Source organism: Hyperolius riggenbachi, chromosome 4 (genome assembly GCF_040937935.1).
Source record: "Hyperolius riggenbachi isolate aHypRig1 chromosome 4, aHypRig1.pri, whole genome shotgun sequence".
Taxonomy (NCBI): domain Eukaryota; kingdom Metazoa; phylum Chordata; class Amphibia; order Anura; family Hyperoliidae; genus Hyperolius; species Hyperolius riggenbachi.
In genome coordinates, this window is record NC_090649.1 from 221,843,562 (window position 1) to 221,956,061 (window position 112,500).

A 112,500-nucleotide genomic window follows, 5' to 3' on the forward strand; every position below is an offset into this window, starting at 1 on the left:
AGCCCGATGAAAATGACAACTTCATGCCCATTTGTTGGCAGAATGCCCTCCAGAATTTAGAAATGAACTGGACTCCCCGATCCGACACTATGTTTTCCGGAATGCCGTGCAGCCGGAACACATGTGTGATAAACAGGTCAGCCAATTCCTGGGCCGAGGGGAGTCCTTTCAAGGGCACGAAATGGGCCATTTTACTGAAGCGGTCGACTACCACCCAAATGACCGACATGCCTTCTGACTTGGGAAGTTCACCTACAAAATCCATGGACAAATGGGTCCATGGCTCACTCGGGGTGGGTAAAGGCTGCAAGGTACCCACAGGTGCCAGCCGGGAGGGTTTACTCTTAGCACAAACCACACATTCCCTCACGAATTCCTTGCAATCAGCTGCCAAGGAAGGCCACCAAGCACATCTAGCTACCAGATCCTGTGTTCTAAATGCTCCAGGATGCCCAGCATTTTTATGCGTATGGAACATCTCTAGAACCTGGAGACGGAACGGTAGCGGAATGAACAGCACCCCTGTGGGTTTTCCTTCTGGGATGTCTTGTTGGAAGGGAATTAAAGTCCCCTTCCAATCCTCCCAAGTCTCTGTTGCGGCCAGTACCAACCTCTGGGGAACAATAGTCTCTGGAATGGAGGGCTGTGCTGTCTCTGACTCAAAGCACCTGGACAAGGCATCCGCCTTAGTGTTCTTGCTACCCGGTGTATACGTAATAATGAAAGAGAATCGAGAAAAAAATAATGACCAACGAGCCTGGCGAGGGCTCAACCTCTTAGCTCCCTCGATGTATTCTAGATTTTTATGGTCAGTGTAAACCGTGACCGTATGCTCCGCTCCCTCTAACCAGTGTCGCCATTCCTCGAAGGCTAACTTAATGGCTAAGAGCTCTCTGTTGCCAATATCGTAGTTCCTTTCCGCAGGGGAGAATCTACGGGAGAAGTAGGCACACGGGTGCAATCTACCCTGCAAGCCAGATCGCTGAGACAGCACAGCCCCCACCCCGACCTCTGAGGCATCCACCTCAACAATAAAAGGAAAAGACGTATCCACATGCCTGAGGATGGGTGCAGAACAAAATAAGCCCTTCAGGGTGGCAAAAGCCTGTAACGCCTCGGGAGACCAGTGAGTGGTATCTGCACCCTTCTTGGTGAGACTGGTAAGTGGAGAAATCACCGTAGAGTACCCCTTTATGAACCTCCTATAATAGTTGGCAAAGCCAAGAAACCGCTGAAGCGATTTCAAGCCTACCGGCTGAGGCCATTCTAACACAGCGGAGACCTTGGCCGGATCCATGGACAGGCCAGTAGTAGAGATTATGTACCCCAGGAAAGCGACAGATGTTACCTCGAAGATACATTTTTCTAACTTAGCATACAATAGATTCTGCCTTAGTCTGTTCAAAACGAACCTCACATGGGTCCTATGTTCAGAGAGACTGTTGGAGAAGATAAGAATATCGTCTAGATAAACTAGAACAAATCTTCCCAACACCTCTCTGAAGACCTCGTTGATGAGTTCCTGGAAGACGGCCGGGGCATTACATAACCCGAAGGGCATTACCAGGTACTCATAATGCCCGTCTGGTGTATTAAAGGCCGTCTTCCATTCATCGCCCTTTCTTATGCGTACCAGGTTGTACGCACCTCGCAAATCCAGCTTAGAAAAGATCTGGGCGCCAGTGATTTGTGTAAAAAGATCGTCTATCAAGGGTAGCGGATAGCGATTTTTTACTGTAATCTTGTTGAGACCGCGGTAGTCAATGCAAGGCCGCAGACCTCCATCTTTCTTTTTTACAAAGAAGAAGCCTGCCCCAGCAGGCGACCGGGACGGCCGAATAAAGCCTTTGGCCAGATTCTCCCTAATGTACTCCTGCATCGCCAATTTTTCGGGCCCCGACAAATTGTACAAACGACCCCGGGGGGGTACACAACCAGAACGGAGATCAATAGGACAGTCGAAAGGGCGATGTGGAGGCAATTTATCGGCAGCTTTAGGGCAGAAAACATCAGAATATTCAGCATACTGGTCTGGTACCCCTTCCACCTGAATTCTGGTTTGCCCCAATGTTAGCTTCCCCAAACACTGATGAAAACAATGGGGAGACCAGGAGGTTAACTGACCCGTGGCCCAGTCGATGTGCGGTGAATGAACTTGCAACCACGGCATGCCTAAGATAATAGTGGAGGTTGACATGTGCAGCACAAAAAATTGTAATTCTTCCCCATGCAGAACCCCTATGGTAAGTCTCACCATCGGAGTCTGTGACAGGGCACGATTCCGTTGCAGAGGGGAATCGTCCACTGCCGTAACCTGAATGGGGGGTCTCACAGGAGTGAGTGGGAGGCCCAACTCCTGAGCAAATTCGAAGTTCATAAAATTAGCCGCTGAGCCAGAATCAATAAAGGCTTCAGTGGATACAGATTTATCCTCCCATGTAACCGTACAAGGGAGAAGTAATTTCTTCTCTTTAAGGGGTGCAATTTGCGTGCCCAGGGTGTCACCCCCCACTACTCCTAGGCAAACTCGTTTCCCGACTTGTTAGGGCAGTTTCGCACTCTATGCCCTGCTGCTGCACAATACAGGCACAGCTGTTCTGTCATTCTCCGCCTTCGTTCCACCTGGGTCAGCCTTGACCGACCAATCTGCATTGGTTCGGGCGGCGGCAAGGCCGGGGAGGGTGAGACAGGCGGAGAAGGTGTCACTAGGGGTGTAGCGGATGGTGCCGCGTACAATGTCACCCTGACACGGTGACTGCCCCTAGCCTGCCTCTGGTGGCGCAACCTGCGATCCACTCGAATGGCCGATGATATGGCTTCATCAACCGTCTTGGGCTCAGGCACGGTTAACATTAAGTCGGAGACCTCCTCTGACAACCCAGACAAGAAGTAATCCATTAAGGCAAAGTTGTCAAATCTAGTAGTGACTGACCACCTGCGGAATTCTGCCGCATAATCCTCAACCGAACCTCTGCCTTGCCGCAAAAGTTTGAGCTTCCGCTCAGAGGATGCAGCAAGGTCAGGGTCGTCGTAAATTACGGCCATAGCCTTAAAGAATTCCTCTACCGAGGTTAGAGCTGTATCGGTAGAAGGCAGGTTATATGCCCAGGACTGGGAGTCGCCAGTCAGCAGGGTTTTAATGAAGATGACCCGTTGGGCCTCAGTCCCCGAGGATCGGGGTCTCAACTCGAAATATGACAACACTCTACTCCTGAAATTCCGGAAGTCAGATTTGTGGCCGGAAAACTTATCAGGTACAGGCATACGTATGTCATCACTAGGAGGGGATCGCACTGAATCAACTGACGTCTGTAGGGTTTTCACAGAGCCTGATAAGGCATCAATTAAGGCTTTGTGCTGGCCCAGTGCTTGATGAATCTTATCCACCGAAGTGGCAAGCACAGTCAGAGGATCAGTGCGTGATTCCATCGTTTTTGTGGTCTGGCGTTCTGTAACGATCGGTGGGCGCAGAGAGTATCTGATTACCGGTGATCTGCAGTATCGCCGGAAATACAGATATATACCAGATTATAAGTGATCTGCAGTCTCACCGATAATCCGATATACAAACTAACCTCTGTTCGCCTGAGTAGAGTGTAGTGTTTTGGTGTAACAGTAACACTAGGAGGCCTAGGCCTCAGTGCAGCAAGGAGAACTGCACGGATTCCTTCCGCAGACCTGAGCTCTCCAAGACGGGAGGAGTCAGACTGACAGTAGGAAGGAAAGTCCGAGAGTGACACTCAGGAAGAAGTGTCACTAACAGGACTGGGAACCGCCTCCAATCGTGAGGTCGGTTCTCGAGGTCAGACAAGCCAGGTCGTACACACACGGACAGATAAAGTACAAATACAGTAGGCAAAGGCGGAGTCAAAGTACAGGCAGGGTTCGGCAACGGGGTATCAGATATATCGGGGTACAAAATCAGGAGGCAGAAACAGAGTCTAGGAACGAGCCGAGGTTTGGCAACAGAGTATCAGAAATATCGAGGTACAAGGTCAGAGTTCAGGAGGATAGTCGAGGCAGGCAAAAGTCATAACAGAAAATCACAATCAAACTAGTACTTTAGCTATCAATAATCTAGCTAAGTGTAGGATTACAGCTCCAGCTGGTCCCGGCACACTTAAGGATCTGACTACGGATCTGGGTGCTCCCACATATGTGATCGCACGCCAGACAAAGAGCAAGTGAACAACCAGCAGTATATATACTCTAGGACCTTTCCAGGACCTCCCTAATTGCTGGTCCAATGAGAGCAGTGGAATTTGTCAGCTGACCCAGCTGGTCAGCCGACACCCTTCTAACTGCTATTTAAACTCTGCCTCTCTGCTCGCGCGCGTGTAAGTCTGAATCTTGGTGGACTATCAGTCCCAGCCACACCAGTACTGTCATGCAATGTATCTAGTGCGGGGGCCGCCTCTGATGCGGATTCCGCCGTTCCCAATGCGGATTCCGCCGCACTGCCTATGCGGCATGCAGCGTTTTTTCCGCGTTGTGACGCCATGCTGGACGCAGAAACAGCCGCCTCACCTTGAGAGACGGCGGCATTTCCGCGTTTCCTTACAGTGTGGCAGAAAACTAACACTGCACATCACTCTAAACACACCATCCCCACTGTCAAATATGGTGGTGGCAGCATCATGCTCGGGGGGTGCATCTCTTCAGCAGGGACAGGGAAGCTGGTCAGAGTTGATGGGAAGATGGATGGAGCCAAATACAGGGCAAACTTGGAAGAAAACCTCTTGGAGACTGCAAAAGACTTGAGACTGGGGCGGAGGTTCACCTTCCAGCAGGACAATGACCCTAAACATAAAGCCAGGGCAACAATGGAATGGGTTAAAACAAAACATATCTATGTGTTAGAATGGCCCAGTCAAAGTCCAGATCTAAATCCAATCGAGAATCTGTGGCAAGATCTGAAAACTGCTGTTCACAAACGCTGTCCATCTAATCTGACTGAGCTGGAGCTGTTTTGCAAAGAAGAATGGGCAAGGATTTCAGTCTCTAGATGTGCAAAGCTGGTTGAGACATACCCTAAAAGACTGGCAGCTGTAATTGCAGCAAAAGGTGGTTCTACAAAGTATTGACTCAGGGGGCCGAATAATTACGCACACCCCACTTTGCAGTTATTTATTTGTAAAAAATGTTTGGAATGATGTATGATTTTCGATCCACTTCTCGCATGTACACCACTTTGTATTGGTCTTTCATGTGGAATTCCAATAAAATTGATGCATGTTTGTGGCAGTAATGTGACAAAATGTGGAAAACTTCAAGGGGGCCGAATACTTTTGCAACCCACTGTATATATACAAAAATCACCTCCTGGTTAGCGGCCATGTTTTTGTTTGTAAACACTGCCTAAAACTGGCGGTTAAAAGCCAGGGTTGCGGCGGGGAGCGGCGGAAACGGCAAAGAGGGATCCAGGAGATCACAGTGACTCGATTGTTTTTTTTTTTTTTTTTGTACAAATAGGACAGTACAGATTCTGTTCAACAATGTTTTTACTTCATATTTTTTATTTTTTTTATTATTTATTTTGAAGGACATAGAAGTTTCCCATCAGATCCGCTCCATAGCAGGGCGTGACCATGATGACGTTACCACCTCTTGGTGCCCCATTGGTCAGCATTCTTCCTGGTAGTGCAACGCCCGCCCACCTCACTCCATGCCAGTAGGTTTGCCATTCTCTGCACACGTTTTGCATATTCACAAGTAGTTCCCCATCAGATCCGTTTAGAGTGATAATTAGAGCCAATAGACCAGGCACATTTGGTGCGCACTGTGCGCAACCTTCACCGGGGGCCCATAGCTCCTTAGCTACGCCACTGCTTATGGTAAATCTGGCCCTGCCGACAAGCCCTTGTCTGTAATCTATCGAGGGTCCAGGGGACAGCGAGGGAAGCCTCATTAGGATCCAGAGGATCCATCTGAAAATGGCGCCTGCGAATAATGGCGCACGGTGTTGCCGCTAATCCATTTGTCACTTATCGCTATTTAACATTAAAGCCTTATCGTTGTTTAGCGTTAAAGCCTTATTGTTATTTAGCGTTAACACAAAGAACTCTCTCTGTACCTATCCCTAACCCCTAAACCTCCTCTGGTGGTGCCTAACCCTAACCACCCCCCTGGGGGTGCCTAACCCTAAGACCCCCCCTGGTAGTGCCTAACCCACAGGTGTAGGGATCGCTATAGCAACCATAGCGTTGCTATAGGGCCCGGATCCCTTCGCTTCAACTGGGGGGCCCGCCTGTCCTGCAGCCTATTTTTGTTTCCTGCTTTTTTTTTTTTCTTTAATCATGGGCCCAGGGCCCATTCAGGATTGCTGGAGTGAGCACTTTCGCCCGCCCCCCCCCCCATTGCAGCATTGCAAAGAGGCTGGCAGGTGAAATGGGACTATTTTCCACCTGCCGCCTCTCTGCATATCCCTCCGCCTGCCGACACTTACTCCATAGTTCCGGCCTGGCCCGGAACACAGAAGAGCAGCGCTGGCTATGGCTCTGCCCCTCCCGCATGTAGCTCCACCCCTCCCGCGTGTAGCTCCGCCCGTCTGTCTGCCCGGTCACAGCATCGGAAGACAGACACTGTGAGTAACTGGCCCATGGTGTGTGTGTGTGTGTGTGTATGTATGTATATGCATGCATGCTGTGTGTATGCATGGTGTGTGTGTGTGTGTGTATATGTATGCATGGTGTGTGTGTATGCATGGTGTGTATATGCATGGTGTGTGTGTATGCATAGTGTGTGTGTGTGTGTGTGTATGCATGGTGTGTGTATGCATGGTGTGTGTGTGTATGCATGGTGTGTGTGTGTATGCATGGTGTGTGTGTGTATATGTATGCATGGTGTGTGTGTATGCATGGTGTGTGTGTGTGTATGTATGGTGTGTGTGTGTGTATGTATGGTGTGTGTATGTATGGTGTGTGTATGCATGGTGTGTGTATGCATGGTGTGTGTATGCATGGTGTGTGTATGCATGGTGTGTGTATGCATGGTGTGTGTATGCATGGTGTGTGTGTATGTATGCATGGTGTGTGTGTGTGCAGGGGTGCCACCAGGGGCCTCATGTTTTTAGGGGCCTCAGAAGCTCCTTGACGTCATCGTGACGTCACACTGTTGCCCGCAGGCCCCGCACTGACGCCGCGCCAGCCAGTTCACAGAGCAGGGCTAGGGGAAGATGGCTGCCGCCGAAGCCCTGCTCTGGAGACTATTTGTGTCTCCAGTACAGGGCTTTGGGTGCCATCTTCCCATAGCCCTGCTCTGCCTGACTGCCAGCGCGGGTCCGCGGGAGACTGCAGGAGGAGGAAGAGCAAGATCTCCGGGGGAGCTGCTCGCCAGAAGCCGGCCGGAAGAGAAGACTTCTTTCAGGTGAGTACATTCTCTTTTTTTTTTTTTTTTTGCTGATATGTGGCCCAAACTGCGTTAATTATCTGATGAAATGTGGCCCAAACTGCGTTTATTATCTGATGAAATGTGGCCCGAACTGCGTTTATTATCTGATGAAATGTGGCACGAACTGCGTTTATTATCTGATTAAATGTCGCCTGAACTGCGTTTATTATCTGATGAAATGTGGCCCGAACTGCGTTTATTATCTGATGAAATGTGGCCCAAACTGTGTTTATTATCTGATGAAATGTGGCCCAAACTGCGTTTATTATCTGATGAAATGTGGCCCGAACTGCGTTTATTATCTGATGAAATGTCGCCTGAACTGCGTTTATTATCTGATGAAATGTGGGCCAAATTGCGTTTATTATCTGCTGAAACGTGCGCCAAACTGCGTTTATTATCTGATGAAATGTCGCCTGAATTGCGTTTGTTTTCTGCTGAAATGTGGCTCAAATTGCGTTTGTTTTCTGCTGAAATGTGGGCCGAATTGCGTTTATTTTCTGTTTGTGTTGGGGGAGGGAGAATTTACCCGGGGGGTGAGGGGGGCCCATGAAAAAAATTGCTATGGGGCCCAGTGATTTCTAGCTACGCCCCTGGCCTAACCCTAAGACCCCCCTGGTGGTTCCTAACCCTAACCACCCCCCTGGTGGTGCCTAACCTTAACCACCCCCCTGGTGGTGCCTAACCCTAAGCACCCCCCTGGTGGTGCCTAACCCTAAGCACCCCCTGGTGGTGCCTAACCCTAACCACCCCCCTGGTGGTGCCTAACCTTAACCACCCCCCTGGTGGTGCCTAACCCTAACCACCCCACTGGTGGTGCCTAACCCTAACCACCCCACTGGTGGTGCCTAACCTTAACCACCCCCCTGGTGGTGCCTAACCCTAAGAACCCCCGGGTGGTGCCTAACCCTAACCACCCCCCTGGTGGTGCCTAACCCTTAGCAGTTTGGCTTATGTAGGTTAGCTATTGATAAATAATGTTACTGTGCGCAATCACGTCTGCTGTTTGGCATATGAACGGCGCTATTGATAAATAACGTTACTGTGTGCCGTTTTTCTACTTTTTTCCCTGTGCTCAATTATTATGCAGTACTACCGATAAATAGCGATAAGCGTATATTTTTAATGCGGCACCATTTTTATGCATAAGCGCTGTGCGCCAAAATTCACTGATCCGGGATCCAGAGGCCTCACTCACCTGAAGCCCCATACACACACTGAACAGCAGTCTTTTAGGCTCTCACAACTTTTCTTGTGCAATGCCTAAAAAAAAGAAAATCTCTTGCTATTGTTCAAGCAGCTGATAAGACTGATAAGAAGTCAATCCAAATGCTGAATTGACTTCTTATCAGTCTTATCAGCTGCTTGAACAATAGCAAGAGGTTGCTATTAGTGATGGGCCGAACCTCCGATTTTAGGTTCGCGAACCCTGTTCGCGAACTGTCGCGGAAGGTTCGGTTCGCAGGAACTTCCGCGAACCGCAATAGACTTCAATGGGGAGGCGAACTTTGAAAACTAAAAACATTTCTGCTGGCCAGAAAAGTGATGGAAAAGATGTTTCAAGGTGTTTAACACCTGAGATCTTTCAGTGACTACAAGAGGGGAATTTTTTTTTTACAAAAATACCTTATATTTTTTGAGAAAATCATTTTAAAGTAACTACTTCTGACCGTGGGAAAATTAAACGCCCGCCGACTTTAGCAGCAAAAAAAGACCTTATAGTTTTTGAGAAAATCAATTTTAAAGTTTCAATGTAAATTCTCTTTCCGACCGTGGGAAAATATACCCCCGCCAACTTTAATGGTTAATAGCAAACCCAGGGGCGTAACTAGACCACACTGGGCCCCCCTGCGAAACCCCCCACCCCCCGCTAAACTTTGGATGGGGTCCCCCACCAGCCTTGCTTTCTGCACAGGAAAACTGAGGACCAATGTGTTTTCCCCATGCAGATAAAAACACTTAGACTTAAACGGAAGGTTCAGGGAGTGGGTACAAAAAATAAAAATCCATATCCACTTACCTGGGGCTTCCTCCAGCCCGTGGCAGGCAGGAGGTGCCCTCGTCGCCGCTCCGCAGGCTCCCGGTGGTCTCCGGTGGCCGACCTGGCCAGGCAGGCTGCCAGGTCGGGCTTTTCTGCGCTCCAACTACGGGCTCTTCTGCGTTCCACGTGGGCTCGCTGACTTCATCGGACGTCCTCCGGGCTGTTCTGCGCAGTACAGCCCGGAGGACGTCCGATGACGTCAGCGCGCCCCCGTGAGGCACAGATTGGAGCGCAGAAGAGCCCGATCTGGCAGCCGGGCCTGGCCAGGTCAGCCACCAGAGACGACCGGGAGCCTCCGGAGCGGCGGCGAGGGCGCCTCCTGCCTGCCACGGGCAGGAGGAAACCCCAGGTAAGTGGATATGGATTTTTATTTTTTTTACCCACTCCCTGAACCTTCCCTTTAAAGGAAATGTCAGGCAATCTATGCTACCCCCAGATCTACTTACCCGGGGCTTCCTCCAGTCCCTTGCAGCTGACAAGTCCCTTGTTGCAGCTCTGCTTCCAGTACATACATACACACAGCTGTATTATTTTACTACATGAGAGCACATGCTATATGGAAGAACAACAATGACATGCTGAACATAAGATATAGTATTCACTGTAAAGCATGCCATACACTGGCCCGATTTGCCGCCGTTTCGACAGCAGATTCGATCACTGGGATCGAATCTGCTGCCAATCGTTGGCGCTACACGCCGAATTTCGATCCATTTCATCCGATCCCGTCGATCGCTCCGTGCGGAAAACTACTGTCGATCGCCCGCGGGTAGGGAGCGCATCGCTAGCGGCGTTCGAGTGCCCGACGCAATAGAGCGGCAATACATTACCTGCTCCGCCGGCGCGACTGCCCCCGGTCACCGCAGCTCCGTCTCCGCTCTGGTCTCCGGCATGCTTCAGTTCCTCCTGCCCGGCAGGAAGTTTAAACAGTAGAGGGCGCTCTACTGTTTAAACGTCCTGCCGGGCAGGAAGAAGTAAAGCATGCCGGACCTGGAGACCAGAGCGGAGACGGAGCAGCGGTGACTGGGAGCAGTCGTGCCGGCGGAGTAGGTAATGTATGCGGGCGGGCGGGGGAGCGGCGGCAGCAGCACCACCACAACAGATTGTGAACGGTTTCAGGCTGAAATCGGTTCACAATCTGTTTGCAGTAAAGGTAGCCATACGATCCCTCTCTGATCAGATTCGATCAGAGAGGGATCTATCTGTTGGTCAAATCTGATGGCAAATCGACCAGTGTATGGCTACCTTAATGCTAGGTTTAGGTTTGGGTTTGGGTTTTCTGTTAGATTTACCTGCCAGATAGATAAAGTTCAACATGTTGGAAATGTATCTATCTTACGATCTATCTGCAGAGCAATTAGGCACTGTTCTACTCAGCAGGAGATAAACAGAAGACAATGCACCAAAGATAATGACCATTCCCTACAGAAAATAATCTAATTATGCATTCTAACAGAAAATCGAACAGAACAATGTAACAGAAAATTGTATGGTGTAAACCCAGCATAACTTTGGCAAAACATTCAAAATGTCACTGATTGATACTGTTATTACAAGATCTTGGACCATGATACAACAAGCTCTCAATGAAGCAGCAACAGTAAAGACATCAATCTCCACTCCATTGTGTTGTAAAAGTAATCCGAGGCCATAAGGTCAGCATGCGTGATAAGAATCTAGGAATCCTTTCAGAGTGAAAGCAAGGAGTTTAAGGGAAAGTGTACAACTTTTTTTCAAAATGTGACTCGTTTGGTTTTAAGGTTGTACTTGAAATAATCAGAACTTTGTAGCAGTGAGAGACAGATGTTTTTTTACGAACCCTAGGGAGCAGGGACAGTGTACAAATTCCAAAGTGTGTACGAGTCCTTATCTGTGTGGTGGACACATGCAGTCAATATAACAATGGTGCGAGAGCGGAATACGTTTTTTTTCTCCATGCCCTTAGCTGTCAGTCTCTCAAACTTTTCCCCCAGGGGCACCCTGTGGCTTCTGGGCCCCCTGCGGAGGCATCCTTTGCAGGGTCTATTGTTACGCCCCTGGCACCAGGGCCCTCCCTTAACCGCAGTATTAGCTTTTTAATGGTCCTGTGCTTGTAATAATCACTTTTTGAATAATAGTAATGATTAGCAAACTGTTCCCCACGCCCTTCTTGCACCTTTGACACTGTGGTTGTCCTTAGCAGGTTTTGGTGTGCTGAATCAATTGTTATGTATAGAGTGCTTGGAGGGGGAGACCAATGTAATACTTGCAACGGGCCCATAGCTCCTTAGCTACACCACTGCTCTTGGGCTTATATGCACAGCTTCTGAACTATTCATATAAGTTCAAATGCTACCCCAAGATCTCATCTGAGTGTGCTTACATAACACCCTTGTGGAGGGGGCATGACCTTGAGATGTAGTAATCTCCCCTAATTTTTACCTCGCTGCATCAGTGTTGCAATCCTGCAACTCTGAATGGGGCAGAGCTACAAAGACACTACCAGAGGCAGTCCAGAGCACTGCATGTATGACTTCTGCACCAATTACATGGTACAAGAAAGGAAGGGGGCCTGACATGCAAGTAGTACCAGGCCCAGATTTACATCACAGCACAGGTGCCTATGGGCACAGACGTTCTGGCACCCTAGACTTTGCCCTCCATGAAGTTACAAACGCTCGCCCAACCGCACCGCAAGTGTGTTGGCTGCCCCAGCTGTCACTTCTCCCTTACTTCCCCTGCCCGGTGTAGGTAGCCGCAGGTGTCCTTTAATACTGAGTGTACCTTGGTCTAACATATACTTAGTAGCTAGAGGTGTGCCCAGGTATTAGGCAGTTAGAGGTGCCCCCGAATGAAGGGAGATCTCGTCAGTGGAATGCCGAGAGCTGGGTGAGTAACCTCTTTTATGCTCCACTTCAGACTCTGCATAGGGAAGGAGGGAGGGACTCAAGGAGGTTTGTGAGCGGCCTTTCCATCATCAGGTGCCTGTAAGCACGTGCCTACAGTGCCTTATGGTAAATCTGGCCTTGGCCAACACTGTACTTAAATAAAAACTCAAATGTCTACTGATGACTTTCAAAGAGCTGCCACCACCTCACCAACCTGGAGGATTATCTCTCACTGAACTTTTATTACAAGACTGCCAATGAATGTATGAGGAACATGATGCTACTTTTTCTGAAATCTAACTTACTCTCCAGCCACAAGGGCCGCCCTCATGGACTGCCCGGCCTGCGATGACCATGGGCAGATAGTGGTGTAGCAATAGGGGTTGCAGAGGTAGCCACCGCATCGGGGCCCTCCCTCAAGCACAATATTAGCTCTCTATTGGCCCTGTGCTGTTAATAATCACTTCTATAGATGCTTTACATAGTAATAATCATTAACACACGTTTCCCATCCCCTACTTGCACCTCTGACACTGTGGAAATCCCTGGCAGGTTTTGGTGTGCCCAGAGCTGGAACAAGGTCCTCCAGCACCCAAGGCTGAGACACCAAAGTGCGCCCCTCCATCCTTCCCACCCCAGCCGTCACACACTGATTGCTATTAGACTAAAAGGCGCCCCAGGGCCCCCATCCTCCCAACACCTTAATCTCTAGTTATCTGGCTTGCAGTCACTGCCATGTATCCCCTTTTCTTATTTCTCTCTGCTTCATACACAATAGGGGAATAGTAGCTGAGTCAGTTTTGCACCCCCTCCTACACTGCACCCTGAGGCTGGAGCCTCTCTCGCCTCTGCCTCGGCCCTGCTTGTGGATGAGCTGCTTCGACTTAGGGCTGGTTCCCACTAAGCGATTTTTCAGCGCTCAGCAAAGTGCTGCTACTAATGTATCCCTATGGATACATTCACACTGCAGCGTTTACAATTTCGATCAATCGCAAACGCTCTGCATGCAGCTTTTTGGGGGCTATTATGCTGTGATTTTTCATCCTATTGAATGCGAATCACAAGCACAAATTGCGCTGGAATCGCAAGATTTTGCCTGCAAATCGTGATGGCGGAGTTGATCGCAGGCAATCGGCGCTCCAAGCACAGAGTGTGAACTAGCCCTTACTGCGCAGGCACAGCCGGACCTGAGCGGGAGCAGTAGGGTCAGTCTTGTACAAGGCGGGGAGTGGGACCACAAAAACATGTTGACAAGCCCTTATTGGCTATTTTCCGAGAGTCTGTGCAGGGAGATGGTGGGGACTATGAGGATGGTGTGTGGGGACAGTGGGGGCAATGAGGACATGGGAAGACTCTGGGCTGCCCCCATGCTTGCCTCTACCTAGGTAGTATCCAACTTTGTGTATTTACAGCTTCAGGTTCACTTTACTCTCTTGTTACCCACACAGGCTCATATAACAACATTTCACATGGGGCTTCGCACTCTGAGCTATACCAGCCCACATGGTTCATGGTTTTGGGGGCTCCTGAAGAGAGGGGTGCTGCAAATGCCATAATAAAGCTATCAGAAGAAAAGTAGTTTATTGTTTTAAATGAATAATAAATACTTACCTTTTAATTAATGATCCCACATTAATATTCTCTATGATGATGATTGAAGAACCTCCTGATGGGCATTTGCCCCAGTTTTGCTCCCTTCGCTATGTGATTGCAGCATGTATGGGGGGTTTGCTATTCACCACTACAATCAGCACCATTGGCTCCAATGCAATTTGTGAAACTGGTTCACCAAAAATTTGCGGAAGCACCAGAGGTTTGAAAAAATGACGTCAGACATGTTTTTGCTCATCCCTTTAAAAAAAAAAATCCTGATGGGGAAAAACTCATGCATGCTGGGTAGTGATGATAGTAATGTGTTAGTTTTGCTTACACAAAAGCTTACATAAAATTGTGTCATTACTATTATACGCAATTTCAGTTTTGAAATTGAATTGATTAGACGTAATCCATTCGTAAATCTCACATGTTTTGTAAAAACCAAAGCAGAAGAAAGTGGGGACAAGTCGAATTTCATTTTCTTTGAAAATACCTAGTCGTTTTTGAGAAAATTGATTAAAAAAACGAAAAGGAAAAGGTTTTTTAAACTCGGTAAAATGACGTTTTGTAGTGGTAGTGTGAGGAAAGGCGGAAAAGCCGTCCTATCTCAAAGTGAGGCGGCTGTTTCCGCGTCCAGCATGGCGTCACAACGCGGAAAAAACGCCGCATGCCGCATAGGCAGTGCGGCGGAATCCGCATTGGTAACGGCGGAATCCGCATCAGAGGCGGCTCCCGCACTAGATACATTGCATGACAGTACTGGTGTGGCTGGGACTGATAGTCCACCAAGATTCAGACTTACACGCGCGCGAGCACAGAGGCAGAGTTTAAATAGCAGTTAGAAGGGAGTCGGCTGACCAGCTGGGTCAGCTGACAAATTCCACTGCTCTCATTGGACCAGCAATTAGGGAGGTCCTGGAAAGGTCCTAGAGTATATATACTGCTGGTTGTTCACTTGCTCTTTGTCTGGCGTGCGATCACATATGTGGGAGCACCCAGATCCGTAGTCAGATCCGCAAGTGTGCCGGGACCAGCTGGAGCTGTAATCCTACACTTAGCTAGATTCTGTTGATAGCTAAAGTACTAGTTTGATTGTGATTATCTGTTATGACTTTTGCCTGCTTTGACTACTCTTCTGAACTTTGATCTTGTACCTCGATATTTCTGATACTCTGTTGCCGACCCCCGGCTCGTTTCTAGACTCCGCCTTAGCCTCCTGATTCTGTATCTCGATATTTCTGATACCCTGTTGCCGAACCCTGCCTGTACTTAGACTCCGCCTTTGTCTCCTGATCTTGTACTTTATCTGTCCGTGTGTTTACGACCTGGCTTGCCCGACCTCGAGAACCGACCTTACCGTTAGAGGCGGTTCCTCGCTCTGTTAGCGACCCTTCCTCCTGAGGGTCACTTTCAGACATCCTTCCCACCGTCAGTCTGACTCCTCCCGCCTTGGAGAGCTCAGGGCTGCGGAAGGAATCTGTGCAGTACTCCTTGCTGCACTGAGGCCTAGTCCTCAAAGTGTTACTGTTACACCAAACACTACACTCTACTCAGGTGAACAGAGGTTAGTTAGTATATCGGATTATCGGTGAGACTGCAGATCACTTATAATCTGGTATATATCTGTATTTCCGGTGATACTGCAGATCACCGGTGATCAGACACTCTCTGTGCCCACCGATCGTTACAGAACGCCAGACCAAAAAACAGATGGACGCACGCGCTGACCCTCTGACTGTGCTTGCCACTTCGGTGGATACCATCCATCAAGCACTGGGCCAGCACAAAGCTTTAATTGATGCTCTAACAGGCTCTGTGCAAACCCTTCAGACGTCAGTTGTTTCGGTGCGATCCCCTCCTAGTGATGACATACGTATGCCTGTACCTGAGAAATTTTCCGGCCACAAGTCTGACTTCCGGAATTTTAAGAGTAGAGTGTTATCGTACTTCGAATTGAGACCCCGATCCTCGGGGACTGAGACCCAACGGGTCACCTTTATTAAAACTTTGCTGACTGGTGACTCCCAGTCATGGGCATACAACCTGCCTCCTACCGATACTGCTCTGACCTCGGTAGAGGAATTCTTTAAGGCCATGGCCGTAATTTACGACGACCCTGACCTTGCGGCAACCTCTGAGCGGAAGCTCAAACTTTTGCGGCAAGGCAGGGGTTCAGTCGAGGATTACGCGGCAGAATTTCGCAGATGGTCAGTCACCGCCAGATTTGATAAGTTTGCCCTCATGGATTACTTCTTGTCTGGGTTGTCGGAGGAGGTCTCCGATTTAATGTTAACCTTGCCCGAGCCCAAGACAGTCAATGAGGCCATCACATCGGCCATTCGAGTCGACCGTCGATTACGCCATCAGAGGCAGATTCGGGGCAGTCACCGTGCCAGGGTAACATCATATGTGGCACCCTCCGCTGCACCCTTAGTAACGCCATCTCCATCTGTCTCATCTCCTCCGGCCTTGCCTCCACCCGAACCAATGCAGATTGGTCGTGCGAAACTGCCCGAACAAGTCGGGAAACGAATTTGCCTAGGAGTAGTGGGGGGTGACACCTTAGGCACGCCACTTGCACCCCTTAAAGAAAAGAAATTGCTTCTCCCCTGTACAGTTACATGGGAGAAGAGATCTGTGGCCACTGAGGCTTTCATTGACTCAGGCTCAGCGGCCAATTTTATGAACTTTAAGTTTGCTCAGGAGTTGGGTATTCCGCTCACTCCTGTGACACCCCCCATTCAGGTCACGGCAGTAGACGATTCCCCTCTACAACGGAATCGTGCTCTGTCACAGACTCCGGAGGTGAAGGTCACCATAGGGGTACTGCATGGGGAACAATTATCGTTTTTTGTACTGCACATGTCTACCTCAACTATTATCCTAGGCATGCCGTGGTTGCAACTTCATTCACCTCAAATAGACTGGACCACGGGTCAGTTAACCACTTGGTCACCTCGTTGTTTTCAGCGGTGTTTGGGGAAGTTGACCTTGGGGCAAACCAGAATTCAGGTGGAAGGGGTACCAGATCAGTACTCTGAATTTTCCGACGTGTTCTGTCCCAAGGCAGCTGATAAATTGCCCCCACATCGCCCTTTTGATTGTCCCATTGATCTCCGTTCAGGTTGTGTTCCCCCCCGGGGTCATTTGTACAATCTATCAGGGCCCGAAAAATTGGCCATGCAGGAGTACATCCGTGAAAATTTGGCCAAGGGTTTCATTCGCCCGTCCCGGTCACCTGCTGGAGCAGGGTTCTTTTTTGTCAAAAAGAAAGACGGAGGCCTGCGACCCTGCATCGATTATCGCGGTCTCAACAAGATTACTATAAAGAATCGCTATCCGTTGCCACTGATAGATGATTTGTTCACTCAGATTACTGACGCTAAGATCTTTTCTAAGCTAGATTTGCGGGGCGCGTACAATCTGATACGTATAAGAAGGGGCGATGAGTGGAAGACGGCCTTTAATACACCAGACGGGCATTATGAGTACCTGGTGATGCCCTTCGGGTTATGTAATGCTCCGGCCGTTTTTCAGGAACTCATTAACGAGGTATTCCGGGAGGTGTTGGGGAAATTTGTACTAGTTTATCTTGATGATATTCTTATCTTCTCCAACAACCTCACTGAACATAGAAACCATGTGAGGTTTGTGTTAAATCAGTTAAGGCAGAACTCGTTATACGCAAAGCTTGAGAAGTGCATCTTCGAAGTAACATCTGTCGCTTTCTTGGGGTACATAATTTCCACCACAGGCCTGTCTATGGATCCTGCCAAGGTCTCCGCTGTTCTGGAGTGGCCACAGCCGGTTGGGTTAAAATCCCTTCAGCGCTTTCTTGGCTTCGCCAACTATTATAGACGGATTATAAAGGGGTACTCCATGGTCATTGCTCCCCTTACCTGCCTCACTAAGAAGGGGGCAGATACCACTCACTGGTCTCCTGAGGCTTTACATGCTTTTGCCACCCTGAAGGGCCTATTCTGTTCAGCACCCATCCTCAGACATGTGGATGCCTCTTTCCCGTTCATTGTGGAGGTGGATGCCTCGGAGGTTGGGGTGGGGGCTGTGCTGTCTCAGCAGTCAGGCTTGCAGGGTAGAATGCACCCGTGTGCGTATTTCTCTCGCAGGTTCTCCCCTGCAGAGAGGAATTACGATATTGGTAACAGGGAGCTCTTGGCCATCAAATTGGCTTTCGAGGAATGGCGACACTGGTTAGAGGGAGCTGAGCATACCATCACGGTTTACACCGATCACAAAAACCTAGAGTACATCGAGGGGGCTAAGAGGTTGAGCCCTCGCCAGGCTCGATGGTCGTTGTTCTTCTCCAGGTTTAGTTTCATTATTACGTACACCCCAGGGAGCAAGAATGTTAAGGCGGATGCTCTATCCAGATGTTTTGAGTCAGAGACAGCACAGCCCTCCATTCCAGAGACCATTATTCCCCAGAAATTAATACTGGCAGCCACTGGAACTTGGGAGGATTGGAGGGAGACGTTGTGCTCCCTTTCAGCAAGACATTCCGGAAGGGAAGCCCGCAGGGGTCCTGTTCGTTCCTCTGCCTTTTCGCCTGCAGGTTCTTGAGATGTTCCATGCACATAAGAACGCAGGGCATCCTGGGGCATCCAGAACACAGGATCTGATAGCCAGATGCGCCTGGTGGCCTTCCTTGGCAGCGGATTGTAAGGAATACGTAAAAGAGTGTTTGATATGTGCCAAGAGTAAACCCTCCCGGCTGGCACCTGTCGGTACGTTGCAGCCTTTGCCCACCCCGAATGAGCCGTGGACCCACCTGTCCATGGATTTTGTGGGCGAGCTTCCCAGGTCTGAAGGTATGGCGGTCATTTGGGTGATAGTCGACCGTTTTAGTAAGATGGCCCACTTTGTGCCTTTGAAAGGACTCCCCTCGGCTCAGGAATTGGCCGAGTTGTTTATCGCTCATGTCTTCCGTTTACACGGCATTCCCGAAGACATAGTTTCAGACAGGGGAGTCCAATTCGTCTCACGGTTTTGGAAAGCTTTTTGCCAGCTCATGGGCATAAAGCTGTCTTTTTCATCGGGCTATCACCCACAGACCAACGGCCAGACTGAGAGAATAAATCAGTCTTTAGAGCAATTTTTAAGGTGTTATGTGGCAGAGGCGCAGGACGATTGGGTCAGATTTCTGCCCTTCGCAGAATTTGCCCAGAATAATTTAAAAAACTCGTCCTCCGGATTCTCTCCTTTTCAGGTGGTGACGGGGAGATCACCCAAATTTTCCCCATTACCTATAGCCTCCACTCCTTTACCAGCCCTGGAGGCCTGGCAAAAGTCATTGAAGGACCTTTGGGGGATGGTTAGAAGTAACCTTGAGAAGGCCTTTTTGAGTCAGAAGGGTCAAGCTGACAAAAGACGGTCCCTGGAGTGGAAGTTCCGACCAGGAGACTTGGTCTGGGTGTCCACACGTCACTTGACCCTAAGACAACCTTCGAATAAGCTTGTTCCCAGGTTTGTGGGTCCATTCCCGGTTGTCAGGAAAGTCAATGATGTTACTTACACCGTTGATCTTCCCTCTAGCATGCGGGGGGTGAGGTCTTTCCACGTGTCCCTTCTTAAGCCAGCAGTCCAGGTGGGTCCCACTCCTCCTCCTCCTGTCTTGGTAGATGCCCAACACGAATATGAGGTGGAGAAGATTCTAGATTCACGCTCTGTACAAAATTCGGTACAATACCTCGTGCACTGGAAAGGGTACGGCATTGAGGAGAAGCAATGGGTACCGGGGACGCGCATGCATGCAGACGAATTAATAAGGGAATTTCATGCCTTACATCCCGAGAAACCTGGTGGGAGTTGTCCGGAGTCCACTCCCTGGGGGGGGGGGGTACTGTGAGGAAACGCGGAAAAGCCGTCCTATCTCAAAGTGAGGCGGCTGTTTCCGCTTCCAGCATGGCGTCACAACGCGGAAAAAACGCCGCATGCCGCATAGGCAGTGCGGCGGAATCCGCATCAGAGGCGGCTCCCGCACTAGATACATTGCATGACAGTACTGGTGTGGCTGGGACTGATAGTCCACCAAGATTCAGACTTACACGCGCGCGAGCACAGAGGCAGAGTTTAAATAGCAGTTAGAAGGGAGTCGGCTGACCAGCTGGGTCAGCTGACAAATTCCACTGCTCTCATTGGACCAGCAATTAGGGAGGTCCTGGAAAGGTCCTAGAGTATATATACTGCTGGTTGTTCACTTGCTCTTTGTCTGGCGTGCGATCACATATGTGGAAGCACCCAGATCTGTAGTCAGATCCGCAAGTGTGCCGGGACCAGCTGGAGCTGTAATCCTACACTTAGCTAGATTCTGTTGATAGCTAAAGTACTAGTTTGATTGTGATTATCTGTTATGACTTTTGCCTGCTTTGACTACTCTTCTGAACTTTGATCTTGTACCTCGATATTTCTGATACTCTGTTGCCGACCCCCGGCTCGTTTCTAGACTCCGCCTTAGCCTCCTGATTCTGTACCTCGATATTTCTGATACCGTTGCCGAACCCTGCCTGTACTTAGACTCCGCCTTTGTCTCCTGATCTTGTACTTTATCTGTCCGTGTGTTTACGACCTGGCTTGCCCGACCTCGAGAACCGACCTTACCGTTAGAGGCGGTTCCTCGCTCTGTTAGCGACCCTTCCTCCTGAGGGTCACTTTCAGACATCCTTCCCACCGTCAGTCTGACTCCTCCCGCCTTGGAGAGCTCAGGGCTGCGGAAGGAATCTGTGCAGTACTCCTTGCTGCACTGAGGCCTAGTCCTCAAAGTTTTACTGTTACACCAAACACTACACTCTACTCAGGTGAACAGAGGTTAGTTAGTATATCGGATTATCGGTGAGACTGCAGATCACTTATAATCTGGTATATATCTGTATTTCCGGTGATACTGCAGATCACCGGTGATCAGACACTCTCTGTGCCCACCGATCGTTACAGGTAGACTGTATTACATTGTGTAAACCAATATAAAGTACATAATTATCTAACTGCAGTCTGGGCAAAGATACTCTATTCCCTCTGACTAGAAATGACGTAAAGGACAACTGAAGCAAGAGCAATATGGAGGCTACCACAGGGCCACCATCAAAAATTTTGGGGCCCCTCACACATCATCAGGCCTGGGCCCCCCCTCCCTGGGCCCACCCACTGGTTGCTGTGCCCGCCCACTAGCCACCCAACCCCCATGTCTGTGCGGCGAAAAATGTGCATGGCTCCAACACTAAAGAAATCCGCATGCACAGCGTGACGCAGCAAAAAGTGGGCGTGACCATGTCATGATGTGGGTGGGGCCAAATACTAGCAAAATACAGGTAGTCCCCGGTTAACAAATGAGATAGGGACTTGTAGGTTCGTTCTTATCCTTTACTTTTTCTCTTTTGTCTCCCTCTTTTCTTCCTGTGCCTCTTTTGTCCCCTCTGTCTCACCTCAGTTTGTGCCTCTTTTGTGTCCATCTGTGAAACCTCATGTTCCCGTCTCATCTATTTGGTCCCTGTGCCTCTTTTGTCCACCTCTGTCCCCCCTGTGCCTCTTTTATCCCCCTGTGTTACCTCTCGACCCCTTCTCTCTCAGCTTGTCCCCCTGGCCTAGCCAGGTATAGGTGCCCCCAGTATAGGTATCCAGGCATAGGTGCCCCCAGTATAGTTAGCCAGGTATAGGTTCCCCCAGTATAAGTAGCCAGCTATAGGTGGTGCCCCAGTATAGGTGGCCTGGTGTAGATGCCCCCAGTATACAGTGGTTTGCAAAAGTATTTGACTCCCTTGAAGTTTTCCACATTTTGTCATATTACTGCCACAAACATAAAGCAATTTTATTGGAATTCCATGTGAAAGACCAATACAAAGTGGTGTACACGTGAGAAGTGGAACGAAAACCATACATGATTCCAAACATTTTTTACAAATCAATAACTGCAAAGTGGGGTGTGCGTAATTATTCAGGCCCCTTTGGTCTGTGTGCAGTCAGTTGCCCATAAACATTGCCTGATGAGTGCTAATGACTAAATAGTGTGCACCTGTGTGGAATCTAATGTCAGTACTAATACAGCTGCTCTGTGACGGCCTCAGAGGTTGTCTAAGAGAATCTTGGGAGCAACAACACCATGAAGTCCAAAGAACACACCAGACAGGTCAGGGATAAAGTTATTGAGAAATTTAAAGCAGTCTTAGGCTAAAAATAGATTTCCAAAGCCTTGAACATCCCACGGAGCACTGTTCAAGCAATCATTCAGAAATGGAAGGAGTATGGCACAACTGTAAACATACCAAGACAAGGCCATCCACCTAAACTCACAGGCCGAACAAGGAGAGCGCTGATCAGAAATGCAGTCAAGTGGCCCATGATGACTCTGGACGAGCTGCAGAGATCTACAGCTCAGGTGGGGGAATCTGTCCATAGGACAACTATTAGTCGTGCACTGCACAAAGTTGGCCTTTATGCAGAGTCGGGACAAGGTCCTCCAGCACCCAAGGCTGAGACACCAAAGTGCGCCCCTCCATCCCTCCCACCCCAGCCGTCATACACTGATAGCTATTAGACTAAAAGGCGCCCCAGGGCCCTCAATCCTCCCAACACCTTAATCTCTAGTTATCTGGCTTGCAGTCACTGCCATGTATCCCCTTTTCTTATTTCTCTCTGCTTCATACACAATAGGGGAATGGTACCTGAGTGAGTTTTGCGCCCCCTCCTACACTGCACCCTGAGGCTGGAGCCTCTCTTGCCTCTGCCTCGACCCGGCCCTGGTGGGCATTATGCAAAGTGTGTAACAACATGTTACCCTAATAGTGTAAGGCAGGGAACACACTTGTCTTTCTGTTTTGCGCATGCGTTTTTCTGCGTACGTTTTCTGCACACCAAGTGTGTTTCTATGCAGGAAAACGCACACGTTTTTTCACAGCAGCTAATGTAAGTGATACAGAAAACTGATAAAATGTGCAGAATCATGATGCAGAATATAAACTAGCTGCCAGGGCCGGATTTGTACTTTTTACCGCCCAAGGCCCACTATCACCAGCTGCCCCCTGACAACAGGATCCGTCCTGTTCCGCCTCCCATAAGCATCAGCCTATGAGAGGACGGCGCTCCGCGGCCAATCAGAGGCCGGGGATCGACGATCTCGCACAGCGCTGCCGGAGACTGCAGCGATGTACGGATGTAAACAAAGGGGATTTCTTTCCCCTTTCGTTTACAAACAGCCTGGCAGGGACCGATCGCGCATGCGTGCGGCCGTTCCCTGGGAAACTGCAGCTCCAGGAATTGACGCCAACTGGGGCTGCCGCCATGGTCATGCCCATGGGCGTGACGCGGTCGTTATGTAGTTAATAGGAAGTAAATATGGAAAGCTCCATATCCCTCTCGTTACACGTGTCCTTCAAGGGAGATAGGGCAGGACACTACTGCCTGACAATGCGTAACGGTCGTGGCAGATAGTGGGTTATTGAAGTAGCCGATGGTAGTGGGTGATCGTAGAGGCATGATGGCAGGGCTGATGTGGCCAGTGGTGTAACCCCTCAGATGCTGGGGGGGCAAACTTCTTCCTTCCCTCTCCTCATGGCCCCCTAGCTGCTGCCACAAAAACTGTAAAAGTAAAGGTAGCCACTAATGATCCAATCTTTTTCATCCAATCTTACCAAATCTATGTAGTATAAAGGTAAATTGAGTAAATATGTTGAATGAATCATTTAGAGAGTCCCTTATATTACATAGAAATGGTAAGATTGGATGAGAGAGGTTGGATCATTAGTGGCCACCATTAGACTCCTGCACTTACAATATAGCGCAAATAGGTTTGATCTGATTAATGGCCAACACATTTGAGCTCATAGGCCTCGTTCACATTGCGTTCCATTCACGTGGCCATTCGCGTTGGGCATTTTTTGCCATTCCCAGTGATTTCTGTGCGCTGGGCATTTTTGCTTAAGCGTTTTTGTAAGCGGTTTTCCCGAGCAGTTTTTTTAATTCACTCCCTGACACCAGTCAGGAAGTGAACTCTTTGATCCCGGAAAAGAATAAATATAATGTATTTATTCTTAAAAACGCAAATGCAATCGCTGCACAAAGCGATTTTGTCTGTGGTGGTTTATATTGATTGATTGATTTGGCCCTGTATCCTATATACATTAAGTGTATTTTAATCAGATTAAACCTATTTGTGCTATATTTTAAGCACAAGTATCTATGCAATGCAAATGTACACACACACACACTCTCTCTTTCTGCAAGCATACCCGTTCTTAGCACTCAATCCTTGCCCCTGCCTGTCTGTTTGTTTACACATTCATCTGCTCTGCCTTGTGAGGAGGAGCTGAGCTTCCTGGAAGAAGGGGTGGGGCTGGTTTCCATGGAGATTGTCAGCATAGAAATGTAATAATGATGTGTGATTAGCAGATATGGCACAACCAAGATTTGAATGCAGTTTTTTAATCTCTCCCTCTGATATGAAGCCAGTGTAAGGGTCACCTTCCAACACACTTCCCTAGGGATCTGCTCCACAACTAGACATGGTAAAGCAGGTAGGGTTTTTGCACAGGATAGGGAGGAGATAGTAGAAGAGCAGTTGGCCTGTCCCATGATGCTTTGCGGTAGCCAGATATACAGTGGAGGAAATAATTATTTGACCCCTCACTGATTTTGTAAGTTTGTCCAATGACAAATAAATGAAAAGTCTCAGAACAGTATCATTTCAATGGTAGGTTTATTTTAACAGTGGCAGATAGCACATCAAAAGGAAAATCGAAAAAATAACCTTAAATAAAAGATAGCAACTGATTTGCATTTCATTGAGTGAAATAAGTTTTTGAACCCTCTAACAATAAAAGACTTAATACTTAGTGGAAACACCCTTGTTTGCAAGCACAGAGGTCAAACGTTTCTTGTAATTGATGACCAAGTTTGCACACATTTTAGGAGGAATGTTGGTCCACTCCTCTTTGCAGATCATCTCTAAATCCCTAAGGTTTCGAGGCTGTCTCTGTGCAACTCTGAGCTTGAGCTCCCTCCATAGGTTTTCTATTGGATTAAGGTCCGGAGACTGACTAGGCCACTCCATGACCTTAATGTGCTTCTTCTTGAGCCACTCCTTTGTTGCCTTTGCTGTATGTTTTGGGTCATTGTCGTGCTGGAACACCCATCCACGACCCATTTTCAGTTTCCTGGCAGAGGGAAGGAGGTTGTCGTTCAGGATTTCACGATACATGGCTCCGTCCATTTTCCCGTTAATGCGATTAAGTTGTCCTGTGCCCTTAGCAGAAAAACACCCCCAAAGCAAAATGTTTCCACCCCCATGCTTGACGGTGGGGACGGTATTTTGGGGGTCATAGGCAGCATTTTTCTTCCTCCAAACACAGCGAGTTGAGTTAATGCCAAAGAGCTCTATTTTGGTCTCATCAGACCACAGCACCTTCTCCCAGTCACTCACAAAATCATTCAGGTGTTCATTGGCAAACTTCAGACGGGCCTGCACATGTGCCTTCTTGAGCAGGGGGACCTTGCGAGCCCTGCAGGATTTTAATCCATTGCGGTGTAATGTGTTTCCAATGGTTTTCTTGGTGACTGTGGTCCCTGCTAATTTGAGGTCATTCACTAACTCCTCCCGTGTAGTTCTAGGATGTTTTTTCACCTTTCTCAGAACCATTGACACCCCACGAGGTGAGATCTTGCGTGGAGCCCCAGAGCGAGGTCGATTGATGGTCATTTTGTGCTCCTTCCATTTTCGAACAATCGCACCAACAGTTGTCACCTTCTCTCCCAGCTTCTTGCTAATGGTTTTGTATCCCATTCCAGCCTTGTGCAGGTCTACAATTTTGTCTCTGACATCCTTGGACAGCTCTTTGGTCTTTCCCATGTTGGAGAGTTTGGAGTCTGCTTGATTGATTGATTCTGTGGACAGGTGTCTTTTATACAGGTGACTAGTTAAGATAGGTGTCCTTAATGAGGGTGACTAATTGAGTAGAAGTGTCTAACCACTCTGTGGGAGCCAGAACTCTTAATGGTTGGTAGGGGTTCAAAAACTTATTTCACTCAATGAAATGCAAATCAGTTGCTATCTTTTATTTAAGGTTATTTTTTCGATTTTCCTTTTGATGTGCTATCTGCCACTGTTAAAATAAACCTACCATTGAAATTAAACTGTTCTGAGACTTTTCATTTCTTTGTCATTGGACAAACTTACAAAATCAGTGAGGGGTCAAATAATTATTTCCTCCACTGTACATATCAGGAACGATCTTTAATAAAGCAAACTAGTTTAAGGCTAAATATTTATATTTAATAAAATATAAATACAAAATATTAAGGAGCAAGGCTTCCCTATTGAATCTGTATACCCCAGGAGTTGTAACATTTTAGACTTGTATTGCTGTCACCATAATGTGAACACAGGTTGTATAGTCTGGGACACTGATTAATGAGCTACTAGCAATTTGGATGTGGGTGGGGCAGGTAGAGGCCAGTGTCCTTTCATAGGTCTGAGACCAATGGAAGTTGATTATGGTTTCCCTGTTTTGCCTTGAGTGTCAGTATGCCTGTCCTGATGCGCCACGCTCAGTTGATAGGATCATCCATACTGGCACACCCTGATGATTGGGGTGTACATAGAGTACATGTACCTCTTTTCCGAAAGCCCGGCTGGCTGGTAGGAAGAGCTGGTATAAGTGCTCTCAAGTCATCAGGGAAAACATCCCAGATGGCGCTGCACGTGGCAGTATGCCATCTTTTTCATACTGTAAAAAATAAATAAAATATATATATATATTATATATATATATATATATATATATATATATATATATATATATACGCAACGCCGCACGCCCACACTTGCCGCGCATCTGCACAGTTACAAAAAACCTCGGACACAGGGACACTTAGGTTTTATTAGGTAGGATATGTATATGTATATTATACTATACTGTCAATATTCACACTACAACTTTAGAATGTCTAACTAAATGCTGCCCTGTGTGCAGAAAGATGCTCCAAGAGGGGCGGTCAGGTCTACAATAGTTCTTTCTTGGGCCCATAGAGAGTGTTGGCAGCAGAGGGCACACTCACCTGTTCGCTGGTGGGCTCCTCCTCCTGCAGGGTAACGCAGAGAGGAAATTCTGAGTTCAGGTCCGCTGTAAAAACAGATTCATTATGAAATAAGACAGCGATAATGGGCCTGAAGCATTAATCTTTGCTGTGCACTGACAATTCATGGAAAGATTAGTGAGCAATGGAAGAGTGGCAAGAACAAAGCCATTGTTAACAGAAAAGCATAAGAAGTCCCGTTTGCAGTTTGCCACAAGCCTTATGGGGGACTCGGCAAACAAGTGGAAGAAGGTGCTCTGGTCAGATGAGTCCAAAATAGAACTGTTTGGCCAAAATGCAAAACGCTATGTGTGGCGGAAAACTAACACTGCACATCACTCTGAACACACCATCCCCACTGTCAAATATGGTGGTGGCAGCATCATGCTCTGGGGGTGCTTCTCTTCAGCAGGGACAGGGAATCTGGTCAGAGTTGATGGGAAGATGGATGGAGCCAAATACAGGGCAATCTTGGAAGAAAACCTCTTGGAGTCTGCAAAAGACTTGAGACTGGGGCTGAGGTTCACCTTCCAGCAGGACAACGACCCTAAACATTAAGCCAGGGCAACAATGGAATGGTTTAAAACAAAACATATCCATGTGTTAGAATGGCCCAGTCAAAGTCCAGATCTAAATCCAATCGAGAAACTGTGGCAAGATCTGAAAACTGCAGTTCACAAACGCTGTCCATCTAATCTGAGTGAGCTGGAGCTGTTTTGCAAAGAAGAATGGGCAAGGATTTCAGTCTCTAGATGTGCAAAGCTGGTAGAGACATACCCTAAAAGACTGGCAGCTGTAACTGCAGCAAAAGGTGGTTCTACAAAGTATTGACTCAGGCCTGGTGCACACCAAAAACCGCTAGCAGATCCGCAAAATGCTAGCAGATTTTGAACTCTTTTTCTTCTTTTTCTGTAGCGTTTCAGCTAGCGGTTTGCGGTTTTGTCTAGCGTTTTTGGTGTAGTAGATTTCCTGTATTGTTACAGTAAAGCTGTTACTGAACAGCTACTGTAACAAAAAACGCCCGGCAAACCGCTCTGAAGTGCCGTTTTTCAGAGCGGTTTGCGTTTTTTCTATACTTAACATTGAGGCAGAAACGCATCCACAATCCAAAAAATGCCTCACCCAGGCATTTTTCGTTTCGGCAAAACGCCTCCCGCTCTGGTGTGCACCACCCCATTGAGATACATTGACCAAGCAGATCCGCAGCCGCAAGCGGATCTGAAAACGCTGAAAAAGCCGCTCGGTGTGCACCAGCCCTCAGGGGGCTGAATAATTACGCACACCCCACTTTGCAGTTATTTCTTTGTAAAAAAAATGCTTGGAATCATGTATGATTTCCGTTCCACTTCTCACATGTACAGCACTTTGTATTGGTCTTTCATGTGGAATTCCAATAAAATTGATTCATGTTTGTGGCAGTAATGTGACAAAATGTGGAAAACTTCAAGGGGCTGAATACTTTTGCAAGCCCCTGTATAGCCTTGGGTTATTAAAAATAAAAAAGATAAAGAAATACAGGTATGTTAATCATGCTACATGCCAAAATAGGAACTCTTAGGCCTCTTGCACACTGAAAGCGATTCCGATTCAGATTCCGCTTTTTAATCAGTTTTTACATCCGATTCCAATTCCGATTTGCAGTTTGCTCCCTGCACACTGCAAATCTGAATCGGATGTAAAAACCGATTAAAAAGCGGAATCTGAATCGGAATCGTGTGCAAGAGACCTTAAAGAGAATCTGTATTGTTAAAATCGCTCAAAAGTAAACATACCAGTGCGTTAGGGGACATCTCCTATTACCCTCTGTCACAATTTTGCCGCTCCTCGCCGCATTAAAAGTGGTTAAAAACAGTTTTAAAAAGTTTGTTTGTAAACAAACAAAATGGCCACCAAAACAGGAAGTAGGTTGATGTACAGTATGTCCACACATAGAAAATACATCCATACATAAGCAGGCTGTATACAGCATTCCTTTTGAATCTCAAGAGATCATTTGTGTGTTTCTTTCCCCCATGCACTGAAGTTTCAGGCTGCTCTTTTCTTCTTGCAAACAGCTTTGCCCTTGTTTGTAATTCCTCAGTATGTGAAAGCCCAGCCAGCTCAGAGGATGATTTATCCAGCTGATTAGAGCAGCTTCTCTCTTCTCTCTTATCTAAATAACACACAGGCAGTGTGCATAGAGGGGCCAGAAAGGGTGAGTTCATAGCAGAACCACAACACTGAAGAACTTGGCAGCCTTCCAGACACAGGCCGACAAGTCTGAGGGCTCGTTTCCACTGTAGCGAATCCGCATGCGGGCACTGCATGCGGATTCGCATACTTAATGTTACTGTATGGGGTTGTTTCCACGTGTGCGGCGGCGGCGGCGTTTTTCTGTGCGGGGAAAATCTGCACGACAGGGTCGTGCAGATTCGCGTGCCTCAGGAATGCGGGCGAATCGCCGCTAATGTATTTAATAGTAAAAACGCATGCGTTTTTACATGCGTTTTTACCCGCGAATTCGCGGGCGATTTCGCACCTTTTCAATGTTATTTTGCCCTGGCAGTGTCATGGTTAATTTCGCATGGCACCCTGCCATGCGAAATCGCACGCGAAATCGCGGGTAAAAACGCATGCGGAAACGCATCCGCATGCGTTTTTACAAGCGTCGGAATGCGGCCGAAATCGCGTCGCAACAGTGGAAACGAGCCCTGACAGGGGAAAGATACATTGATTTATTACAGAGACTGTCATAGTAGAAAGTGCTGCAGTTAGCCAGAACACATTAGAATAGCTTTTGGAACATGTAGGATGATAAAAAAACAGGATGCAATTTTTACGGAGTCTCTTTAAAGTGGACCTGAACTCTTGCACAGGACAGAAGAAAACAGAGAGAAATGCACCCTGCGTGTATTTAGAGAGTTTAGCCTGTCTAATTCCCCCTCATCTGTGTCTAATCACAAGTTGTAATTTGATCTCCCCCCTGTGTCACATTGGTCTTTCATGTGGAATTCCAATAAAATTGATTAATGTTTGTGGCAGTAATGTGACAAAATGTGGAAAACTTCAAGGGGCTGAATACTTTTGCAAGCCCCTGTATAGCCTTGGGTTATTAAAAATAAAAAAGATAAAGAAATACAGGTATGTTAATCATGCTACATGCCAAAATAGGAACTCTTAGGCCTCTTGCACACTGAAAGCGATTCCGATTCAGATTCCGCTTTTTAATCAGTTTTTACATCCGATTCCAATTCCGATTTGCAGTTTGCTCCCTGCACACTGCAAATCTGAATCTAAATCGGATGTAAAAACCGATTAAAAAGCGGAATCTGAATCGGAATCGTGTGCAAGAGGCCTTAAAGTGGACCTGAACTCTTGCACAGGAGAGAAGAAAACAGAGAGAAATGCACCCTGCGTGTATTTAGAGAGTTTAGCCTGTCTAATTCCCCCTCATCTGTGTCTAATCACAAGTTGTAATTTGATCTCCCCCCTGTGTCACATGACTGCCACAGCAGAGATGGCAGATAAGCTAATTTGAAAGCACATATGTTGGCTTCCATTAAAGCAGGAAGTAGAAACACTACATATTTATTGTAAGATTTGTATCAGCTGTAACAAAGAAATGTTTTTCTTTAAAGGTTGTTATGCTGTTGTGTATCTTTTAGAGCAGAGACAAAGTTCTGAGTTCAGGTCCGCTTTAAAGCCATCAGTATCAGTTTAGAAATATTAAAAGTTTAAAAAGGTTTGTTCTAAATCTAGGCGGGAATGTTTTTCAAATTCCTTGTAGGCATTCAGTGAGAGAACTTGTTCTTATGTGATTAGCTGATGTTGAATGAATCACTTCAACCCCCTCACCAGCTGCTTTCCGTAGTACAGATTTCCAAGCTTGTAACTGCAATCTTCTCGTAGGGCTGGTGCACACCGAGCGGGTTTTTTGGCGTTTTTGCAGCCGCTTGCAGCTGCGGATACGCTTGGTCAATGTATCTCAATGGGGTGGTTCACACCAGAGCGGGAGGCGTTTTGCTGAAACGCATACTCCCGGGGTGAGGCATTTTTTGGATTGCGGAGGCGTTTCTGCCTCCAATGTAAAGTATAGAAAAAATGCAAACCGCTCTGAAAAACGGCAGTTCAGAGCGGTTTTGCAGACGTTTTTGTTACAGAAGCTGTTCAGTAACATCTTTACTGTAACAATATATGAAATCTACTACACCAAAACCGCTACCCAAAACCGCAAAATGCTAGCTGAAACGCTACAGAAAAATAAGAAAAAGCGTTTCAAAATCTGCTAGCATTTTGCGGATCTGCTAGCGGGTTTTGGTGTGCCCTAGGCCGTAGAACTAAATCTATGCCCTGAACCAGTAGCGTAGCAATAGGAGGTGCTGAGGTAGCGACTGCATCGGGGCCCTGAGGGGCCCACACCTCAAGCACAGTTTTAGCTCTATATTGGTCCTGATAATATTCACTTCTATAGATGTTTTGAATAGTAGTAATCATTTACACACAGTTTCCCATCCCCTTCTTGCACCTCTGACACTGTGGTTGTCCTCGATTGGTTTTGGTGTGTTCTAGTGTTCTATCAATTGTTATCTATAGCATGCTTGAGGGGCCCCAATGTTAAATTTGCACCAGGGCCCAGAGCTCCTTAGCTACACCACTGCCCTGAACAATGTGAGACAAACAATATCAACCCTGACCACAAAGTCTGTAGCCTTCAGCCCTGCTGCTGAGTACATTTGAATTCGGCGCTGGTAGACTTGGGCGCAGGATCCAGCTGTTATATGGCTGGTCCTGCTTCTGCACAAGTCCGGCCCGAATTAATTACTATCCCCCCTCCAGGCCGCCATGGATAGTGGGGGAATGAAATAATTCGGCTTCCAGCGCTTGCTGGAAGCCGAATTATTATGATTTTTAAGCAACCTCGGCTGCGTCTTCTGACGGCGCTGACGTTACTCACTGAGCGCCGCTATAGACTGAATCCCTTTATAGTCTATGGCAGCGCTGGCTGCGCCCAAATCTAGCAGCGCTGAAAAGCACTGCTCCGCTGCTGCTTGGATTAAATTACCTTAATCTTGAAACTAAAGTTTTCACAGCAGAAGTCCAGTTTAACCCCCCTGGCGGTAAGCCCGACCTGTGTTCGGACTCCGCTTTGTGTGCTGAAAGCGGTGAGCCCGAACACAGGTCGGGCTGGCTAAAACATGCTGCGCAGTGTCTCTCGGGGTCCCGCGTGCTGATCGCGCTGCACAGCGGGACCCAGGCTTCTCCCTCCCGGCCGCCGGAGTCCCCATTACCTGGCTGATCTTCCGGGGACCCGGCGGCCAATCGGTGGCATGGCGCGGAGGTGTGGCGTGACGTCGGGCGGCGGCGTGGGGTCATGGGGGAAGGAGAGAGGGAGTCAGGGGAAAAAAAATAAAAATAAATAAATGACTGTGATTGGACACAGGGGGTAGGGAGGGAGAAGCAACAAAGTATAATATAATAAACAATGTGATTGGCCACAGGGGGAGGGAGAGGAAAAAAATAAAAATGACACAAATGATCTGATTGGCCACAGGGGTAGGGAGGCAGAAATGAAAAAAAAAAAAAAACCGACAAGTGATCTGATTGGCCACAAGTAGCATTGAATTGAATACAAGTTAGTTTGTCTTCAATTCAATGTTGCCATTTGCTCTCTGGAGACCGTGGCTGCTGGCTGTTTGATCTGTGAGTTGCTGATTGATTGATTACTGATTATTGGATATCCGTTACTGATTTTTGCCTGGATTTTTGACTATTCTCTCTGCCTTCTCCCTGCACTGATTTTGCCTGGACTTTGATTGATTTACTGTGTACCGATGTTTGCCTGGATTTTGACAACTCTCTGCCTGCCGTTTTCACCAACCTCTGTCTGCCTGTAGTTTGCTATGGCGTCCGCTTCAAGAAGGCAGCTCGCTGCGGAATCGCTGGTGGAGTTGGAGGACAGCGATTTGCAGTCACTGGCGGACTCAAGCAACAGTGACGCACCTGTGGACCTCTCATCCGACCCAGGTAGTGACAGCAATTCCATCACCACGGATGTTAGCGATGTCCGGGTCTGGTGCCCCGTTGACCTTTCTCAGGCACCGCCACCGCCCCCCCCGTTTTCCTTTTACTGGGGAGCCTGGCCTGAAGAAAGTGTGTGAGCACAACACCCTGGCCTACCTGCAGCTCTTCTTTGATGAGGCCGTTATTGAGAAGATTGTGGAGGAGACTAATCGTTATGCCACCCAACAACTGGCTGCTCCACGACGCCCCTTCTCAAGAAGCAGGACCTGGGAGCCGGTCACCAAAGAAGATATTTGGCTATTTTTGGGACTTATCATTCTGCAGGGGGTGGTGGGGAAGCCCCTGCAGAAGTGGTATTAGACCACCAACAAAATGATAGCAACCCCGTTCTTTGGTACGGTGATGAGCGAGTACCGGTTTTCGCTCATCATGAAATTTCTCCATTTCGCCAATAACGACACCTTTGAGGAGTCCACTCACCCTGCTCCCAAACTGAAAAAAATCTGGGAAGTGTACGAGATGGTGGTGGAGAACTTCAGGACCACGTATGTTCCAGAGCGGGATATATCCGTGGATGAGAGCCTGATGGCTTACAAGGGGAGGCTGAGCTGGCTGCAATTTATAGCTTCTAAGCGGGCCCGCTTTGGAATCAAATCTTATATGTTGTGTGAATCTTCAACCGGGTACATCGGAAAGGGAACAAAGTTCAATCCCCGGTTCAGCGACTATGGAGTGGCGACAAGTTCCGTTTTATCACTTGCTGAGCTGTTACTGGACAAGGGATATTGTGTCACCACGGAAATTTTTATTCTTCCCCGGAACTCTTTGAGATCCTCATAAAGCGTCGCACTGATGCCTACGGCACAGTTAGGTCGAACAGGCGGGAGATGCCTACATCTTTTGGGAAGCAGAAATTGAAACCCGGGGACATAGCTGCTTGGCAGAAAGGAAAGATGCTGGCTCTCCGCTGGCGGGATAAAAAAGACGTTTGTCTCCTTTCCACGGTCCACGACACCTGCACTGTTCCCACCAAAACGAGAGGAGGAAAGGAAATACAGAAGCCGCAGGTTGTGGTGGACTACAACCAAACAATGGGTGGAGTGGACAGAACGGACCAAGCAGTGACATTTTATCCCGCAGTCCGCAAGCAGCAGCAGAAGTACTATAAAAAGAAATTCCGACATCTTCTGGAGCAGTCTCTGTGGAATTCTTATATTCTTTACAAGCAGCGCAGTGAAAGGCCAATTACTCACGCGGACTACATATGGAGGATGTGCGAGTGTATTTGTTTGCGGTACCAGACTGCCACAGATGCCAGAACCGGGCGACGTGCCTCCTATGTCGTTAACCCGGAGCGACTCACTGGCCGGCACTTCCCGGAGCACATACCTCCCACTGCCAAAAAAACCACACCCACCAGGACATGTGTGGTGTGCTGCTCCAAGACCGATAAGAGGGGCAAAAAAGTCAGGAAGGAGTCGCGCATCTACTGCCCTGACTGCAATGTTGGACTCTGTGCTGCTCCCTGCTTTAAAACTTATCATACACGGGAGGAGTACTAAGTATACATGTACATAATGTGTATAATTATCTTCTTGCTGCCTTATTTGTACAGTTTTCCTATTTTTTCAGTTTATTGATAAATTTAATTATTTCAGCAAATTTGTGTTCCAGTCTTTTATTTATATGCAGAATGTCTACCAGGCCTCTATTCTGATATATTTTGGTGAGATAAGACTTAAGAATTGGAGGTCTAAAATTCTTGAAAAAAAAAAAAATGTACCGCTTTTGACTCCTAATTCCAGACAGAAATGAACCGCCAGGGAGGTTAACACATAAAAGTAATATAATAGCCCTGTGTTAAACAGTACCTAAGGTAAAAAATGACAGGCTCTGTCTTAAAGTGTACCAGAGATGGTACACTACGCTTACTTTATACCTACCTGGGGCTTCCTCCAGCCCCATGAGCAGCGCTGAGTCCCTCGACGTCTTCGACGGCCCCTCCGTTCTGGAGCTACGACTGCCGGTAATCCGGTCAGTCGACACCAGTCTAGGTCTTCTGCGCATGCGTGGCTCGGCTGCGCGGGCACCCCTGCCGTGTTCACATCCCCTGGAGCCTTCTGGACCTGCACAGTACACAGCACCACTGTGCAGGCGCAGAGCACTGTAGTGAATGGGAGCGCGCCCCGGGTAAGTATAAATAAGCGCTAGTGACCAATCTCTGGTTCACTTTAATGAGCATGGATAGGGGGGGGGGGGGGGGGTTCACACGTTTAAATAACTACCTGTTCTGACGTCTTCAGGTCACAGGTGAGGCTCCACCCCCCTCCTTGGCAATGCAGCCGCTGCCATGCTTCTAAAGCTGTTTCCAAAGCTCTTCAGAAACCTCAGCCTGCGTTGCTGCAGGTCGCCCCCAGCTTGGCAGCCACCAATTAGGCTGCTGAGCTGGGAGCGGGCTGAGGCTGGGCAGATGGGAGTAGCCCAGCTTCAGCAGAGATTTACAAAAAAAACAAACGAGTCGAAGCCCATTCACTTACAAAACATGTAAGTATTTAACCCCGTGACCTCCCCCCATCAGTTCTCATTGAGACAGAGCCTGTTATGACAGGGTCTGTCATTTTTACCTTACTTACGCTTTAGAGAAATGCAAACACGGGTCCTGCAGCATTTTTGAGGCGATTCAGCCTCAATGTTAAGTATAGGAAAATTGGAAAATCACTCTAAAAAGCACTGAACAGATCGATTTTTGAAGCACTTTTTTGGTACAGTTGTTGTTATAGGTGAAACTGTAAAAAAAACAACGGCTACAACAAAACGCTCCAAAAATTACTAGGCATACCTAAAAAAAAAATCACTAGGCACATGCCTGAAATTGCTTTGAAAAAATGCTTCAAAAAACGCCTAGCGTTTGCGATTACGCTAACACTTTTAGGTATGCACCTGCCCATAGTCTGCAAAAAATGGCATTATTTTGCTTAGTCACACATGCCACATAGAGGCTCTCCTGAATTTATATGTGACCTAAGTCTGGCCCTATAACATGCATAATGCAACATGCAAGAATACAGTACATCAACCTATGAAAAGATTGAGAGCACATATTCTAATGTCCTCTCTTGAAGGGAAGCTGAAGCAAGAAGTATATGGGGCCTGCCATTTGTATTTACTTTTAAACAATACTAGTTACCTGGCAGCTTTGCTGATCTATTTGGCTGCAGTAATGTCGGAATCACACCAGACATAAGCATGCAGATAATCTTGTCAGATCTGACAATAATGTCAGAAACAGCTGATCTGCTGCATGCTTGTTCAGGGTCTATGGCTAAAAAGTATTAGAGGCCGAGGATCAGCAGGATAGCCAGCAACTGGTATTGCTTAAAAGGAAATAAATATGGCAGCTTCCATATTCCTTTCACTTCAGGTGTCCTTTAAGACAGATAGGCCCATATGCAATAAACTTTTTCTACTGACTTTTCTCCTAGGTGATATTTTTACAACTTGTCATAAAACGCCTTTTAAGTCACCAACAAGCAAGAAAATACTCAAAACACATTTGATAGTACTTTTTCACCAACTTGTGGGTACTTTTACGATTGTAAAATGCTGAAAATTTAGTTTACAAAGAAAATGAAAATTATCTCCTAGGAGATAACTCAGGTGAAAAAATGAATTGCATATAGGCCATAAGGTCCAATCAAATCCACTTTTTCTCCTAAGTTTTCTCCTAGGTGGTATTTTACATATTATCAATAAAATGCATTTTAAGCCACTGGCAAGAAAAAAATACTCAGAATTTTGACATATTGAAACTATTTCACCTACTTTTTGGTATTTTTTTTCAATTGCAAAATGCTGAAAAGTTATTTTAAACAGAACATGAAAATGATCTCTTTGGAGAAAACTTAAGAGAAAAAGTGCAATGGATCAGTGTTATAAAACCCTGCGCACGGTATGCAGCCATAGCTTGCACAGTTAAATTATGCTTGGCTCCAATAGTGTAAAGAGCGCTTCGTTACACTTAACAAGCGATCCACTGAACCCACCTGGACCCCGGCGGGTCCGGTAGCTTCTAAGTATGATATTCCTGCACTATGATTGGCCCTGTAGGCTGCCTATCACTTGAAAGTCAGGCTATTGGGCCAATCAAAGTGCAGGAATATCATACGTTGCAGCTACTGGGCCCGTTGGGCTCCGGGTGGGTTCAGTGGAGTGCTTGTTAAGTGTAACAAAGCGCTCTTTAAACTATCTGAGCCCAGCGTAATTTAACTGTGTGCGCTATGGCTGCATAGCGTGCGCAGGGGATTATAGGCCTGTGCAGAACACTCCAGGCTACGTGAGCACGATCATGAGCGGAGCGGCCTTGCGCTCACGCAGGCACAGTAGATGCTGACCTGGCGAGGTCAGCATCTGCAACAGAGGGGATCTACGGACACCAGAGCTGCAGCAAGTGACAGATAGGCTGCCAGGGGCTGGAGGAAGCCCCAGTTTTTTGTTTTTATGTATCTGGATTTCCGAGGTGAAATCAGTACGGTATGTACTTTTTTACTTACCTGTGCTTCTTCCAGCCCCTAGAAGTGCCTGTGTCCCTCACTGTAGCTGTGGTCTTCTCCGGCGTCCCTGCAATGGCTCAGCGACCAAGACCTGGAATTGATGAATGCTACTGCAACAGTACATGCACGTGAGCAGAGCTCAGAATGGCACTGAGAACAACACCAGAGGCTTAAAACACCAGTTACTCACAGTCACAGAGCAGTCACTTCAATTAAGCATAGCTCCTGCATGAGTCTGTGCATGCCTTCTGCCATACAAAGCCAACAGGACAATAAGTTTCTTACTTTAATAACTCAGAGGCATGGCAGAAGACTCCACTGTATGACTGTATGCCAACTCAGCAAAGATAGCACAAGTGGGCATCAAGAGTTGTATGTATAAGCTGGTGGACTGTTCTTGATGCTCTTCAGGCATGCTATGCAGGCACAGTTCTGTTCCAATAGAATCACTTTAGTGGCAGATGGTCTGGGACAATTTTTGATAATTCAGGTGGTCAATATAATCACTTTCTGCTATATACGACTGTTTACTGGGAGAAAGTGTGGGAGTAACAGAGAGATGTATTCATTGATGGAAGGGGGATATTGAGGGGCTGGAAGGGGAGGAACGGGAGAGTGCCAACCAGGACTATCTGACTAGCTTAGCATCGGCTTGAGATAGGCTGATCTTCCTAAAAATCATACACACGGTCTATTTCACCTCAGCATGACTGCAGAAGCTCTATCCCTAGGCATCACCCAATTGCACTAGATGTGGGCAGGGCCGGATTTACGCCTCAGAAGTTCTGGTGCCCTAAACTCCGCCCCTCAACAAGGCCACACCCTTCTCCAAGTCACACCCACTTCTTCTGGTGGGATTAAAGGGAACCTGAAAGGAGAATTATATAGAGGTTGCCATATTTATTTCCTTTAAAGTGGACCTGCACTCTTGCACAGGACAAAAGGATAACAGAGAAATGCACCCTACATGTATTTAGAGAATTTAGCCTATCAAATTACCCCTCATTTGTGTTTAATTACAAGTTGTAATTTGATCTCTCCCCGAGTCACCTGACTGCCATGGCAGATAAGCTTATTTGAAGGCACAGGATATTAACAATATGTCTGCTTACATGAAAGCAGGAAGAAGACACTGCAGGTTCATTGCAGAATTTGTATTGGATGTAATAAAAATGTTTTTCTTTAATTGTTATTATGCTGTTTTGTATCTTTTGGGGCAGAGAGAAAGTTCTGAGTTCACATCCACTTTAAGGCTATACCAGTTGCCTGGCTGTCCTGCTGATCCTATGGAATGCAATTTTGGGGCATTTTGACAGTTCCTCCACCTCGTAGAGGAGGTAATCGTGAGATTATGCTATTACAGCAAGAGGCTAGAATCATTTCTTAACAAAAGCTTGTGGCCCTTTAGGTTTAAATGACAGAAACGAGTTGCACTGCTTCCTTAGTCCCTACTGAAATCCCCTCTCTATGTCTAGTTATGACCCAGGTAAAAGTGTAGATCTATAGAAAAATAATGAAATACCTATTAGGCTGCTTGTCATCCTTAGTAAGTTACATTATTCTGCTCTAGCAAACTAGTCCTATGTATTATCCACGGGGTAGCTGTTTTAAATTGTTTTTATTGTTTACAATACTGTCCGGTGGAACAGATTTCAAGCTGTGTTTATTCCTTATAGGAGGCGTGCCCTGAATAGGGTAGGCAGAGCCAATGACCATTGAGAACCGTGGGACAATGATGCGGGGAGACCCGCTGCTCGCCTATTGGCTAGAGCTTCCCACGTGGTTCTATGAGGGAGGCTGCCGCCGCTGAATGCGGAAGTTCCTCTGTAATGGATGCGCTCCAGCGCGCTGATCACAGACTTGCTCTATTCCGGACAGGGGGGGCGGATCAAGGCTCTCTCCCACTCCTAATTCTATTGGTGCATGTGACTTCCAATGACGATAAGCCCTCTGGGTAGGTCACGGCTGATTACAGCTATTGGCTGCGGGCCGGGTGACTGCCTATAGAGAGGCATGGAGGCGGTTCACATTACCTTTTGTCCAATGAGGTTGTTTACCCGCGGAAAGGAAATGGGAGGTAGCAGTGGCCCGCACCTTAGCATTTAAGGAACGTTTTTACAGTGTCTTTTGTACAATCTGCCTCTGAAGAAGCTGGTTTAAACCAGCGAAACAGCTGTCAGGCATCTGTCGCCCCCACTGCTATTCCCCACCGGAATAAAGGGATTTTAAAAGAAGCGGTGCCTCCTTCCTTCCTCTCTACAACATTGAAATAAATATGGCATCCTTCATACACTTTTCGCTGCAGGTTCCCTTTAAACCACACATTTCGAAACTCCATGCACCTAAGCACATGTACTCTAAGGTTTTACCTCGTCCAGCAGCAGATGTAAGGGCTGGTTCACACAATGAGCATTTTGAGTTCTGTTTTTAATCGCTAGCACAGGCACAACCATATTTTCTGAATCCTTTAAGAGAACCAGAACAAAACTGCAGATTCAGAAACACATACTTACCTAAGGAGATGCTTCCCATACTGTCCTCTGCCCGGGTCCCTCCAGCTGAAGTAATGTCGATAATCTGATCGTGGCCACACTCATCTGACACAAGCGCAGCCATACTTCACCTGTGCAAGTACAGCTGTCATTTTGGTCCCAGGTGCACTTTAACAAATATTTTGCTATTTTTCTGGAAACCTTTTCCTACCTCCACTCCACAAGCCTGGATCACCTGACAGGTCACCGTCAGCCACAGCCTTTTAATGGATCCCAACCCCTCCTGATCCCCTTATCATTGTGACACTATGTGCATGATCTGATTTCTGAATCTTTCTGTCTCAATATAAGGTACACACTGCTCTGCAGCCCCTACCTGTCAGTGCTGCAGACTACAGTCCAGGAATTCTAAGCAGCCAGGGAGGGCTGTATAGGGGAGAGGAATCCTGTCGTGAGCAGTCACAGACATCATTCATGATCAGGGCCGGATTTACCACTAGGCACTGTAGGCACGTGCCTATAGTATAGGGCAAGCATGTGAGAGGCGGGGACTGTAGGGTCTGATGAAGTCATCGCCGGTAGTTCGCATCTCTCCGGGAAATGCAGAAAGATTTGGAGCGGTGCGTGCTGCGTCCACATCAAGTTGGGGCAGTTCCACTGAAGTAGGGTGGGGGGACGAATAATGCTCCTGCTCTGACCTTGTTAATACAATCCCAGACCTTTCCTACTTTTACTTATGGGAGAGCAGACTATAGAGCAGAGACTGAGATCCACCTCCCTGGCTCCCCTTCCAAGCTCCTCTTGTTATCAGCTTTTAAAGTTTTCCGCTCCCCTTTCCAAGTGTATTAGTTGTGGCCACTTAACTCCGCCCCCCGCTCTGTCCCTGTGCTACACGTGCTTCTTGCTTGCAATGCCGCTGGGACTGATCGTAAAAAGCCCAGCGAGTGCTTACTGTGGAAGTCCTGCAGCTGAGCCCTGAGGGGATCGTGGGGCAGCACAGACACGGCAGGTGAGAGACTGGGCTTTAGCACACAGGCTGTATCTGGTCAGAACTCCGTAGAGAGGGTCAGGCTGAACGACTATAGGCAAGGCAGCTGCATGTTTATGTTTGGCCAGGCTGCTTGTGACCTTTGCTGAACTTGTCAGCTGAGATCCCGGCCTCTGATATGGGTATGCACTGGATGTTTTTTCACTGTCCAGCGAGCATCATGAACAGGGCCGGATTTACGCCTCAGGAGCCTACAGGCACAGAAGTTCTGGTGCCCTAAACTCCGCCCCTCAACAAGGCCACACCCTTCTCCAAGTCACACCCACTTCTTCTGGTGGGATTAAAGGGAACCTGAAAGGAGAATTATATAGAGGTTGCCATATTTATTTCCTTTAAAGTGGACCTGCACTCTTGCACAGGACAAAAGGAAAACAGAGAAATGCACCCTACATGTATTTAGAGAATTTAGCCTATCAAATTACCCCTCATTTGTGTTTAATTACAAGTTGTAATTTGAGCTCTCCCCGAGTCACCTGACTGCCACGGCAGATAAGGCAGTTAAGCTTATTTGAAGGCACAGGATATTAACAATATGTCTGCTTACATGAAAGCAGGAAGAAAACACTGCAGGTTCATTGCAGAATTTGTATTGGATGTAACAAAGAAATGTTTTTCTTTAATTGTTATTATGCTGTTTTGTATCTTTTAGGGCAGAGAGAAAGTTCTGAGTTCACATCCACTTTAAGGCTATACCAGTTGCCTGGCTGTCCTGCTGATCCTATGCCTCTAATACTTTTATCTATAGACCCTGAATAAGCATAAGATCAGATGTTTCTGACTGCACGCTTGTTTCAGGTGTGCAATTCAGACACTACTGAAGGTAAAGAGATCAGCAGTAGAGATGTAGCGAACGGTTCGCAGGCGAACATTGGGGGTTTCGCGTTCGCCTGCGCCAGGCGAACTTTTGCGGAAGTTCGATTCGCCCATAGACTTTAATGGCCGCCGACTTTAGCGGTTAATAGCAAAGTCCCCTTACATAGTAGAAACACCAAAATTGTTGGGAATGTTAAGTGGAATAGTGGGAACAAGAGGAACATTTTTTTTTTTCAAAAAGACCTTATACTTTTTGAGAAAATCAATTTTAAAGTTTCAGAGTAAAATGAGCCGATTCATAAAAAAAAGAACCGCTCCATTAAAAAGAACCGGATGATTCAAGAACCGTTAGTATAGCAGAGAATGCGTCCTGAGCAGGACGTGAAGCTGCCGGCTCCGCTGCTGTCTCTCCCCACCTGCCTGCACCTGGCACCCTCACCTAGCCTGGCACCCAGCGCACCCATGGGTGCCAGGCTAGGTGAGAGTGACAGGTGAGGAGGTGGGGAGAGACAGCAGGAGCCGGCAGCTATTCATCCAAAAGGACGTATTCTCTGCTATGTGGGAGGCATCGGAGATCTTCAATCAACTTAATTGAAGATCGCAACATAAGAGGATACAGTTCGTTGGATCGTTTACCGTGGATACCACTGCCCTGAACAATGTGAGACAAACAATATCAACCCTGACCACAAAGTCTGTAGCCTTCAGCCCTGCTGCTGAGTACATTTGAATTCGGCGCTGGTAGACTTGGGCGCAGGATCCAGCTGTTATATGGCTGGTCCTGCTTCTGCACAAGTCCGGCCCGAATTAATTACTATTCCCCCTCCAGGCCGCCATGGATAGTGGGGGAATGAAATAATTCGGCTTCCAGCGCTTGCTGGAAGCCGAATTATTATGATTTTTAAGCAACCTCGGCTCCGTCTTCTGACGGCGCCGACGTTACTCACTGAGCGCCGATATAGACTGAATCCCTTTATAGTCTATGGCAGCGCTGGCTGCGCCCAAATCTAGCAGCGCTGAAAAGCACTGCTCCGCTGCTGCTTGGATTAAATTACCTTAATCATGAAAATAAAGTTTTCACAGCAGAAGTCCAGTTTACCACATAAAAGTAATATAATAGCCCTGTGTTAAAGAGTACCTAAGGTAAAAAATGACAGGCTCTGTCTTAAAGTGTACCAGAGATGGTACACTACGCTTACTTTATACCTACCTGGGGCTTCCTCCAGCCCCATGAGCAGCGCTGAGTCCCTCGACGTCTTCGACGGCCCCTCCGTTCTGGAGCTACGACTGCCGGTAATCCGGTCAGTCGGCGCCAGTCTAGGTCTTCTGCGCATGCGTGGCTCGGCTGCGCGGGCACCCCTGCCGTGTTCACATCCCCTGGAGCCTTCTGGACCTGCACAGTACACAGTACCACTGTGCAGGCACAGAGCACTGTAGTGAATGGGAGCGCGCCCCGGGTAAGTATAAATAAGCGCTAGTGACCCATCTCTGGTTCACTTTAATGAGCATGGATAGGAGGGGGGGGGGTCACAGGGTTAAATAACTACCTGTTCTGACGTCTTCAGGTCACAGGTGAGGCTCCACCCCCCTCCTTGGCAATGCAGTCGCTGCCATGCTTCTAAAGCTGTTTCCAAAGCTCTTCAGAAACCTCAGCCTGCGTTGCTGCAGGTCGCCCCCAGCTTGGCAGCCACCAATTAGGCTGCTGAGCTGGGAGCGGGCTGAGGCTGGGCAGATGGGAGTAGCCCAGCTTCAGCAGAGATTTACAAAAAAAACAAACGAGTCGAAGCCCATTCACTTACAAAACATGTAAGTATTTAACCCCGCGACCTCCCCCCATCAGTTCTCATTGAGACAGAGCCTGTTATGACAGGGTCTGTCATTTTTACCTTACTTACGCTTTAGAGAAATGCAAACACGGGTCCTGCAGCATTTTTGAGGCGATTCAGCCTCAATGTTAAGTATAGGAAAATTGGAAAATCACTCTAAAAAGCGCTGAACAGATCGATTTTTGAAGCACATTTTTGGTACAGTTGTTGTTATAGGTCAAACTGTAAAAAAAACAACGGCTACAACAAAACGCTCCAAAAATTACTAGGCATACCTAAAAAAAAAAATCACTAGGCACATGCCTGAAATTGCTTTGAAAAAATGCTTCAAAAAACGCCTAGCGTTTGCGATTACGCTAACACTTTTAGGTATGCACCTGCCCATAGTCTGCAAAAAATGGCATTATTTTGCTTAGTCACACATGCCACATAGAGGCTCTCCTGAATTTATATGTGACCTAAGTCTGGCCCTATAACATGCATAATGCAACATGCAAGAATACAGTACATCAACCTATGAAAAGATTGAGAGCACATATTCTAATGTCCTCTCTTGAAGGGAAGCTGAAGCAAGAAGTATATGGGGCCTGCCATTTGTATTTACTTTTAAACAATACTAGTTACCTGGCAGCTTTGCTGATCTATTTGGCTGCAGTAATGTCAGAATCACACCAGACATAAGCATGCAGATAATCTTGTCAGATCTGACAATAATGTCAGAAACAGCTGATCTGCTGCATGCTTGTTCAGGGTCTATGGCTAAAAAGTATTAGAGGCCGAGGATCAGCAGGATAGCCAGCAACTGGTATTGCTTAAAAGGAAATAAATATGGCAGCTTCCATATTCCTTTCACTTCAGGTGTCCTTTAAGACAGATAAGGTCCAATCAAATTCACTTTTTCTCCTAGGTGGTATTTTACATATTATCAATAAAATGCATTTTAAGCCACTGGCAAGAAAAAAATACTCAGAATAATTTTGACATATTGAAACTATTTCACCTACTTTTTGGTATTTTATTTCAATTGCAAAATGCTGAAAAGTTATTTTAAACAGAACATGAAAATGATCTCTTTGGAGAAAACTTAAGAGAAAAAGTGCAATGGATCAGTGTTATAATTCCCTGCGCACGGTATGCAGCCATAGCTTGCACAGTTAAATTATGCTTGGCTCCAATAGTGTAAAGAGCGCTTCGTTACACTTAACAAGCGATCAATTGAACCCACCTGGACCCCGGCGCGTCCGGTAGCTTCAAAGTATGATATTCCTGCACTATGATTGGCCCTGTAGGCTGCCTATCACTTGAAAGTCAGGCTATTGGGCCAATCATAGTGCAGGAATATCATACTTTGAAACTACTGGGCCCGTTGGGCTCCGGGTGGGTTCAGTGGAGTGCTTGTTAAGTGTAACAAAGTGCTCTTTAAACTATCTGAGCCCAGCATAATTTAACTGTGTGCGCTATGGCTGCATAGCGTGCGCAGGGGATTATAGGCCTGTGCAGAACACTCCAGGCTACGTGAGCACGATCATGAGCGGAGCGGCCTTGCGCTCACGCAGGCACAGTAGATGCTGACCTGGCGAGGTCAGCATCTGCAACAGAGGGGATCTAGGGACACCAGAGCTGCAGCAAGGGACAGATAGCCTGCCAGGGGCTGGAGGAAGCCCCCGTTTTTTGTTTTTATGTATCTGGATTTCCGAGGTGAAATCAGTACGGTATGTACTTTTTTACTTACCTGGGGCTTCTTCCAGCCCCTAGAAGTGCCTGTGTCCCTCACTGTAGCTGTGGTCTTCTCCGGCGTCCCTGCAATGGATCAGCGACAAGAAGACCTGGAATTGATGAATGCTACTGCAACAGTACATGCACGTGAGCAGAGCTCAGAATGGCACTGAGAACAACACCAGAGGCTTAAAACACCAGTTACTTACAGTCACAGACAGAGCAGTCACTTCAATTAAGCATAGCTCCTGCATGAGTCTGTGCATGCCTTCTGCCATACAAAGCCAACAGGACAATAAGTTTCTTACTTTAATAACTCAGAGGCATGGCAGAAGACTCCACTGTATGACTGTATGCCAACTCAGCAAAGATAGCACAAGTGGGCATCAAGAGTTGTATGTATAAGCTGGTGGACTGTTCTTGATGCTCTTCAGGCATGCTATGCAGGCACAGTTCTGTTCCAATAGAATCACTTTAGTGGCAGATGGTCTGGGACAATTTTTGATAATTCAGGTGGTCAATATAATCACTTTCTGCTATATACGACTGTTTACTGGGAGAAAGTGTGGGAGTAACAGAGAGATGTATTCATTGATGGAAGGGGGATATTGAGGGGCTGGAAGGGGAGGAACGGGAGAGTGCCAACCAGGACTATCTGACTAGCTTAGCATCAGCTTGAGATAGGCTGATCTTCCTAAAAATCATACACACGGTCTATTTCACCTCAGCATGACTGCAGAAGCTCTATCCCTAGGCATCACCCAATTGCACTAGATGTGGGCTTATGTCTGGTATTTTCCTCCACATTTGGGTGTGCCCAGGGATTCAAAGATTCTGGTCGGGGTTGAATAGATCCATGGAGGTGTTTGATATACCTGAACTATTAACACACAGTTATTTTAAAGGGTATTGTGGATCTGGATTATATTAACAGACTCCAAAAAACACTCATAAAGGCCTGTTTCCGCTAGCCGGATGCTTACAGCCACAGGTGTCTTTCGGAAGTCCAGGTGCGGTTAACAATCACTGCTGATGGAAATATGTGTAGAAATCTGCAGCATGCAATCCATATTTTACCCCGCAGCACATCGCTCCTCAATGGCTCAACTGCATTCCATAGAAACTACTCCATTGATATGCATTGGTTGCAGAGCCATTGCAGGAAATCACAATACGCATTTGGATGTAGTGGAACTGGGCCATAAGTTTACAATGCCATTATGCCAAGTGGGAAATTTTATTCAAATGGAATAGTGCAGAATCTCCCTCTCACCAAAATTGGATGCAGGCAGTAAATCAAGCTCTGCCTCTTTATTCCTCAATTTTTACTTTTTTACATTTTTTCCATGTTACAAAGTACTATTACCGTCTGCCACTAAGATTACAGCACACCTTTAGTTAATGATCCTTAATATCTAGATTATAATTTTCAACAATTTGTTGACTTGTGTTGATACACTGAACTGGATTTAATTAACCACTTGAGGACCGCCCCCAGCCGATGGGCGGCGGCAAAGTCCGGGCCCAAACGACCGCAATACGTCCATCGGCGGGGGCGGCTGCGGGAGTGGCTATGCGGCGATTGCGTCATTCGTGACGCGATCAGCCGCCGGGGACTGGCTCCGCCCACCGTTCGCTGTAACCCGCCGGCCGTTCGGAAGCACCGGCGGGTTACTAGCACCCGGATCGCCGCTGCACGTATGTATAATAGGCTTTGTAATGTATACAAAGCCTATTATACTGGCTGTCTCCTGCCCTGTTGGTCCCAGTGTCCGAGGGACCACCAGGGCAGGCTGCAGCCACCCTAGTCTGCACCCAAGCACACTGATTTCCCCCCCCCCTGCCCCCTGATCGCCCACAGCACCCCTCAGACCCCCCCCCCTGCCCACCCCCCAGACCACTGTTTGCACCCAGTCACCCCCCTAATCACCCATCAATCACTCCCTGTCACTATCGGTCAACGCTATTTTTTTTTTTAGTCCCTAATCTGCCCCCTACTCCCTTCTGATCACCCCCCCACCCCTCAGATTCTCCCCAGACCCCCCCCCCCCCGTGTACTGTATGCATCTATCCCCCCTGATCACCTGTCAATCACCCGTCAATCGCCCCCTGTCACTGCTACCCATCAATCAGCCCCTAACCTGCCCCTTGCGGGCAATCTGATCACCCACCCACACCAATAGATCGCCCGCAGATCCGACATCAGATCACCTCCCAAGTGCAGTGTTTAGGCCCGGTTCACACTTGCGGTGGCCCTCCGGAATCGCCGTGCCGGAGCCGCACCGCCTGCAGAACGGACGGAACGGACGCACGGCATAGCAATTAAAGCCTATGCGTCCGTTCACATGGGTCCGTTCTGCAGAACCGGAGCCGGACCGGAGCCGGACCGGATCCGGACCGGAGCCGGACCGGATCCGGACTCCGGCCTCCGTTCCAACATGCGCTATTTTTTCCTCCGGCTCCTCCCGCAGCCGTATCCGGGGCGGAGCCGGACTGCACCATCCGGCCAATACACACCAATGGGAACCGGAGGCCGCACAACACACTGGCTGAGAAATCCGGATGTTCTACCCCACTTCCTATGCGGATTATTGCGGCGATATTGGATGGGGACACATGGGGAAGCATTTTGGAGTGGAGCAGCACAGCTGGATCCGGATCCGGAGATGTTGGCAGCATGTCGCAGGTGGAGGTGAGTGCTAAGCAGCAGAGGGCCTGATTCCACAGGTCCCCCTTCTGCTGACCTCCCAGACCCCAACTTTTTTTTTGTTTTTTTAGGTACTTTTGCCAAACGGATCCGGATTGCATCCTGATGACCACCTGATGCAACCTGACCGGATCGGATCCGGATCAGAACCGTACGGTTCCGATCCGGATCCGGTCCGGATCCGGTCAGGTTATCCGGTCCGTTTGGCACACAACCGCTAATGTGAACCGGGCCTTACATCTCTTCTCTCCTCTAAACACGCACTAATTACTTATCAATCACCCCCTATCACCACCTGTCACTGTTACCCATCAGATTAGACCCTAATCTGCCCCTTGCGGGCACCCAATCACCCGCCCACACGCTCAGATTGCCCTCAGACCCCCCCCCCTTATCAATTCGCCAGTGCAATATTTACATCTGTTATTCCCTGTAATAACCCACTGATCACCTGTCAATCACCTATCAATCACCCCCTGGCACTGCCACCCATCAATCACCCCCTGTCACTGCCACCCATCAATCAGCCCCTAACCTGCTCCTTGCGGGCAATCTGATCACCCACCCACACCAATAGATCGCCCGCAGATCCGACATCAGATCACCTCCCAAGTGCAGTGTTTACATCTCTTCTCTCCTCTAAACACGCACTAATTACCCATCAATCACCCCCTATCACCACCTGTCACTGTTACCCATCAGATTAGACCCTAATCTGCCCCTTGCGGGCACCCAATCACCCGCCCACACCTCAGAACGTCCTCAGACCCCAGCCCTGATCACCTCGCTAGTGCATTGCTTGCATCTATTTCCCCCCTCTAATCACACCTTGAGACACCCATCAATCACCTGTCACCCCCTAGCACACCTACCCATCAGATCAGGCCCTAATTTGCCCCGTGTGGGCTCCTGATCACTCGGCCAAACCCTCAGATCCCCCTCAGACCCCCTTCCGATCACCTCCCCAGTGCATTGATTGCATCTATTTTCTCCTCTAACTGCCCCCTGAGACACCCATCAATCACCTCCTGTCACCCCCCTAGCACTCCTATCCATCAGATCAGGCCCAAAACATCCTGTCATCTAAGAGGCCACCCTGCTTATGACCGGTTCCACAAAATTTGCCCCCTCATAGACCACCTGTCATCAAAATTTGCAGATGCTTATACCCCTGAACAGTCATTTTGAGAAATTTGGTTTCCAGACTACTCACAGTTTTGGGCCCGTAAAATACCAGGGCAGTATAGAAACCCCACAAGTGACCCCATTTTAGAAAGAAGACACCCCAAGGTATTCTGTTAGGTGTATGATGAGTTCATAGAAGATTTTATTTTTTGTCAAAAGTTAGCGGAAATTGGATTTTTATTGTTTTTTTCACAAAGTGTCATTTTTCACTAACTTGTGACAAAAAATAAAATCTTCTATGAACTCACCATACCCCTAACGGAATACCTTGGGGTGTCTTCTTTCTAAAATGGGGTCACTTGTGCGGTTCCTATACTGCCCTGGCATTTTAGCCGTGAGGAGTAGTCTAGAAAACAAATGCCTCACAATGACCTGTGAATAGGACGTTGGGCCCCTTAGCGCACCTAGGCTGCAAAAAAGTGTCACACATGTGGTATCGCCATACTCAGGGGAAATAGTATAATGTGTTTTGTGGTGTATTTTTACACATACCCATGCTGGGTGGGAGAAATCTCTCTGTAAATGGACAATTGTGTGTAAAAAAAAATCAAAAATGTGTCATTTACAGAGATATTTCTCCCACCCAGCATGGGTATGTGTAAAAATACACCCCAAAACACATTATACTACTTCTCCTGAGTACGGAGGTACCACATGTGTGGCACTTTTTTGCACCCTAAGTGCGCTAAGAGGCCCAAAGTCCAATGAGTACCTTTAGGATTTCACAGGTCATTTTGCGACATTTGGTTTCAAGACTACTCCTCACGGTTTAGGGCCCCTAAAATGCCAGGGCAGTATAGGAACCCCACAAATGACCCCATTTTAGAAAGAAGACACCCCAAGGTATTCCGTTAGGAGTATGGTGAGTTCATAGAAGATTTTATTTTTTGTCACAAGTTAGCGGAAAATGACACTTTGTGAAAAAAACAATTAAAATCAATTTCCGCTAACTTGTGACAAAAAAAAAAAAAAATCTTCTATGAACTCACCATCCTCCTAACAGAATACCTTGGGGTGTCTTCTTTCTAAAATGGGGTAATTTGTGGGGTTCCTATACTGTCCTGGCATTTTAGGGGCCCTAAACCGTGAGTAGTCTTAAAACGAAATTTCTCAAAATGACCTGTGAAATCCTAAAGGTACTCATTGAACTTTGGGCCCCTTAGCGCAGTTAGGGTGCAAAAAAGTGCCACATGTGGTATCGCCGTACTCAGGAGAAGTAGTATAATGTGTTTTGGGGTGTATTTTTCCACATACCCATGCTGAGTGGGAGAAATATCTCTATAAATAGACAATTGTGTGTAAAAAAAAAATAAAACAATTGTCATTTACGGAGATATTTCTCCCACCCAGCATGGGTATGTGTAAAAATACACCCCAAAACACATTATACTACTTCTCCTGAGTACGGCAATACCACATGTGTGGCACTTTTTTGCAGCCTAACTGCGCTAAGGGGCCAAAAGTCCAATGAGCATCTTTAGGCTTTACAGGGGTGCTTACAATTAGGCACCCCCCAAAATGCCAGGACAGTGAACACACCCCACAAATGACCCCATTTTGGAAAGTAGACACTTCAAGGTATTCAGAGAGGAGCATAGTGAGTCCGTGGCAGATTTCATTTTTTTTTTGTCGCAAGTTAGAGGAAATGGTAACTTTTTTTTTTTCTTTTTTTTGTCAGAAAGTGTCATTTTCCGCTAACTTGTGACAAAAAATAAAATCTTCTATGAACTCACCATGCCTCTCAGTGAATACTTTGGGATGTCTTCTTTCCAAAATGGGGTCATTTGGGGGGTATTTGTACTATCCTGGAATTTTAGCCCCTCATGAAACCTGACAGGTGCGCAGAAAAGTCAGAGATGCTTGAAAATGGGAAAATTCACTTTTGGCACCATAGTTTGTAAACGCTATAACTTTTACCCAATCCAATAAATATACACTGAATGTTTTTTTTTAATCAAAGACATGTAGCAGAATAACTTTCGCGCTCAAATGTATAGGAAATTTTACTTTATTTGAAAAATGTCAGCACAGCAAGTTAAAAAAGTCATTTTTTTGCCAAAATTCATGTCTTTTTTGATGAATATAATAAAAACTAAAACTCGCAGCAGCAATCAAATAGCAGCAAAAGAAAGCTGTATTAGTGACAAGAAAAGGAGGTAAAATTCCTTTAGGTGGTAGGTTGTATGACCGAGCAATAAACCGTGAAAGCTGCAGTGGTCTGAATGGAGAAAAAGGCTCTGGTCCTTAAGGGGCGAAAAGACTGTGGTTAAGATATACAGTATTTGATATGACTTTCATTCTATATTTACTAGATTGTCAGATACTCCATTGATGTATGACGCAATTATATGTATTTGTATTATACCTCAATATTCTTTATTCATAACTTTTGCATACTATCTTTGATACATTTTAATAAATTTTACTGTAAAAAAAAAAAAAAAAAAAAAGATATTTTCTTGTCTTATCCTGCTGCAAGAAGAGTGCAATTCAAACTGAGTACAAAACTAAGTTGTTGAATCTAATGTCTAGGGGTCGGATCACACGGAGGGTTGTACGAAGTTTAACGCTGGCCATGGCACTCATCGTTAAGCGCTGCCCATTCCAGTTGAATGGGCAAAGCTGCTACCAGGGGAATAGCAATAGGGGGTGCAGAGGTAGCGACCGCATCGGGGCCCTTGGGCTAGAGGGGCCCTCCCTCAGTTGCAGTTTTAGCTTTCTATTGGCCCTGTGCTCATAATAATCACTTCTATAGATACTTTGAATAGTGGTAATCATTAACATACTGTTCCCCATCCCTTCTTGCACCTCTGACACTGTAGTTGCCATTGGCAGGTTTTGTCCCGCCGTATCAATTGTTACGTATAGAGTGCTTGGGGGGGCCCCATTGTAAAACTTGCATCGGGGTCCGTAGCTCCTTAGCTACGCCACTGGCTGCTACCATTGTCTCCTGCCATTAACATGAATGCCAAGTTCCAATCCCGATTTCCCCAATCCTTAGAGGCGACCCGGGTTGCTTCCAGGGTAGTTTAATGCCACACTCCCGTGTCCCCCTGTGTGTGTGTGGGGGGGGGGGGGGGGGTGGGGGGGGGGACGCCAAAATCCGCCTAAAGCTTTTCTGCTTGCTTGATGAAAAGCATTCAGACAAGATGCTGGGCGGCTGGTTCAGACGCCCGTCCAAACCAGTCATAACTTGGTAGCTTCGGGTGATAAGCATTCACACCCTCCCTTATGAAGAGGGGTAATCATGTGGGAGTCAGTATAAGCAGGCTTGAGTGAGCTGCAGGCTATTTATTGCAGGATAAACACAGAAGAAATGCACTTTCAGTGTCATAAACAATCTGTCATTTTATTGAACACTTTACATTACAGGATAGTGGGTGTTAGGGCCCGTTTCCACTTGTGCAGTGCAAATTAGTCGCAGAAAACGCAAAAACGAATTCACACGCGGCTGCGAATTTTACCACTAATTCGCGGGTGTTTTCGCATATGTTAATGAGTATGTGAATTTAACCATGTCAGTGCCTGTGTGCTTTTACACTGATTTTATGCAAAAACGCCCGCGAATTCGTGGTAAAATTCTGCCGTGCAGATTTTTTCTGCACAGAAAAACGCTCAGAAATCCTGACAAGTGGAAACAGTCCCATGATCTCCCATCCACTTGTATTGTCTATTAGTGATGTCGCGAACCTTCGATTTTTCGGTTCGCGAACCCAGTTTGCGAACTTCCGCGGAAGGTTCGGTTCGCATAAAAGTTCGCGAACCGCAATAGACTTCAATGGGGAGGCGAACTTTGAAAAATAGAAAAAATTATGCTGGCCAGAAAAGTGATGGAAAACATGTTTCAAGGGGTCTAACACCTGGACCCCCAGGTGGCGGAGTGGGATAGACACCAAAAGTCCCGGGGAAAAATCTGGATTTGACGCAAAGCAGCTTTTTAAGTGCAGAAATCACATTGAATGCTACATTGCAGGCCTAAAGTGCTTTCAAACATCTTGCATGTGTATACATCAATCAGGGAGTGTAATTAGAGTACTGCTTCACACTGACACACCAAACTCACTGTGTAACGTACCGCAAACAGCTGTTTGCATAGTGTCGGCCGTGCTGGACTGGTGCGCAACATGGCCAGAGTGCAGGCCGTGGCAGTTTTCCAGCCCATATGGTCGCCGGGCTGTGGTAGCTCAATGAGAGAACAGTGACTGTCCAGCTGATCAAATGTGGTCTGTCCACAATGAAGCAACGACCTTATCTTCTTGTATGTAGGTAGGCATAGGTAGGAGTCCCAGTATAGGTAGGTAGGCATAGATAGGTGCCTCAGTAGTTAGCTAGGCATAGGTAGGAGTCCCAGTATAGGTAGGTAGGCATAGGTAGGTCCTCTAGTATAGGTAGGTAGGTAGGTAGGTAGGTGTCCCCGTATAGGTAAGTAGGTGCCCCAGTAGTTAGGTAGGTGTCCCAGTATAGATAGTTAGGCAGGGCCTGGCTGGCACAGTAATAACAATTACCAAGGTCCAGCTGCAACAGATAGGGCTGTATAATGTCAGTTGTCAGGAACCGGCCCGCGGCACGCCTGCGTATACGGTTCCCGACTGCGGGTTTGACCAGACTTAGAGGGGAAGCAGCCTTAGTCAAGCTAAAACAAGGCTGGGACCCCTCAGAACACCTCTCACTGCCACCACTAGCGGTTCGCTAGACACTTCCACTCTGCTGTCGAGTCCTCAGCGCGCACTCCGCGTTTTCGTATTTGGGTCAGCTTTGCGCTTAGGCCAAATACGGGAACGCCACGCACCCACACACACACACAGTTGCAATCTTACACTGTCGTGAAGCAAAGACCCACTAACAGTCGTTCCGAACGATACTGTTAGCCACTCTGCTGTCGCTACTCGCACTGGCGTTGTTCGTACGTTGGGTCAGCTGCGCGCTTAGGCCAACGTATGACAAACGCCCCCACACACAATGCAATTACAATTTCATACGGTAGTGTTGCTCAAGCGTACAATTAAGCATGAAACTTATACACGGTTACACTTCAGTCTCTTCTAGGCTATGAGTGTTAGTTTAGTACGGCAGAAGTCAAGCTTATTAAATAATAATTTAATATTCCAGAAAAACATAGAACAGTGCAGAACTTAATATATACAAAAAAAGATTACAAAAAACAAAGTAAAAATAGTTACAAGATAAAAGTTACAAAGATAACACACACGGATATTTGCGTAAAATAAAAATGGGGATTAAAAAAAAACGTTACCAACTTGAAGGTCTCAACGTTGTCGGCAGCAGCATGCCGCTTGGTCGACCGGAAGTCGAGATCAACTCTAGCTATGCGCTAACTCCGAGAGCAGATAGTCACTAGGCTTCTGCCTCTGCTTTTTATACTCTGAGCTACGCCTGGAGGCTGCAACTTCCTTGGGGAGGGGAGGAACTAGGTTTTAATTACATCCTCAGTCATAATTGGATTTCTAGAGATCTAACATCCACAAAAAATGTACTATAGCCCACATACATGAAAAGACTTCCTCCAATAATTTAATTTCCTCAAAGTGAAATAGTGTTTCTTCACCACCAGTTGACATGTGTTAGACTTTTCCTGCCTAGGCTTGCTTTGTGTATTTAGACAATGGTCCGTCTCCTGAGTTCAAAAAGCCAGGCAGATAATCCCATTAGCAGAAACTCAAAGCATTTCCTATGGTCAAGACAATACCCACTTCCTTGCCAATTGAAGGGGACTGGTCCATTCACTGAAGACAATGGCAGCTGTCTACATCAATACAAAAGATCACAGCCTACAGTTCCTCTGGACAGCCAGAAACAGGTAATGAGGTTCCCTTTGTCTGTCTATTGACACCACACACAATCACATTAATAGTCCATGAAGCTAGCTGCCAATATCTTCAGGCCATACTGGCTGACCTCCACCTCTGAAAGATATACAGCAGACATAAAAATGATAGAATAGGTTTCTGTACTCCCTAATATCATCAGCACCTCAATATATCTCCACATCAGTGTCAGTGAGCAACACACAAAAAAAAAAAAAAACACACACATCAGGAAAACATTAGCTCTCAAAAGAGCTGTTGTGGGGTGCTATTTTAGCAATAACAATCAGCCAGGAGCAAGCCAAGAGCCTAACTAATCTTTCCCTAGGAGAAAAAATCTGCAGCAGCTCTCCCTAGTCTGTCTATTTGCAGCAGGCACACGAGTGAGTGTCATGGCCGCCGGAGCCTGCCTTATATAAGGGGGGGGGGGGCTCCAGGGCTTAGTGTAGCCTGAATGGCTACAATGTGCCTGCTGACTGTGATGCAGAGGGTCAAAGTTGACCCTCATAGTGCATTATGGGGCGAATCGAACTTCCGCAAAAGTTCGCCTGGTCCAGGCGAACGCGAACCACCAAAGTTCGCCTGGAACCGTTCGCTACATCTCTATTGTCTATGCGAATCTGCGTGCAGGATACGCAAGCAGATTCGCTCTAGTGGAAACGGGCCCTCACAGTGAATCCACATAATGGAAAAAAGAAATGCCGAATATAAAAAAGAAACTAGTCACATGAATTTGACAGTAACACTTTAGTGTGTTTAGTTGAAAACACATTTACTAGTCCCTGCAATTGTTTTTCGTTTCTTTTATTTTTGCTATAGATTGCAAACATTCTGTGCTTTGCAGTTAGATCCTAAAGTTTTCACTGTGGACGATTTCTAGACACTGAACGTACACAAAACCTAAAATTAGATGTGACAGCCCATTATGGATGGGTGACGTGTATGTTCCTCCAAATAGAAACATAGCATTGCCTCCACGACACATGCGTATCATGGAGACATGTGCGTCATCTGCAACACTGCATCTGGAATGCTGGCCCCTGGTGAAACTGAGCCCTTCGGCAGTGGCATAGCAATAGGGGGTGCAGAGGTTGTGACCGCACCAGGCAGGGGCGTAACTAGACCACACTGGGCCCCCCTGCGAAACCCCCCACCCCCCGCTAAACTTTGGATGGGGTCCCCCACCAGCCTTGCTTTCTGCACAGGAAAACTGAGGACCAATGTGTTTTCCCCATGCAGATAAAAACACTTAGACTTAAAGGGAAGGTTCAGGGAGTGGGTACAAAAAATAAAAATCCATATCCACTTACCTGGGGCTTCCTCCAGCCCGTGGCAGGCAGGAGGTGCCCTCGTCGCCACTCCGCAGGCTCCCGGTGGTCTCCGGTGGCCGACCTGGCCAGGCCGGCTGCCAGGTCGGACTTTTCTGCGCTCCAACGACAGGCTCTTCTGCGTTCCACGTGGGCGCGCTGACTTCATCGGACGTCCTCCGGGCTGTTCTGCGCAGTACAGCCCGGAGGACGTCCGATGACGTCAGCGCGCCCCCGTGAGGCTCAGATTGGAGCGCAGAAGAGCCCGACCTGGCAGCCCGGCCTGGCCAGGTCGGGTTGGCCACCGGAGACGACCGGGAGCCTCCGGAGCGGCGGCGAGGGCGCCTCCTGCCTGCCACGGGCTGGTGGAAGCCCCAGGTAAGTGGATATGGATTTTTATTTTTTTACCCACTCCCTGAACCTTCCCTTTAAAGGAAATGTCAGGCAATCTATGCTACCCCCAGATCTACTTACCCGGGGCTTCCTCCAGTCCCTTGCAGCTGACAAGTCCCTTGTTGCAGCTCTGCTTCCAGTACATACATACACACAGCTGTATTATTTTACTACATGAGAGCACATGCTATATGGAAGAACAGCAATGACATGCTGAACATAAGATATAGTATTCACTGTAAAGCAGGCCATACACTGGCCCGATTTGCCGCCGTTTCGACAGCAGATTCGATCACCGGGATCGAATCTGCTGCCAATCGTTCGCGCTACACGCCGAATTTCGATCCATTTCGTCTGATCCCGTCGATCGCTCCGTGCGGAAAATTACAGTCGATCGCCCGCGGGTAGGGAGCGCGTCGCTAGCGGCGTTCGAGTGCCCGACGACCGATGCAATAGAGCGGCAATACATTACCTGCTCCGCCGGCGCGACTGCCCCCGGTCACCGCTGCTCCGTCTCCGCTCTGGTCTCCGGCATGCTTCAGTTCCTTCTGCCCGGCTGGAAGTTTAAACAGTAGAGGGCGCTCTACTGTTTAAACTTCCCGCCGGGCAGGAAGAAGTAAAGCATGCCGGACCTGGAGACCAGAGCGGAGACGGAGCAGCGGTGACCGGGAGCAGTCGTGCAGCAGCACCACCACAACAGATTGTGAACGGTTTCAGGCTGAAATCGGTTCACAATCTGTTTGCAGTAAAGGTAGCCATACGATCCCTCTCTGATCAGATTCGATCAGAGAGGGATCTATCTGTTGGCTGAATCTGATGGCAAATCGACCAGTGTATGGCTACCTTAATGCTGGGTTTAGGTTTGGGTTTGGGTTTTCTGTTAGATTTACCTGCCAGATAGATAAAGTTCAACATGTTGGAAATGTATCTATCTTACGATCTATCTGCAGAGCAATTAGGCACTGTTCTACTCAGCAGGAGATAAACAGAAGACAATGCACCAAAGATAATGACCATTCCCTACAGAAAATAATCTAATTATGCATTCTAACAGAAAATCTAACAGAAAAATCTAACAGAACAATGTAACAGAAAATTGTATGGTGTAAACCCAGCATAACTTTGGCAAAACATTCAAAATGTCACTGATTGATACTGTTATTACAAGATCTTGGACCATGATACAACAAGCTCTCAATGAAGCAGCAACAGTAAAGACATCAATCTCCACTCCATTGTGTTGTAAAAGTAATCCGAGGCCATAAGGTCAGCATGCGTGATAAGAATCTAGGAATCCTTTCAGAGTGAAAGCAAGGAGTTTAAGGGAAAGTGTACAACTTTTTTTCAAAATGTGACTCGTTTGGTTTTAAGGTTGTACTTGAAATCATCAGAACTTTGTAGCAGTGAGAGACAGATGTTTTTTTACGAACCCTAGGGAGCAGGGACAGTGTACAAATTCCAAAGTGTGTACGAGTCTTTATCTGTGTGGTGGACACATGCAGTCAATATAACAATGGTGCGAGAGCAGAATACGTTTTTTTTCTCCATGCCCTTAGCTGTCAGTCTCTCAAACTTTTCCCCCAGGGGCTCCCTGTGGCTTCTGGGCCCCCTGCGGAGGCATCCCTTGCAAAGTCTATTGTTACGCCCCTGGCACCAGGGCCCTCCCTTAACCGCAGTATTAGCTTTTTAATGGTCCTGTGCTTGTAATAATCACTTTTTGAATAATAGTAAGGATTAGCAAACTGTTCCCCACGCCCTTCTTGCACCTTTGACACTGTGGTTGTCCTTGGCAGGTTTTGGTGTGCTGAACCAATTGTTATGTATAGAGTGCTTGGAGGGGGAGACCAATGTAATACTTGCAACGGGCCCATAGCTCCTTAGCTACACCACTGCTCTTGGGCTTATATGCACAGCTTCTGAACTATTCATATAAGTTCAAATGCTACCCCAAGATCTCATCTGAGTGTGCTTACATAACACCCTTGTGGAGGGGGCATGACCTTGAGATGTAGTAATCTCCCCTAATTTTTACCTCGCTGCATCAGTGTTGCAATCCTGCAACTCTGAATGGGGCAGAACTACAAAGACACTACCAGAGGCAGTCCAGATCACTGCATGCATAACTTCTGCACCAATTACATGGTACAAGAAAGGAAGGGGGCCAGACATGCAAGTAGTACCAGGCCCAGATTTACATCACAGCACAGGTGCCTATGGGCACAGACGTTCTGGCACCCTAGACTTTGCCCTCCATGAAGTTACAAACGCTCGCCCAACCGCACCGCAAGTGTGTTGGCTGCCCCAGCTGTCACTTCTCCCTTACTTCCCCTGCCCGGTGTAGGTAGCCGCAGGTGTCCTTTAATACTGAGTGTACCTTGGTCTAACATATACTTAGTAGCTAGAGGTGTGCCCAGGTATTAGGCAGTTAGAGGTGCCCCCGAATGAAGGGGAGATCTCGTCAGTGGAATGCCGAGAGCTGGGTGAGTAACCTCTCATTTATGCTCCACTTCAGACTCTGCATAGGGAAGGAGGGAGGGACTCAAGGAGGTTTGTGAGCGGCCTTTCCATCATCAGGTGCCTGTAAGCACGTGCCTACAGTGCCTTATGGTAAATCCGGCCTTGGCCAACACTGTACTTAAATAGCAAAGAAATGAACAGCGCTACTTAAAAACAGATGAGTGCTTACCTGCAAAAAAGTGCACACCCCACTCATGGGATTCAAATACACAATGAGCATACATATGACCTGTCTACCACTTGGAGGATGTTAGTTTCACTAACAATTTGCAATTTGTTAGGTACTTGTCCCTCCCACTGTCGAAGAAGTCTTTCCTCCATGGGAGGGGACCTAACACTAACTAAAACCTACCTATGCATATGCATAGCCTGGGCGCGCTACCAGTAAATTTAAGAATTGCGCAGAAAAAGTGGGATCAGCGCATCACCAGGCCGCCTCTGGATGGCCTCAGCTCAGAGATGCGCTGAGCCCCCCCAGGAACTACAAAACGCACCTTGAACCCAAACAGAGGCTCTGCATATACACCAAAGAAAACTATCAAGTGGGAGCAGCTGACCAGAATTAAATCAAACATAGCAAAGAAATGAACAGCGCTACTTAAAAACAGATGAGTGCTTACCTGCAAAAAAGTGCACACCCCACTCATGGGATTCAAATACACAATGAGCATACATATGACCTGTCTACCACTTGGAGGATGTTAGTTTCACTAACAATTTGCAATTTGTTAGGTACTTGTCCCTCCCACTGTCGAAGAAGTCTTTCCTCCATGGGAGGGGACCTAACACTAACTAAAACCTACCTATGCATATGCATAGCCTGGGCGCGCTACCAGTAAATTTAAGAATTGCGCAGAAAAAGTGGGATCAGCGCATCACCAGGCCGCCTCTGGATGGCCTCAGCTCAGAGATGCGCTGAGCCCCCCCAGGAACTACAAAACGCACCTTGAACCCAAACAGAGGCTCTGCATATACACCAAAGAAAACTATCAAGTGGGAGCAGCTGACCAGAATTAAATCAAACATAGCAAAGAAATGAACAGCGCTACTTAAAAACAGATGAGTGCTTACCTGCAAAAAAGTGCACACCCCACTCATGGGATTCAAATACACAATGAGCATACATATGACCTGTCTACCACTTGGAGGATGTTAGTTTCACTAACAATTTGCAATTTGTTAGGTACTTGTCCCTCCCACTGTCGAAGAAGTCTTTCCTCCATGGGAGGGGACCTAACACTAACTAAAACCTACCTATGCATATGCATAGCCTGGGCGCGCTACCAGTAAATTTAAGAATTGCGCAGAAAAAGTGGGATCAGCGCATCACCAGGCCGCCTCTGGATGGCCTCAGCTCAGAGATGCGCTGAGCCCCCCCAGGAACTACAAAACGCACCTTGAACCCAAACAGAGGCTCTGCATATACACCAAAGAAAACTATCAAGTGGGAGCAGCTGACCAGAATTAAATCAAACATAGCAAAGAAATGAACAGCGCTACTTAAAAACAGATGAGTGCTTACCTGCAAAAAAGTGCACACCCCACTCATGGGATTCAAATACACAATGAGCATACATATGACCTGTCTACCACTTGGAGGATGTTAGTTTCACTAACAATTTGCAATTTGTTAGGTACTTGTCCCTCCCACTGTCGAAGAAGTCTTTCCTCCATGGGAGGGGACCTAACACTAACTAAAACCTACCTATGCATATGCATAGCCTGGGCGCGCTACCAGTAAATTTAAGAATTGCGCCTGGTGATGCGCTGATCCCACTTTTTCTGCGCAATTCTTAAATTTACTGGTAGCGCGCCCAGGCTATGCATATGCATAGGTAGGTTTTAGTTAGTGTTAGGTCCCCTCCCATGGAGGAAAGACTTCTTCGACAGTGGGAGGGACAAGTACCTAACAAATTGCAAATTGTTAGTGAAACTAACATCCTCCAAGTGGTAGACAGGTCATATGTATGCTCATTGTGTATTTGAATCCCATGAGTGGGGTGTGCACTTTTTTGCAGGTAAGCACTCATCTTTTTTTAAGTAGCGCTGTTCATTTCTTTGCTATGTTTGATTTAATTCTGGTCAGCTGCTCCCACTTGATAGTTTTCTTTGGTGTATATGCAGAGCCTCTGTTTGGGTTCAAGGTGCGTTTTGTAGTTCCTGGGGGGGCTCAGCGCATCTCTGAGCTGAGGCCATCCAGAGGCGGCCTGGTGATGCGCTGATCCCACTTTTTCTGCGCAATTCTTAAATTTACTGGTAGCGCGCCCAGGCTATGCATATGCATAGGTAGGTTTTAGTTAGTGTTAGGTCCCCTCCCATGGAGGAAAGACTTCTTCGACAGTGGGAGGGACAAGTACCTAACAAATTGCAAATTGTTAGTGAAACTAACATCCTCCAAGTGGTAGACAGGTCATATGTATGCTCATTGTGTATTTGAATCCCATGAGTGGGGTGTGCACTTTTTTGCAGGTAAGCACTCATCTGTTTTTAAGTAGCGCTGTTCATTTCTTTGCTATGTTTGATTTAATTCTGGTCAGCTGCTCCCACTTGATAGTTTTTCTTTGGTGTATATGCAGAGCCTCTGTTTGGGTTCAAGGTGCGTTTTGTAGTTCCTGGGGGGGCTCAGCGCATCTCTGAGCTGAGGCCATCCAGAGGCGGCCTGGTGATGCGCTGATCCCACTTTTTCTGCGCAATTCTTAAATTTACTGGTAGCGCGCCCAGGCTATGCATATGCATAGGTAGGTTTTAGTTAGTGTTAGGTCCCCTCCCATGGAGGAAAGACTTCTTCGACAGTGGGAGGGACAAGTACCTAACAAATTGCAAATTGTTAGTGAAACTAACATCCTCCAAGTGGTAGACAGGTCATATGTATGCTCATTGTGTATTTGAATCCCATGAGTGGGGTGTGCACTTTTTTGCAGGTAAGCACTCATCTGTTTTTAAGTAGCGCTGTTCATTTCTTTGCTATGTTTGATTTAATTCTGGTCAGCTGCTCCCACTTGATAGTTTTCTTTGGTGTATATGCAGAGCCTCTGTTTGGGTTCAAGGTGCGTTTTGTAGTTCCTGGGGGGGCTCAGCGCATCTCTGAGCTGAGGCCATCCAGAGGCGGCCTGGTGATGCGCTGATCCCACTTTTTCTGCGCAATTCTTAAATTTACTGGTAGCGCGCCCAGGCTATGCATATGCATAGGTAGGTTTTAGTTAGTGTTAGGTCCCCTCCCATGGAGGAAAGACTTCTTCGACAGTGGGAGGGACAAGTACCTAACAAATTGCAAATTGTTAGTGAAACTAACATCCTCCAAGTGGTAGACAGGTCATATGTATGCTCATTGTGTATTTGAATCCCATGAGTGGGGTGTGCACTTTTTTGCAGGTAAGCACTCATCTGTTTTTAAGTAGCGCTGTTCATTTCTTTGCTATGTTTGATTTAATTCTGGTCAGCTGCTCCCACTTGATAGTTTTCTTTGGTGTATATGCAGAGCCTCTGTTTGGGTTCAAGGTGCGTTTTGTAGTTCCTGGGGTGGCTCAGCGCATCTCTGAGCTGAGGCCATCCAGAGGCGGCCTGGTGATGCGCTGATCCCACTTTTACTGTACTTAAATAAAAACTCAAATTTCTACTGATGACTTTCAGAGAGCTGCCACCACCTCACCAACCTGGAGGATTATCTCTCACTGAACTTTTATTACAAGACTGCCAATGAATGTATGAGGAACACGATGCTACTTTTTCTGAAATCTAAGTTACTCTCCAGCCACAAGGGCTGCCCTCATGGACTGCCCGGCCAGCGATGACCATGGGCAGATAGTGGCGTAGCAATAGGGGTTGCAGAGGTAGCCACCGCATCGGGGCCCTCCCTCAAGCACAATATTAGCTCTCTATTGGCCCTGTGCTGTTAATAATCACTTCTATAGATGCTTTACATAGTAATAATCATTAACACACGTTTCCCATCCCCTACTTGCACCTCTGACACTGTGGAAATCCCTGGCAGGTTTTGGTGTGCCCAGAGCTGGAACAAGGTCCTCCAGCACCCAAGGCTGAGACACCAAAGTGCGCCCCTCCATCCTTCCCACCCCAGCCGTCACACACTGATTGCTATTAGACTAAAAGGCACCCCAGGTCCCCAATCCTCCCAACACCTTAATCTCTAGTTATCTGGCTTGCAGTCACTGCCATGTATCCCCTTTTCTTATTTCTCTCTGCTTCATACACAATAGGGTTGGTTCCCACTAAGCGATTTTTCAGCGCTCAGCAAAGCGCTGCTACTAATGTATCCCTATGGATACATTCACACTGCAGCGTTTACAATTTTGACCAATCGCAAACGCTCTGCATGCAGCTTTTTGGGGGCTATTATGCTGTGATTTTTCATCCTATTGAATGCGAATCACAAGCACAAATTGCGCTGGAATCGCAAGATTTTGCCTGCAAATCGTGATGGCGGAGTTGATCGCAGGCAATCGGCGCTCCAAGCACAGAGTGTGAACTAGCCCTTACTGCGCAGGCACAGCCGGACCTGAGCGGGAGCAGTAGGGCCATTCTTGTACAAGGCGGGGAGTGGGACCACAAAAACATGTTGACAAGCCCTTATTGGCTATTTTCCGAGAGTCTGTGCAGGGAGATGGTGGGGACTATGAGGATGGTGTGTGGGGACAGTGGGGGCAATGAGGACATGGGAAGACTCTGGGCTGCTCCCATGCTTGCCTCTACCTAGGTAGTATCCAACTTTGTGTATTTACAGCTTCAGGTTCACTTTACTCTCTTGTTACCCACACAGGCTCATATAACAACATTTCACATGGGGCTTCGCACTCTGAGCTATACCAGCCCACATGGTTCATGGTTTTGGGGGCTCCTGAAGAGAGGGGTGCTGCAAATGCCATAATAAAGCTATCAGAAGAAAAGTAGTTTATTGTTTTAAATGAATAATAAATACTTACCTTTTAATTAATGATCCCACATTAATATTCTCTATGATGATGATTGAAGAACCTCCTGATGGGCATTTGCCCCAGTTTTGCTCCCTTCGCTATGTGATTGCAGCATGTATGGGGGGTTTGCTATTCACCACTACAATCAGCACCATTGGCTCCAATGCAATTTGTGAAACTGGTTCACCAAAAATTTGCGGAAGCACCGGAGGTTTGAAAAAATGACGTCAGACATGTTTTTGCTCATCCCTTTAAAAAAAAAATCCTGATGGGGAAAAACTCATGCATGCTGGGTAGTGATGATAGTAATGTGTTAGTTTTGCTTACACAAAAGCTTACATAAAATTGTGTCATTACTATTATACGCAATTACAGTTTTGAAATTGAATTGATTAGACGTAATCCATTCGTAAATCTCACATGTTTTGTAAAAACCAAAGCAGAAGAAAGTGAGGACAAGTCGAATTTCATTTTCTTTGAAAATACCTAGTAGTTTTTGAGAAAATTGATTAAAAAAACGAAAAGGAAAATGTTTTTTAAACTCGGTAAAATGACGTTTTGTAGTGGTAGACTTTATTACATTGTGTAAACCAATATAAAGTACATAATTATCTAACTGCAGTCTGGGCAAAGATACTCTATTCCCTCTGACTAGAAATGACGTAAAGGACAACTGAAGCAAGAGCAATATGGAGGCTACCACAGGGCCACCATCAAAAATGTTGGGGCCCCTCACACATCATCAGGCCTGGGCCCCCCCTCCCTGGGCCCACCCACTGGTTGCTGTGCCCGCCCACTAGCCACCCAACCCCCATGTCTGTGCGGCGAAAAATGTGCATGGCTCCAACACTAAAGAAATCCGCATGCACAGCGTGACGCAGCAAAAAGTGGGCGTGACCATGTCATGATGTGGGTGGGGCCAAATACTAGCAAAATACAGGTAGTCCCCGGTTAACAAATGAGATAGGGACTTGTAGGTTCGTTCTTATCCTTTACTTGTTCTCTTTTGTCTCCCTCTTTTCTTCCTGTGCCTCTTTTGTCCCCTCTGTCTCACCTCAGTTTGTGCCTCTTTTGTGTCCATCTGTGAAACCTCATGTTCCCGTCTCATCTATTTGGTCCCTGTGCCTCTTTTGTCCACCTCTGTCCCCCCTGTGCCTCTTTTATCCCCCTGTGTTACCTCTCGACCCCTTCTCTCTCAGCTTGTCCCCCTGGCCTAGCCAGGTATAGGTGCCCCCAGTATAGGTATCCAGGCATAGGTGCCCCCAGTATAATAACACACTTCCCTAGGGATCTGCTCCACAACTAGACATGGTAAAGCAGGTAGGGTTTTTGCACAGGATAGGGAGGAGATAGTAGAAGAGCAGTTGGCCTGTCCCATGATGCTTTGCGGTAGCCAGATATACATATCAGGAACGATCTTTAATAAAGCAAACTAGTTTAAGGCTAAATATTTATATTTAATAAAATATAAATACAAAATATTTAGGAGCAAGGCTTCCCTATTGAATCTGTATACCCCAGGAGTTGTAACATTTTAGACTTGTATTGCTGTCACCATAATGTGAACACAGGTTGTATAGTCTGGGACATTGCCAGTAGCTCATCAATCAATTTGGATGTGGGGTGGGGCAGGTAGAGGCCAGTGTCCTTTCATAGGTCTGAGACCAATGGAAGTTGATTATGGTTTCCCTGTCTTGCCTTGAGTGTCAGTATGCCTGTCCTGATGCGCTACGCTCAGTTGATAGGATCCTCCATACTGGCACACCCTGGTGATTGGGGTGTACATTGAGTGCTTGTACCTCTTTTCCGAAAGCCCGGCTGGCTGGTAGGAAGAGCTGGTATAAGTGCTCTCAAGTCATCAGGGAAAACATCCCAGATGGCGCTGCACGTGGCAGTATGCCATCTTTTTCATACTGTAAAAAATAAGTATGTGTATGTATGTATGTATGTATGTATGTATGTATGTATATATATGTCTTTTTCTGGCTGCAGCCAAAGCACATGCGTGCGCACGCAACGCCGCAAGTCCACACTTGCCGCGCATCTGCACAGTAACAAAAAACCTGGGACACAGGGACACTTAGGTTTTATTAGGTAGGATATGTATATGTATATTATACTATACTGTCAATATTCACACTACAACTTTAGAATGTCTAACTAAATGCTGCCCTGTGTGCAGAAAGATGCTCCAAGAGGGGCGGTCAGGTCTACAATAGTTCTTTCTTGGGCCCATAGAGAGTGTTGGCAGCAGAGGGCACACTCACCTGTTCGCTGGTGGGCTCCTCCTCCTGCAGGGTAACGCAGAGAGGAAATTCTGAGTTCAGGTCCGCTGTAAAAACAGATTCATTATGAAATAAGACAGCGATAATAGGCCTGAAGCATTAATCTTTGCTGTGCACTGACAATTCATGGAAAGATTAGTGAGCAATGGAAGAGTGGCAAGAACAAAGCCATTGTTAACAGAAAAGCATAAGAAGTCCCGTTTGCAGTTTGCCACAAGCCATATGGGGGACTCGGCTAACATGTGGAAGAAGGTGCTCTGGTCAGATGAGTCCAAAATAGAACTGTTTGGCCAAAATGCAAAACGCTATGTGTGGCGGAAAACTAACACTGCACATCACTCTGAACACACCATCCCCACTGTCAAATATGGTGGTGGCAGCATCATGCTCTGGGGGTGCTTCTCTTCAGCAGGGACAGGGAATCTGGTCAGAGTTCTTCTTTTTCTGTAGCGTTTCAGCTAGCGGTTTGCGGTTTTGTCTAGCGTTTTTGGTGTAGTAGATTTCCTGTATTGTTACAGTAAAGCTGTTACTGATCAGCTACTGTAACAAAAAACGCCTGGCAAACCGCTCTGAAGTGCCGTTTTTCAGAGCGGTTTGCGTTTTTTCTATACTTAACATTGAGGCAGAAACGCATCCACAATCCAAAAAATACCTCACCCAGGCATTTTTCGTTTCGGCAAAACGCCTCCCGCTCTGGTGTGCACCACCCCATTGAGATACATTGACCAAGCAGATCCGCAGCCGCAAGCGGATCTGAAAACGCTGAAAAAGCCGCTCGGTGTGCACCAGCCCTCAGGGGGCTGAATAATTACGCACACCCCACTTTGCAGTTATTTCTTTGTAAAAAAATGCTTGGAATCATGTATGATTTCCGTTCCACTTCTCACATGTACAGCACTTTGTATTGGTCTTTCATGTGGAATTCCAATAAAATTGATTCATGTTTGTGGCAGTAATGTGACAAAATGTGGAAAACTTCAAGGGGCTGAATACTTTTGCAAGCCCCTGTATAGCCTTGGGTTATTAAAAATAAAAAAGATAAAGAAATACAGGTATGTTAATCATGCTACATGCCAAAATAGGAACTCTTAGGGCTCTTGCACACTGAAAGCGATTCCGATTCAGATTCCGCTTTTTAATCAGTTTTTACATCCGATTCCAATTCCGATTTGCAGTTTGCTCCCTGCACACTGCAAATCTGAATCGGATGTAAAAACCGATTAAAAAGCGGAATCTGAATCGGAATCGTGTGCAAGAGACCTTAAAGAGAATCTGTATTGTTAAAATCGCTCAAAAGTAAACATACCAGTGCGTTAGGGGACATCTCCTATTACCCTCTGTCACAATTTTGCCGCTCCTCGCCGCATTAAAAGTGGTTAAAAACAGTTTTAAAAAGTTTGTTTGTAAACAAACAAAATGGCCACCAAAACAGGAAGTAGGTTGATGTACAGTATGTCCACACATAGAAAATACATCCATACATAAGCAGGCTGTATACAGCATTCCTTTTGAATCTCAAGAGATCATTTGTGTGTTTCTTTCCCCCATGCACTGAAGTTTCAGGCTGCTCTTTTCTTCTTGCAAACAGCTTTGCCCTTGTTTGTAATTCCTCAGTATGTGAAAGCCCAGCCAGCTCAGAGGATGATTTATCCAGCTGATTAGAGCAGCTTCTCTCTTCTCTCTTATCTAAATAACACACAGGCAGTGTGCATAGAGGGGCCAGAAAGGGTGAGTTCATAGCAGAACCACAACACTGAAGAACTTGGCAGCCTTCCAGACACAGGCCGACAAGTCTGACAGGGGAAAGATACATTGATTTATTACAGAGACTGTCATAGTAGAAAGTGCTGCAGTTAGCCAGAACACATTAGAATAGCTTTTGGAACATGTAGGATGATAAAAAAACAGGATGCAATTTTTACGGAGTCTCTTTAAAGTGGACCTGAACTCTTGCACAGGACAGAAGAAAACAGAGAGAAATGCACCCTGCGTGTATTTAGAGAGTTTAGCCTGTCTAATTCCCCCTCATCTGTGTCTAATCACAAGTTGTAATTTGATCTCCCCCCTGTGTCACATGACTGCCACAGCAGAGATGGCAGATAAGCTAATTTGAAAGCACATATGTTGGCTTCCATTAAAGCAGGAAGTAGAAACACTACATATTTATTGTAAGATTTGTATCAGCTGTAACAAAGAAATGTTTTTCTTTAAAGGTTGTTATGCTGTTGTGTATCTTTTAGAGCAGAGACAAAGTTCTGAGTTCAGGTCCGCTTTAAAGCCATCAGTATCAGTTTAGAAATATTAAAAGTTTAAAAAGGTTTGTTCCAAATCTAGGCGGGAATGTTTTTCAAATTCCTTGTAGGCATTCAGTGAGAGAACTTGTTCTTATGTGATTAGCTGATGTTGAATGAATCACTTCAACCCCCTCACCAGCTGCTTTCCGTAGTACAGATTTCCAAGCTTGTAACTGCAATCTTCTTGTAGGGCTGGTGCACACCGAGCGGGTTTTTTGGCGTTTTTGAAGCCGCTTGCGGCTGCGGATACGCTTGGTCAATGTATCTCAATGGGGTGGTTCACACCAGAGCGGGAGGCGTTTTGCTGAAACGCATACTCCCGGGGTGAGGCATTTTTTGGATTGCGGAGGCGTTTCTGCCTCCAATGTAAAGTATAGAAAAAATGCAAACCGCTCTGAAAAACGGCAGTTCAGAGCGGTTTTGCAGACGTTTTTGTTACAGAAGCTGTTCAGTAACATCTTTACTGTAGCAATATATGAAATCTACTACACCAAAACCGCTACCCAAAACCGCAAAATGCTAGCTGAAACGCTACAGAAAAATAAGAAAAAGCGTTTCAAAATCTGCTAGCATTTTGCGGATCTGCTAGCGGGTTTTGGTGTGCCCTAGGCCGTAGAACTAAATCTATGCCCTGAACCAGCAGCGTAGCAATAGGAGGTGCTGAGGTAGCGACTGCATCGGGGCCCTTGGACCAGAGGGGCCCTGAGGGGCCCACACCTCAAGCACAGTTTTAGCTCTATATTGGTCCTCATAATATTCACTTCTATAGATGTTTTGAATAGTAGTAATCATTTACACACAGTTTCCCATCCCCTTCTTGCACCTCTGACACTGTGGTTGTCCTCGATTGGTTTTGGTGTGTTCTAGTGTTCTATCAATTGTTATCTATAGCATGCTTGAGGGGCCCCAATGTTAAATTTGCACCAGGGCCCAGAGCTCCTTAGCTACACCACTGCCCTGAACAATGTGAGACAAACAATATCAACCCTGACCACAAAGTCTGTAGCCTTCAGCCCTGCTGCTGAGTACATTTGAATTCGGCGCTGGTAGACTTGGGCGCAGGATCCAGCTGTTATATGGCTGGTCCTGCTTCTGCACAAGTCCGGCCCGAATTAATTACTATCCCCCCTCCAGGCCGCCATGGATAGTGGGGGAATGAAATAATTCGGCTTCCAGCGCTTGCTGGAAGCCGAATTATTATGATTTTTAAGCAACCTCGGCTGCGTCTTCTGACGGCGCTGACGTTACTCACTGAGCGCCGCTATAGACTGAATCCCTTTATATAGTCTATGGCAGCGCTGGCTGCGCCCAAATCTAGCAGCGCTGAAAAGCACTGATCCGCTGCTGCTTGGATTAAATTACCTTAATCTTGAAACTAAAGTTTTCACAGCAGAAGTCCAGTTTAACCCCCCTGGCGGTAAGCCCGACCTGTGTTCGGACTCCGCTTTGTGTGCTGAAAGCGGTGAGCCCGAACACAGGTCGGGCTGGCTAAAACATGCTGCGCAGTGTCTCTCGGGGTCCCGCATGCTGATCGCGCTGCACAGCGGGACCCAGGCTTCTCCCTCCCGGCCCCCGGAGTCCCCATTACCTGGCTGATCTTCCGGGGACCCGGCGGCCAATCGGTGGCATGGCGCGGAGGTGCGGCGTGACGTCGGGCGGCGGCGTGGGGTCATGGGGGAAGGAGAGAGGGAGTCAGGGGAAAAAAAATAAAAATAAATAAATGACTGTGATTGGACACAGGGGGTAGGGAGGGAGAAGCAACAAAGTATAATATAATAAACAATGTGATTGGCCACAGGGGGAGGGAGAGGAAAAAAATAAAAATGACACAAATGATCTGATTGGCCACAGGGGTAGGGAGGCAGAAATGAAAAAAAAAAAAAAACGACAAGTGATCTGATTGGCCACAAGTAGCATTGAATTGAATACAAGTTAGTTTGTCTTCAATTCAATGTTGCCATTTGCTCTCTGGAGACCGTGGCTGCTGGCTGTTTGATCTGTGAGTTGCTGATTGATTGATTACTGATTATTGGATATCCGTTACTGATTTTTGCCTGGATTTTTGACTATTCTCTCTGCCTTCTCCCTGCACTGATTTTGCCTGGACTTTGATTGATTTACTGTGTACCGATGTTTGCCTGGATTTTGACAACTCTCTGCCTGCCGTTTTCACCAACCTCTGTCTGCCTGTAGTTTGCTATGGCGTCCGCTTCAAGAAGGCAGCTCGCTGCGGAATCGCTGGTGGAGTTGGAGGACAGCGATTTGCAGTCACTGGCGGACTCAAGCAACAGTGACGCACCTGTGGACCTCTCATCCGACCCAGGTAGTGACAGCAATTCCATCACCACGGATGTTAGCGATGTCCGGGTCTGGTGCCCCGTTGACCTTTCTCAGGCACCGCCACCGCCCCCCCCTTTTCCTTTTACTGGGGAGCCTGGCCTGAAGAAAGTGTGTGAGCACAACACCCTGGCCTACCTGCAGCTCTTCTTTGATGAGGCCGTTATTGAGAAGATTGTGGAGGAGACTAATCGTTATGCCACCCAACAACTGGCTGCTCCACGACGCCCCTTCTCAAGAAGCAGGACCTGGGAGCCGGTCACCAAAGAAGATATTTGGCTATTTTTGGGACTTATCATTCTGCAGGGGGTGGTGGGGAAGCCCCTGCAGAAGTGGTATTAGACCACCAACAAAATGATAGCGACCCCGTTCTTTGGTACGGTGATGAGCGAGTACCGGTTTTCGCTCATCATGAAATTTCTCCATTTCGCCAATAACGACACCTTTGAGGAGTCCACTCACCCTGCTCCCAAACTGAAAAAAATCTGGGAAGTGTACGAGATGGTGGTGGAGAACTTCAGGACCACGTATGTTCCAGAGCGGGATATATCCGTGGATGAGAGCCTGATGGCTTACAAGGGGAGGCTGAGCTGGCTGCAATTTATAGCTTCTAAGCGGGCCCGCTTTGGAATCAAATCTTATATGTTGTGTGAGTCTTCAACCGGGTACATCGGAAAGGGAACAAAGTTCAATCCCTGGTTCAGCGACTATGGAGTGGCGACAAGTTCCGTTTTATCACTTGCTGAGCTGTTACTGGACAAGGGATATTGTGTCACCACGGAAATTTTTATTCTTCCCCGGAACTCTTTGAGATCCTCATAAAGCGTCGCACTGATGCCTACGGCACAGTTAGGTTGAACAGGCGGGAGATGCCTACATCTTTTGGGAAGCAGAAATTGAAACCCGGGGACATAGCTGCTTGGCAGAAAGGAAAGATGCTGGCTCTCCGCTGGCGGGATAAAAAAGACGTTTGTCTCCTTTCCACGGTCCACGACACCTGCACTGTTCCCACCAAAACGAGAGGAGGAAAGGAAATACAGAAGCCGCAGGTTGTGGTGGACTACAACCAAACAATGGGTGGAGTGGACAGAACGGACCAAGCAGTGACATTTTATCCCGCAGTCCGCAAGCAGCAGAAGAAGTACTATAAAAAGAAATTCCGACATCTTCTGGAGCAGTCTCTGTGGAATTCTTATATTCTTTACAAGCAGCGCAGTGAAAGGCCAATTACTCACGCGGACTACATATGGAGGATGTGCGAGTGTATTTGTTTGCGGTACCAGACTGCCACAGATGCCAGAACCGGGCGACGTGCCTCCTATGTCGTTAACCCGGAGCGACTCACTGGCCGGCACTTCCCGGAGCACATACCTCCCACTGCCAAAAAAAACACACCCACCAGGACATGTGTGGTGTGCTGCTCCAAGACCGATAAGAGGGGCAAAAAAGTCAGGAAGGAGTCGCGCATCTACTGCCCTGACTGCAATGTTGGACTCTGTGCTGCTCCCTGCTTTAAAACTTATCATACACGGGAGGTGTACTAAGTATACATGTACATAATGTGTATAATTATCTTCTTGCTGCCTTATTTGTACAGTTTTCCTATTTTTTCAGTTTATTGATAAATTTAATTATTTCAGCAAATTTGTGTTCCAGTCTTTTATTTATATGCAGAATGTCTACCAGGCCTCTATTCTGATATATTTTGGTGAGATAAGACTTAAGAATTGGAGGTCTAAAATTCTTGAAAAAAAAAAAATGTACCGCTTTTGACTCCTAATTCCAGACAGAAATGAACCGCCAGGGAGGTTAACACATAAAAGTAATATAATAGCCCTGTGTTAAAGAGTACCTAAGGTAAAAAATGACAGGCTCTGTCTTAAAGTGTACCAGAGATGGTACACTACGCTTACTTTATACCTACCTGGGGCTTCCTCCAGCCCCATGAGCAGCGCTGAGTCCCTCGACGTCTTCGACGGCCCCTCCGTTCTGGAGCTACGACTGCCGGTAATCCGGTCAGTCGGCGCCAGTCTAGGTCTTCTGCGCATGCGTGGCTCGGCTGCGCGGGCACCCCTGCCGTGTTCACATCCCCTGGAGCCTTCTGGACCTGCACAGTACACAGCACCACTGTGCAGGCGCAGAGCACTGTAGTGAATGGGAGCGCGCCCCGGGTAAGTATAAATAAGCGCTAGTGACCCATCTCTGGTTCACTTTAATGAGCATGGATAGGGGGGGGGGGGAGTCACACGGTTAAATAACTACCTGTTCTGACGTCTTCAGGTCACAGGTGAGGCTCCACCCCCCTCCTTGGCAATGCAGCCGCTGCCATGCTTCTAAAGCTGTTTCCAAAGCTCTTCAGAAACCTCAGCCTGCGTTGCTGCAGGTCGCCCCCAGCTTGGCAGCCACCAATTAGGCTGCTAGGCTGGGAGCAGGCTGAGGCTAGGCAGATGGGAGTAGCCCAGCTTCAGCAGAGATTTACAAAAAAAACAAACGAGTCGAAGCCCATTCACTTACAAAACAAGTAAGTATTTAACCCCGCGACCTCCCCCCATCAGTTCTCATTGAGACAGAGCCTGTTATGACAGGGTCTGTCATTTTTACCTTACTTACGCTTTAGAGAAATGCAAACACGGGTCCTGCAGCATTTTTGAGGCGATTCAGCCTCAATGTTAAGTATAGGAAAATTGGAAAATCACTCTAAAAAGCGCTGAACAGATCGATTTTTGAAGCACTTTTTTGGTACAGTTGTTATCAGGGCCGGGCCGAGGCATAGGCTGGAGAGACTCCAGCCTCAGGGCGCAGTGTAGGAGGGGGCGCAGAATTCACTCAGCTGTCATTCCTAATTGTGTTTGAAGCAGAAAGAAATAATACAAGGGGATACATGGCAGTGACTGCAAGCCAGATAACTAGATATTAAGGTGTTGGGGAGGTTGTGGGCCCTGTGGCGCCTCTTAGTCAATAGCAATCAGTGTGTGATGGCTGGGGAGGCAGGGATGGAGGGGCGCACTTTGGTGTCTCAGCCTTGGGTGCTGGAGGACCTTGTCCCGGCTCTGGTTGTTATAGGTGAAACTAAAAAAACAACGGCTACAACAAAACGCTCCAAAAATCACTAGGCATACCTTAAAAAATCGCTAGGCACATACCTGAAATTGCTTTGAAAAAATGCTTCAAAAAACGCCTAGCGTTTGCGATTACGCTAACACTTTTAGGTATGCACCTGCCCATAGTCTGCAAAAAATTGCATTATTTTGCTTAGTCACACATGCCACATAGAGGCTCTCCTGAATTTATATGTGACCTAAGTCTGGCCCTATAACATGCATAATGCAACATGCAAGAATACAGTACATCAACCTATGAAAAGATTGAGAGCACATATTCTAATGTCCTCTCTTGAAGGGAAGCTGAAGCAAGAAGTATATGGGGCCTGCCATTTGTATTTACTTTTAAACAATACTAGTTACCTGGCAGCTTTGCTGATCTATTTGGCTGCAGTAATGTCGGAATCACACCAGACATAAGCATGCAGATAATCTTGTCAGATCTGACAATAATGTCAGAAACAGCTGATCTGCTGCATGCTTGTTCAGGGTCTATGGCTAAAAAGTATTAGAGGCCGAGGATCAGCAGGATAGCCAGCAACTGGTATTGCTTAAAAGGAAATAAATATGGCAGCTTCCATATTCCTTTCACTTCAGGTGTCCTTTAAGACAGATAAGGTCCAATCAAATTCACTTTTTCTCCTAGGTGGTATTTTACATATTATCAATAAAATGCATTTTAAACCACTGGCAAGAAAAAAATACTCAGAATAATTTGACATATTGAAACTATTTCACCTACTTTTTGGTATTTTATTTCAATTGCAAAATGCTGAAAAGTTATTTTAAACAGAACATGAAAATGATCTCTTTGGAGAAACCTTAAGAGAAAAAGTGCAATGGATCAGTGTTATAATTCCCTGCGCACGGTATGCAGCCATAGCTTGCACAGTTAAATTATGCTTGGCTCCAATAGTGTAAAGAGCGCTTCGTTACACTTAACAAGCGATCCACTGAACCCATCTGGACCCCGGCGGGTCCGGTAGCTTCAAAGTATGATATTCCTGCACTATGATTGGCCCTGTAGGCTGCCTATCACTTGAAAGTCAGGCTATTGGGCCAATCATAGTGCAGGAATATCATACTTTGAAACTACTGGGCCCGTTGGGCTCCGGGTGGGTTCAGTGGAGTGCTTGTTAAGTGTAACAAAGTGCTCTTTAAACTATATGAGCCCAGCATAATTTAACTGTGTGCGCTATGGCTGCATAGCGTGCGCAGGGGATTATAGGCCTGTGCAGAACACTCCAGGCTACGTGAGCACGATCATGAGCGGAGCGGCCTTGCGCTCACGCAGGCACAGTAGATGCTGACCTGGCGAGGTCAGCATCTGCAACAGAGGGGATCTAGGGACACCAGAGCTGCAGCAAGGGACAGATAGCCTGCCAGGGGCTGGAGGAAGCCCCCGTTTTTTGTTTTTGTGTATCTGGATTTCCGAGGTGAAATCAGTACGGTATGTACTTTTTTACTTACCTGGGGCTTCTTCCAGCCCCTAGAAGTGCCTGTGTCCCTCACTGTAGCTGTGGTCTTCTCCGGTGTCCCTGCAATGGATCAGCGACCAAGACCTGGAATTGATGAATGCTACTGCAACAGTACATGCACGTGAGCAGAGCTCAGAATGGCACTGAGAACAACACCAGAGGCTTAAAACACCAGTTACTCACAGTCACAGACAGAGCAGTCACTTCAATTAAGCATAGCTCCTGCATGAGTCTGTGCATGCCTTCTGCCATACAAAGCCAACAGGACAATAAGTTTCTTACTTTAATAACTCAGAGGCATGGCAGAAGACTCCACTGTATGACTGTATGCCAACTCAGCAAAGATAGCACAAGTGGGCATCAAGAGTTGTATGTATAAGCTGGTGGACTGTTCTTGATGCTCTTCAGGCATGCTATGCAGGCACAGTTCTGTTCCAATAGAATCACTTTAGTGGCAGATGGTCTGGGACAATTTTTGATAATTCAGGTGGTCAATATAATCATTTTCTGCTATATACGACTGTTTACTGGGAGAAAGTGTGGGAGTAACAGAGAGATGTATTCATTGATGGAAGGGGGATATTGAGGGGCTGGAAGGGGAGGAACGGGAGAGTGCCAACCAGGACTATCTGACTAGCTTAGCATCGGCTTGAGATAGGCTGATCTTCCTAAAAATCATACACACGGTCTATTTCACCTCAGCATGACTGCAGAAGCTCTATCCCTAGGCATCACCCAATTGCACTAGATTTGGGCTTATGTCTGGTATTTTCCTCCACATTTGGGTGTGCCCAGGGATTCAAAGATTCTGGTCGGGGTTGAATAGATCCATGGAGGTGTTTGATATACCTGAACTATTAACACACAGTTATTTTAAAGGGTATTGTGGATCTGGATTATATTAACAGACTCCAAAAAACACTCATAAAGGCCTGTTTCCGCTAGCCGGATGCTTACAGCCACAGGTGTCTTTCGGAAGTCCAGGTGCGGTTGACAATCACTGCTGATGGAAATATGTGTAGAAATCTGCAGCATGCAATCCATATTTTACCCCGCAGCACATCGCTCCTCAATGGCTCAACTGCATTCCATAGAAACTACTCCATTGATATGCATTGGTTGCAGAGCCATTGCAGGAAATCACAATATGCATTTGGATGTAGTGGAACTGGGCCATAAGTTTACAATGCCATTATGCCAAGTGGGAAATTTTATTCAAATGGAATAGTGCAGAATCTCCCTCTCACCAAAATTGGATGCAGGCAGTAAATCAATCTCTGCCTCTTTATTCCTCAATTTTTACTTTTTTACATTTTTTCCATGTTACAAAGTACTATTACCAGGGCCGGGCCGAGGCATAGGCTGGAGAGGCTCCAGCCTCAGGGCGCAGTGTAGGAGGGGGCGCACAATTCATTCAGCTGTCATTTCTAATTGTGTTTGAAGCAGAAAGAAATAAGAAATGGGAATACATGGCAGTGACTGCAAGCCAGATAACTAGATATTAAGGTGTTGGGGAGGTTGTGGGCCCTGTGGCGCCTCTTAGTCTAATAGCAATCAGTGTGTGATGGCTGGGGTGACAGGGATGGAGGGGCGCACTTTGGTGTCTCAGCCTTGGGTGCTGGAGGACCTTGTCCCGGCTCTGACTATTACCGTCTGCCACTAAGATTACAGCACACCTTTAGTTAATGATCCTTAATATCTAGATTATAATTTTCAACAATTTGTTGACTTGTGTTGATACACTGAACTGGATTTAATTAAGATATACAGTATTTGATATGACTTTCATTCTATATTTACTAGATTGTCAGATACTCCATTGATGTATGACGCAATTATATGTATTTGTATTATACCTCAATATTCTTTATTCATAACTTTTGCATACTATCTTTGATACATTTTAATAAATTTTACTGTAAAAAAAAAAAAAAAAAAAAAAGATATTTTCTGGTCTTATCCTGCTGCAAGAAGAGTGCAATTCAAACTGAGTACAAAACTAAGTTGTTGAATCTAATGTCTAGGGGCCGGATCACACGGAGGGTTGTACGAAGTTTAACGCTGGCCATGGCACTCATCGTTAAGCGCTGCCCATTCCAGTTGAATGGGCAAAGCTGCTACCATTGTCTCCTGCCATTAACATGAATGCCGAGTTCCAATCCCGATTTCCCCAATCCTTAGAGGCGACCCGGGTTGCTTCCAGGGTCGTTTAATGCCACACTCCCGTGTCCCCCTGTGGGGGGGAAAAAAACAACCAAAATCCGCCTAAAGCTTTTCTGCTTGCTTTATGAAAAGCATTCAGACAAGATGCTGGGCGGCTGGTTCAGACGCCCGTCCAAACCAGTCATAACTTGGTAGCTTCGGGTGATAAGCATTCACACCCTCCCTTATGAAGAGGGGTCATCATGTGGGAGTCAGTATAAGCAGGCTTGAGTGAGCTGCAGGTTATTTATTGCAGGATAAACACAGAAGAAATGCACTTTCAGTGTCATAAACAATCTGTCATTTTATTGAACACTTTACATTACAGGATAGTGAGTGTTAGGGCCCGTTTCCACTTGTGCAGTGCAAATTAGTCGCAGAAAACGCAAAAACAAATTCACACGCGGCTGCGAATTTTACCACTAATTCGCGGGTGTTTTCGCATATGTTAATGAGTATGTGAATTTAACCATGTCAGTGCCTGTGTGCTTTTACACTGATTTTATGCAAAAACGCCCGCGAATTCGTGGTAAAATTTGCGGTAAAATTCTGCCGTGCAGATTTTTTCTGCACAGAAAAACGCTCAGAAATCCTGACAAGTGGAAACAGTCCCATGCCCATTCACTTGTATTGTCTATTAGTGATGTCGCGAACCTTCGATTTTTCGGTTCGCGAACCCAGTTTGCGAACTTCCGCGGAAGGTTCGGTTCGCATAAAAGTTCGCGAACCGCAATAGACTTCAATGGGGAGGCGAACTTTGAAAAATAGAAAAAATTATGCTGGCCAGAAAAGTGATGGAAAACATGTTTCAAGGGGTCTAACACCTGGACCCCCAGGTGGCGGAGTGGGATAGACACCAAAAGTCCCGGGGAAAAATCTGGATTTGACGCAAAGCAGCTTTTTAAGTGCAGAAATCACATTGAATGCTACATTGCAGGCCTAAAGTGCTTTCAAACATCTTGCATGTGTATACATCAATCAGGGAGTGTAATTAGAGTACTGCTTCACACTGACACACCAAACTCACTGTGTAACGTACCGCAAACAGCTGTTTGCATAGTGTCGGCCGTGCTGGACTGGTGCGCAACATGGCCAGAGTGCAGGCCGTGGCAGTTTTCCAGCCCATATGGTCGCCGGGCTGTGGTAGCTCAATGATAGAACAGTGACTGTCCAGCTGATCAAATTTGGTCTGTTCACAATGAAGCAACGACCTTATTATCTTCTTGTATATAGGTAGGCATAGGTAGGAGTCCCAGTATAGGTAGGTAGGCATAGGTAGGAGTCCCAGTATAGGTAGGTAGGCATAGATAGGTGCCTCAGTAGTTAGCTAGGCATAGGTAGGAGTCCCAGTATAGGTAGGTAGGCATAGGTAGGTCCTCTAGTATAGGTAGGTAGGTGTCCCCGTATAGGTAAGTAGGTGCCCCAGTAGTTAGGTAGGCATAGGTAGGTGTCCCAGTATAGATAGTTAGGCAGGGCCTGGCTGGCACAGTAATAACAATTACCAAGGTCCAGCTGCAACAGATAGGGCTGTATAATGTCAGTGTCAGTGAGCAACACACAAAAAAAAAAAAAACACACACACACATCAGGAAAACATTAGCTCTCAAAAGAGCTGTTGAGGGGTGCTATTTTAGCAATAACAATCAGCCAGGAGCAAGCCAAGAGCCTAACTAATCTTTCCCTTGGAGAAAAAATCTGCAGCAGCTCTCCCTAGTCTGTCTATTTGCAGCAGGCACACGAGTGAGTGTCATGGCCGCCCGGAGCCTGCCTTATATAAGGGGGGGGGGGGGCTCCAGGGCTTAGTGTAGCCTGAATTGCTACAATGTGCCTGCTGACTGTGATGCAGAGGGTCAAAGTTGACCCTCATAGTGCATTATGGGGCGAATCGAACTTCCGCAAAAGTTCGCCTGGTCCAGGCGAACGCGAACCACCAAAGTTCGCCTGGAACCGTTCGCTACATCTCTATTGTCTATGCGAATCTGCGTGCAGGAAACGCAAGCAGATTCGCTCTAGTGGAAACGGGCCCTCACAGTGAATCCACATAATGGAAAAAAGAAATGCCGAATATAAAAAAGAAACTAGTCACATGAATTTGACAGTAACACTTTAGTGTGTTTAGTTGAAAACACATTTACTAGTCCCTGCAATTGTTTTTCGTTTCTTTTATTTTTGCTATAGATTGCAAACATTCTGTGCTTTGCAGTTAGATCCTAAAGTTTTCACTGTGGACGATTTCTAGACACTGAACGTACACAAAACCTAAAATTAGATGTGACAGCCCATTATGGATGGGTGACGTGTATGTTCCTCCAAAGAGAAACATAGCATTGCCTCCACGACACATGCGTATCATGGAGACATGTGCGTCATCTGCAACACTGCATCTGGAATGTTGGCCCCTGGTGAAACTGAGCCCTTCGGCAGTGGCATAGCAATAGGGGGTGCAGAGGTTGTGACCGCACCAGGCAGGGGCGTAACTAGACCACACTAGGCCCCCCTGCGAAACCCCCCACCCCCCGCTAAACTTTGGATGGGGTCCCCCACCAGCCTTGCTTTCTGCACAGGAAAACTGAGGACCAATGTGTTTTCCCCATGCAGATCAAAACACTTAGGGCTCGATTCACAAAGCGGTGATAACTCAGTTATCACGCCTAAAAGACTATAGGCGTGATAACCTTTGCACTAGCAAAGTTATCACCGCTTTGTGTTCTAACTCGCGCAAAGCTACCGCGCGTACGCGCGCGCGCAAAGTCCCATAGGGCTTAATGGGAGCTTCGCGCGAAGTGCCGGTTGCTGCGCGCAAAACTTTGCGCACGGAAGATTCGCGCGAGTTTCTTCTTATTATGCCTAAACTGAGTTTAGGCGTGATAAAGGGGTTTTCACTCGCGTGCAAACACTTTGCACCGCTTTGTGAATCAGGCCCTTAGACTTAAAGGGAAGGTTCAGGGAGTGGGTACAAAAAATAAAAATCCATATCCACTTACCTGGGGCTTCCTCCAGCCCGTGGCAGGCAGGAGGTGCCCTCGTCGCCGCTCCGCAGGCTCCCGGTGGTCTCCGGTGGCCGACCTGGCCAGGCCAGCTGCCAGGTCGGGCTTTTCTGCGCTCCAACGACAGGCTCTTCTGCGTTCCACGTGGGCGCGCTGACTTCATCGGACGTTGAATCGCACGCATTCCAGCCGCACGCGAAATCTGACGGCTCTGCCGTGCAGATTTCCCCCGCACACCAAAACGCTCCCGCACGACGCACAAGTGGAAACAGTCCCATCCACTTGTATTGGCTGTGCGAATCCGCATGCGTATAGTGGAAACGAGCCCTACGTCTATTATTTGACAGTATAACAAAATGGTGGATGTGGTCCCCGACAACCTGGGTGTACATACCTCTGCCCTCAATACTGAAGATTATGAATTATTACAACCCGGCTGGACTTTGGTAGGAAGAGCTGGTATACATCAGAGATTTTTTTTTTTTTTTTTTTTTCCACCTCAGACAAGCTTTAACCACTTGAGGACCTAGGGCTTTCTACCCCTTAAGGACCGGCCACTTTTTTTCCATTCAGACCACTGCAGCTTTCACGGTTTATTGCTCGCTCATACAACCTACCACCTAAATGAATTTTGGCTCCTTTTCTTGTCACTAATAAAGCTTTCTTTTGGTGCTATTTGATTGCTCCTGCGATTTTTACTTTTTATTATATTCATCAAAAAAGACATGAATTTTGGCAAAAAAATGATTTTTTTAACTTTCTGTGCTGACATTTTTCAAATAAAGTAAAATTTCTGTATACATGCAGCGCGAAAAATGTGGACAAACATGTTTTTGATTAAAAAAAACCCATTCAGTGTATATTTATTGGTTTGGGTAAAAGTTATAGCGTTTACAAACTATGGTGCAAAAAGTGAATTTTCCCATTTTCAAGCATCTCTGACTTTTCTGACCCCCTGTCATGTTTCATGAGGGGCTAGAATTCCAGGATAGTATAAATACCCCCCAAATGACCCCATTTTGGAAAGAAGACATCCCAAAGTATTCACTGAGAGGCATAGTGAGTTCATAGAAGATATTATTTTTTGTCACAAGTAAGCGGAAAATGACACTTTGTGAGAAAAAAAAAAAAAAAGTTTCCATTTCTTCTAACTTGCGACAAAAAAAAATGAAATCTGCCACGGACTCACCATGCCCCTCTCTGAATACCTTGAAGGGTCTACTTTCCAAAATGGGGTCATTTGTGGGGTGTGTTTACTGTCCTGACATTTTGGGGGGTGCTAAATTGTAAGCACCCCTGTAAAGCCTAAAGGTGCTCATTGGACTTTGGACCCCTTAGCGCAGTTAGGCTGCAAAAAAGTGCTACACATGTGGTATTGCCGTACTCAGGAGAAGTAGTATAATGTGTTTTGGGGTGTATTTTTACACATACCCATGCTGGGTGGGAGAAATATCTCTGTAAATGACAATTTGTTAATTTTTTTTACACACAATTGTCCATTTACAGAGATCTTTCTCCCACTCAGCATGGGTATGTGTAAAAATACACCACAAAACACATTATACTACTTCTCCTGAGTGCGGCGATACCACATGTGTGGCACTTTTTTGCACCCTAACTGCGCTAAAGGGCCCAAAGTCCAATGAGTACCTTAAGGATTTCACAGGTCATTTTGAGAAATTTCGTTTCAAGACTACTCCTCACGGTTTAGGGCCCCTAAAATGCCAGGGCAGTATAGGAACCCCACAAATGACCCCATTTTAGAAAGTAGACACCCCAAGGTATTCCGTTAGTAGTATGGCGAGTTCATAGAAGATTTTATTTTTTGTCAAAAGTTAGCGGAAAATGACACTTTGTGAAAAAACACAATTAAAATCAATTTCCGCTAACTTGTGACAAAAAATAAAATCTTCTATGAACTCGCCATACTACTAACGGAATACCTTGGGGTGTCTTCTTTCTAAAATGGGGTCATTTGTGGGGTTCCTATACTGCCCTGGCATTTTAGGGGCCCTAAACCGTGAGGAGTAGTCTTGAAACGAAATTTCTCAAAATGACCTGTGAAATCCTAAAGGTACTCATTGGACTTTGGGCCCTTTAGCGCAGTTAGGGTGCAAAAAAGTGCCACACATGTGGTATCGCCATACTCGGGAGAAGTAGTACAATGTGTTTTGGGGTGTATTTTTACACATACCCATGCTGGGGGGGAGAAATACCTCTGTAAATGGACAATTGTGTGTAAAAAAAAATCAAAAGATTGTCATTTACAGAGGTATTTCTCCCACCCAGCATGGGTATGTGTAAAAATACACCCCAAAACACATTATACTACTTCTCCCGAGTACGGCGATACCACATGTGTGGCACTTTTTTGCACCCTAACTGCACTAAGGGGCCCAAAGTCCAATGAGTACCTTTAGGATTTCACAGGTCATTTTTGTTTCAAGACTACTCCTCGCGGTTTAGGGCCCCTAAAATGCCAGGGCAGTATAGGAACCCCACTAATGACCCCATTTTAGAAAGAAGAAACCCCAAGGTATTCCGTTAGGAGTATGGTGAGTTCATAGAAGTTTTTATTTTTTTGTCACAAGTTAGCGGAAATTGATTTTAATAGTTTTTTTTCACAAAGTGTCATTTTCCGCTAACTTGTGACAAAAAATAAAATCTTCTATGAACTCACCATACTCCGTACGGAATACTTTTGGGTGTCTTCTTTCTAGAATGGGGTCATTTGTGGGGTTCCTATACTGCCCTGGCATTTTAGGGGCCCTAAACCGTGAGGAGTAGTCTTGAAACCAAATGTCGCAAAATGACCTGTGAAATCCTAAAGGTACTCATTGGACTTTGGGCCCCTTAGCGTACTTAGGGTGTAAAAAAGTGCCACACATGTGGTACCGCCGTACTCAGGAGAAGTAGTATAATGCGTTTTGGGGTGTATTTTTACACATACCCATGCTAAGTGAGAGAAATATCTCTGTAAATGACAATTGTTTGATTTTTTTACACACAATTGTCCATTTACATAGAAATTTCTCCCACCCAGCATGGGTATGTGTAAAAATACACCCCAAAACACATTATACTACTTTTCCTGAGTACGGCAGTACCACATGTGTGACACTTTTTTGCAGCCTAGGTGCGCTAAGGGGCCCAACGTCCTATTCACAGATCATTTTGAAGCATTTGTTTTCTAGACTACTCCTCGCGGTTTAGGGCCCCTAAAATGCCAGGGCAGTATAGGAACCCCACAAGTGACCCCATTTTAGAAAGAAGACACCCCAAGGTATTCCGTTAGGTGTATGGCGAGTTCATAGAAGATTTTATTTTTTGTCACAAGTTAGTGAAAAATGACACTTTGTGAAAAAAAAACAATAAAAATTAATTTCCGCTAACTTTTGACAAAAAATAAAATCTTCTATGAACTCGTCATACACCTAACAGAATACCTTGGGGTGTCTTTTTTTCTAAAATGGGGTCACTTGTGGGGTTCCTATACCGCCCTGGCATTTTACAGGCCCAAAACCGTGAGTAGTCTGGAAACCAAATGTCTCAAAATGACTGTTCAGGGGTATAAGCATCTGCAAATTTTGATGACAGGTGGTCTATGAGGGGGCAAATTTTGTGGAACCGGTCATAAGCAGGGTGGCCTTTTAGATGACAGGTTGTATTGGGCCTGATCTGATGGATAGGAGTGCTAGGGGGGTGACAGGAGGTGATTGATGGGTGTCTCAGGGGGTGGTTAGAGGGGAAAATAGATGCAATCAATGCACTGGGGAGGTGATCGGAAGGGGGTCTGAGGGGGATCTGAGGGTTTGGCCGAGTGATCAGGAGCCCACACGGGGCAAATTGGGGCCTGATCTGATGGGTAGGTGTGCTAGGGGGTGACAGGAGGTGATTGATGGGTGTCTCAAGGTGTGATTAGAGGGGGGAATAGATGCAAGCAATGCACTGGCGAGGTGATCAGGGCTGGGGTCTGAGGGCATTCTGAGGGTGTGGGCGGGTGATTGAGTGCCCTAGGGGCAGATAGGGGTCTAATCTGATAGGTAGCAGTGACAGGGGGTGATTGATGGGTAATTAGTGGGTGTTTAGGGTAGAGAATAGATGGAAACACTGCGCTTGGGTGGTGATCTGATGTCGGATCTGCGGGCGAACTATTGGTGTGGGTGGGTGATCAGTTTGCCCGCAAGGGGCAGGTTAGGGGCTGATTGATGGGTGGCAGTGACAGCGGGTGATTGATGGGTGGCAGTGACAGGGGGTGATTGATGGGTGGCAGTGACAGGGGGTGATTGATGGGTGATAGGTGATTGGCAGGTGATTGACAGGTGATCAGTGGGTTATTACAGGGAAGGACAGATGTAAATATTGCACTGGCGAATTGATAAGGGGGGGTCTGAGGGCAATCTGAGCGTGTAGGCAGGTAATTGGGTGCCCGCAAGGGGCAGATTAGGGTCTGATCTGATGGGTAACAGTGACAGGTGGTGATAGGGGGTGATTGATGGGTAATTAGTGGGTGTTTAGAGGAGAGAATAGATGTAAACGCTGCGCTTGGGTGGTGATCTGATGTCGGATCTGCGGGCGATCTATTGGTGTGGGTGGGTGATCAGATTGCCCGCAAGGGGCAGGTTAGGGGCTGATTGTTGGGTGGCAGTGACAGGGGGTGATTGATGGGTGATAGGTGATTGGCAGGTGATTGACAGGTGATCAGTGGGTTATTACAGGGAAGGACAGATGTAATTAATGCACTGGCGAATTGATAAGGGGGGGGGTCTGAGGGCAATCTGAGCGTGTGGGCGGGTGATTGGGTGCCCGCAAGGGGCAGATTAGGGTCTGATCTGATAGGTAACAGTGACAGGTGGTGATAGGGGGTGATTGATGGGTGATTGATGGGTAATTAGTGGGTGTTTAGAGAAGATAACAGATGTAAACGATACATTTGGGAGGTAATCTGACGGCGGGTTTGCGGGCGATCTAATGGTGTGGGTGGGTGATCAGATTGCCCGCAAGGGGCAGGTTAGGGGCTGATTGATGGGTGGCAGTGACAGGGGGTGACAGGGGGTGATTGATGGGTGATAGGTGATTGGCAGGTGATTGACAGGTGATCAGTGGGTTATTACAGGGAAGAACAGATGTAATTAATGCACTGGTGAATTGATAAGGGGGGGTCAGAGGGCAATCTGAGCGTGTGGGCGGGTGATTGGGTGCCCGCAAGGGGCAGATTAGGGTCTGATTTGATAGGTAAAAGTGACAGGTGGTGATAGGGGGTGATTGATGGGTGATTGATGGGTAATTAGTGGGTGTTTAGAGGAGAGAATAGATGTAAACAATGGATTTGGGAGGTGATCTGATGTTGGATCTGTGGGCGATCTATTGGTGTGGGGGGGTGATCAGATTGCCCGCAAGGGGCAGGTTAGGGGCTGATTGATGGGTGGCAGTGACAGGGGGTGATTGACGGGTGATTGACGGGTGATTGACAGGTGATTGACAGGTGATTGACAGGTGATCAGGGGGATAGATGTATACAGTAAACAGGGGGGGGGGGGTCTGGGGGGGGGGGGTCTGGGGAGAATCTGAGGGGTGGGGGGGGGATAAAAAAAAATAGCGTTAACAGATAGTGACAGGGAGTGATTGATGGGTGATTAGGGGGGTGATTGGGTGCAAACAGGGGTCTGGGGGGTGGGCAGGGGGGGGTTTGATGGGTGCTGTGGGCGATCTGGGGCAGGAGGGGGAGAAATCAGTGTGCTTGGGTGCAGACTAGGGTGGCTGCAGCCTGCCCTGGTGGTCCCTCGGACACTGGGACCACCAGGGCAGGAGGCAGCCTGTATAATACACTTTGTAAACATTACAAAGTGTATTATACACTTTGTATGCGGCGATCGCGGGGTTAACATCCCGCCGGCGCTTCCGTATAGCCGGTGGGATGTTGCGGCGGGCGAGCGGTAACAGGCGCCGGCGGAGGATCGCGTCACGGATGACGCGATCGCTCCGCCCATGCCCTTAGAAGGACCGCCGCCTCTGTGGGTGAGCCGGTCCTTCAGGGCTCCACTTCCCGGCCGCCTCTGTGCGTTAGGCGGTCGGGAAGTGGTTAAGATCATCTAGGTACCTTACAGTACTCAGCCATTTAAAACCATCGCCCAATCCTGAACCACCAATAAAAAGGCCAGATCTTAGTTTTGCTTATTTCATCATCGGTATCTACTACTTCTCCTTATCGCCTCTTCTCTGTTTTTCTCCGCAAGATAAAATGACATTCTCATTGTATCAACAGATCTATAAAGTACACTTCTTTTATCAAAATAACTATACAATCTTGGCTCTATCCACCTTGGAAGACCATAACACACCACCGTCGTCCCTACATCCTCATAAATCCTAGATACAAAAATGTCTTGAAATCTCTTGAATTCCTCATATCCTTGTGGCATATTTCCTGCTGCAGCAAGAACAGCCGCAATCATTTCATCAGTAGCTACCTCAGCTCTCATTGCAGCTCTCACCAGACAACCCTTCACTTCATGCCCAAACAAGCCGCAATCAGCACACTTCTTCATTTCCACCTTTGGTGCCATCCTCCTCTGAGGACCACCCTGACTCTCCTGAGACTCTGGTACCTCTTCCAGACACTGGTATGGGTTTGGGGATATTGGCACTGCAGGCGCACTCCCCTCACCCAACTTCCTCTTTTTCACCTGCACACTTTTCCCATCCTCCTTCCTGACACGGCCACTCTGTCCTGGGGTCACCATCTCCCAATCCTCCTCTTTCTCCACACCAGTCACCTCCATCTGCTCCACTTTCTCCACTTCCTCACCCCAATTCTTTATTCCATCCTCTACCTCCTCCTCCATCTCTGACTCATCCACTTCCTCCGGTGACTCTGAGTCAGACGGAATCCCTGCTGTACCTGGGCTCCCAGCACTGTCACTCCCACCACTGCTCTCCACCACCTCCTCCCTCCTTCCCTGACCCTTTGCTCCACCCACTCCTGTGGAACCACTGCTCCCAGCTTCCTCCTTCTTGCCTACCTTTCCCGTGACTCCTCCCCCTCCCGCGGGACCACTGCTCTCAACCACCTCTCCCTTGTCTATCTTTCCCTTGGCTCCTCCTCCTCTCCTAGCACCACTGCTCCCAACTGTCTCTTCCTTGTCTGTCTTCCTGGTGACTCCTTCCCCACCCGTGAGACCACTGCTCCCAGCCACCCCACTCTGCACTTTCCCACTAAGCTTCTCCTCCTCTGCCCTGCTAGCTGCACTACTCCTACTCCTCGTCTCCACTCCTCTGCCTGTGCCCTACGGGATCCCACTCCTCCTCGTCACTCGGGAACTCGCAGCAGCCGTACTGTCAGAATTCAAGACCGAGGCCACGCCCCCGAACCGGAGGCCGCGCCCCCGAACCGGAGGCCACGCGCCCCCCACGGCGGACTCCCGCTGCGGTTTCCCGCCATTCTCTCCAACAGACATAACGGCTTCCTTCTGCACCACCGACATACCACCAGCTTTCACCCCCTCCTCTCCAGCAGCCTCAGTACTCGGAACCTCCGTAGCAACAGTCACTGGAGGTGCATCTGCCGCTGCCTTCCCTTCAGCAACCTTCCCAGCAGCAGCGTGTCTCTCCTCCGCACTCTCATCAGACCCAGTAACTCCACCTGCAGCACGTCTCAGCTTCTCTGCAGAACGTTCCTCCTCACTCTGCACACCAGCCACAGCCTTCCCCACAGCATCAGCACTCACATCAGGGACAGTCACCACGCCTGCAGCACGTCTCACCTCCTCCCTCGTGCCTGCAGAACGTTCCTCCTCACTCTGCACACCAGTCACAGCCTCAGCAGCAGCCACAGCGGTGGCATCACCAACACTCCCCTCCACATCCAGGCTCTGTGCATCGGGCAATTCATTCTCCTCTGCATCCTGCGCTTCCATAGCCTCCACCACCCCCAGGACCTCTGCAGCCAAACTGTCACTCACCGTGTCAGGACAGCCATCCCCACTCTCAGCAACCGCAGCACTCGCTACATTGTCACATCCAGCAACAGTATCAGATGCAACAGTATTATCCACAATAACACTCTGCACGGCGGCAGCAATATCACTTTCAGAGGGGGCTGACGCCGAGAAGATGTCACTGGGCTCTTCTGCCCGCGACTCAGTACCCCTCACACGGTTATCTCCCCAGCCAGCAAACATCCCACTCTGCCTCCCCTCACTGACCACACTGGCGTAGGAGAAAAGATTCTTCCCCCGATTCTTGCTGCAGCTCCTGGCCAAATGCTCCACCGACCCGCAAAGGTCACAGCAGCGGGGAGCGGAGCATTCAGACGCAACATGGCCACGCTGCTTACATATGCGACAGAGAGACTTGTTTGGGCACTCATCTCTGATGTGCCCATATTCATAGCAATACCTGCAAAAACGCGGCTGCCCTCTGTAAGTCACAGTGCACCTCCCACCCGCAACTGTGAAGGAGGCAGGAGGATGCATCGTGCCCCCATAACCCTCAGGGGGTCCGTTAAAAATGGCGCCAGTTATCGTAGTTAAAAAACGGCGCCCCATAGAGAACCATTATCACTAGTTATTTTTCGTTTTTGACAGCTAAAAAATGGCGCCGGCTTTAAAAACGATATTTATCGTTTATATTTATATTTGTATTGCTCCCAAATGATATTTATCGTTTTAACCCCTGCTTTGCTGCCGTTGTGAACAAGAGGAAAAAAAAATCTTTCAAAAAGACCTTATAGTTTTTGAGAAAATCGATTTTGAATATTCTTCTTCTGACCGTGGGAAAATTAAACGCCCGCCGACTTTAGCGGTTAATAGCAAAGCCCCTTTAAATGCCAGAAACACCAAAATGTGTAGGAAATGTTAAGAAAAATAGTGGGAACACGAAGAAAAAAAAATTGTTCAAAAAGACCTTATAGTTTTTGAGAAAATCGATTTTAAATCTTCAAAGGAAATGTAACTATTTAAATCGCGTACTGACATTCCCGTGGAAACTTTTTCCGCCGACTTTAGCAGTTAATAGCAAAGTCCCCTTAAATCCTAGCAACACCAAATTTGCAGGATATGTTAAAAAGATACTGGGAAACAATATTTAAAAAAAAAAATTGAAAAATTTTATTTATTTTTTTTTTAAATTAAAATTTTTGGGTTATGTTCAGAGTGTGGGAAAAGTTTTGAAAAAAATGACGTGGGGTCCCCCCTCCCGAGCCTCTGTAACCCCTTGTCTCCCATGCAGGCTGGGATGGCCAGAATGCGGAGCCCCGGCCGACTGGGGCTTCGCACCCTGAGCTATACCAGCCCGCATGGTCCATGGTATGGGGGGGCTTCGGGGGGGAGCTAAGAGCAGTGAGTGCGGCGGAGGCGGCGTGTGTGGCGTCGGGGCGGCGGAGATCTTCAATCAACATGTAACTGAAGGTCGCAAGATGGAGGATACTGTCGTGGGACCTAATTGACGTGGGATTTTTTTCTTAAAGGTACAGGTAAGTATTTCTGGTTAATTTAGAACATTAAAGGACTTTTCTCGTTGTTGTGTTTTTATTTCATTTAACCCTTTGTGGAAATGGGTAAGGGGTACAAAGTAGCCCTATACTCATTTCTCCTGGGAGGGGGGCAGGCATCTGGGTTCCCCTTCTTAAAGGGGACTCCCAGATGCCACCATGAACCCCCCCCCAGGGAGTCGTCGCCCCCACCTCCTCCTGGGGCACCGGAGGTGGGGAAGAGCCCCTTGTCCATGGATTGGACAAGGGCTCCGGGGGGGAGGGGAAGGCTTGGCCGCCCCTCCCCCCCGAAGCCCCCCCATACCATGGACCATGCGGGCTGGTATAGCTCAGGGTGCGAAGCCCCAGTCGGCCGGGGCTCCGCATTCTGGCTATCCCAGCCTGCATGGGAGACAAGGGGTTACAGAGGCTCGGGAGGGGGGACCCCACGTCATTTTTTTCAAAACTTTTCCCACACTCTGAACATAACCCAAAAATTTTAATTTAAAAAAAAATAAATAAAATTTTTCAATTTTTTTTTTAAATATTGTTTCCCAGTATCTTTTTAACATATCCTGCAAATTTGGTGTTGCTAGGATCTAAGGGGACTTTGCTATTAACTGCTAAAGTCGGCGGAAAAAGTTTCCACGGGAATGTCAGTACGCGATTTAAATAGTTACATTTCCTTTGAAGATTTAAAATCGATTTTCTCAAAAACTATAAGGTCTTTTTGAACAATTTTTTTTTCTTCGTGTTCCCACTATTTTTCTTAACATTTCCTACACATTTTGGTGTTTCTGGCATTTAAAGGGGCTTTGCTATTAACCGCTAAAGTCGGCGGGCGTTTAATTTTCCCACGGTCAGAAGAAGAATATTCAAAATCGATTTTCTCAAAAACTATAAGGTCTTTTTGAAAGATTTTTTTTCCCTCTTGTTCACAATTTTCTTCTTAACGTTCCCTGCAAATTTGGTGTTTTTAGCTTTTAAGGGGGCTTTGCTATTAAACATTAATGCCGGCGGGCAGATATTTTCAAAATGGCAGCAAAGCAGGGGTTAAAACGATAAATATCGTTCAGGCAGGACCAAAAAAAAAAAAAAAACAGTTTTAAAACGATAAATTTCGTTCTGCACTATTTTAACCTTTAAAACGATAAATATCGTTTTAAACATATATCGGGCAGAAGGGGGCGCCATTTTTTTGCCGGCGCCATTTTTCACTAGACGCATCTGCCTTCAACATGACTTTAAACAAAAGCTTTCCTCTGTAATACTTGTAAGCATTAAACAATTTTTTCCCCCCATCCACCTCATCACAGTACCTTCTAAGAAAAGTTCTCACAGCCGCATGCAATTTCCCTATTAAAAGCATTGCGGGCGAATCGCACGCATTCCAGCCGCACGCGAAATCTGACGGCTCTGCCGTGCAGATTTCCCCCGCACACCAAAACGCTCCCGCACGACGCACAAGTGGAAACAGTCCCATCCACTTGTATTGGCTGTGCGAATCCGCATGCGTATAGTGGAAACGAGCCCTACGTCTATTATTTGACAGTATAACAAAATGGTGGATGTGGTCCCCGAAAACCTGGGTGTACATACCTCTGCCCTCAATACTGAAGATTATGAATTATTACAACCCGGCTGGACTTTGGTAGGAAGAGCTGGTATACATCAGAGATAGTACACCTTGTCATCAGGAACAGCTGAGACCCCCTCACACATCCACATGTATATAAATAGGCTCAATTTGTTTATAAAGTCAAAGTCGCATTTATCATTCAACTTATGGTGACAACAACATACCCCACACAAAGACTATAATTTTACAATAGTCTGGCTACATAGATTCATTAGCAAAGTTCTGCATCTAAATATGTAACGTTAATTACAAAATAAGGCTCCTCATAATCAAAGTTGGCCAGCGCAATGCCTCATCATGGGACAGACCAAATGATTTGCATAGCTCCGCCTCCTTCTGACTGTATTAAGCCTGGCAGCCTTTCCATCTCACAGGCCACACCTCCTCTGCCCTCAGACAGCCCATCCCAGGACTCAAGTCAGGTATGGACTATGGACAAGGCGGAGAGCCATGATATACGGGGAGCCATAGAGAGTGGCAGCATCAATGTAAACAGCCATCTAGCGACAATCTGTGTGTCGCTTGCGTGACGGTTTTTATAATGGGGGACAGCGGGGGGGTTGGTGGCACAGTATAAGGACACAGAGGCTGGTGATAATATACAAAATGTGCCTCTTTGTCCTATATGAATTGCAGAAACCCACCTTTGGCTCTCTTTAGGGGTTTCTGTTTCCCTTTTTCAAACTGTAATTTACATCAGTAGTTATGTTCCTATGTGATGTACAAATATATTCATCCCTATCTGGTATTATGAAAGCAGCCCTGCCTCTCTCCTGCTATTTACAAAATATTCGTCTAGCTAACTAGACGAATATTCTGCTCCAGGAAGAGGCAGACAAAGCTGCAGCTTTTCCTCTCTGTTCTGCCTCTCCCTCCTCCTTCACACGTCATCGTGTGAGTCATCCCTGACCTTTGTGCGCGTTACAGAGAGCAGGGGGAAGGAGGCTGAATGCCGGGAGGAGAGCTGCCTCGTTTATTTTTCAGCTCAGCTCATCTTATCTCTCCGTAAAAGAGGTAATCAGAGACATTTACTATCTCTCATCCTGTCACATCATCTGTCTACTGCAATAATTATTTTGCATTCTAGAGAGCAGGGGTTGAAGGAGGCTGAATGCCGAGAGGAGAGCTGCCAGGTGTATTTTACAGCTCATCTTATCTCTCTGTAAAAGCAGTAATCAGAGACACTGATTATCTCTCATCCTGTCACATCATCTGCCTACTGCACCAATTATTGAGTAAGTTTATTTCAACTTATTGTTATTATAGCAGTCTCTATACAGCCATATATACAGAGAGAAAGGGGTGTGTGTTGCTGTGGTCGTACACACACACACACACACACACACACACACACACACACACACACACACACACACACACACACACACACACACACACACACACACACACACACACACACACACACACACACACACACACACACACACACACACACACACACACACACACACACACACACACACACACACACACACACACACACACACACACACACACACACACACACACACACACACACACACACACTCTGTACACACACTGCACACAAAATCTACACACGCACACTGTACACACACATGCACACTACATACACACACACATGCACATGCACAGTGTTCTCACACTGTATACACACACGCACACTACACACACACGCACAGTGTACACACAACTTATACACACACACTGTACACACTGACTGTACACAAACATAGTACAGTGCGTGTGTACAGTGTGTGTTTACACACGCGTGAGCGTGATGAATACACAGAGATAGAGACGAGGTGTGTAGTGTGTGTGTACAGTGTGTGTACGCACGTGTGATCGTCTTGAAAGCACTCTGGTGTATATGGCTACTTTCCTTGCCTTCCTTGACGATTCCTCTTACTGCCCCATTCTATAACCTCATTTTGCCAGTCCATTATCCCTACCCACCCTGTGGGCTAATTCACTCTTTTAAACTAAAAAATGCTAGTGGTTAGTACTACCGCTTTGCGCAAGTGATTTAAATGTGAATTGCCATACAAATTTGCGTTTTATTCAGTAGCAACTATTTTGCAATTGACGCTATAGAAACACCAGCGATTGGTCACATTCATATCGCTGCCCTATAGTTAGAATTGCAGTAGCGTTTTAATACGTGCGGTTAGTGGTAAAATTAATCTCCCTATTGCGAATGGGCCCTATATCTTTCAGAGATTTGTCTCTGAAGGGAAGTACTCGGATGAGCAGGCAGCTACAAAGCTGCACACATTGCTTCCGTCATCACTCGCTTTTATGCGTCCAGATATCGTTAAAAAATAATGTTTGTCACGAATCCCTGATTTCCGCGCACAGAAATCAATGGTTTCCGCTTTAAATCCTTGCATTTCAGAATTGTAAATTATCCACATTGCATTTACACTGTCCATAACCCGAAGTAGCCGTACCTCGTGTTCTGTCCCTAACATATATCTCAAAGGACTACTGCAGGGAGAGGAATGTAGAGTATTCCATATTTTTTTCCTATTAAACAATACCAGTTACCAGGCGATCCTACTGATCTTCCGAATCCTTTTAGGGGCCATTCACACTTACAACCACAAAACGCAGGTGTTTACCGCTGGTGTTTTGTTGGAGTAATTTGTCATTGCTTCATGCAGAAAAATCACTTGACACTGATGCGATTTTGAGCAATCGCAATTATTGTTTCTATGTATGCTAATAGTGATTGCTATAGCAACATTTGCGATTAACGTTAAACGCAAACGCGGAATTGAAAACACTTCCCTAGTGTGAAATTTGCTAGTTGTTTTTGCTAACCAAAACTTTTTTGCCTTGTGAATGAATCGCGCAATTCCCGCTCAAGTGAGAACTGACCTGGAGGGCTCTTTCACCCCAGAGTCCTTTACCTGTGTTTCCACGCAAAGGCAATTATTTGCAATAACCAAGGTAAAATGAAAGTACATAGACTATCACTTTACCTTTCACACCCAACGCTGCGCTTCATTGCGTTACGATGCAACCGGTAGCGTTGGAGCACCTTGAGACAATGTTTTCCCATCTTGTTCAATTAATAATTATCGCCAAAGATTGCCGATGATACTGCGCAGGCTATTTAACGCGTGCAGGGCAACGGCTCCTGCACGAGTTGTCTGATGTGAAATAGGCCTTAGACATTTATCTCAAATAAGCATGCATTAGATCAGGCGTTTCTGACATTATCGTCAAATCTGATACGATTACCTGCATGCTTGTTTCTGGTGTGTGAATCAGACACTACTGCAGCCAAATAGACCAACATGGCTGATAGGCAATTGGTACTGTTTAAAAATTTCTCTCTAGTTATCCTGATCTCTGATGTTGTTAATGGGTACAAAAATATAAATTGCAAAGTACAAGCAGGATCTATCTATGCTTGCAACTGTAAGTTGCTATGTGATTACTGAGCGTATGGCCTGTAATCTGTGAATTACATTCTCACCGATCCAACGCTCCTGCATCATGCCTGCTATAAAGAAATTTGAACAAAGGAACACCCTATACCTAATGAGCCTTCATTAACTGGTGAGCCAAATGTTTCCTGTGCAAATTATTGCATGATTAATGCATGCAAATCCACTCATAGTGGTATTTGTTTAATTTAACATCAAATCACATACAATTAAAATTATCGTTTTATGTAAATTACTATAAATCAATGTTTGTGATGTGCATTAGTATTTAAAAATTTTAAACATCTTACAATTACTAATCAGCCAATCACTTTGCACGGTAGGGCTTCTGTCAGCACCCTACAGCCTACCTGTTCCTGCTAAGTTAGCAAACGATTCTCCGTTGCCCCCTTGCGGATCACTTTTTGCATTTGCCAGTCGATGGCTACTGTCCCTGTGTGGCCCAGGAAGCGTGTGTCCCACGTTCCCTTTGCATGCAGTGTACTGTGCAGATGCAGAAAACAATTTTTTCGTACTGCACCTTTGCATGGCACTACCGTCCACGGGAGTGCGTAAGAGGATGAACGCATCCAAAGCAGGGGTCTAGTCCTGAGAAAAAAAGTGAGTGGACTCACCTAGAAATCCCATGCACCGCGGGAGGAGGTATATGTGCCCAGTATATGTAGTCACGGGGTCTACATGCCCAGTATATGTAGCCAGGGGGTATATCTCCCCAGTATATGTAGTCAGGGTGTTTATGTGCCCAGTATATGTAGCCAGGGGGTATATGTGTCCAGTATATATAGCCAGGGGGTATATGTGCCAGAATAGGTAGTCAGGTGTCCCCTCAGCATGAGGGGAGCAGCGGAGAGGAAGGAGAGCTGTGAACAGCGGTGGTGGGAGGGCGGATATTCCCCCCCCCATCCCTCACCTTGGGGCTCTCCTTCCCTCGCTCTCCCCTTCAGAAGTAATGTGCGGGTAGCTGGCAGCGGGCGGGACTTACCTCTCCTCGTCGTCGGAACACCGGATCTGCATGCTGCAAGTCTGTTCTGTTTCAGACCAGAGAAGCGGCACGCAGATCCGGGGCCGGAACGAGGAGAGGTAAGTCCCGGCCGCTGCCGGCTGCCCGCACATTACTTCTGGAGGGGAGAGCGAGGGAAGGAGAGCCCCAAGGTGAGGGGGGGGGGGGGTAGATGTCCGCCCTCCCCCACCCATGCTCACAGCTCTCCTTCCACTGCGCTGTTCCCTCCACACAAGCCACCGTGGACGGCGTCCGCCCTATGTAAATAGTAAGTGGACGCCGTCCACGCCCCACTCGACCCCTGATCCAAATCCATTCTGGCTTAGTGCACCTCGCTGTATAATTCATTGGTTCTGAAATTCAGCCACGGTGGTCCTATTGAAGATTGTTTCTAAATTGTGTGGGTGCACTTGAAGGCTGCAGTGGGCTTGAAGAAACCCAAGAATATTAATTGTATTTTTATTAACATCTTCTGATCCGTCGTTATACACTAAGGTCAAACTGTACTAATTGTACATTTTATATTTCATATACTTCCATACACACATCTCAATAGTATATTTTTATATTTATATTTGTTTGTGCATGTATCTATCATCTATGCATGTTTCAATGGATACATTTATTGAATCACTGTAAAAAATTATGTACAACACTCCTAATCTTAATATCTCATTCTGTTTATTTTACAGGATATTAAAAAGCAGATCCATTTTCATGTGTCATAACATATGCAGGATTTTAAAACTCTATTATGACAACTGATTAACGTGGTAAGTTGTTAATATACATAAAGTTTATCTTTCAAAGAAAATATTAGATCTATCAGCAATATTCAGGCGCCCTCTGCAAATCATAGTGTGCTGACTTTGTGGTACCGGCAGCGTTGAGCAAGCGCCGAGATTCGTAATCGTAAAATTACGCCCGAGTCTTATGTTGAAAACCAAAGTGTATTCTTTGTGCAGCCACGCTGTTGCTGGTACTTTTTAACTTGGAATTATCATATGAAGTGTTGACCATACAACTTTCCTATATTTTTAGGATTAAAGGGACTCCGAGCAGTGCAGAAACTATGGAAAGATGCATATCATTTTAAAGCTCTCTTTCTCCTCTTTCCAATGATATATAAACCGCCGCCCTACGCCTTTTAGTTTTCGCTATTTTCGCGATTGAAATTGCAGCGGCCGCGATTTCAATCGCGAAAATAGAGAAAACTAAAAGGCGTAGGGCGACGATTTAGGTGTCGCCAGAAAGAGGAGAAAGAGAGCTTTAAAATGATATCCACCTTTCCATAGTTATATTGTATTACACAGGACGACACTTTCCCCAGTGTCAGCAGCTCCATTCAGCAGAAAAAGTCGTCCTGTGTAATACAATATAACTATGGAAAGATGGATATCATTTTAAAGCTCTCTTTCTCCTCTTTCTGGCGACACCTAAATCGTCGCCCTACGCCTTTTAGTTTTCTCTATTTTCGCAATTGAAATCACGGCCGCAGCATAGGCGTAGGGCAGCGGTTTATATATCATTGGAAAGAAGAGAAAGAGAGCTTTAAAATGATATGCATCTTTCCATAGTTTCTGCACTGCTCGGAGTCCCTTTAACTTCCGGACTTCATCAAAACAACTGCCAAATAATCCTGTGCTTCTGAATCCACCACCAACGGTGTAAACTCTGCTGATCTGCTAAATGAAGTTTTACAGCATCATCGAGGCACAATTGTTTCCTACATCTTGTCTTAATATTTAATTATTCGGTCAGTTAATCTTTGTATTTATGAAACTTTGTGAAATAACATGAATTGTTTCAAGTGCTTATGATACTTTGAATATAACTTTGCTTGCAAAATGCTACAGGTACCACGATTATGAATTCTAAAATTCCCTTGTTTTTTGGGCTTCAACATCAGAGCCTGGCACAACCAACACTTTTTATTAAAGGTGTTTTGTGTGGGAACCCGCGGATAAAAACCTCCTCTTACCTGGGGCTTCTATCGGCCCGATTTAGGAGTACCATACAACGCCGTCCATCTCCGATACGCTGTTCCGCCCCAGCCAACACCGGCAATTATTCCTCTGGCAAAGCTGAAATAATGCGCTCTGCTATTAGCGTCCTCGGATGTTTACTGCGAAGGCGCATTACAAAGTTATCGTGTACTGCGCCTGCTTATTAAGCTTCCGATGACGCGGGCGGGAGCGAACAGGCCACGACTGCGCAGCCACAGTTGGACAGCGTAATTCGTTACACTGGGGACGGCGGTGGTTAACGGCGGGTTGGAGGAAGACGGCGTGGGACATTACTGATACATGGGGCAAATAGAAGCACCAGTTGAGAAATTCTTTAAAGCAGTCTTCCCCAACCCTGTCCTCAAGGCACAACTACAGTACATGTATTGTGGAAATCCACAGAGGTAGATAATCACCTCTGCTTAGACTATTATTACCTCACCTGTGCGTGTCTGTTGTTTTCTGTAAAATATGTACTGGGCCTTGAGGACAGGGTTAGGGTACTCTGCTTTAAAGGACTCAAAAGGCGAAAAACTGAAAAAAAGTTTAATACCTGCATGAAATCAGAATGCACGGAGGACCCCGTCCGCGCCCTTCCTTCCTTTCCTTATGGTCCACGCTGCTCATTGTCCCCCTGGGCCGGCTCCCGACCCCACAGCCCGGGTCAGTCTCCCCTGTCTCCACTAAAATGGCCGCATGAGCTGGCTGCGGCTGTGCAGTACGCACAGAAACGAGAGCGGCTGCGCAGTCGTCACAGAAACGAGTGCGGCTGCGCAGCTCTATGCACTTCCTACCCTCCACACTCGCATATGTTTGTACTACGCAGCCGCGACCATCTCAGGCGGCCATTTTAGTGGAGGCAGGAGACCACGTGCTGTTTGTTCGGGAGCAGGACCAGGGGGACAATGAGCAGCGGGGACCTTAAAGAACGGTGCGGAAGGCGTCCTACATGCATTGTAATTTCATGCAGGTATTCTACTTTGTATCATTTTTTCACCTCGTGAGTCCTTTACAGTGCTGACGACTCTCAAAACTATAAAATTAGCATAAAAATCATTGTAATGTCCACTAGACCTTACAGATGAAAGGTGGGTACAAGAGCGCCTGTGTGTTCAGCCAATAATAAGAGCTATTGTATGCAGATTATGTTCTAGCAAGAGGGGGGGGGGGTGTCCCTTTCAGAAGTTACAGAAGGATGTCCAAGATCCCCCCCCCCCCCAAAAAAGGACATGTGCACAATTGAACAATGAAAGCTGTATTGACGAGCTCGTCAATATTGCAAGGGAGATTTTGTGTTTTTCTGCCCCGCCGGCTGCACTTTTCCCCCATCAGAGGGATTACCCAGGATGGCTGGATGCATGTCAGCAATCAGTTGTCTGTTTAATAAATTGATGTTTGAAAACTTTTTAATAATTATTTATGTATGAATATTATACTTTTTATGAATTGTTTCATTAATTGAATACATTTTTATAATTATACATTTTTCATGATTTACATGTTTTTAAAATCGAAGAAAATAAGAATGTTCAACTGCATTAAATGTATCTATTCTGAAAAAGAGGGTTAAGAGTATTTTATTTGTTCTTTGGAGTATTGTTAGTAAATATAATAGTACAAATTGAACAAAAAAAATGTTGTCTTAAAAGATAAGGCATATCCAAAACACCAAAAAGAGGGTGGTGTAGTACACAACGATTATTCTCCAGATACAATTGATCGATCATTGTAAAATCAATAACTATACTTATATTACTTTAATTGATGTATAAGTAGAGAATATTGAAGCAAAACAGATAAGTAAGTTTTCAGGTCAATGGTTATTAGGCCCGGTTCACATTAGCGGTCGAAGTCCGGAATCGCCGTGCCGGACCCCATGCGGAACGGACGGAACGGACGCACGGCATAGCAATGAAAGTCTATGCGTCCGTTCACATGCGTCAGTTTCGTCCATGCCGGATCGGATCCGGACTCCGGCATAAGACCCAACATGCGCTATTTTTTGGTCCGGCTCCTCCGGCAGATGTATCCGGAGCGGAGCCGGACTGTTGCATCCGGCCAATACAAACCAATGAGAAACGGAGAGCGCACAACACACTGGCTATAAAAACCGGACGTTCTACCCCACTTCCTATGCTTTTTCTAGTGGCCATTTTGGATGGGGACCACATGGGCCCAGCGTTCACAGAGTGGAGCAGCAGCGATTTCATGCTGGAGCTCTTTGACAGCAACATGTCTGATGACATGTCCCAACTGCAGTCTCTGTATCCACGGATGGTCTCCACACGTCCACCTGTCTCCAACAATGACCCCAGAGCTTCTGCTGACCTCCCAGACCCCAGGTATTTACAGGTTGTTATCTCTTTAAGAAACCGGATCCGGACCGCAACCGTGTTCACACCGCACGGAAGACGGATGCAAACGGACCGGATCCGGATAGGAACCGAACGGATTAGGTCCGGTCCGGATACGGTGCGGTCCGGACATCCGTTCCGGTTTTTACAAAACCGCAAGTGTGAACGGGGCCTTAGAGAAATTTGGCCGTATTAGGTGTACAGTTGTAAATGCCAATGCCCAGGAAGCGTGCGAAGATATAGTGCTACATGATACTTAGTCTCCAGTGTAGATTTGTAGTATTGCCAATTCAGGTCGTGCTTTGTCCTTCCCATTATGTCCTTCCTTGTCCTACACATTATGCATACTCAATCAGACCTGTGAACAGCACCTGGGGAACCCTCTTGCTTCAAGTGTTTATTACCGTTACAATTCACACTAATGTACTAAAACAAGGTTTGAATAATAAATTATTCAAATTTTTTTTTTTTATAAATTTTATTGAAATAAATAACAATCAGCAAAACAGTAATGTTTACACAAATAAAAAATACATTACTTTGGTAAACTGTAATAAACAATACAAAACATCACGATGTAAACTAATCAAGTACCAGTAACACATTAACAGTAAGGTACATAAACAATGTAATACAATTATGTTTAAATTCGGTCGAAAGCATTTGTCAAAATCAAGGCCTGCCGACCAAATTCATGCTAGCATAGAGGAGAATGGACTGAGAAAGAGAGGAATAATTTCTCCAAGATGGAGCCACACCCAGGGATGCTCAACTTTGTATTCGGGAGATACCCGGATAGTTGCTATCCGGATATCTCCCAGTAAACCTGTGCGGCTGGGCGGGGGGGTCAAGCTTACCTGTCTGACGTCTGCTTCGGTCCGTCCCTCGGCGCCTCCCACGATGTGTTCCGCGCAGCGTAGTAGGCGCCGAGGGACGAACCGAAGAAGACGTCAGACAGGTAAGCTTGACCCCCCCGCCCAGACGCACAGGTTTACTGGGAGATATCCGGATAGCAACTATCCGGGTATCTCCCGAATTTGAGCATCCCTGGCCACACCTTTCCTGAGTCAGATCCATAAACGAATGTTAAAGAGACACTGAAGTGAGACTAAATCTCGCTTCTTGTCTCATATATAGCAGGGGCCTGTGTGCCCCTGCTAAAACGCCGCTATCCCGCGTCTTAACGGGGGTCCACGACCCCCCGACCCACCCCCTGCAAAATCTACTACCATCTTGGTCGTAGATTTTGCTGCTGCTGGAGGCAGGGCTAACGGCCGCAGCCCTGCCTCCAGTCGCGTCTATCAGACGCGCATCGCCGCCGCTCCCCCGCCCCTCTCAGTGAAGGAAGACAGAGAGGGGCAGGGGAGAGGCGGAGGTACGCGTCTGACAGACGCGCATGGGGCAGGGCTGCGGCGGTTAGCCCTACCCCAATGCGGGGGCGCTCCCCCTCCGCACGAATGGGACTTGGGGGGACAGGGGCCCTATTTAAGCTGCGGGATAGCGGCGTTTTATCAGGGGCACGCATGCCCCGGCTATATATGAGGTCTGCAGCGAGATCTATTCTCGCTTCAGACTCTATTTAAATATTTTAAAAACAATATTCCAACAATCCATGTACGGAATCAAACTCTTTCTATTTTCCGTTTGAGAAGCATGAGACTGCGTTTTAAAACCGCGGAGAGAGTAATTTTGATTCATCTGAAGTCCATCTGCTCCAGAAGAGATCAGTTACATTTTGACCATGAACAATTGTGCAAGATTGTATGCTTGCTCATTACGAACTTAAAGGGGAACTGAAGAGAGAGGTATATGGAGGCTGTCATGTTTATTTCCTTTTAGACAATACCAGTTGCCTGGCAGCCCTGCTGATCCTCTGTCTCTAATACTATTAGCCATAGCCCCTGAACAAGCATGCAGCAGATCAGGTGTTTCAGTGGTTCAGACTTATAAGTCTATAAGATCTGGCAACACTAGCTGCATGCTTGTTTCTGGTTTTAATCAGATACTACTGCAGAGAAATAGACCAACAGGGCTGCCAGGCAACTGGTATTGATTAAAAGGAAATAAACATGGCAGCCTTCTTATACCTCTCTCTTCAGTTCCCCTTTAAACTATGTGTGAATAGTTGAATTCCTTGAGATTGAAAAATCCTTTCTCAGCGGTGTAAGTAAACAGTCTCCGAACCTCTTATTCGAACAGTGGATGCCGGTCTGATTAAAATTGAAGGTCTGGTCAATATTAATTCTCTACTGGACTCTGAATTTTCCCTCTCATTAGCTGACATTTTTTTTTTCACAATTGTTTCCGAGTGAATTTAAAATGAACCGGAACTCAAAACTGACTTTGTAACCTGAGAATTACGAAACAACTATACTTTTATGAGACAACTTTATTTGGTACTGTCTACACTAATCCTGCAATAAATCTGTAGTGAATACAGAGCCACAGGATTAGCGACTCAAGGCCTAATTTGCCTTATTACAACCAGTTGAGATTATGAGAAGATTATCCTGTAATGTATCTCACTCTTCAAAATGCCTGATGTAAGTTTCAATGTGTCTGAAAACGCATATTCTAAAACCAGATAATAGTTCGAATAGCGTTAGCGGTTAAAAAAGTTTAACACCAACAAAAATGTATTTCGTGTCTTCAAATTTCTTTAAGTGACACCGGATGTGAGTAGATCCCCCACACTGCACACACTCACCAAGCTTTATATCTGCTTTAACCGGTGGTAATTATAAAGGCCTTGTGTGGTATAATGCATCCAGTAGCGATAAAAGTGATTACATCAGTGGAACACTTAAACATATCCTTCATAGCGTAAAACTCTACCTTTATAATGGAAATGGATTACAATTAATTAATTAACATTTTGTATATTACTATAAAGATACAGTTTTACACTACGAAGGATCAGTCTTATTTTTCTAGTAAAGGATTCAATGCATTGGGCCACACAATGCCTTTATTCTGAGCTCTGGATATTTCAGAAATAAAGCTTGGTGATTACGGCCAGTGTGGGGATCTCCTACTCAACTTTTGTGTAATAGATACAGATGTAACGTCAAAAAGGAAGGAGTTGGTGTGTAAACGTTACATAAAGAGTAACGCTATTGGATCTATTCTCAAGTTTTTTTAATTTGGGGTGTTGTCCCCTTGAAAAGTTACATCTAGAGTGAGATAGATTATAGGACAGTATTCTCATCATCTCCACTCTTGGTAACAAGGACTATTAGGCCTTGAAGTACTACTAAACTTTGCTTTTTATTAAATAATCAATATAACCATATTGTTCAATACAGCACTCCATAGACTGTGCAATCGTTGGTTGTATGGTATCGCATATCTTTTTGTACTGAATATATCTGCAGTCCTACTACTACCCGCTTTCATGGAGGCTGATATATTTTTAACAGTGTGTGAATAACAAATAGCTTTTATAATATGGCAGCTGACAATGGTGCAATATCAAAATAAAAATTTAGAATAGGCAAAGATGTGGTGAGATTAGAAAATGTCAAGCTCTCAATATGAATTCCAAATACGGTGTAATCCACGTTCTTGATGATATTTACAGGACATGTGTGGGTGGTTAAAGGGGGGTTAAATTTACCTATTAGCCGTCCTTAATTTATCCCAAGGTGCATCACACGATGCGTTTCAAACAGTGTCACGTGACTAGTACTTACTTCTAGTAAGCTTGGTTTTCACGTGACATGTGACGAGGAAGCTTGGTTTTCACGTGACACGGGAAGAATCGAATTACAAATAGCGATTAGGAAAAAATGTTTTGAAATTACAGAGCCAATACTCTGATGTATCTTTGCATGCAGTTCACTTTGGTATTTCTAGTGTCCTATGCTAAAATTAATTTCAAAGTGGCTACTGGGTTACTTTATCCCTCCCTCACTCACACACTCCGGTTCTATAAATACCCGGGCGAATTACAAAAGAAAATAATTTGGATTTTATAATAACATGCATGTGCAGTACTTCAAAATTATTAATTTATTCTGATCGAGGATGTATTATTTTTTTCTTCATTTTATCATCTTGAAAAAACTTGTACATACAGGGCTCAGTCCACTGTGTTCTTTATGTCTACAGTTCCTCTAAATTTTGCAAAATTAGAATAATTCAAACCATATACTCGGCAGCAATATCCTGACAAGCTTTATACCCCATATACTGCCCATCTGGATCAGGAAAGGCTTCGCGCACCTTCTTGACCACACAAGCGGGTATAGGTCTCCGGTTACCACGACCTAAGAAACCATGAGCAAAGCCAGTGAATGCTCTATAGGAAGCCTTACGGTAAGACCTGTTTAAAAAAAATGACAATTAGTATAGCATATACACTTGAAATACAGTGAGAACATTAAACAGGTGAAATGTGATAAGGTATTTGTAGTTTTATTATGCCCTATGTAGTTTTCCATTACACAGTTTACTGGTTCGTATGCTCCGTCTGTATTAAATATTACAGACGGAGCACAGAGAGTGTTAAACTAAAAGGCTGCTCTACCTTCAATACAAGGGTACTCCAGAGGGGGCACTTGATTTAGAGAGAGGAATGAGTGATGTCCGATTTCCGCCCCACATTACACTGCGACGACCTGTGCCTCAATAGGCGATACGCATGGAGAGCAGCAGGTGATGTGCCAGCCGTGTATGATGTGGGATTCTGTGCATCGTTACACCCCCCTGCATGTGCCAGTGGTGAGTGGAGTGTGCCAACATGCCTAGCTATACTGTGAGCAACCCTGCCTGGCTAAACTGTTTGCACTTGTATACAGGCTTGATGAAATCCTACTTCGGCAGACATCCGATTACTTCTATCCGGATATCTCCCAGTAAAGCTGTGCGGTGGGGGGGTGTTTGTCAATATTACCTGTAAGACGTCTTCTTCGGTCTGTCCCTGGGGCCTCCCACGATGCACTCAAAGCACCGGCGCTTGGAACACATTTTGTGGAGTTGACAGGGACGGGCCAAAGAATACCTCATACGTGTAAGTTTTACCTCATACGTGTAAGTTTGCCCCCACCCCTGCACATCTTTAGTGGGAGATAAATGGATAGAACTATCACAATTTCTGCCGAAGTCAGATTTCAGCAGGCCAGCCTAGCTATACTGATAGTACCTGACTATACTAGGAGGCTCTGATAGAATTAGGTCAGTTCACAATTGTAAACTAATTTAATAGAAATCTAATTAGATGAATACAATTAATTGTAAACAACACAAACCTGTTTGCATCTTTTTGAGATCTGTTTAGTCCATTACTTCCATTCGCTACAAAAAGGAATACCCGAGCATAGTTTGGATTTTGGCAGAAATTGTAGAAGTCGGCATGTTCAGTTATACAATTAATATCTTCCATCTGTTCTTCTAAATTTGATATTTCTTTGCAACATACAGACTCTAATCCTGTAGGCATAGGCACACATTTTTGACAGGAACACCATTGTACGTGTCCAATCCTATCCCGGTCTACGTCATCAAAATGATTCGGGTTGTTAGGGTCCCGTATGGGATTTGATGGAAAGCTCTCTGATGGCCGATCTTGTCCGCTCATGGCACGCATCTGATTCTGCAGAGCTATTAACTGTAAAAAAAAGAAAAAGGAAAAAAAAAAACTTTAATTTCAGGTTTTACCACTTGAGGACCCTGCCTATAACACAACACTGTTTTTTATGATCTGTGCTTGGTGGGCTCTGCATCCCCAAGCACAGATCAGGCTACATGCAGAGCGATCAGATCGCCACCCTTTTTTCCCCCCTATGGGGATGATGCGCAGGGGGGATCTGATAGCTCCTGCTGGCTGGCATGTTGCGGGGGGGGGGGGGGGGGCACCTTAAAGCACCCCTCCGCGTCTACATTCTCCCCCTCCCTCTCCTACCTGTCTCCCCTGGTGATCGGGGCTGCACAGGACGCAATCCGTCCTGTGCAGATTGTTAAAGGAGGTCCCCTGTCACATGTCGGCGATCCTCGTCCACTAATTGGCCTAGGATTGCAGATCTGCCTTACGGCGCTGCTGCGCAGCAGCACCATACAATGTAAACAAAGGAGACAAACGTCTCCTGTGTTTACATTTAGTCTGCGAGCCGCGATCAGTGGCTCGCAGGCTATTCACGGAGACCCGCTCCGTGATCTAACAGGAAACGGCCACTTGCGCGAGCGGCCTTTCCTAATTAATTACAGGAGGCACCTGGCGACGCAGATGTGCGTCACTGGTCCTCCAGCTACCACTTTGCCGCCGCACGGTATGAGTGTGCGGTCGCCAGGTGGTTCAAAGTATAGTGGTGGGTGATAGTCATCAGCTTTTACTGCTTCAGGTGCACTGTCATGTGTTCATTAATGACCTTTACGGCCGCCGGGGCAGTGGCAGCTGATATACAGTGTATTACTGCTGAAGCAGAGGAAGAAAGGCTACACACACTGTGAAGGATTGACTCATGCTCGGTACACACTATGATATTTTATGGAAGATTGAATGTGAGATTGATTATTTCCAACATGTCCTATCTGATTTCCTATTCATTTTCGTACAAAACCTGCCAGACTCATAGGATGAATAAGTCACTCATGGAGTCCAGTAAGGTGAGAAGCCCATCTAATGTTAATTTCTTGGAAATCATATTGAACATTTTTGAAATACTAGTTCTGAGAGATAACCTTCAAAGAAAAACTCACACTGTGTACAAATAACAGGCCTTATCAGTGAGAACATGACTTATCAAATTTCAAACTCCTTTTCAGAGTATCATAGCTATCGCTAAGAACCTCCATGGTCATAGCCCCGGACTAGTAGAGCTCACGTTATTGACAATTAGCAGGTATAAGTAAGGGCTGGTTCAGACGGACGCTTGCAGAGCGTTTACAGCCAGCGTTCAGGGCTTGGTGTTAAACGCTCCCATTCAAGTGAATGGGAGCGTTTGTACCAAGCTTTCAAGCGCGTTTACACAAACGCGGCGTTTGGGTCCCGATTTTCCCTGGCGTTCAAGGAGCCCCTGGAAGCTACATGTAGCTTCCAGGGGAGGTTAACCGCGACGGCTAATGTCCCCCTAGGGGAAGAAAAAACGCGACCGCATCCAAACGCACACGAACGCTGCTGAACGCGACGCCAGCAAACGCAACGCCTCCAAACGTCCGTCTGAACCAGCCCTAATTCAAAATGATATTATGAATAGGCCTTATCTCTGATAAGGCGTGTTAACTTGGATAGGGCATGCTATTTATCTTAGTGAATCAAGCACAATGTCTGTTGAAAAATCATAAACCTATTCAAAATATATTTTATCATAAAAAAAATATAATTGTCAGTCAGCTGTAATGGTTTGTACCGACAATGGAAGTTAATCAAACAGTCAGATGTCTGGCTATGCTGTTTTAAAAAGAATCCAAATAGTAACGTTGTTTAAAATGTTATCAAATACATTGTGAGGAGCCTTTCTTCATCTGACGTTACTTTCGATTTGATTAAACAGGCACTTGGACTGTCTTGGTGATTGTAGGAATAGCGCAGTGCACTGTGCTTAATTAGTACTTTTGCAGGCATTTTGTTCCCGTTTTTTGTTGCGGTTAACGCAGTGAAGCAAATTAATTAATACCTTTTACTGCTATTGCCGCATTGGAGGCTGCTAATCAGTGGCTGCTACTGCTGCATGAGTATTGAAGGATTATAAATACTGGCTCTTGCTTATGCAAACGAAGTGGAGGCAGCAGATAACAGGCTGTTTTATGCTTCATACACACTTGAGATAAAAGTCTTTGGAAAAGACAAGATCACAAACCAATTTTACACCATTTAAAGAGACACTGTAAGATCAAAAAGATCCCCTGGGGGGTACTCACCTCGGGTGGGGGAAGCCTCCGGATCCTAATGAGGCTTCCCACGCCGTCCTCTGTCCCACGGGGGTCTCGCCGCAGCCCTCCGAACAGCCGGCGACTGTGCCGACTGTCAGTTCAATATTTACCTTTTCTGGCTCCAGCGGGGGCGCTGTGGCGACTTTCGGCACGGAAATAGACGGAAATACCCGATCTCCATCGGGTCCGCTCTACTGCGCAGGCGCCGGAAACTTGCGCCTGCGCAGTAGAGCGGACCCGACGGCGATCGGGTATTTCCGCCTACTTCGGCGCCGACAGCCGTCAGAGCGCCTGCGCAGGAGCCAGGAAGGTAAATATTACGTCACAGCTGCACGGAGGGCTACAGCGAGGCCCCCGAGGGATGCAGGACGGCGTGGGAAGCCTCATTAGGATCCGGAGGCTTCCCCCACCCGAGGTGAGTACCCCCCAGGGGCCGTTTTGTCGTTACAGTTCCTCTTTAAGGTAGTATGAGAGCCATACTCAGTCTGCACAGTCTATTCTATGGAGCTGCACTCCCCATCAGATAACATTTTTGCGAGATGATGCACACAAAGATGCCCGTACACACTCAAAAGATCATTATCTGCAAAAGTTCTGTTCCTGCAAAAGATCTATTCTTAAAAATGATCCATTCCTTTAAAATGCATTCATAGTCTATGAGATCTGTAGAGCATCATACACAAATTGTTTGATAGACTTCATCTGCATATCTGTCAAACTGCAGATCCTGGTGGATCTGATCTGCAGATAATCTGCAGATGATTGTCTGTTAAACAAGCTGTGTATGCGGATCTGGAGATATCAAAGACTTTGAATGCATTTTGCAGGAATGGATCTTTCGCTGGAAAAGATGTTTTGCAGATAATGCTCTTTTGAGTGTGTACGGGAATCTGTGTGTGCAGCATCCTGCAAAGATTTTATCTGATGGGGAGTGCAGCTCCATACAATAGACCTGTGATGGTTAAAGGAGAACTGTAGTGAGAGGGATATGGAGGCTGCCATATTTATTTCCTTTTAAGCAATACCAGTTGCCTGGCAGCCCTGATGGTCTATTTGCCTAAAGAAGTGTCTGAATCACACCAGAAACCAGCATGCAGCTAATCTTGTCATATCTGTCTAAATTTGTCAGAAACACCTGATCTGCTGCATGCTTGTTCATGGCCTATGGCTGAAAGTATTAGGCCACATACACACATCAGACTATAGTCTTTGGAAAATGAAAGATCACAGACCAATCTTACCACCCTTCCTGTAGTATAAGAGCCATACTCTACACAGTCTTTTCTATGGAGCTGAACTCCACATCAGAAAAAAATCTTTGCAAGATGAATGTCAGTTAAATCATGTGTGTATGATGATCTGCAGATCTCATAGACTATCATTGCAATTTGCAGGAATGGATTTTTGGCAGGAACAGATCTTTTGCAGATACTGATCTTTTGTGTCTGTACAGCATCTGTGTGTGCAGCATCTAGCCAAGATTTCTGTCTGATGGGGAGTTCAGCTCCATAGAATAGACTGTGAAGGTATGGCTCTCATACTACATGAAGGGTGGTAAGATTGGTCTGTGATCTTTCATTTTCCAAAGACTATAGTCTGATGTGTGTATGAGCCTTTAGAGGCAGAGGATTAGCTGAATAGCCAGGCAACTGGTATTGCTTAAAAGGAAATAAATATGGCAGCCTCCATATACCTCTCACTAACAGTTCTCCTTTAACCTTGGCACTCCAGCTGTGACAAAACTACAAATCCCATCATGCCTCTGCCTCCCCGATTTATGCTCAGAGCTGTCAAGAGTATTGCAATGCCTCATGGGACTTGTAGTTCCACCACAGCTGGAGTGCCAAGGTTAGTCATCACTGGAATAGATTGTGTAGCGTACAGCTTTTATACTACATTGAAGGGTGTAAAATTGGTCTGTGAACTTGCCTTTTACATGGACTTTTATCTCAAGTGTGTACGAAGCATTAATCCCAATTGATTTCTACTACTGGTTGCCTCCTAATGCTGCATGCAAAGTCATAGCTGCTAATCAGCAGCCTTTGCTGCATGTGCATTGACAGTTGGTAATCGAATTTGTCCGGATATTAGTTATACTGGCATAATGACGAGTGCTAATCTATTGTTTTTACTGCTGCAGTCGAAATGACGGCTAGTAAGTAGTGTCTGGATGTGAAAAGACAGACAAGATATTGTGAATTATTTAAAAAGAATTATTAAAATAATATTATTTCAAAATATAAATTTAATGTAACTTACCAATTCTTCTCTAGTTGAGGACGTACTCTGCTGTCCGTTATTCAGCGGATTGTTTGTAGGGTGAGCCATGATGATACTACAAACAGAATACAATTCTATTTAAATTTTTATTAGATAAAGTTAAACTTAGTAGATGGGCAGACAATAGTTGATTTCAGAAATCATTAGAACAATTCCATTCAATAATACTGGTTACACCAAGCCCCGGCAACATATGCTGTGAGCACCTACAACTGGCTAGACCGATTCCCTGTCTAACTATGCAGCGGCAACTATAATACAGGCTACCTATGCTGGGACCACCTATTACTGGCTACACCGATCCCTGACTACCCTATGCTGCAAGCAACTAATAATGGCTACACCTATCCCTAACTACCTATGCTGCAGACAACTACTACTGTCTACACCTATCCATGGCTACCTAACCTGCAATCACCTAATACTGGCTACACCTATGCCTAACTATGCTGCAGCCACCTACTACTGTCTGGAACTATCTCTGGCTACCAATGCTGCCAGTACCTACTAATGGCTACACTGATTTCCTGTCTACCTATACACCCTCAACCTAAAACAGATTACCTATGCGGGGGGACCACCTATTACTGGCTACACCAATCCCTGGCTACCTATGCTGCCAGCATGCAATAATGGCTACACCGATTCCTAACTACCTATGCTGCAGTAAACTACTACTGGCTACACCTATCCCTGGCTAACTATGCTGTGAGCAGCTACTAATGGCTACACCGATCACTAACTACCTATGCTGCAGCCTCCTAGTCTGCACCTATCCCTGGCTACCAATGCTGCGAGCATCTACTAATGGCTACACCGATCATCACTAACTACCTATGCTGCAGCCAACTACTACTGTCTACAGCTATCCCTGGCTACTAAACCTGCATGCACCAACTAATGGCTACACCTATCCCTAACTACCGATGCAACAGACACCTACTACTGTCTGCACCTTTCCCTGGCTACCTATGCTGCTAGTACCTACTAATGGATACACCTATCCCTAACTAGCTATGCTGCAGCCAAATACTACTGTCTACACCTATCCCTAGATACCTATACTGCGAGCACCTACTAAAGTCTAGACACCTATCCCTGGCTACCGATGCTACGAGCAACTACTAACGGCTACACTGATTCCCTGTCTACCGATGCTTTGGCAACCTAATACAGGTTACCTATGCTGGGACTACCTATCCCTGGCTACCTATGCTGCGAGCACATACTAATGGCTACTACTATCCCTAAATACCTATGCTGCTTCCACCGACTACTGATTATGCTTCGTCCTATTTCCATCTCTGTGTGTTCCATTGTATTTTTTTTTAATGTGCGTGTGCGCAGTATATGCACACATTGGGACAGGAGGACGGGCCAGAGAGCAGGGCCTATGATTGCACGAGCGCGGATGATGCGCAATAACATGTGGATGGCGGTGGAATCATTTCCTAGAGCAAG

The 112,500-nt window shown here is 46.5% G+C and overlaps 1 protein-coding gene and 2 long non-coding RNA genes across 4 annotated transcripts in view; 1 reads left to right on the top strand and 2 right to left on the bottom strand.

The window, feature by feature from the left end:
* Positions 1-26,773: 26,773 nt before the first annotated feature.
* LOC137571775 (uncharacterized) lies at positions 26,774-73,613 on the bottom strand. The gene is made up of 3 exons (XR_011031431.1): positions 73,462-73,613; positions 66,551-66,615; positions 26,774-27,020 (listed from the first exon to the last, which is right to left on the bottom strand). It is a non-coding gene; the product is annotated as an uncharacterized lncRNA (long non-coding RNA).
* A 19,372-nt stretch (positions 73,614-92,985) lies between these two features.
* Positions 92,986-100,875, top strand: LOC137571770 (uncharacterized). 2 transcript variants are annotated; one of them, XR_011031427.1, is made up of 4 exons: positions 92,986-93,089; positions 93,163-93,310; positions 97,223-97,303; positions 100,683-100,875. It is a non-coding gene; the product is annotated as an uncharacterized lncRNA (long non-coding RNA). The 2 variants fall into 2 exon arrangements; XR_011031426.1 differs by lacking the exon at positions 100,683-100,875 and having other exon boundaries at positions 97,223-97,592.
* A 4,011-nt stretch (positions 100,876-104,886) lies between these two features.
* Positions 104,887-112,500, bottom strand: part of LOC137571769 (uncharacterized) — a 12,879-nt gene continuing 5,265 nt past the window's right edge. Inside the window, exons 2-4 of the mRNA XM_068281374.1 lie at positions 111,019-111,094; positions 106,140-106,498; positions 104,887-105,214 (exon numbers count right to left, since the gene is read on the bottom strand). Of these exons, the coding sequence (XP_068137475.1) occupies positions 105,031-105,214; positions 106,140-106,498; positions 111,019-111,087 (612 nt within the window). The 5' untranslated portion in view covers positions 111,088-111,094 and the 3' untranslated portion in view covers positions 104,887-105,030. The remainder of the gene's footprint in view (positions 105,215-106,139; positions 106,499-111,018; positions 111,095-112,500) is intronic.